The sequence below is a fragment of the Equus caballus genome, chromosome 6, assembly GCF_041296265.1.
Source record: "Equus caballus isolate H_3958 breed thoroughbred chromosome 6, TB-T2T, whole genome shotgun sequence".
In the NCBI taxonomy this organism is placed as follows: Eukaryota; Metazoa; Chordata; class Mammalia; order Perissodactyla; family Equidae; genus Equus; species Equus caballus.
In genome coordinates this window covers 48,125,981-48,247,876 of record NC_091689.1, presented here as the reverse complement: position 1 = coordinate 48,247,876, position 121,896 = coordinate 48,125,981, and the positions used below count along the sequence as shown (strand labels likewise).

Below are 121,896 nucleotides of genomic sequence, written 5' to 3'. Positions count from 1 at the left end.
CACTGGGCCGCCTGCAGCGGAGCGCGCAAACTTAACCACTCGGCCACGGGGCCAGCCCCCATTAAACATCTTCTATATATTTACGTAACAGTCTGTTTTATGCTGATTACAATTTAATTTCAATTGCAAATCAAAACTCTACCCTTTTATTCTCCCTTTTTATGTTTTTGATGTCACTGTTTACCTCTTTTTATATTATGTATCCATTAACAAATTATTGTAGCTATAGCTACTTTTAAAATACTTCTGTGTTTAACTTTTGTACTAGAATACACCATCATATTACAGTGTTAGAGTATCTGATTCTGACTGTATGCTTACCTTTATGAGTGTGTTTAATGTTTTCATGTTACTAATTAACATCCTTTCACTTCAGCTTAAAGAACTCCTTTCAGCATTTATTGTAAGGCAAGTCTGTTGTTGATGACTCCTTCAGCTTTTGTTTGTAAGGGAAAGTCTTTATCTTGCATTCATTTCTGAATAACAACTTTGGTGGGTAAAGTATTCTTGATGGGCTGTTTCTTTCTTTCAACAATTGGAATATATCATCCTGTTCTCTCCTGGCCTGCAAGGGCTCTGCTGGAAAATTTGCCTGTAGCCTTATGAGGGTCCTTTTGTATGAAAGAAATATTTTTTTCTCTTGCTACTTTTAAAATTCTCTGTTTCTCTTTGATTTTAGACAATTTTGCTATAATGTGTCTTGGAGAAGGCTGTTTTGGATTGAGATTTGGGGTGACCTCTTGCCTCAGTAACTTAGATATCTAAATCTCTCCCCAGGTTTGGGATATTTTTAGCCATTATTTCTTAAGATAGCTTTCTGTCCCTTTTTCCCTCTCTTCTCCTTGTGGGACTCTGATGATGTGTAGATTGCTTGTTTTAATAGTTCCCCATAAGTCCTGTAGGCTTTTTTTCTTTCCTTTTCATTCTTTTTTCTTTTTGCTTCTCTGATTGGATAATTTCAATTGATCTGTCTTCTAGAGCACTGATTCTTTCTTCTTCTTGGTTAAGTCTGATGTTGAAGCTCTCTATTGAATCCTTCAGTTCAGTCATTGTATTTTTAAGCTCCAAAATTTCTGTTTGGTTATTTTTATGTTATATCTCTGCTGAACTTCTCTTTTTCTTCTTGTATTGTTTTCCTGATATCATTAAATTATTTATCTGTGTTCTTTTATAGCTCTCTGAGCATCTTTAGAACAATTATTTTGAGTTCTTTGTTAGGTAATTCCTGGATCTCCATTTCTTTGGGCCCACATACTAGAAGTTTACTGTATTCTTTTACATGTTTCCCCGATTCTTTGTTACCCCTGTAGCCTAGCATAATTGTCTGAATATTTGAAGAAGCAGTCACCTCTTCTGGACTTATAGACTGACTTTAGTAAGGGAAGACTTTTACTTGTGGGTGGGGGCATGCTGGACTCCAGATCTAGTAGTGCAGGGTGCCAAATGCTGGGGTGTGTAGTTGCACCAGATCTGGGAGATCATGATGTATCTTTCACTTAGGTCATTGGGTCTACATCATTGACAACTGTGTGGTCCTTGGTGAGCACTGCAGGGGATCTGCAGAGGCTGTAAGGGCTTTTGGGCTCAGCGGGGCCTCCAAGTCCAGCAGCTAAGGACCAGAGTTAGCAGGCATTTGTGGTAGCTATAGCCAAGCTGGTGGTGTGCACACACTTGACTGTGGGGAACAGCTGCAGGTACCTGTGGAGTGGCTGAGGCCAGTTGGAGACATACATGTAGTGGTGGGGCCAGCGCAGGCAGCAATGGCCATAGCCAATATGGGCTCACTGGCAGGTATGGGAGCCCAGGCTGTCGGAGTGCTCTCCTCTTGTTGTGTAGTGTCCCCCTTCTGGTGTGGGCACTGGAGTGGAGGCTGGCGATGGGTGTGAGGCTGGCAACGTACAAATACGCAACTGAAGAGGCTAGCCTCAAGTGTACATATGGTATTTGGGGTCAGTGGCTTGGGTCTGTGCTGGCAGCTTGTATTTGCACAGCTACTCAGGTGGCTGGCATCAGCAAATGTGGATACCTGTGGGGTGAAAGCTGATGAAATCTCCAGGGGGTCTGCTGTGGCTGTTAGTTTCTGCGGTGGTGATATTTGCTGGGTTTGTCTGCAGAGTGGGTCACTGAACTGTGATCTCTCCTGCTGTGTGGCTGCTTTTGATAGCCCCTGCTTTTCTTCCTTACTCCTAGCTGTCTTTGTGTCTCAGTTTTGTCAGTCTGGGTGGGGTGAAACTGAAGTGGGACCTTCTTGAAGTGCCTCAAAAGGCTGGGGAAGCTGATTGCTCACCCCACTCTCTTTCCCAGTAAGAGGAACTCTTTCTAGCTGTGAAGTTCCTTCTTTGTCTGAGCAGTGTTGGCTTGGTGGGTGGATGATGGAGGTGGAATGAAGCTGTCTTCCTTTTCTTCTTGTGTGGTTACTCTCAGGTTTTTTTTTTTTTTTTTTTTTTGTCATTATGTTGCTAAAGTTTCTTAAGTGGAATCTAGAGTTCTCCTAAGAGCTGTTTTTGTTCATGGATAGCTGTCTAATTGCTTATCTTTTTGGGAGAACAGAGGCTGAGATCTCCTATATTGCCATTTTGCTGACAAAAAATAATTTATCCGATTCCTTTATATATGATGGGACAAGATATTCCAAATTCACCTTGTACTTTCCTACTGGTTTTTCTTTTTGAATGTAAAGCCCAGGGAGAAGTATTACTGATGGATGATCTTTTTCTAGTTTCCCTTTCACTTAATTTATAGTTTTGCAAGGATTCTGAATTAGGCAAGGGTCACAGTTCCAACTCCTTGCTTAGTGCTTGTTCAAGGCTTGTTTCATCCTCTTTGTGTGCATTTAATTCCAAACCTTTAGCCATCACTGAATCCTCCATTCAGATTAGATGACTCTCAGTTCATGATGGTTAACTCAGTTTACATTTTCATCTCTTGTCCCACGTTCATGTGTTCTGATTCTGTGAGGATCCAGTGGCAAACTAAGAGCATTTCTCAGGAATAGAATGGTTACTTTCTGAAAGTGCATGACCTGCTCTAAAATATCGTAGAGGCCTCTCTGGATCATCCTACTAGGGTTTACCTTACACTCCAACAGCATGGATTTGCCAAAGAGGGTTCAAACACCACTGGTTTATTAGGGCTAAGTGCAGACTATCTACTGTGCAGCCTACACTACCTGGACAGCCTTTACTTTGACTAATTAAATCCTGGAATGTTTTCAATTATCTAGGGACGAATGTATTTGAACACCCAAATGTGAAATACGTTGCCTTCAAGATCCAAAGAGGCTTATAAATCCTATCTTTTTAAATGATAACTTGTTATTTTGGAGGGGATATTTATTTTTTTTAATAAACACTTCTCTAAATGTGGTACAGAAGAGCTATCTCTTTCATTTGTGAAGAAACCCTCCACTCAGTGTATTCTGGAGGTCCTACTTTCATAAACATAATGTGTACGGAAACACTTCTCTAAATACAGAAGAGCACATCCATCAACACCCAGAAATAGCATTCTTCTTAAGGTATTCTGCAAGTACTACTTTCGTAAACGTCTTTAGTATATGTGCTTTCAAACAATCCTCCTGTATTACAGAGGTGCTATCACTTTCATTCTGGAGTGAATATGTAAATGCCCTAGATATCCTTCAGAGTCACCTGGAGGGCCTGTTTAAAGACAGATTCTGTGCCCCACCCCCAAAATTTCTGATTCAGTCTCTCTAGGGTGAGGCCCAAGAATTTGCATTTCTAACATCTTCCCAGGTGATGGTGGTCCTTCTGGTTTGTGGACCACACAAAGAACTATGGCTTAGATCACTCAGAAGTTCAGTGGCCTGAAGCTTACCAAGGCAGCTAAAAATCCAAAGAGGCTTATGAATCCTATCTTTTTAAATGATAACTTGTTATTTTGGAGGGGATATTTATTTATTTATTTTTTAAGAAACACTTCTCTAAATGCAGTACAGAAGTGCAAGTTACCAGATTGTGCTCTCCTCATAGTATCTGCGTGATATCACTATTGGAGTGAACCAGCATGATGTCCTGTGAAATGGTGAGATGTTTAAGTTCTCTGCAGTATAAATGGTAGGACAGAATGAAAGAGTTATGTAGATCTGAGGCAAGATGGTGAAAGTATACTATTGTTTCTGGTAGGAGAAAAAGCAAATTGATTCTGATTTTTCTTCCTTATTTACTAAGTGGAGGAAACGATATCCACTATATTAACAGTATATACTAAGGACCAAGGACTGCACTGATTTGCTCTAGACCTCACATCTGGAATAGCAGCTAAAATTAGAGTTAGCACCTGACTAAATTTTTGGTAATCCACTGCCATTGTCTATAACCCATATACATTGGCAAGATGGGCAAGTTAAAGCAAGAATATAATTGGAATCATCAACTCTTCATCTTTGAAATCTTTGCTAATAGTACTAATCTCTGTGATTTTCTTATGGATACTTTACTGTTTTGGGTTTACTATTTTGTTAGGAAGGGGGAGATTTAGGGGCTTCAATTTGGCCTTTTCACCATGATAGATCTAAAGGAGACAATGTGGAGATTCTGCCAGCTGCAGATTATCTATTCCACCTGTGCAGTAGGTGCTTGGGCAATAACCACAGGGTAGATTCAGCCTCTCATCTGCCTACTCCTTTTGTGGGCAAAGGAAACTCAACAGACTTTGATGTTTGGGATGTTTTGGGATATATGGGAGTCTTTCATATATCTCTTTATCAGTTCTTGAGATCACAAATTAATCACAGTCAAGCCTCTAGTTTTCACTTAAGAGACCTAGCAAAGGTTGAATTCAACTGAGTTTGTAGTTTTCTAACCTGTAGAATCAAACTTAGAGTTTGGTTTTTGGCTTCTTCAGCCTGCATCTGTAAGCAATAAAGGAATCTTTTAACATAGTCATAGAAACTCTGGTTTTCCAGTTTTACCTTAAGCCAAGAATTAAGGGCTTTGAGCTTGTTACTCTCTTTCTTTAGGTGGTCCAGTGCCATAAGAAGCAACTATTCTACTCTAGAGTCCTTACATTCTCTTTTCGCTTGCAGTCACTTGGTCTCCTAAAGTCTTGTCTACAAGGGGCACTTTTTTAAGGTGACAACATGTTTTAATTTTCATTTTAGTCTGTTCAGGCTGCTATTTAAAAAAATACCATAAGCTGGGTGGCTTATTACAACAAACGTTTATTTCTCACGGTTCTGGAGGCTGGGAAGTCTGAGATCACGGCACTGGCAGATTCTTTGTCTGGAGAGGGCCTGCTTGCTCATAGACAGCTGTCTTTTGTAATAGCCTCACAGGGTGGAAACAGTAAAGGAGTTTTCTCAGCCTTCTTTTATATGGGCACTAAGTCCATTCATGAGGGCTCTGACCTTATGACCTAATCATCTCTCAAAGGCCCTGCCTTCTAAAGCCATCACCTTGGAGGTTAGAATTTCAATATATGAATTTTGGGGGGACACAAACTTTCAGACCATAGCAATTTACTTGGTTATTTTGCCAGTGTATGACAAGGACTGCCAGGCCCATCCATTAACGCTAGTTGGGTTCACTCCTCTCTCATCTTCAACCAGATTAGATAATAAATCTCAAATTTCCTCGATTTCACCAAGAGCCTATTGCCTTCAAGTTTTTATGGTACCAATTTCTGAAAGCAAATGTCTGGATTTTCAGCTTCTGTAGTATGTGAAGAGCTCTGTTTCATAGAGTGGGAGTGTTCTCCAAACACGGGAAGAGTTAGATGCTGGACAGCCCAACTGAATGGTGATACTGACCACACTTGCCATACTGTGATATGTTTCTCTTAATATGCTATTGTATTTTATTTGGTATTATTTTATTAGGATTTTTAAAAAGCTATATTCTTATGTGGTATCTACCTAGAGTCATGATTTGTAGTTATCTAATTTGGTTATTGGAATTATCTTCAACTTAAAGAAGGACTTGAGAAAGTTTCAATCATTTTTGTGTTCTAAAGAGTTAATAAAAAAGAGAATTATCTGCTTTTTTGAGGGGTAATAGAATTTGCCCATGAAGTGGCATTTAAAAAGTTGTTCTTGGGAGGCGGGACCAAGATGGCAGAGTGAGTAGTCTTCTTTGTCTCTCCCCCTTCGAATCTACAACTAATTGGACATTCACCGGTTAACAAAGGATATCCAGATAGCATCTCAAGACGCCTGAGAGACCCGTGCTGCTATACATCGGAAGGCGGATGGACTTTCCCCTGGGAGGAGGTGGAGATAGGTGAAAGCTCTCTGACCCCCACCCCTGGACGGCCTAGTACCTGCAAGAGGCTCTCTTCCAGCAGACTCCCCAATAGCATCGCCACGCACCAAGGGCGGGAGTGTGCACTCACTGGCGGAGCGACGGTGGAAACAGGTGAGTATAGCCCTACCTAAACCCCCTGCGATTACACCTAAGCCCAGGGGGAAACTCCAGGGTCCCGCACCTGCCGGCAGGGAAAGCCTCTGCTCGCCATTAGCAGAGAGGCGCCGCCCAGCATTCAGAACACTGGGAAGCTCCCAAAGAGTGGATTCCCCAGCAGGGCACCAGCCTGCCAGCTGCTGCTGGGCCCACAGTCTCCGGCTGTGCATGGGACGGTGCAAGAGGTGTCCAGAGTTCCCGTGGGCATGCTTGGGGGCTGGGTGGAGCTCCAGCACCTGGCTGCGTGGCCCAGGGGGAAACTCCAGAGTCCTGCACCTGCCAGCAGGGAAGGCCTCTGCTCGCCATTAGCAGAGAGGCCCTGCCCAGAATTCAGAATGCCGGGAAGCTCCCAAAGAGCAGAATTCCCTGCAAGGCAGCAGCCTGCCAGCCGCTGCCGGGCCCACGGACTCTGGCCATGTCCTAGAAGGGGCAAGGGGCTCCCAGAGATTCCATGAGAGTGGTTTGGGGCTGGGTGGAGCTCCAGTGGAATGGCTACGTGGCCCAGGGGGGAACTCCAGGTTCCCACAGCAGCCTCAGCGAAAGCCTCTGCACAGCACTAGTGGAAAGGTCCCAACCAGTAATCACAAGGCTGGAAGGCCCTGGGGCAAAAGTAGCACAGCTAGGTGAGCTAACCACAGACTGCAGAAGATACCCATAGCTCTGCTGGGACCTATAGTGGACAAGTGTGATCTTGTGGGCTCTGACAGTGACAGAACTGTGATTATAGGTGATCCTGCTCCCGGCTGCTGGGAAAGCCCATGACACTGCTGCAGACCCCAAGGAGGGAGTGCATGTAGGTGGTCTGCAACAGTAGGCACCAGCAGCCTGAGGCCCCCTTGCGATTGCCCCCACAACTGATGAGGGACCCCACAGGACCACTGTGACTATGAGGAGGGGCCCAGGTCCAGTCAGTAACAGCTGACAGGGTTCCTGGTTGGTGTGGTCTAAACAGCTGCTCCCCCCCCACACCAGTTGCAACAAGTAGAAGCAGTGGCTAAACTCTATCTCTATGCGGAGGCACAAATCCATGCCATCAAGCAGTATGAAAAAACACATTAAATCTCCAGAACAGAAGGAAAATGATAAGTACCCAGAAAACAATTCCAAAGACAATGAAATCTATAACCTAAATCATGATGATTTCAAAACAGCCATTATTAAAAAACTCAATGAGTTAAAAGAGAATTCAGATATACAACTCAATGAGTTCAGGAGCTATGTCACAAAAGAGCTTGATACTATAAAGAAGAACCAATTAGAAATACTGGAGATGAAGAACACAATGGAGGATATTAGGAAAAATCTGGACTCTGACCAGTAGGGTTGATAATATGGAGGACAGAATTAGCAATTTGGAGGATAGGAATATAGAAACGCTGCAGACAGAGGAGGAGAGAGAACTAAGACTAAAAAGAAATGAAGAAACTCTCCGAGAATTATCTGACTCAATTAGGAGATGCAACATAAGGTGTATAGGTATACCAGAAGGAGAAGAGAAGGAGAAGGGGGCAGAAGGCCTGTTCAAAGAGATAATGGCTGAGAACTTTCCAAACTTGGGAAGAGAGCTGGAACTTCATGTGACAGAAGCCAATAGATGTCCAAACTTTATCAATGTAAGAAGACCAACCCCAAGGCATATAGTAGTGAAGCTAGCAAAAGTCAATGACAAAGAGAAAATACTAAGGGCAGCCAGGCAGAAGAAAATAACCTACAAAGGAAGCCCCATAAGGCTATCAGCAGATTTCTCAGGAGATAACTTACAGACTAGAAGAGATTGGAATGAAATATTCAAAACTCTGAAGGACAAAAACCTGCAGCCAAGAATACTCTACCCAGCAAAAATATCCTTCAAATACAATGGGGAAATAAAAACTTTCCCAGATAAGCAAAAGTTAAGGGAGTTCATTGCCACAAGACCTCATCTTCAAGAAATGCTCCGGAAGAACCTCATACCTGAAAAATCAAAAAAAGGAAAGGGGTTACAAAATCCAGAACAAAGGAGATAAGCAGAAGGACAATAACAGAAAGTAGCAGCTCTCCATCAGAACATGTTAGCAAAAGTTAAATAAAACATTAAAGATAAATGGAACAGAAACACCAAGAATAAATATAACCTAGTCATTTTAACCACAAACTCACAACACAAAAAGGAAGAGGAAAAAAAAAATCTGACAATAACAGCCTAGAAGGGGAACAGAAAAGAGATGGAATGTTTTAATTCAAGGAAATAAGAGGCTATCAGAAAAAGGACTATCTCATCTACGAGATGTGTTATACAAACCACCTGGTAACCACTAAACAAATAACAAGAATAAAGACACAAATTACAAATAAGAAGAAAGCCAATACAGACATTTACCTACTTGAATTAGGAATCCAAAAATCATGGGACGAGAAACAAAGGAAATGCAAAAGAACTGGAAAACAAGTGATAAAATGGCAGCAGTAGGCCCCCATGTTTCAATAATCACTCTAAATGTAAGTGGATTGAACTCTCCAATCAAAAGACACAGAGAGGCAGGATGGATCAAAGAACAAGATCCAACAATATGCTGCCTCCAGGAAGCACACCTCAGCCCCAAAGACAAACACAGACTCAGAGTGAAGGGATGGAAGACAATACTCCAAGCTAATAATGAACAAAAGAAAGCAGGTGTTGCCATACTTATATCAGACAAAGTAGACTTCAAAGCAAAAGAGATAAAGAAAGACAAAGAGGGGCAGTATATAATGATAAAAGGGACACTCCACCAAGATGACATAACACTTATAAATATATACGCACCCAGCACAGGAGCACCAAAATTTGTAAAGAAACTATTAACAAAACTAAAAGGAGACATCAACAACAATACAATAATAGTAGGGGACCTCAACACCCCATTAACACCAATGGATAGATCATCCAGACAGAAACTCAACAAGGAAATTATAGAATTAAATGAAAAATTAGACCAGATGGACTTAATAGAGATATATAGAACACTTCATCCAAAAACAGCAGGTTACACACTCTTCTCAAGCACGCATGGAACATTCTCAAGGATAAACCGTATCTTGGGAAACAAATCAAGCATCAATAAATTCAAGAGGGTTGAAATAATATCAATCATCTTTTCAGATCATAATGCTAGAAATCAACTACAAGAATAAAGCTGGGAAAGGGGCAAAAATGTGAAGACTAAACAACATGCTACTGAACAAACAATGGATTATTGAAGAAATTAAAGAAGAAATCAACTATTATCTGGAGACAAATGAAAATGAAAACACACCATACCAACTTATTTGGGACACAGCAAAGGCAGCCCTAAGAGGGAAATTCATTGCAATACAGGCTCACCTCAATAAGCAAGAAAAATCTTACATAAACAACCTCAAATGACACCTAACGGAATTAGAAAAAGAAGAACAAACAAAGCCCAAAGTCAGTAGAAGGAGGGAAATAATAAAAATTAGAGCAGAAATAAACAATATTGAAACAAAAAAGACAGTAAAAAGGATGAATGAAAGAAAGAGTTGGTTCTTCGAAAAAATGAACAAAATTGACATTTAGGCAGACTCACTAAGAAAAAAGAGAGAAGTCTCAAATAAATAAAATTAGAAATGAGAGAGGAGAAATCATAACAGATACTGAAGAAACACAAAGGACCATAAGAGAATACTATGAAAACCTATATGCCAACAAGTTGAACAACCTAGAAGAAATGGATAAATTCCTAGACTGATACAACCTCCCCAAACTGAATCAGGAAGAAATAGAGAATCTGAATAGACCAATCACAAGTAAAGAAATAGAAACAGTAATCAAAAACCTCCCCAAAAATAAGAGTCCAGAACCAGACGGCTTCTCTGGAGAATTCTACCAAACATTCAAAGAAGATTTAATACCTATCCTTCTCAAACTATTCCAGAAAATTGAGGAAGTTGGAGCACTCCCTAACACATTCTATGAAGCCAACATCACCCTGATCCCAAACCTGACAAGGACAACACAAAGAAGGAAAACTACAGGTCAATATCACTGATGAACATAGATGCAAAAATCCTCAACAAAATTTTGGCAAACTGAATACAGCAATACATCAAAAAGATTATACACCATGATCAAGTGGGATTTATACCAGGGACACAGGGATGGTTCAACATCCATAAGTCAATCAACGTGATTCACTACATTAACTAAATGAGAAGCAAAAACCACATGATCATCTCAATAGATGCAGAGAAAGCATTCAACAAGATCCAACATCCATTTATGATAAAAACCCTCAATAAAATAGGTATAGAAGGAAAGTACCTCAACATAATAAAGACCATATATGACAAACCCACAGCCAACATCATACTCAACGGACAAAAACTGAAACCCATCCCTCTCAGAACAGGAACAAGACAAGTGTGCCCACTTTCACTGCTCTTATTCAACATAGTACTGGAGGTTTTGGCCAGAGCAATTCAGCAGGAAAAAGAAATAAAAGGAATCCAAATAGTCAACGAAGAAGTAAAACTCTCGTTGTTTGCAGATGACATGATCTTATATATAGAAAACCCCGAAGAATCCATAGGAAAACTGTTAGAAACAATCAACAACTACAGCAAAGTTGCAGGGTATAAAATCAACATACATAAATCATTAGCATTTCTATATGCTAACAATGAACAAAGAGAAAAAGATCTCAAGAACTCAATCCCATTCACGATCGCAACAAAAAGAATAAAATACCTTGGGATAAATTTAACCAAGGAAGTGAAAGATCTATACAACGAAAACTACAAGACTTTCTGGAAAGAAACCGATGATGACATAAAGAGATGGAAGGACATTCCATTCACATGGATTGGAAAAATAAACATAGTTAAAATGTCCATACTGCCTAAAGCAATCTACAGATTCAATGCTGTCCCGATCAGAATACCAATGACATTCTTTACAGAAATTGAACAAAGAATCCTAAAATTCAGATTGGGCAACAAAAGACCCCAAATTGCTAAAGGAATCCTGAGAAAGAAGAACAAAGCTGGAGGCATCACAATCCCTGACTTCAAAGCATACTACAAAGCTACAGTAATCAAAACAGCATAGTACTGGTACAAAAACAGGTGCACAGATCAATGGAACAGAATTGAAAGCCCAGAAATAAAACCACACATCTATGGACAGCTAATCTTCGACAAAGGAGCTGAGGACCTACAATGGAGAAAAGAAAGTCTCTTCAACAAATGGTGCTGGGAAAACTGGAAAGCCACATGTAAAAGAATGAAAATTGACCATTTTTTCCCCATTCACCAAAATAAACTCAAAATGGATCAAAGACCTAAAGATTAGGACTGAAACAATAAGTCTTCTAGAAGAGAATATAGGCAGTACATTCTTTGACGTCAGTTTCAAAAGAATCTTTTTGGACACCGTAAACCCTCAGATGAGGGAAACAATAGAAAGAATAAACAAATGGGACTTCATCAGACTAAAGAGTTTCTTTTAGGCAAGGGAAAACAGGATTGAAACAAAAAAACAGCCCACTAATTGGGAAAAAGTATTTTCAAGTTATTTATCTGACAAAGGGTTAATCTCCATAATATATGAAGAACTCACACAGCTCAACAACAAAAAATCAAACAACCCAATCAAAAAATGGGCAGGGGCGTGAACAGACATTTCTCCAAAGAAGACATATGGATGGCCAATAGGCACATGAAAAGAGGCTTATCATCACTAATCATCAGGGAAATGCAAATCAAAACTACACTAAGATATCACCTTACACCCGTTAGATTGGCAAAAATATCCAAAACCAAGAGTGACAAATGTTGAAGAGGCTGTGGAGAAAAAGGAACCCTCATACACTGTTGGTGGGAATGCAAACTGGTACAGCCACTATGGAAAACAGTATGGAGATTTCTCAAAAAGTTAAAAATAGAAATATCTTATGACCCAGCCATCCCACTACTGGGTATCTATTCTAAGAACCTGAAATCAGCAATTCCAAAAGTCGCATGCACCCATATGTTCATCGCAGCATTATTCACAATAGCCAAGTCATGGACCCAACCTAAGTGCCCAGCAACTGATGATTGGATAAAGAAGATATGGTATATATGTATGCAATGGAATACTACTCAGCCATAAAAAAGGACAGAGTTGTCCCATTCACAACAACCTGGATAGACCTTGAGGGTATTATGTTGAGTGAAATAAGGCAGACAGAGAAAGACGAACTCTGTATGACTCCACTCATAGGTGGTAGTTAACATATAGACAAAGAGAACTGATCGGTGGTTAGCAGGGGAAAGGGGGGTTGGGGGGAGGGCACTAAGGGAGAAGTGGTGTACCTACAACATGACTAATAATAATGTACAACTGTAATTTCACAAGGTTGTTAACTGTCATAATCTTAATTAAAAATAAAGTTGTTCTTGGGGCCAGCCTGATGGCACAGCAGTTAAGTTCACACATTCTGCTTCAGCGGCCTGGGGTTCGCTGGTTCGGATCCCGGGTGTGGACATGGCACCACTTGGCAAGCCATGCTGTGGTAGGCGTCCCACATATAAAGTAGAGGAAGATGGGCACGGATGTGAGCTCAGGGCCAGTCTTCCTCAGCAAAAAGAGGAAGATTGGCAGTAGATGTTAGCTCAGGGTTAGTCTTCCTCAAAAAAATAAAAGTTGTTCTCAAAACCTTTGTCTTTAAATTTAGTGAGAAACAAGTATGTGATGGTTAGTTCAATCTACAAAACAGAAGTTACTGTCAAGTTAGCTGCCTTTTGCTAAGTGTATGCTTCACTGTTGATGGTTGAAGGTCAGCCTGGAATTATTCAGTAGGGGAAACTCTAAGGGGCTGATTTTGAGATAGCTTCTTCACAGAAGGAATGTCTTTCAACTATTGACAAGTTGCCACAACCTCTATTTAGTTGCATGGGATTTTTATAAAAGTAATATTTGGCAATAGGGGGACTGGAGACCCACATCTTTTTTCTGTTTCTCACCAGCCACGACATAAACTCCATCCTTTTTTTGATCAGGATCCTTAATATTTTTATAGGTTCCAAGGAATCACAAAATCTTTGTTTTGAAAAAGACTTAATGACAATTTTGCAGAAAACATCATTTTCTGTAACATCCTTGAGAGATAGTTATCCAATATCTGCTTGGGTAGCTCACTCCTCAAAAGTTAGCCTTTTTAGGGGCTGGCCCTGTGGCCGAGTGGTTAAGTTCGCGCACTCCGCAGCAGGCGGCCCAGTGTTTCGTTAGTTCGAATCGTGGGCACGGACATGGCACTGCTCATCAGACCACGCTGAGGCAGCGTCCCACATGCCACAACTGGAAGAACCCACAACGAAGAATACACAACTATGTACCGGGGGACTTTGGGGAGAAAAAGGAAAAAATAAAATCTTAAAAAAAAAAAAAAGTTAGCCTTTTGAAATACAGACAAATTTGGGTTTTGGAATTAGGCAGGCCTGGGTTAAAATTAAAAGTCTGTTTTTGTTGGATATGTGATCTTGGCCAATTAGCTAAATTCTCAGACTCTCAGTTTCTTTATTGGTCAAAAGAGGAATAGCAATCCATATTTTTCAGGATCATTTTGAATATTAAGTGAGATAATGAAAGCAGTATATTCATCACAGTGTGCAGGACATAGTGGGTTCAAATATGTTAATCATTATTGCAAGTCATTTCCCTGTTGATGACTCTAATAGCAAGCCTATTTGCTTTTTCCTTTTTTCTACTTCTTCTCCCCAAATCCCCCCAGTACATAGTTGTATATTTTTAGTTGTGGGTCTTTCTGGTTGCAGCATGTGGGATGCCACCTCAGCGTGGCCCAGCAAGCGGTGCCATATCCATGCCCAGGATTCAAACCTGCGAAACCCTGGGCCGCTGAAGCGGAGTGTGCGAACTTAACCACTTGGCCATGGGTCTGGCCCCAAGCCTATTTCTTTTAGTGGGAGGAAATCTAAATTGAGCCATTACAATACAGGAGAATTATTGATTCACAATACCAGGAAGGGCAAGGGTGAGGATGACCTTTAGAGTGACTGGTACTAAGAACTTTTTTGTAGCCTGATACCAGTCCATGGATGGCTGTTATATGGCTATCATATAAATTGTGTTTAGAAGCTCGAGGAGTCTTGATTATTATTCTTTGTTTGGGTTTGATGGAAGCATTGTAAACCAGCAATGGAAAAACATAGAACAGTTTTATTTCTCCAATAACTGGTACCAACTTATCCCTCTTTTTAGATCTAGGATCAGAAGCAGAAAAATATGGCAGTCCATGTTTTCTTAGTTCTTTTCAATAAACACTAGTCCTTTCCAATAAATGATTATCCAATCTAACAATTAAAATGTCATTCTGAGGGCCTATCAGTTGCTGGTCATATGTAGAACTGTTGATCCTGTGTCATTTGCTTGCCGTACTTGGTGGGTTTCTACATCTTAAGAGTGCTTGGTGTATGTACTGTGTGCTGTCTATGTGTGCTGTCCTTGCCCCTGCTCCAGGTTATGATGGCCTCTCAGACAGGACCTTCTAGTCTTCAATCAGTGATTGCATCTCACCCTTTTTTGGTATGTTTCTTTGTTCTTAACCGAGGTATCTCTCACAGCCTAGCCCACTGACAGCATCTCAGTGTCCTTAGTACTATGTATCAAGGAGTATTTTTAAGTCTCTTAGTTTGCTCTCCTGGAACAGGGGATGGTGTAGGTCTCAGGACCTATCACTATTGCCATCTCAGTACAGGACACTTCTGCAAGCATCAAGCTAGGAGAAATCCCAGTGAGAATGGGTACTTAACCTTGCATTCCAGATTTACTCAACCTCCTGAAAAAGATTATTACAGCAACTCTAATTTGTCCGCACTTTCTGGTAGTATTTGTCTTGTAACTTTATACTGATTCTTGACTTGACCATGTAAAATGCTTTGGCCGGTGAAAGACTACACAATGTGATGCAAGTAGAAATTTGAAACATGTGCACATTGGACTTGCCCTCTTGCTGCTTAGAACCTTGCTGGTTTAGCCTGCTGAGGAAGGAGAGACCACGTGGAGCAGACATAAGCTGTCCCAGTTTGGGCCATCTTAGCTAAATCCCTATCAATCTGGCATCTGACATATATGCATGAGCAGAGTGAGCTGAGACCTGACACCTGATTCAAACCAGAAGTATCCAGCTGAGCCCAGCCCAGTTTGCTGAACTCACAGGAATTTGAACTAAATAAATGGTGGCTGTGGTAAGTTACTAAGGCTTAAGATGGTTGATTATATAGCAAAAGATAGCTGATAATCTCATAAGTAATTCTGTTCTATATGTTGTAATAAACACAAGGAACTAAAAGGGATGTAGTAAAGGCAAAGTAAATAATATTTTAAAATAATTTTAAAGTTACTTATTAATGGAACAAAATGTCTGTCTAGTTGTAAATTTGGTTTCTTCCAATATTCGCTTTTAATAGCTGTCAGTTGTAAAACATACCTCACAATGTTAATATGGCCCAGAATGAGAAGTATACTATTCGCTGTGCTTAACAAGTTATGATTCTCATTTTTCAATTCTCTCCATGAATCTTTTTGTTGAAACTATCTAGTAAATACCTTATTTCATGATATTAATCCAGTTGTTCTTAAAAACTAATGAGAGGGTGTTACTCTCATTTTAAATTCATCAATAAATGAGTTCAAAAGCCACTGAAACCCCTCATTTTGAATATTTCAGAGAGGAGGGTGTATAAGCTACACCCATACATAATTTCTGGCAAAAGGAAAAAAATCACAACATGATGGAAATATTTCTTTTCCAAGCATCACTTTTCCAAATGCTCTTTCCATAACACAGGTTTCTTTTATAAAGTGGTTGTCTTCTCATTTATTCTGAGTCGCCTTCTCATTTATTATTAAAACATCTTTACCTTGAAAGCACAAGTTAATTATGTGTGTGTGTGTGTGTGTGTGTGCACTCATGTGCTTTAATATCTGCTAATTGACATACCACTGGAAGCTATTTCACAGCACTGAAAAAGTGAGCAAAAGTTAGAACACTTGTCCTTTTTTTTTGTTTTTCAAGCATAGTAACATTTAATAAGCTTCCAAATTCTTTTAAGTAATTTCCTAAGTGAACAAAATGGTCGCTTCCCATCTTGTTAAAAAATACAGATATTCTAACAAACAGCTTGTTTTTATGAAATTAAACACATTGAAGTATTATAATGATTTATCACACCAACTGCCTGGAGTTAGGCCAAATTTCACAGGTTAAAGGCATACTCCTCCACAAGACTGGCCTCATTTCAGATACCAGCCACAAACTTGGGGGTTTCTAGGGCTACCCACACTTCTGATCAACTGCCTACAAATTTCAGGGCTCCCATGACTCCTTCAGATTTGAGAAATCCTTAGAATAACTCACTGAACTCAGAAAAGTGCCAGCCATACTTACAGTTACAGTTTTATTATAGCAAAAGGATACAAACCAGAGCCAGCTAAAGGGAGAGATGCATAGGGCAAAGTCTGGGAGGATCCCAAATGTGGAGCTTTCATTTTCCTTATGGATGCATCACCTTCCTGACACATTAGTATATGACAATACGCAGAGTATCCCCAACCAGGGGAGCTCCCCTGACCTTTGGTGTCCAGAGTTTTTATTGGGGTTCATTACATAGGCGTGCTTGATTAAGTCATTTGCCACAAAGTTGAACTCAATCTCCAGCATCCCTCCATTGTCTGTGCTGATATCTCATGGCTCAAAGCCTCAACCCTCTAATCCCATGGTTGGTTTTTCTAGCTTGGCCAGTCCCCATCTTGAATCATCTTGATAGTATAAACTGTCCAGGGGCCCACTATGAGTGACTTTATTAGCATAAATTATCAGGGCTCACCATAAATAACAAAGACACTCCTACTACTCAGGAAGTTCCAAGGACTTAGAGGCTACCTCTCAGAACTGGGTTCAAAGGGCCAGCCAAATTCTTGATTATACAGATATTTAAACTACAATATGATGTAGCTTGCAGAGTGAATGAACAGTGGAGGTATGCCATCAACTTCTCAGAGTTGTGGAACCTCCGCTCTTTCCCCATGATGGATCCCATAACACGCATGACATGCAACCAACACTAAATCCATATGATATTAGTAAGGCTTATTTTCCTTAACATTTTGAATACATATAAATAGAAGTTCTAATATCTTCTTTCTGTGCCCCAGAGGATCCTCTTTTATACCTCCTGGGCTACTTGTGCCCCATTTTGGAGATAACTTCCCTAGAGATCCCTTGGCTAAATAATTTAAAGAGTGCTGTGGTCTGAATGTTTGTGTCTCCTCAAAATTTATATGTTGAAATCCTAACCCCTAATGTGATTGTATTTGGAGGTGGGACCTTTGGGAGGTGATTAAGTCATAAGGGTGGAACTCTCATGAATAGGATTAGTGTCCTTATAAAAGAGACCCCAGAGAACTCCTTTGCCCCTTCTGCCATGTGAGGACACAGTGAGAAGATGGCCATCTATCAACTAGGAGGGAGAGACTCACCAGACACTGAATCTGCTGGTAACTTGATCTTGGAATTCCCAGCCTCCAGAACTGTGGGCACTAAATTGTTATTTAAACTGTCCAATCTATGGTATTTTCCTGTTTTTGACATGTCTCCCTGTAGGTGGAGTATACTTCCCTGCCCCATTCACGGCAAGTCCAGGTGATTTCCATTGGCCAATGGAAAGAGAGTGGATATAACCACTCTTAATAGAAGATCTGAATGTTACTCGCTGTTTCAGGTTACAGGGAACTGCTCTACGATCCTAGGTTCCAGAATGAGACAATACTTAGAGATGAGCCAAGCAGAGTTACAGTCAACCTTACAGACCCTAAGCCCGCATGTAATGTGAGTGAGAAATAAATGTTTGTTGTTGTAAGCCACTCAGATTTTGGGATTGTTTATGATACAGTGAAATCCAGTTGTAATGCAGCTTACTCCAGGGAAAAAGAGATGCCTTGAAGAATATAGTTTGCTTTCTCCTTACAAGCTTAGATTGTTAAGACTGTGATGATCGCTGATTATTTTTGGGATGAGGGTGTGTACATGCACACTTGTCCACATGCAAGTGCTTGTTAGGTCCAGGGGTTATTTTGCTGGAAAATTGGTAAGAATTAGCTCTTCCTCTTCTCTTACTTTTTTTCATACACCTTTCCCTTTTCATACTAAACAATTCAGTCCTAAATAAAGCATTAGATGGGACAGAGCAAGGTAGGTGTCTTGTTATAGACAAGACATATATATATAGAATGGGGTGGGAGAGCAGCAGTGGTCTGGTGCAGGTTGTGAGGGCTCAGGCAGGGGGAGAAGAGTGGCTATGCAGGGACTTGGCTTGGCAGTGGTGTTAGGGCCCAAGAAGAGTGAGGAGAACATCCCTGCAGTGTCGAGAAAGTGCTGTGGCATGGGGAACTAGAGCCTGTGCAAGTTGAGGAAAGTATCCACACATGGCATTGGCCTGGTTTAGGGTATCAGAAGCAGCCTGGTGTGGGGTGCCAATGCCTGAGAGGTGAAGAAGACTTCTATGTGGTGGAGTGGTCAGGTGCAGGGAGCTCAAGCAGGGTAGGGAGAGCGTCCTTGCTGGGAGGTGGAAGACCTGTCATGGGGTGTCAGGGCCCAAGCAGGCTGAGGAAAGCATCCAGGCAGAGGGTAGACCTGGTGTGGGTTTCAGAGGCTGAGCAGGATAAGGAGGCTGTCCATGTGGTGGGGCACCCCAGTGTGGGGGCTTAAAGGCAAGGCCGGGTGAGGAGGGTTCTACGCATGAAGGTAAGGAGGATGTTAGAGCCTAAGTGGGGAAAGGATAGATTCCAAGAGGGGATTAGGGAGCCAGCATCAGGAATCAGACTCTAGGCAGAGTAAGGAGGGCTTTCCTGTGGAGGCTGGCCTAGCATAAGGGGTCACGTCTCAGCAAGGTGAGGAGGGTGTCCATGGGGATTGGCTGGCCCTGTTCAAGAAAACCAAAGCAGAATGAAGAGGGTGTCAACAAAAATGGGGGCCTGGATTTGGCCTACCTGGGGAGAGATAGGCATCTTGGGCAAGGAGTGTGAGCAAAAATAGAAGATTGATTAATTCCAAGGGATTGCTCAAATAAGTAAATAAGTTAAAGATAATGGAAGCAGGTTTCTTAGTGTCATGGGACGGAGTTGGAAATGTGGAAAAGGAGAAAACTAGAATGAACTCTTTGCTGTTGGACTGGAATTACAGGTATTAGTGTGAACTCATGGTTTTCAATATGTTTACATATAGAAATAAATATAGAGGTAAATGTGCGTGTGTGTGTGTGATGCAGAAGAAGGAGGAGTTAGGTAGGGGAGATTAAAAGAAGGAGGATCCTTTGGGGAGAGCTGAATCTATGGTGTGAGCTGAGCATGCCTGTGGAAGGATGAAGTATATAATTTTTGGAGTGTTTTCCTCTTGATCTTTGGAAAAAGTCATATTTAGCACTCAGTTTATCTCCTTCCAAATTGTAATTCCATTAAATTATTCTAACTTGTTAAAAATAGTCATATATACCTGTATAACTTTTTGTTGTGGTGTTGTGGGGCTTAAATGGCTAGAGAAGGGTGGAAAGAAAGGGTAGCCCACTCCTCTAACATTCAGTAGAGAGATCTGCTTTCAGGAGTTGCTGGAGGTGACTATAGCAAAATGAGTGGAGATTCACGATGGAGTTAGTTAAGAACAACAGGGAAAAGCAGAGAGCGCTGAGGAGCAGCTTCAGAAGGCATACGATGTAAACTTTGACTTTTCCGCTACATTGGTACACCGACTCTTGAAATTGGGGAGGCTGACATGTAAGTTTTCGTTGATGATCCTCTTAGAATGTGGTCCCCCAAAGTTGCCCAATCGGCCACAAATGATGAGGAGAATGCAGCATGAATGAGTATATTCCCAGGTTGGTTGGTCTATAAATAATTATATTTGCCCATAGATGCACACAAATTCTTGAATTTCATTCCTTTTTTTTTTTTTTTTTTTTGGTGAGAAAGATTGGCCTTGAGCTAACATCTATGGCCAATCTTCCTCTTTTTTTTTTTTTTTTATCTTCCCAAAGCCCCAGTACATAGTTGTATATTCTAGTTTTAGGTTACTCTAGTTCTTCTATGAGGGATGCAGCCACAGCATGGCTTGATGAGCAGTGGTAGGTCTGTGCCCAGGGTCCAAACCAGTGAACCCCAGGCTGCTGAAGTAGAGCATGCAAACTTAACCACTTGGCCACGGGGCTGGCCCCCTTGAATTTCATTCTGGCTAGTGAGTTCAGATATCACAGTTCTCAGGAAAGATTTCCCTAATTGCTTGGTTCCTCTTTTCCTTTCCTTCCTATTGCTTTCCTCTACGCTTTGAGTTCGTACTTTTATTACATTTGTTAGCATATGTTTAAATGTTGTGATTCTCACTGTGCTGGTCCTGGGGGTTGGGCCTGTCTGAGGTTTTTAGTTTTCATGAGATTCCTCTCAGGGTTGTTTGCCTATCTGGGACCTCTGTTCTCATCTAATTGTGCGATAGGAAGTATGTCAAGTTACCACCATATTTGGGTTTTATTTTAAGATGTTTTCAGGAAGAGGTGAAATGAACTTTTTGAAGAGAGCAGAAGATCTCAATATGTCTTCAGAGGTCACTTATGCTGAAGTGAGGTTCAAAAATGAATCCAAGTCCTCAGGCAGCCAATCAGAGCCTCCTGAAGGTAAGAAACGTTTTCTTGTGGTCAGAGTTAATGATGAGATGAAGGATGAGGAGACAATACTATAAACGAAGCATAGGGAATGTTAGTTGCTGGTTCTCTGGCTGGCCACAGTCAGAAAATGGGATTTACAGAAGATTGAGTTTCCTGAAAATAAGCTTTAAGGGATTGTACAGTTATACTATAACAAAACTGAAGTGTGAGAAATCCACTAAAGTCCCGAGCTAAGGAGAGTGCCAGTTATGGTGACAAACTGTCCCTCCTGTGCCTTCTGATGCTGACTGAGGTTGTGGTCAAGAGATTGGCTACAGGTCCTTTAAACCATCAGCCCAGATGCAGGGGCTAGTGATGAATTAGCGGACTTAAGAAGGGAAGAGTTTGGGTGGAAGTGATGTGGGTGTATCTGTTAGTCCTGGACTAACGTGGGACAAAAGATCTTTGCAGATGAAAGACTGGAAAGTCTTACCGAGAAACTCCTTTCCATTTCAAGGGAAATTGCTCTGCAGTCAGAAAATCCATTGCATACTGCATCTCTGAGATGGATTGAACGAAGTTGGGACTAGATAGAGGGTAATTTGATTAGCATGTATGATAGATATAGAGCAAAAGAGAGAGAGAGAAAGCACGTTGACTATAAGAAACTATGAGAGAGATAATGATTGTTCTTCTAAAACGCTTCTGGGGAGACGTGGAGAATGCTCAGGAAAACTGTTCTTTCCCCTTAAAAAACTTTATATAACTTCTTTATTATATATTGAAATGTTCATTACAGAAAAAATTAAAAACTAGAGGTACACACAAATTTAAATTATATGTGTTCTTACCATGTAGCGATAACTATAATTTACATTTTAGTGTATATGCTTCCAGATATAAATATACATAAATGTGTATATGTATTTTTCTAAATGTAAGATCATATTATATGTTATTGAGGGTTTTCTCCCACTTGTCAATTATTCACAACTTAAAGAAAATAATTCTTTTTTTTTAGTGAGGTGTAATTGACATAGAACGTTATATTAGTTTCAGGTGTACAATGTAAATGATTTGATTTTTGTATATATTGCAAAATGATCACCACAATGTCTGGTAAACATCTGTCACCAGACATACGTACACAAAATTTTTCTATTTTTCTACTTTTTTTTTTTTTTGAGGAAGATTGGCCCTGAACTAACATCTGTGCACATCTTCCTCTATTTTATATGTGGGACCCCTGCCACAGCATGGCTTGATAAGCGGTGCTAAGTCTGCGCTTGGGATCCGAACCAGTGAACCCTGGGCCATTGAAGTAGAGTGCACAATCTTAACCACGCTGCCACCAGGCTGGCCCCTACAAAGTTTTACTTTTGAAGAATTTTAAGATTTATTCTCTTAGCAACTTTCAAATAAAGTATGCAATGATATTTAATAGTTAATAATACTGTAAGTTGCTATAGTCACCATGCTACATTACATCACTGTGACTTAAACTTATTTCATAACTGGAAGTTTCAACCTTTTGATGTCCTTCACCCATTTTGCCCTCCCCCGCAACAAACCACCTCTGGCAACCTCAAATCTGCTCTCTTGTATCTATGAGTTCTGTTTTTAAAAGATGTTATTTAATTAATTTATTTATTTTATTGAGGTAACATTGGTGTATAACATTATATAAATTTTAGGTACACATCATTATATTTTGATTCCTGTGTAGACTACATTATGTTTACCACCCAGAGTCCTTTTGCCCTTCCTCCCATCTTCCCCTCCACTGACCACCAATCTAGTCCCTGTATCTATGTGTTTGTTTGCTATTGTTGGTTTTTTTTAATCTTCCACATGTAAGTGAAAACACATTATATATGGCTTTCTCTGTCTGACTTTTTCGCTTAGTGTAATACCCTCAAGATCCATCCGTGTTGTTGCAAATGGCAAGATTTCATCTTTTTTTATAGCTGAGTGGTATTCCATTGTTTTATCTTCTTTATCTATTCATCTTCTTTATCCATTCATCCATTGATGCGCACTTAGGTTGTTTCCAAGTCTTGGCTATTGTAAATAATGCTGCAATGAAGATAGGGTTGTAAATATCTTTTTGAATTAGTGTTTTTGTGTGTTTTTGGAAAAATACCCAGAAGTGGAATAGCTGGATCATGTGATAATTATATCCTTAGTTTTTGAAGACTCTTCATACTGTTTTCCATAGTGTCTGCACCAGTTTACATTCCCACCAGCAGTGCATAAGGGTTCCCTTTTCCCCACATTGTCGCCAACACTTGTTATTTCCTGTCTTTTTAGTAATAGCCATTCTGCTGGGTGTAAAGTTTTATGCAAGTTTGACTTGCATTTCCCTAATAATTAGTGATGGCGAATGTCTTTCCATGTGCCTATTGGATACTGTATTCTTCAGAAAAATGCCTTTTCAGATTCTTTGCCTATTTTTTAAGGGATTGTTTGTTTTTTTGTTGAGTCCTATGAGTTCTTCATATATTTTGGATATTAACCCCTTATCAAATGTATGATTTGCAAATATCTTCTCCCAATTGTTAGGTTATCTTTTCGTTTTGTTGATGGTTTCTTTTGCTGTGCAGAAGCTTTTCAGTTTGATGTAGTCCCATCTGTTTATTTTTCCTTTTGTTTCCCTTGCCTGGGGAGACATGATATTCAAGAAGATACTGCTAAGACCCATGTTGAAGAGCATATTGCCTGTGTTTTCTTCTGGGAGTTTTATGTCTTACATTCAAGTCTTTAATCCATTTTGAGTTAATTTTTGTGTGTAGTGTAAGATAATGGTCTACTTTCATTCTTTTGCATGTGGCTGTCCAGTTTTCCCAACACCATTTATTGAAGAAATGTTCCTTTTTTCACTGTATGTTCTTGGCTCCCTTGTCAAAAATTAGCTGTCCATAGATGTGTGGTTTTATTTCTGGGCTTTTGATTCTGTTCCATTGATCTGTGTGTCTGTTTTGGTGCCAGTACCATGCTGTTTGATTACTATAGCTTTGTAGTATATTTTGAAATCATGAAGTGTGATACCTCCAGTTTGGTCTTTTTTTCCTCAGGATTGCTTTGGCTATTTGGAATCTTTTGTTGTTGAATGTATATTTTAGGAATCCTTATTCTATTTCCATGAAAAATGTCCTTGGGACTTTGATAGGGATTGCAAGGAATCTATAGATGGCTTTAGGAAGTATGGACATTTTTACTACTAATTCTTCCAATCCATGAGCATGGAATATCTTTCCATTTTTTTTGTGTCATCTTTGATTTCTTTCACCAATGTTTTATAGTTTTCAGTGTACAGGTCTTTCACCTCTTTGATTAAATTTATTCCTAGGTGTTTTATTCTTTTTGTTGCAATTGTAAATGGAGCTGTATTCTTGGTTTCTCTTTCTGCTATTATGTTGTTAGTGTATAGAAATGCAACTAATTTTTGTATGTTGATTTGTACCCTGAAACTTTGCTGTATTCATTTATTATTTCTAATAGTTTTTTGGTGGATTCTTTAGGATTTTCTATATATAAAATCATGTCATCTGCAAATAGTGACAGTTTTACTTCTTCCTTTCCAATCCCTTTTGTTTCTTTTTCTTGACTGATTGCTCTGGCTAGGACTTCCAATACTATATTAAATGAATGGCAAAAGTGGGCATCTTTGTCTTGTTCCTTTCTTAGAGGGATAGCTTTCAGTTTTTCAACACTGAGTATGATTTTACCTGGGGGTTGTCTTATATGGCCTCTATTAGGTTGTGTTACTTTCCTTCTATACCTATTTTATTCAGACTTTTTATCATAAATGGATGCTATATCTTGTCGAATACTTTCTCTGCATCTATTGAGATGATCGTGTGATTTTCTTTTCATTTTGTTAATGTGGTGTATCACCTTGATTGATTTGCAGATGCTGAAACATCCTTGCTTCCCTGGTATAAACCCCACTTGATCATGGTATATGATCCTTGTATTTGATCTGTGTATTTGATTTGCTCATATTTTTGTTGAGAATTTTTGCATGAATGTTCCTCGGCAATATTGGCCTCTAATTTTTGTGTGTGTGTGTTGTCTGGTTTTGGTATCAGGGTAAGGTTGGCCCCATGGAGTGAGTTAGGAATTGTCCCCTGTTCTTCAATCTTTTGGAAGAGTTTGAGAAGGGGAGATATTAAATATTCTTTGCATGGCTGGTTGAATTCACTAGAGAAGCTGTCTGGCCCTGGACTTTTGTCTTTTGGGAGGTTTTTGATTACTGTTTTGATCTTCTTACTAGTGATTGGTCTATTCAGATTCTTTATTTCTTCTTGATTCAGTTTTGGGAGGTTGTATGATTCTAAGAATTTACCCATTTCTTCTAGATTATCCAATTTGTTGACACATAGTTTTTCATAGTATTCTCTTATAATCGTTTGTATTTCTGAGGTGTCCGTTGTAATTTCTCCTTTGTTTCTGGTTTTATTTATTTGAGTCTTCTCTCTTTTTCTTGGTGAGTCTAGCTAAGATTTGTCCATTTTGTTTCTCTCTTCAAAGAACCAGTTCTTAGTTTTATTGAACCTTTGTATTGTCTTTCTAGTCTCCACTTGATGTGTTTCCACTCTGATTTCTATTATATCCTCCCTTCTACTAATTTTGGGCTTCACTTGTTCTTCTTTTTTCTGGTGGCTTTATGTGGATTGTTAAATTGCTTATTTGAGATTTTTCTTTTTTCTTAAGGTAGGCCTGTATTGCTATAATATTCCCCTTTAGTACTGCTTTTGCTGTATCCCATAAGTTTTGGTATGTTGTGTTTTCATTTTCGTGTGTCTCCAGATATTTTTTGATTTCTCCATTGATCCAATAATTTAGTAGCATGTTATTTAGTCTCAATATATTTGTGACTTTTCCGGTTTTCTTCTTGTGGTTGATTTCTGGTTTCATACCATTGTGGTCAGAAAGATGCCTAATATGATTTCAGTCTTCTTAAATTTCTTGAGGCCTGCTTTGTTTCCCAACATATGGTTTATCTTTGAGAAGATTTCACATGCATTTGAGAAGAATGTGTGCTCTGTTGCTTTTGGATGGAATGTTCTATGTATATCTATTAAGTCCATCTGGTTTAATGTTTCATTTAAGGCCACTGTTTCCTTGTTGATTTTCTGTCTAGATGATCTATCCACTGACATAAGTGTGGTGGTAAAGTTCTCTACTATTATTGTGTTATTCTCAATTTCTCCCTTTTGGCCTGTTAATAGTTGACTTATATACTTTGGTGCTCCTCTATTAGGTGTGTATATATTAATAAGTGTTATGTCTTCTTGGTGGAATGTTCCTTTTATCATTATATAATATCTATCTTTTTCTCTTATTATCTTTTTTGGCTTGAAGTGTATTTTGCCTGATATAAGTAGAGCTACACCCACTTTCTTTTGGTTGCCATTTGCTTGGAGTATCATTTTCCATGCTTCACTCTGAACATATGTTGTCTCTGGAGCTGAGATGGGTCTCCTGGAGGCAGCATATTGTTGGGTCTTGTTTTTTAAACTGTTCAGCCACTCTGTCTTTTGATTGATGAATTCAATCCATTTACATTTTGAGTGATTATTGCTATATGAGGACTTAATAATGCCAGTTTATCTTTTGATTTCTTGTTGTTTTATATTTCCATTTTTTCTTTTTCCTTGTATTTCTGTCTGCCATTTCATTTGGTGGTTTTCTGGGGTGTTTTTCTCAGTTTCCTCTTTATTTATGATTTGTGACTCTGTTCTGATTTTTTGTTTTGTGGTTATCATGAGGTTTGTATAAAAGATCTCATAGATGGATGAGATAGTCCTTTTTCTGCTGATAGCATCTTATCTCCATTAGCCTATGCAGATTCCATCCTTTTCTCTTTCTCGTCTATGTTTTTGTTGTCACTAATCATCCTTTTTTTGTATTGCGAATTTGTTATTAAATTGAAATGGTTATAGTTATTATTGATACTTTCTTTCCCTTTAGCCTTTGTGTTATAGTTAAGTGTTTACTAACCTATTCTGATATAGACTTGCAATTTTCTGATTCTGTCTGTCTATTTATCACTGTGTTTAAAGCTTGGTAAACCTTTTTTTTATTGTTTCAGGTAGGAAGGCTCCTTTTGACATTGCTTGTAAGGCAGGTCTAGTGGCGATGAATTCCCTCAGCTTTTGTTTGTCAGGGAAAGCTTTTATTTATCCTCGTATCTGAAGGATAAATTTGTTGGATAGAGTATTCTTGGCTGATAGTTTTTCTTTCAATATTCTGAATATATCATTCTACTCTCTCCCAGCCTGTAGAGTTTCTGCTGAGAAATCCACTAATAGCCTGATGAGGGTTCCTTTGTAAGTTATTTTCTTGTCTCTAGCTGCCCGTCGTATTCTTTCTTTGTCACTGACTTTTGACAATTTTAATATAATATGCCTTGGAGAAGATTTTTTTGCATTGAGATAGTTAGGAGTTATATTGGCTTCATATACTTGTATATTCAGTTCCTTCTCCAGATTTGGGAAGTTCTCAGCTGTTATTTCTTTGAGTGAGCTCTCTGCTTCCTTCTCCATCTCTTCTACTTCTGGGATACCTATTATCTTTATGTTGCATTTTCTTTTTTTCTTTTAAAGATTTTATTTTTCCTTTTTCTCCCCAAAGCCCCCTGGTCCATAGTTGCATATTTTTTCTTTTGGTTGTGGGTCCTTCTAGTTGTGGCATGTGGGATGCCACTCAGTGTGGCTTGATGAATGGTGCCATGTCTGTGCCCAGGACCTGAACCAGCAAAACCCTGGGCTGCCAAAGCAGAGTGCTCGAACTTAACCACTAGGCCCCGGGGCTGGCCCCTATGTTGCTTTTTCTAATTGAGTTGGATATTTCTCATAGAATTTCTTTGTTTTTAAAAAATCTTAATTCTCTCTCCTCTTCCACCTGAATCATTTCTATATTTCTATCTTCAGGCTTACTAATTCTTTCTTCCATATGGTCTGCTGTACAGTCAATGATTTCTACTTTACTTTTTGTGTCATTAATTGTCTTCTTCATCTCAAGAATTTCTCTTTTTTTCCCCCGAGTTTCAGTTTCTTTGATGAACTCCTTTTCTTCATTAGTTTTATTCCTGAGCTCATTGAAATGTCTTTCTGAGTCTTCTTGTAACTTGTTGTTTCCTTGTGTCAGCTATTTTGAATTCTCTGTCAGTTAGATTGTAATCTTCTGTGATTTCAAATTTGGTTTCTGAAGAGTTGTTATTTTCTTTCTGTTCTGCTGTGTTACTGTAGTTCTTCATGGTACTTGATGAGTTGATCCTCTGCTGGTGTATTTGTGGTAGTAAACACCTTTTTTATTTGGGTAAGGCTTTGGTTACTTTGGTTCTGAGCTTCTTCTGATTGTATTTGAGAGCCTGCACTTTCCATCCTCCACTGCCTCTGCTAGAGGTGTCTTCAGTGCCTTCCATGTGCTGCTTGTGCCTCTGAGGTTGCTGGTGCCTTGCTGCAATCTCAGGTGTCACCACTGGGGTCACCAAGCTGTGAGCACTTTTGCTGCTTCTGGGATCACCTGGGTCTTGTGGTCCCCCACAGGCTTTCTGCAGGATCTCCTCAGGCTCAGGTGCTGTTACTCCGTTAACCACCTGTGCTGCTGCTCCCAGATTATCTGGGGTTGCTGGAAGCACCACTGCCAGGGGTGCTAAGTTCACAGGTGTTGCTGTTGCTGCCAGGGTTTGGGGTCTTATATGCAGCCCTTGCTGCTGGTAGAGCCAGTGATGGGGATGCTGCCACTAGGGTTGGGTCATGGGTTCTACTGTGATTCATGAAGCCTCAGATAGCAAGTGCCGTCTGTCACTGCTGGGGGAGAGACAGGGGCTAAGCCATGACTGTTGTTGCTGGTCCTGCAGTTTCTGGTGGTTGGCATGCACTGGTGTGCTTTGAAACCTTAGGTCAGGGCACTCTACCCCTGCTGGGGAAATATGTGTTTTAGATGTAATCCCCATGTTAGAGAGACCAGTGCCACTGCCAGGGGAGAGGGAAGTGATGGGTCACTAGCTCTGCTTTGTGTCTTGAGGCCTCAGGACATGTGCACCACCTGCCACCACTGTGGTGGGCAGGTGCTAAGCTGTGAGTGAGTGTCACTGCTGCTCATGCAGCCTCTGGTCACTAGCATGTGTTGGTGTATTTTGAAACCTCAGATCAGAGCACCCCACCACCACTGGAGAAATGCATGTTTTAGTTGCTATCCCCACTGCTGGAAAGACCAGAGCCACTTCTAGGGGAGAGGGAGGGAGGGGGCTGGGTCACTGGCTCCGTTCTGTGTTGTGAAGCCTCAGGATGACTGTGCCACCTGCCACCACTGGTAGGGGGTAGGGGCTAAGCCATGAGTGGTATGTCTGCCCCTGCAGTCTCTGGTTGCTGGCACACTCACCAGTGTGAAGATCCATGTTTTGAATCACTGCTGTGGGCAGGCGGACGGGGCTGCTCCAGTGGTTCCACTTGCCTCCTGGAGGTCCAGCCCACCACCTTTAGATACATAGATGCATGGATCTCTCAGGCATTCTGGTGTGCTGTGCAGGGAGTCCTCTTTTGGTCAGTGGATATCCTACTGGGTTTTAATTTAGAGAGGAGTGACAAAGGGAACAATTCACTCTGCCATGATACTGATGTCACCTCTATATTTTCCAGTCCTTCACTGAAGTTCTCACTGTGTTCATATATTCTCCCAAGATCAGTGAGCATTGCTGTGACTTTTAGTTTGTCTGGTAGATTGTTTATTTCTGTTTTGCTTAGTTCATTTTCTGAGGATTTGTCCTGTTCCCTTATTTGGAACATATTCCTTTCCTCTTCCTTTTGCCTACTTCTCTGCTTATTTCTATGTATTAGGTAAATCAGCTACATCTCCTAATCTTGGAAATGTGGCCTTATGTAAGAGATGCCTTATGGGGCCCAGAATGTTCTCCCCTCTCATCACCAATGCCAAATGCTCCAGGAATCCCCTATGTGAGTTGCATGTGCCCTTCTGCTGTGGCAGGATTGCTATTGCTGCAGGTGCATGGGTAGGCTAGGCTGGCCCCTGGGCCAGCTAGTTGTAAGACTAAGCCACATGTGGCTGCTACAGTCACTTTATTGGGTGGGGCAAGCCCCAGCATGGCTGACTGCAAGGCCTAATATCACACAACTACTGCTGTTTTGCTGTTAAGTGAGTCAGGCTCCAATATGTCTGGTTGCTAGGCTCAGGGGCTCACAGTTGCTGCAGGCCTCTGGTGAGGCTCCCTGCAGCATGCAGCTGTCATCAGCTCTCTTTTGGGCAGGGCTGGCTTCTGGCCAGATCTAGCTATGCTGTCGTGTGGTACACAGCTGCCTCAGGAGTGCAGACGGGTAGAGCCAGCCCCAGGCATGGCAGTGCACAATAATTTCAGGCTTTGGAAGGCAGGGCAGATCCCCTGTTTGGCTGTTTGTGATGGCCAGCAGCACAAGTCTGCTGTGGACCCACATGTCCCACCGATGTGGGCCCACAAGTTTGCTGTGGGGCCAGTCCCTGGAGTGGGATCCCTGCTGCCTGGCTATGCTCCATTACCTTGAGTGTTCTAGTGGTCAGGGAAGACCCTTGTGCTAACAGGCTAGAGGAAGGAATCCAATGTCACCTGCCAGGATCAGTGTCAACACAACTGAACTAGGCCACAATAATAGCTGCCACCAGTGTCTTGGTCCCTGGGGGGATGGGCCCAGCTGCCTCCTGGCTCTCTGGGATATACTCTGAGCTTGGTGAGTGAGTTTTGTCTTTTTGTTTGTTTGTTTGTTTTTACCAATAGACTATGCACTTTTCTATCTGGTGTTTTTGTGCTGGTTTCTAGGTTGGGTAAGTTTGTGTGTGGGCCCTTTAAGAGCAGGTTTTTCTTTCTCTGAAGTTCTGTAATTTTCCTGGGTATATTCCCTATTGGTTTTCAAAGCCAGCAAAACCAGGTATTATGAGATATTGTCTCTTTGTGCTGGATCTAAGGGCTGGGGTGCCTAATGTGGAGCTCAGATCCCCTACTCTTTCAGAAACTACTCCATACCTTTGACATCACTTCTGGCCGTGAAGTACTATGGCTAGGATGTGGTTTTTTCCCTCAGCAAGGCTGTATTTCTGCCTCGTCTATACCTGTCAGTGTTGTCCCTTTTGTGGAGGTTCTTTTTATCCATTTTCCAGATCTTTCTCAGAGGAAATTGTTTCACAGGTAGTTGTAGATTTGTTGAGTCCACGGGAGGAGATGAGCTCAGGATTCTTCTGTGCTGCCATCTTCCAAACTCTCCCTGTCGCCCTTTGGATTCCACATATAGGTGGGATCATACAGTATTTGTCTTTGTCTGACTTATTTCATTTAGCATAATCCCTTCAAGGTCCATCCATGTTGTCTCAAATGGCAAGATGGCATTCTTTTTTTGGCTGAATAATATTCTATTGTATATAAATACCACATTTTCTTTATGCATTCATCCTTTGATGGGTACTTGAGAAAGTAATTCTTAACCATGAAATAGCAATTAAAAGGATGTGACCTTATTTTAAGGATGTGATGAGGGATGATTCTAAAGATTTATCTGCTATGGTATTATTTAAAGTTTTTGAAGTTGGAAACAATCTGGAAGGTTATTTAAATACATAATGAAATACTATGCAACCACAATAGAGAATGTTAAAGAAGAAAATATAGTGGTATGAAAAATGTTCATCATATAGTGTATGAGAAAATAGGAGATCAGAAACTGGTATATACAGTATGTCAATCATGTGGGAAAATGTGCATGCATGTATATACACTTTAAAAATTACTGGAAGGATATATACCAAAATATTAACAACAGTTATCGTCAATGGTAGAAATTTGTGCTTTTATGTATTTTTCAAAGTTTCTACAACAAACATTATTATTTCTTTCCTATTTTCATGTTATTTCAAATATTGCATTGTTAGTAATAGTGTGTCATCCAAGGAAAGGAGATGAGGAAGAGAAAGAGAAAGAGGAGGTAAAGGTCAGAATTTATTACTGATGAAACTAATTTGATTTCTCCTTCAGCTCCTAAAGAGAACACCAGCTTTCGCAAATGTAACTCTGGTTTTCTCAAGCTACCTCTTGTCTTATTGCTGACATTTTTGCTGCTATTTGGAATTTCATTTTCTGTCGCTTTTACCAGTAAGTATCCAACTGAATCTATAAGGAATGTCTGCCTTATATGAACAGATGGCATACATTAGATACTGATACTTAACAGTGGGTTTATCCAGAAATTTGGAAAAGAAGTCTTCTCTGGGGGGAGACATAATTAGTGGGAATCCATTGGAAATTCTGTTTTATTTGAATTTAGTTACTCTTCTATAAAAATAATGGAATCCACTCTCTTTAGAGAAATTGAGGAATATATGTGTGTGCATGTGTTTGTGTTGTAGAGTGAAATCTATAGGGCACCATTTCTACACTAGACAGTTGTGCAAGTGAGAGAGAATCTATATTTCCTTACTAGTGTTTATAAGGCCATGCCTTTTTGAGTGCACAGACATGTATTTTGGGATGAGCAGGTAGACAAGAAGGAGATGGGAAGAAATATTCCAGGAAGAGTTTCCCTTTGAAATTTCACCTTAATTATTTCTATTGTGCCCAAGACTGTGTGGAATCTAAAAGCCCATTTGGCAAATATGTGGATTTCTGCATATCTTTGGCTTTAAGAATTTCTCAAATTTTTAAAAGGTATTAAAATGAATATATATTTGGGTAGATATTTTATTCTTCCATTTTGTCATTTAATAAGCAATAATGGCTGTCTACTATATGTCAGGCACTGTGCCAGACAGAGTCTAGACAGAGCCATAGCCCTTGGTCTCAAGAAGTTCAGGGAATGGTGGTAAGTGTTCAAATGAACCAATGGTTATAACATTTTATGGTAAGTGTTGTGTAGATAAGAAGCACAGGATGCTGAGATAGGCTTCCTGAAGGAGGTGACACTTACAGTTGTGTGTCCCAAGAATGACGTAGAGATGTGAGAAAGCATGGAAAAATTTGTGGAAACGTAAATATAAATAACTGGAACATATGGTGCTAAGTGAACTGTGAGAAATGAAGTTGTAGGTGGGAGACATAAGTAGGGCTCAGATTATGAAGAGTGTTTTGTAGCATTCTAAAGAGTATGGATTTTTTTTCCCTGAAGGCTGTTTTATTAGTATCTTCTGCTGCTTAATAAACCAATCTAAAACTTAGTGGATTAAAAGAACAACTATTTATTTAGCTCATAATTCTGTGGTTTGGCAATTTGGACTGAGCTCAACTGGGAGGTACCTTGCTCCTGGCTGAAATCATTCATGCATATGCAGTCAGGTTCCTGTCACTCAGTTTCTAAGGAAGAGGATGTCAGCTGGAATGACATGGGCAATTCGGTCATATTTCTTCCATAATTCATTAGGCTAGCCTGAGCTTATTCAGATGGAGACTTGTAGGCTTCCAAGAGTGACAGTGGAAATGAGCAAAGCCTCTTGAAGCCTTATCTTTGAACTAACTAGAGTTGCTTCTGCACATTCTATTGGCCAAAGGAAGTCTTAAAGCCAGCCCACATTCAAGTGGTGGAGAAATAGACCCCACTTATTTGTTGGAAAAGCTGAGAAGTCATATTGCAAAGGAATGTGGGCACATGGAGAGTTGAATATTGTGGCCACTTTTGCAATGTGTCGTAGTCATGGAGAGCCATGGAAGGATTTTAAGCAAGGAAGTGATATAATTAAATTTGACTAATAGAAATATGCTTTTGGCAGAGGTGTATAAAATGGATATTTGAGGACAAAATTGAAAGTAAAGAGAGTGGTTAGAAAGCCAATTCATTATCCAGTTGGGAAATAATGAGAACCTGATCTAAGGCTGTGGTAGTGAAGAAGGAGAAGAGGGGGTAGCTTTGAATGATAGTGAGGAGGTAGAATCAAGGAGGTAAAAAGGCTTGATGAACATTTAGATCTGAGGAATAAGGGATCAAGAGAAGTAAAGTGCAGCTCCAATATTCTGACTTGGTGAACTAAGAAATCATGAAGTTAATCAAAGAGGGAGATAATATAGGATGAATAACAGGTTTGTGATGAAAGATGGAGATTTAAGTTTTGGGCATACTGAGTTTTATATGACTCTGGAAACCTCAAATGGATGTATCTAATTGGAAACATATTTGTCTGGATCTCAGGAAAGAGGTCTGAGTTTTGGTAGTCATTTACATATGTGTAGCAGTTGAAACCATGGGGACACGTAATATCACTCAGGAGAGGATTTAGTACGAGGAAGAAGGATAAAGATGGAACTTTGGGGATTGTTACATTTTAAAAGAGATGGATAGAGAAAGAGGAGCTTTTCAAGGAGTATAAGAAGCAACAACAAGAAACATGGGGGCAAAACCAGGAAAGAGTAGTGTCCCAAGAGTTAAAAGGGAAGAGAATTAGGGTCAAGTATTACAGGAGGTCAAAGAGGAAGAAAACTAAGAAGTGGTCTAGGATATTACTGATGACCCACTGCAAGCGTGATTTTAGTGGAGTGGTGGAAACAGAAGCCAGTATGTGGTGGGTTAAGGAGCAAATGAGGTCAGGAGGAAAGAAAGAGAAGATTCACTTTCTAGAGGGAGAGTAGGTTAGTTTTAAGTTGTGAGAGACTGGAGCGTGTTGGTGTACTAAGGAATAAGAGTCAGTTGGGATGGATAAAGGAAAGAAAGTGAAGAAAATAATGTCCTGCCCTCCTGATCAATGTTGGATTTTCTTTTTTTTGTGTGTGTGTGAGGAAGATTGGCCCCGAACTAAGATCCATCGTGAACCTTCCTCTTTTTGCTGAGGAAGATTAGACCTGAGCTAATATCGGTGCCCATCTCCCTCTATTTTGTATATATATGAGATGCCGCCACAGCATGGCATGATGAACAGTGCATGAGTCCATGCCCAGGATCTGAACCTGCAAATCTCGGGCTGCTGAAGTGGAGCGTGTGAACATCCTCAGATAGAAATGTTTCACCATTTTCTCTCCATTTCCCCTCCTCCAAGGCTTAGCCTTTGCATGCATCATACATCTAGTATTGAAGGAAAATATAGGTAAGTCCCTTTAGACCCACTGTAGGGGAACTGTCCTGTCCTCTTTCAACTACTGATCTTCAGCTATTTCTGAAGAAATCTATGGTTTCAAAATCAGTAGGATTAGGGTTACATTAAATGTGGGGTGATGGGAAATTTTTTCCACAGTCTGGATCCTTCTACTCAAGTAATTGAACATTTGTAGACTTTGTTTGTGTAAAGAATGCAAGAGAGTAATAATAAAGAACAAAGTCAAAACACTACCAGTAAAATGAATGGTCTTATTCTCTTTTTCAGTTTATTATCACAAATATTCTCACTGTCTTAAAGAAGAAAAGACTATAAAGGAAATCAGGTACACAACACTGGAATGTGTGAAAGAAAACTTGAAGATGGAAGGTAAAAATTAATGTGCCTATAATTCAGTTGTTGACTATACTGTGTAAGGATTCCAAATCAATATTTCCAACAAGATTCACAGGGAGATCATACTAAGAAGTTGAGTCTCAGGATCATTTTAAGCTTTAGGTGTACAAATATATAGAACTTAAAACTCTTATATGCATATCTTTAATTTGTGCAAGGAGAGTCTTAATTGTGAAAAAGGTTATGTTGCTTTTGGATTTCTTCAGCCTTCACTTCTCTCTGAACTTTTGTGCACACTTGCTCTGTTTCTCACATATCAGTTAAAACACACTTTCTCAAGAGAGATCTAATTCATTTGTGCTTTGAGAAAACATGTGTTGTATGTGTGTAAAACGTTTACGGGAGGATGCATAAAATACTCTTACTGAGTTCTGCCTACGGAGACTAAGCTTGAAGACGTCGGAAGAGAGCGAAAGTTTTAGTTTTGTTTGATGAAGAAGATGATGATGATATGAAGATGATGATTTTAATATAGAGGTGAATTGTTTAAATTAAAAAATAGACTATTTTTAAAGAATAGTTTTATTTTTGCAGCAAAATCGAGCAGATAATAGAGTTTCCATGTCACTCCCCTCCCCGTACATACAATTTCCCCAATTATTAACATCTTACATTAGTATGGTACATTTCTTACAACTAATGAACCAATATTGATACACTATCATTAACTAGTTCACAGTTTATTCAGGTTTCCTTAGTTTTTACCTAGTGTTATTTTTGTGTTCTGGGATCCCATCCAGAATACTGCATTACATTTAGCTTTCATGTCTCTTTAGGCTCCTCTTGGCTGTGGTAGTTTCTCAGATGTTCCTTGTTTTTCAAGACTTTGACAGTTTTGAGGGCTATAGGACAGGCATATTGTAGGATGTCCCTCTGGTGGAATTTGTCTGATGTTTTTCTAATGATTAGACTGGGGTTACTGGCTTTTCAGAGGAAGATCATAGACATAAAGTAGCATTTTCATCACATCATATCAACATAATTTTTGACTGTTGATGTTGACTTCGATCACCTGGCTGAGGTAGTTTGTTAGGTTTCTCCACGGTAAAGTTATTCCTTTTTCCTCCTTTCCGTACTGTACCTTTAGAGGGAAGTTGCTTTGCACAGCCCACAATTAGGGCTTGGAGAATTAAGCTCCCTTTCCTGTAGGATAGAGTATTGTATTAGTCTTCTTGGGCTGCCATAACAAAATATCACAAACTGGGTGGCTTAAACAACAGACAATTATTTTCTCCCAGTTCTGGAGGCTGGCAGTTTAATATCAAGGTGCCGGCAGGGTTGGTTTCTATTGAGGCATCTCGGCTTCTCTCTCTGGCTTACAGATGGCCACCCTCTTGCTGTGTCCTCATATGGCCTTTCTTCTGTGCACACGCAGAGAGGTAGAAAGAGAGAGAGAGACGGAGCTGATGTCTCTTCTTATAAGGACACCAGTTCTATTGGATGACCGCCCCGTGCTTATGACCTCATTTAATCTTAATTACTTCCTAAAAGGCACTATCTACAAATACAGATACATTAGGGGTTAGGGCTTCAACATATCAATTTTGGGAGAACACATTTTAGTCCATAACATTCCACCCTCTGACCCCCCAAATTCATATTCTTCTTGCATGCAAAATACATTCACCCTGTCCCAATAGCCCCTAAATTTTTAACCCATTCCAATGTCCATTCCAATTGCAATTGGAATTCCAATTCTAATATCAAAGTCTCATCTGATTATCATCTAAATCAAGTATGGATGACACAAAGTATAATTCATCCTGAGGCAAAATTTCTTTCCATCTGTGAACCTATAAATCCAGACAAGTTATATGCTTCCAAAATTCAATGGTGGACACACATAGGATAGACATTTCCATTCCCAAAGGGAGAAATCAGAAAGAGGAAAGGGATGATATGTTCCAAACAAGTCCAAATCTAGCAAGGCAAATTTCATTAGACTTTAAGGTTTGAGAATAATCTTCTTTGGCTTGATGTTCTGCCCTCTGGGCCCGCTAGAGTGGCAGTGTCACCCCCATGGTTCTACATGGGAGCTCTGTCCCATGGCTCTGTGGGATAGCCTTGCCCCTGAGACACTGGGCAGCGGCCTCCTGGCCCACTGAAACCGAGAAGGTTGCCCCACACTCTGAAACCAAGGAGGAAACAGCCTTACCCCCTTCACCTGTGGTGAAAGTGGCAGCCCTGATGATCCTTGAATTGCCTTCAAGTCATTGTTCCCTTTTCATAAAAGATAATACATGTTTGAAGCCTATAGCTCTATTGCCCCATGCTGTAGAATAACAATACCATGCTGTAGAAAGTCCAATAACTTTCCTTCGTTCTGTCCCATTTTCTATCTCCTTTAGTCCCAGCTGACAGTATTTCTGCTGGTATGATCCTATTTCAATTCCTGGTTAAATCCATGGTAATCTCTTTATGGAGTGATTGTCCAGCCACATCCTTAGTGTTCTGTCCAGAATATATTTTCTCATTTTTTTACAATATGGCTAGGTTGAGAATTTTCCAGATCTCCAAGTTCTTGTTCTTTTTTGCTGAAAACTTCCTTCAATTTTATCTCTTTTCTCTTGCATTTTACTATAAGCAGGAAGGAGAAATCAGGCCACAACTTTAACACTTTTCTTAGAAATCTCCTCTGCTAAATATCCAAGGTTGTCACTTAAAGTTCTGCCTTCCATAAAACAAGAGGAAAACATAATTCAGCATTTTTTTGCCAGTTTATTACAAGAATTGCCTTTCCTCCAATTTCCAATAGCATGTTCCTCATTTCCACCTGAGACCTAAAGCATCTTTAACGTTCATATTTCCACCATCATTCTATTCATTACAATATATGTATTCTCTAAGATGATAGAACCTTTATCTACAGCTCTCTTTTCTTTCTGAGTTCTTACCAGAATCACATTTAAGATCCATATTTCTACCAACACACCTTTCCAGGCAATTTAGGCTTTTTCTAGCATGCACCTCAAAACTCTTCTAGCCTTCCCATCACCCATGTTCAAAAGCCGCTTTCACATTTCTAGGTATCTGTTACAGTAGCGCCCTACTTTGTACCAAAATCTGTGTTAGTCTGCTTGTGCTGCCATAATAAAATGTCACAGACTGGGTGGCATAAACAACAGAAATCTATTTTCTTACAGTTATGAAGGCTAGAAGTCCAACATACCGTAAGAGTTGGTTTCTAGTGAGGCCTCTCTTCCTGGCTTATAGACGGCTACCTTCTTACTGTGTCCTCACTTAGTTTCTTCTCTGTGTGCATGGGAGGAGAGAGAGAGATTTCTGGAATCCCTTCTTTTTCTTATAAGGAGAAATCCTATTGGATTAAGGCCCTACCCTTATGACCTCATTTAACCTTAATTACCTCCTTAAAGGCTCTACCTCCAAATATAGTCACATTGAGGGTATAGCTTCAATATATGAATTTTTGGAGAACACAATTCAGTTCATAACAAGTATCTATATAATTTATTTGGAATTCTTGTGCATGTGAGATTTGTCTCTTGTACCCTATTTATTGATTTATTCAATCATTTATTTATATTTGTATGTACTCATAGATATTTATTTTATATTTTGAGTTATAATCCAATACTGTATTTATTTTGTTGCTCAAGTTATTTTACCATTACCATTGGGAGCTCTTTCAGTTGGCTCTTGTGTCTTTGTGACATACCCTCATCAATGTGTTGTTTTGTCTTTGAGCACTTCCCTATTTTCGGGGAGTACAATATGCTCTGGGCTTGTATTGTATATTTCCTGTGCCAGTCTTAGAATCAGCTACTCCTCTGTGGAGCTCTGGCTCATGTTATTGAAGAATGGTATTAGGAACCAAGATCTGGACACTAGGTATGCTTATTACTACTGGGGTGTAATTTCTTTTAGGCCCTCTCAGCTGACAGAGCAAAGAAATATATGTGAGTACTAACCTGTGAATGTTCATATGTTAATAAATATTTCTACATGTAACCATCTGTAACTACAATAAGTAAAACATCAGTTTTTACTGATGTCTTCAAACTGTAATCCATTGGCACATCCATCATTCTAGCATACTTCTTTTGATATCATTAAATGACCACTCCAACAGAGAGAATCTGGTTCCCACAATCTGCTCAGTACATTTAGTTAATTATTCAATTCCAATGAACACATATAGCAATGTCAGAATTGTCAACTCCTACCACCATGGGCAACAACTTTATCAACTAGAATATAGTGCTTATGTGCAATTTCTTTTTAACTTTCTTTCTTTTGTAACCTCTTTTATAAGTTCTTTTATAACTTTTGTAATTTTATTTTGTACTCTTATTAGACTCCATTTCCAAAGTTACTTAGGTTATCACTTTACTCCCACCCTCTTCATTGTGGTTGCTGCCTACATTTGTAATACAGTTAGATTCTCTTGTCGCAGTCTTCATTCTTTCATGGGATACCCTGACCTCCTAAATGAATTTTTAACATTTGCATACAATAGATATGTAATATTCTATGGATTTTCTATGTTCTAGGGTGAATGTGTAATGTCATGTATCCATTGTTGCAGTATCATACAGAATAGTTTCACTGCCCTAAAAATCTCCTGTGCTCCAGTCTCCTCTCCAAACTCTTAGTAACCACTGAAATTTTTATTGTCCCTGTAGTTTTGCCTTTTCCAGAATATCTTATCATTGTAATCATACAGTCAGTAGCCTTTTTACATTGCCTTATTTTACTTAGCAATCTGCATTTAAAGTTTCTCCGTGTCTGTTCATGACTTGATAGCTCATTTAAAAGTCACTGAATACTATTTCCTTGTATGGATATACTGATGTTTGTTTGTCTGTCCATCTGTTGAAGGACAGCTTGATGGCTTCTAGTTTTTGAGGCTAATAAATAAAGCTACTATAAACATTTGCATACAGGGTCTAGTGGGGATGTGTTTTTAACTCAATTGGGTCAATACCTACAAGCATGATTATTAGATTATATGAGAAGACTATTTTTAGTTTTGTAAGAAACTACCAAATTGTTTTCCAAAGTGGCTGTATCATTTTGCATTCCCACTAGTAATGAATGAGAGTTCCTGTTGCTCAACATTAGCACTTCCTATTGTTAATTTTTTTATCCATTCTAATAAACGTGTAGAAGTATCTCATTGTTGTTTTAATTTGTAGTTCATAAATTGCAATGACATATGATGCTGAGCATCTTTCCATATGCTTGTTTACCATCTGCACATCTTCTTTGGTGTGCTGTCTATTCCCATCTTATGGCCATTTTTAATTGGTTTGTTTCTTTTCTTATTGTTGAGTTTTGAGTGTTCTCTGTATATTTTAGATACAAGTACTTTATCAGATATGTGTTTTGCAAATATTTTCTCCCAGTCTGTGGCTTGTCTTTTCATTCTCTTAATAATATCTTTCATATAGTAGAATTTTCTTTTTGAGGAGACTTTGAATTTATTCAACTTCAAGTTGGATCAGTATGTAACAATTGCAGGAGCTTAAATTTGAGATCAAGATACTAATTTCCAAAGAGACAATACAGATAGAGGTACCGGCACACATTTATAGAGTATGTTTGATTAGGTTTTTTTCCAGAGAGATATACAGATAAATATCAGATGACTCTGTATAAAGAGTATGAGTTACTTTGACGAATGAAACATCTCTATCTCAATGACTCAGATTGGCTACTAAATAAAATGGTGCATGTATCTGTGTATCAATTTCAGTCTCAGTGTTTTGTTTTGTTTTTTCACTTAAAAGTACTGGAAAATATATTTGATCAAATTCAGTTGCGTGATTTTCTTTCCTGTTTGAGGTCTGCATCACTTGCTTGTATAACATTCAAATGGGTGTACTGTTTGTTGAAATTTTCACTCCACTGAATATTTGAGTTCACATGGTCATAACATCCTAGTAACCTGATCCTTGTTTTACAGTTGGCCATGCCATTCTGAGCTGATGAAGGTAAATTTTAAAACAATAGATAAATAAGAAGCAATTACCCTTGGGTGATATAAGTACTGCTTTCAGTTACTTTAAAGTAAGCTTTTTAAAGCTGACAATAAGAACTCATTGTCTGATAAACACTACTGGAAAAATAAGAGCTCTCATTTTGAATTCTTATAAATTTATGAGGTTATATTAATGGAAGGCTCTAGTCATATGAAGCCTGCTGTAATGGAGTTGAGTCATCCTGGGGGTAACTGTATAATGATAACTCAAAGGAAATGAAATGCAGTTCTCAAATTGCTTATTTTGCAGTAAGACAACATAAAATGCAACAGTAACTTTGATAAATGTATCTTATAAATTCTGATCCTGAATTTCACAGTTAGTTGGTCTGTACAAATACAATATATTAAAGTAGGTATGTAATGTATTTGCTTTCATGAAAATAGAACAACTTTTATGTCATCACTCAGTTTATGTGATTTGCATCAAGAACTGTATTCACTTTTGTGTTTACTAATCCATTGCACCAAATTCCCCAAAACTCATGATGATGATGATGTGATATGTGCCATATGCAGAGAAAGATGACCAAATAAGCAACCTATTAAGAATGTTGGTTATCATCTTCTTCTTTTAAGGCTGAATAGTATATACCACATTTTCTTTATCCATTCACCTGTTGATGGACATTTCCAAAATAGTCAAATTCATAAAATCAAAGACTGGAATGGTGGTTACCAGGGACTGGCAGGAGGGGGAAATTAAGAGTTATTAATCAACAGGCATAAAGTTTCAGTTAAGTAAGATGGGTAAGCTCTAGAGATTTGCTGTACAGCATTTTAGCTATAGTCAACAATAATGTAACATACACTTAAAATTTGTTAAGGGGATAAATCTCATGTTAACTGTCCTTGCCACAATAAAATCAATAAATTAATAGGGATAAATCTCATGTCAACTGTTCTTGCCACAATAAAATCAATAAATTAATACACCAAGAATGTTGCTTACCAGTTGTACTTCCCTAGAGACAAGAATTATGACTGCAGATTCATCTGACAGCTATCAGGTTTTCCCAAAGAGTCTCCTTGGAAACTATAGTCCAATAATTTAGGTGGGAAAATATATATAGTTTGTTTGAAAAATAATATAACCTTTTATCACTGGGATATCCAGTGTGCCTTAGCATGTTAACAATTTTGTAAAGTTCTACATTTATCCTTTCATTTATTCATTCTGTACATATTTACAGATGCTGATGATGAGCCGGCAATGGGACATTGAACAAAACAGAAAGGTTCTTTCCCTTACAGAACTTTTCTTAAAGAGGGGGAAGAAAGTAAATATATTTTATGTGGTAATAAGTGCTGTGTTAAAAGTTAACTATTAAAAGGGGACAGCAAATGCTTGGTTATGCTATTCAATATAGAACGATTAGGGATGATTCTAAGAAAAGGAGACACTGAGCAGAGATCTGAAGGAAGTGAAGAAGCAAGTCATGAATATCTTAGGAAATGAACCTCTCAAGCAAGGGAAGGAGATAGTGTAAAGGTCTTCTTGACAGAAACATTCTTAGAATGCGTATGAAACAGGTTGGCCAGTCAGCCAGGAACAGTGTGAATAAGAGGGGGTGAAGTCAGAAAGTTAGCAGAGATCACATGTGCTGTGGTAGACTTTGGCTTACATTGAGTGCATTTGAACGTGTGAGTGGCATAATTTCATTTTCATTTTTGAAGGACCATTCTTACTGATGAATGAAGAATAGATTTTAGCAGAGAAAAGGTAGAAACTTGGAGACAAATAAGAAATCTATTGCAATAATATAGTGAGAAATAATGATGGCTAGAAACTGGACAATGGTGGATGATATGGTGGGATTCTGTATATAATTTGTAGGTATAGCCAATAAGAAAGTTGTTGGTAGATTGGATATGAAGTGTGCAAGAAAGATCCCTTGGCCTGAGAAACTGGAAAAATGTATTGCCAATTGTGAAGAAAAGGAAGACAAAGGAAAGGGCATAAGTTTTTTAATTTGTGAGACATCAAATGTTCTCTTTGGAAAATATAAAATCAGAGCTGCTTACTACGTTTAAGGGGGAATGTTAGGAAGTTGTTGGGCATAAGAATCTGTAGATTAGAGTATGCAAAGCTAAAGACTAGATTAGATCACTTGAAGAGTGACAGTGAAAGTAGACAGTGAAAAGTCCACTATTTGAGTTCATGGAGATAAGGAGCAACTTATAAAGAATATTAAGGGGTAAGAGCCACACAAATAGAACTTGAAGTAAAAGAGAATGACATACTGAAGGCCAAGGGAAGAAAATGTCTCAAGAAGAATTGAGTCATCTGCGTCAATTTATCTCAATAACGAGCTCAAGTTGCATGTGGAAGAGAATTGAAAAAAGGATTTGGCAATTAGGACATCTTCAGTGACTTTGGGTAGAGCCATTTTGGTGGAGTTAAGGGTTTGAAAGCCTGACTAGAGAGGGCTTAATAGATGGTGGAAAGAAAATAACCGAAGAGGGTGAGAAAACTACTTTCAGTTAGAGCAAAGAGACGAAGATTGCTGATAACAGACTGTGGGCTTCTGAGGGCAGGGTGGGATGTTGGTTTAGAAATGAGCAGATTTAAAGTACTTGAATTGCCAAGTTTACACACTAAGTGGATTTTCTTATATGACGGCCTGTACTGTTACAGCATTCTGGTCTTATTACCTGGATTCTACCTCCATATATCACACATACAGTACAAATGTTTAACTGGTAAGGTTGTATGAGAATTGCACTAATTACTAACTTGTTTTAGAATAGCACTTTTTGGTAATTATTTTTATCTCAACTGACTAGTAACTCAGAAAAAAATCAGTTATTTATTTATGTAGTTATTTTTTATTGCGTTATATTTGTCATACAACATTGTGTAAGTTCAAGGTGCACAACGTATTGATTTTATACATTTACATTGCAATATGGTTGTCATAGTAGCATTCGCTAATACCTCTATTGTATCACATAATTATCATTTCTTCTAGTGTCGGAAACACTTCAAATCTGGTCTCTTTGCAGTTTACTGTTTACAGTGCAGTTTTGTTGTCTGTAATCACTGTACTGTGTATTAGATCTCCAGGACTTATTTATTTACTAATTGCACCTATGTCCCCTTAAACATCTCTCTCATTGCCACACCCCCTGGCCCCTGGTAACCACCATTTTACCCTCTGCTTTTATGATTTCATTTTTTTAAGATTCTACAAGTAAGAGATATATCATACAGTATTTGTCTTTCTCTATCTGACTTATCTCACTTAGCATAATGTCCTCAAGGTCCATGAATGTCATTTCAAATGGTGGAATTTCCTTTTGTTCTCATGACTGAATAATATTCCATTGCAGAAATATACCACATCTTCTTTATCTGTTTATCCATTAATGGATACTTAGGTTGTTTCCTTATCTTGGATATTGTGAATAATACTGCGGTGAACAAGGGAGTGCAGATATCTTTTCAATATGCTGTTTTCATTTCCTTCAGATATACCCTGAAGTGGGATTGCTGGATTGTATGGTAGTTCTATTTTTAATTTTTTGAGGAACTTCTGCACTGTTCTTCTAGGGGCTGAACCTGTTTACAATCCCACCAACAATGCACAAGGGTTCCCTTTCTTCGTATACTCGCCAACATTTGTTATCTCTTGTCTTCTTAATGATCGCTCTTCTTAAAAGTGTGAGGTGATATCTCACAGTGGTTTTGATTTGCAATTCCTTGATGATTAGTAACGTTGACCACATTTTCATGTACTTGTTGGCCATGCGGACATTTTCTTTGGAAAAAAGTCTATTTGGTTCCTCTGCCCATTTTAAGATCAGATTTTTTGTTTGCTATTGAGTTATATGAGTTCTTTATAAATTTTAGATATTAACCCCTTATCTGATACATGGTTTGCAAAAATTGTCTCCCAATCTGTAGGTTACTTTTTCATTTTGTTGATTGTTTCTTTTGCTGTGCAGAAGCTTTTAAGTTTGATGTGGCCCACTTGTTGATTTTTTTCTTTTGTTGTTTGTGTTTTGGTGTCATATCCAAAAAAATCATTGCCAAGAACAATGTCGAGGAGCTTCTTCCCTGTGTTTTGTTCTAGGAATTTTATGGTCTTATGTTTAAGTCTTTGATCCGTTTCTAGTTAATTTTTGTGAGTGCTATAAGATAGTGGTCCAATTTCATTTTTCTCCATGTGGTTATCCAGTTTCCCCAACATTATTTGTTGAAGAGACTATTTTTTCCTCAGTGGATGTTTCCAGCTCCCTTATCAAATTTTAGTTGATTGTAGTTTCTCTATTCTGTTCCATTAGTCTATGTGTGTATTTTTATGGTAGTATCACACTTTTTAATAACTATAACTTTGTAGTATAGTTTTAAATCAGGAAGTGTCATGCCTCCAGTTTTGTTCTTTCTCATGATTGCTTTGGCTATTCAGGATCTTCTGTGGTTCCACATAAATTTTAGGATTTTTTTCAATTTCTGTGAAAAATGCTATTGGAATTTGATAGTGATTGCATTGAATCTATAGATGGTTTTTGGTAGCATGGACTTTTTAACAATATTAACTCTTCCAATCCATGAACATTGATGTCATGCCATGTGTTTGTGTCTTTTTCTATTTCTGTTATCAAAGTATTGTAGTTTTCTTTGAATAGATCTTTCACTTCCTTGGTTAAATTTGTTCCTAGGTATTTTATTGTTTTTGATGCTATTGTGAATGGGATAGTATTCTTTATTTCTTTTTCAGGTGTTTCTTTGTTGGTGTATAGAAAAGCAACTGATTTCTGTGTATTGATTTTATATCCTGCAACTTGACTGAATTCATTGATTAGATCCAACAGTTTTTAAGTTGAATCTTAGGGATTTTCAATATATGAGATCGTATCATTTGCTATAGCAATAATTTTACTTCTTCCTTTCCAATTTAGATGACTTTTATTTCTTTATCTTACTGATCGCTCTGGCTAGGACTTCCAGTACTGTGTTGAATAAGAGTGGTGAGAGTGGGCACCCTTGTCTTGTTTCTGATCTTTGAGGAAAAGATTTCAATTTTTTTCATTGCTTATAATGTTAGCTGTGGGTTTGTTGTATATGGTCTTTGTTATGTTGAGGTATGTTCCTTCTATAATCAATCTTTTGAGGGTTTTTATCGTGAAAGGATGTTGTATTTTGTAAAATGCTCTTTCTGCATGTATTGGAATGATCATAAGATTTTTATCCTTCATTTTGTTAATGTGGTGTGTCACATTTATTGATTTGCATATGTTGAACCATCCTTGCATCTCAGGGATAAATACACCTTGATAATGATGTATGAATATTTAATGAGCTATTTAATTCCGTTTGCTAATATTTTGTTGAGAATTTTTACATCTATATTCTTCAGGTATATTGGGCTGTTTTTTTCTTTTCTTGTAACACCATTTTCTGTCTTTAGTATCAAGGTAATGCTGGCCTTGTAAAATGAGTTTGGGAAGGAATAGTGTTAATTCTTTTTTAAATATTTGGTAGAATTCTCCAGTGAAACCATCTGCTACTGGGCTTTTCTGTGTTGGAAGGTTTTTGATTACTGATTCAATCTTCTTACTGGTTATTTTTATGTTCAGGTTTTCTATTTACTCATGATTCAGTCTTGGTAGGTTGTATGTTTCTAGGAATTTATCTATTTCTACTAGGTTGAATTCTACTAGGCTTGATTCTTCTTAATCCATCTAGCTTTGTGTCAGTGTCTATATATTTGATAAAGCAGATACCTCTTCTAGTCTTTATAGACTGTTTTTGTCAGGGAAATACTTTCTATTGCTGCTTCCTGGATCTTGGGGCTGCTTCTGGTATTGTAGTCAAGCAGGATGATCTGGATCACATGGGTACTGCTGGGTCTGCAGCTAAGTCCCTGGTTGGCATGCTTGTTCCTGGAAGCAAATTCGGGCATAGTTCCTGCTGGATCTCCAAGTGGATAGGACTGCCTCAGGATCACAATTCCATGGGTCTGGATCCAGGTCAAGGGGCTGCTTATGGGTCTGCATTTGTGTGTGCATACAGCGAGCCTGTGGTGTGGAGGGGTGTGATTCCTACTGGGCTTTTGGGTGGGCTCCCACTGTGTCCATGAGCAGTTCCCTGAGTGGGCAAGACTGCCTCTGGGACTGTGGTAGAGCAGGGCAGGAGCCAGGACATAGGTTTGTTTCATTGTCCACAGTCAGGTACATTGTTGTTGGGCCTACTACCAGGGGCATGGATGAGTATAGCTCCTGCTGAGACCCTGGGGAGGCAGGACTGCCTCTTGGACCGCTGTAGAGTGGCTCTGGAGATGGGTTACAGGGCTGCTCCTGGATCAGCAGCCAGGTCCATGGTCAGCAGGCTTGTTATTAGGGGGTACAGTAGGGCATGGCATCTCCCAGGTCCCTTGGAGGATGAATGGTGGCAGGACCACAGACAAATGAGACTGGAGCCAACTCCACAGAGTTACAGGGCTGCTTCTGGGTCTGCAGCCCAGACCATGATTGGCATGTCTGCCACTAAGGTACAGCCCCACTCTCAAAGCAGGCCTCCTTGGTCTTGAGCTCCACTGGCAGTTAACAACCTCCTATCTAGATCCCAAGACACCCACAAAGGTGTTTTTGTCCATGGATGACTGCCAAATTGTTGTTTCTGTGAGGAAGGAGAGGGCTGGGACTTCCTATTCTGCTGTCTACTGATGTTACCTGCATGTTGCCTTTTTTAGCCACACCTACTTCCCTCTTGACCCTTCCAGAATGGCTGTATTGTTTTTCAGTAATGTTTGGGTGATTCGTTTGCTCTACATCCTTACCAGTATTTGCTGTTGTTATTATTTTTTATTTTAGCCATCTAATAGATGTGTAGTGATATCTCACTGTGGTTTTAATTTGCTTGTCCCTAATTGCTAATGGTGCTGAACTTCTTTGCGAATTCCAGTGGAGGCGAGTGTGGGCACCAGCTTTCAGAGATAGGTAAATTAAAAGCCAGACCCTCAAGCAGCAGCTAGAAAAATCAGAGTGCTGGATGTGTAGTCCAACTCCTTCCAGGGTAAAGCTGGAATCTTGGTTATTTTCACTGGAGCAAGCCAGGAGGAGGAGCCATGGGAAATGTCCAATGGCCCATTCAAGCTTCCAGGGGACTAGAAATTGCCTGCCCTTTCAGCTCTCAAGTGTAGGATAGTTAAAAGCCAGCCACTAGGGCTAGCAGCTGGAAAAGTCAGGAAATTAGATGTGTAATCGCATCCCTACCAGGGAGAAACTGGGAGCTGGGCTTTATTGCCTTGCTTGTTCTGTGCCGAGCCAGGGGAAAGAAGAGAAGGAAGGGTCTACTATTCCTATTTTTCTGAGTTTTTATCATGAATGGGTGTTGAATTTTGTTAATTTTTTTTGCATTAATTACTATGGTCATGTGAATTTTCTTCTTTAGTTTGTTCATTTTGTTAATTACATTGATTGATTTTTGAATATGGAAACAGGCTTGCTTCCCTGGAATAAATACCACTTGGTCATGGTATATAATTCTTTGTATATATTACTGAATTGTATTTGCTAATTGTAAGGTTTGTTTTGTTTTGCTGAGGAAGATTAGCCCTGAGCTAACATCTGTTGCCAAACTTCCTCCTTTTATTTTTGCTTGAGGAAGATTAGTGCTGACCTAAAATCTGTGCCAATCTTCCTCTACTTTATATGTGGGTCACTGCCACACTGTGGCTGACCAGTGGCATAGGTCCACACCTGGGATCCAAACCTGTGAATCCCGGGCTGCTGAATCAGAATGCACCAAACTTAATGACCATGCCAGGGGGCTAGCCCCAAGGATTTTTAAATCTATTTTAATTAGGCCTATTGGTCTGTTTTTTCCTCTTTTTTTGATACTTTTTCCCCCCAGTTTTGATCTCAGGTAATACTAGCTTCATAAAATGAATTGAAAAGTGTTTCTCTTCTATTTTCTAAAAGAGATTGTGCAAAATTGGTGTTACTTCAAATAATCTCTTGGTAGAATGCCCTGAGCTTGGAGATTCCTTTTTTTTTTGGAGTTTTAAAATTATAAATTGTGTTCCTTAATAGTTATAGGGATATTCAAATTGTGTATTTCATATCGGGTGAACTGTGATACTTTGTGTCTTTTTGAGGACGTAGTTCATTTTGTCTAAGTTGTCAAATTTGTGTGTACAGCTGTTTTTAGTATTCCTGATTATCCTTTTGACATCTGTAGGGTCTGTAGTGATGCTCTCTAATTCCTCACACTAGTAATTTGTGTCATCTTTTTGTTTTTTTGTCAGTTTTATGAGAGATTTGTCAATTTTATTGATCTTTTCAAAGAACCAGTTCTTTGTTTCATTGATTTACTCTATTGTTTTTCTGTTTTCAAGTTCTTGATTTCTGCACTTATATTTATCTCTTTCTTTCTGCTTGCTTTAGGTTTATTTTGTTCTTATTTTTCTAGGTTCTTAAAGTGGGAGATGACATTATTGACTTGGGACTTTCTCCTTTTTTCTAATGTATGCATTTAGTGCTATAAATTGCTGTGTTAACATTGCATTGACTGTGTCCTACAAATTTTCATATGCTGTATTTTCATTTTCTTTCAGTTCATTGTATTTTTAAATTTCTCTTGAGACTTCTTTGATCGGTGGATTATTTAGAAGTGTGTAGCTTAATTTCCATGTTTTAGGAGATTTTTCTCTTTCTTTCTTTTACTGATTTTTAGTTTGATTCAATTGCGGTCAGAGAACACTCTTTGTATGATTTAAATTGTTTTAAATTTGTTGGAGTTTGCTTTATGGCCCAGGATATGATCTATCTTGGTATGTGTGCCATGGACACTTGAAAAGAATGGGTATTCTGTTGTTGTTGGAAGGAGTGTTCTATAAATGTGGATTAGATATTGTTGTATGATGATGTTGTTGAGTTTTTCTATGTTGTTGCTAATTTTCTAATTGTTCCATCATCTGTTAGAGAGGGGTGTTGATGACTCCATCTGTAATTGTGGATTTGTCTATTTCTCCTTCCAGTTATATCAATTTTTGCTTCACATATTTTGCAAATTTGAGATTTGTGTATACTCATTTAGGATTACAGATCTTCCTTAACTTATAATGGGGTTATGTTCCAATAAACCTATTGTTAAGTTGAAATTATCATAAGTCAAAAATGCATTTAATACATCTAACCTACCAAACACATAGCTTAGCCTAGCCTACCTTAAATATGTTCAGAACACTTACATTAGCCTACAGTTGGGCAAAAATTATCTAACACAAAGACTATTTTATAATAAAGTGTTGGCTATCTCATGTGATTTATTGACTACTGTACTGAAAGTGAGAAACAGAATGGTTGTATGGGTACAAAATGGTCATAAGTTTGTTGGGTGTTTACCCTCATGATCACGCGGCTGAGTGGGAGCTGCAGCTAGCTGCCACTGCCCAGCATCAGAACAGAGTATTGTATCACATGTCACCAGCTGGGGAAAAGACCAAAATTCAAAATTTGAAGCATAATTCCTACCAAATGCATATCATTTTCACACCATCATAAAGTTGAAAAATTATACATCAAACCATAGTGAATTGGGGTACATCTGTACTATGTGAGGCTCTATTTACTTATAAATTTTTATTATTTCAAAGGACTTTATTTTTCAGAGAAGTTTTAGGTGCACAGCAAAATTAAGCAGCAGTTAGAGAGATTCCCATATAATGCCTGCCCCTACACATGCATAGCCTCTCCCATTATCAACATCCCCATCAGAGTGGTACATTTGTTAAAAACCCAATTAACCTATATTGACACATCATTATCACCCAAAGTCCATAGTTTACATTAGGGCTCACTCTTGGTATTATACGTTATATGGGTTTGGACAATTGTGTAATGACATGTGTCCACCATTATAGCATCGTATAGAGGAGTTTTGCTGCCCTAAAAATGCTCTGTGCTTCACTGAGTCATTCCTTCCTCCCCACTAAGCTCTGGAAACCACTGATCTTTTTATTGTCTCTATAGTTTTGCCTTTTCCAGAACGTCGTTTAGTTGGAATCATACTGTATGTAGGCTTTTCAATTTGGCTTCTTTCATTCAGCAATATAGATTTAAGTTTCCTCCATGCCTTTTGGTGGCTTGATAGCTCATTTCTTCTTAGTGCTGAATAATATTCCATTGTCTGTATATACCACACTTTATCTGTTCACGTACTGAAGGACATCTTGGCTGCTTCCAAGTTTTGACAATTATGAATAAAGCTGCTGTAAACATCCCTGTTCAGGTTTTTGTGTGGACATAAGTTTTCAACTCCTTTGGGTAAATACCCAGAAGTGTAAATATTGGGTTATATGGTAAAAGTATTTTAGTCTTGTAAGAAACCGCCAAACTGTCTTCCAAAGTGCCTTACTATTTTGCATTCCCACCAGCAATGAGTGAGAGTTCTCATTGCTCCACATCCTCACCAGCATTTGGTGTCAGTGTTCCAGACTTTTGTTCATTCTAATAGGCATGCAGCGGTATTTCATTGTTGTTTTAATTTACATTTCCCTGATGACATGAGATGTGGAGCATATTCATATGCTTGTTTGCTATCTGTATGTCTTCTTTGGTGAAGTATCTGTTAAGATCTTTGGCTCACTTTTAATCAGGTTGTTGGTTTTCTTATTGTTGTTTTAAGAATATTTTGTATGTTTTGAATAACAGTCCTTGTGCAGATGTGTCTTTTGCAAATATTTTTTTCTAGCCTGTGGCTTGTCATTTCATTGTCTTGACAGTGTCTCTCACAAAGCAAAACTTTTTAATTTTAATGAAGTCCATATTATCAGTTCTTCCTTTCATAGATTATGCCTTTGGTGTTATATCTATAAAGCCATTACCAAACCCAAGGTCAACTAGATTTTCTGCTGTGTCATCTTCTAGGGGTTTTATAGTTTTGCATTTTAAATTTAGGTCCATGATCCACTTTGAGTTAGTTTTTTTGAAGGGTGTATGATTTGTGTCTAGATTCTTTTTTTTTTTTTTTTTGTAAGTGTATGTCCAGTTGTTCCAGCACTGTTTGTTGAAAGACTGTTTTCTATTATATTGTCTTTGTACCTTTATCAAAGGTCAGTTGGCCATATTTATGTCATTCTATCTCTGGGATCTCTATTTTATTCCTTTGATCTATTTTTCTGTTCTTTTGTCAATACCATACTCTCTTGATTATTGTAGATTTATAGTAAGTCTTAAAGTTGAGTAGTCTCAGCCCTCCCACTTTGTTCTCCTTCAATATTGTTTTGGCTATTCTGGATATTTTGCTCCACTGTATAAACTTTAGACTCAGTTTGCAGATATTCACAAAGTAAGTTTCTGGTATTTAAAACACTGGTTTCTGTGTCTTCTCAGTTCTGCTGTTGAGCCCATCCACTAAACTTTTTATTTTGGTTTTTATGTATTTCAATTATAAAATTCCATTTGGTTCATTTTTTTTTTGAGGAATATTATCCTTGAGCTAACATCTGTGCCCATCTTCCTCTGTTTTATATGTGGGACACCTGTCACAGCATGGCTTGATAAGCAATGTGTAGATCCACACCCAGGATCCAAAGTGGTGAACCCCAGGCTGCTGAAGCAGAGCTCATGAATTTAACCGCTACACCACAGGGCTGGCCCCCATTTGGGTCTTTATTGTATCTTATTTTGTTTGCTAAGAATTTCTGTTTCCTTGTTGAGGCTTTCTATTTTTTTGTTTGGTTCAAACACGTTTGTACTTTCTTGTTGAAGCATCTTTGTTATGGTTTTGAAAAAATCTTTGTCAGATAATTCTAATATTTCTTTTATATTAGTGTTGGCATGTATTTATTGTTTTTTAATTAATTATGAGAACTTTTTCTTGGTATGATGAGTGATTTTCTGTTGAAAGCTGAATATTTTCATATTTTATTGTAAGATCTGGATCTTATATAAACCTTCTGTTTTTGTTGGCTTTTCCTAACACCATTCTGGCAAGAAAAAGGGGGCTCTGCCTTGTTACTGCCTGATATAGGTAGACTTTACCTCCTTGACAGCTGGTGGACAGGGGCTCCTTGTCACCTCTGGGCGAAGATGGAAGTTCTGGTTTCCATGTGATCTCCCTTGGACTTAATTTTAATAATACACACACTTTAAAAATTACTTTTCTTATATTGTACCTATAGGGCCTTCTTTCAAGACGGAGCAAGTCTGGAGCTGCTGCCCAAAGAGCTGGATTTCATTTAGATCCCACTGCTACTTTGTTTCTGCTAACAACAGAAACTGGAGTGAGAGTGAGAAGCGCTGCTCAGAAATGAATGCGCACCTGCTGGTGATCACCACCAAGGAAGAGGAGGTACTTTCGAATCGATAATGGAGTCGGGAGTCCTGTCTGGGTTTCGTACACCTCTCTTGTCTCAGGAGGAAGTTTTCATGGTTTTAGGGTATTGGTGCTGTTGCAGAAGGCTTTCAATAAAATAGAGAGGAAAGGCTACCTAAGTCTATACCTTCCACAGCTTCTTCCTGCTTCCATAAAAATAACCTCCCGCCAAATAATTGGGGCATTTAAAATATATTACATGAGGTTTGAGTGGAAGGGTGAAAATATTTCCATCTGAAATATCAGTTTACTATTTTTCAAATTGTTATAAATTATTTTAAAATGTGAATGTGTTATAAATTATTAAGTATTTACAAGAGAAGGGGTATTACATCAAATAGGGACATAAAGTTCAATCATGAAGAGTCACAATCAACAACCAGAAATACAGTTAAAGAATCTCCAAAGTTATGAAAGGAAAATGATTTAATCTGCAAAAATTTTCTTATGTGTAACTTTGAAGAATGCCATCTCTTAGTGAAGATAAGAGAGGAAGTGAGTCTGAGATGACAATTCATTATGAATATGGAGAGAAATGACTCCCATATGTATTGATCTTGCTATATTCTGAATGTCTGTATCCCCTCCAAATTCATATGTTGAAATCCTAACCCCCAAAGGTGATAGTATTAGGAAGTAGGGCCTTTGGGAAGTGCTTAGGTCATGAGGGGGGAACCCTCATGAATGGGATTAGTGTTCTTATAAAAGAGACCCCATACAGCTACCTTGCGCCTTCTACCATGTGAGGACACAGGGAGAATGCACTATCTGTGAACCAAGAGGAGAACCTTCACCCGAACATGCTAGTACCCTGATCTGGGATTTACATCCTCAAGAACTGGGAGAAATAGATTTCTGTTGTTTATAAGCTACCAAGTCTGTGGCATTTTGTTATAGCAAACTAACAGACTAAGACAAACATCATGCTCACAGGTGATGTCTTTTATCCTGTGCTGCTCAGCCAGAGAAGACCTAGGTTCCTGGGCATGGCTCCCATGTAGCTCTTCTTCGATCCTCTCCTTTTCTTCTCCCTAAGAACATGAAGAACTCAATTCTACCTGAATACTCTAAAGGCTATAACTCTTTTCTTTTCTTCCCACAGGATTTTATCACCCAGAAACTACCTGTGAAAAATGTTTATTATATAGGGCTGTCAGACCCAAAGGGGAAAAGACAATGGCAATGGGTTGATCAGGCACCATACAACAAGAGTATAACGTGAGTATAGAGTTAGATAAAGGAAACCTCAGTCCTGGCTCATGCTGGGATTTTAGGGTGCTCCAACTAGGAGCTATTGAAATAAAATAGCTCACTCTTCTTTTAACTCTTGGGTACTAGGTTAAATAATTGCACTTATTATCTCGTTTAATCATCACAAGAACTCTGAGGCACATAGTATTATTTTTTCTACTGTAGAGATGAAACTCAATTTAGAGTTTGATAACTCAGCGAAGTTTATCCAGTGGCAACAATGGTCCTCAGATGCAGGTCTATTTGACACCAAAGTCTGTGCTATTAACCACTGCCTTTCTATCTCTAAATATAAGGAAAATTCATGTGAGTTAAGATGATAACCAGTTATTAAGATTAATATCTCATAAAGCAAATAAGCTAAATTCTGATACTTATATCATCATATTTATGTAGGTCTTTAAAAACTTTTAAGTACATTAGTACATGTTAGTACATTACCATCTTTGATCCTTATATCAACTGTGTGAAATATATGGGGATATTACTCCTGTCTCTGTTTTTTAGTTATGAAAAGTGAGAATTAGGGAAATTAAATTACTTTCCCAAGATAACAATGATAGTAGCAGATTCAGAGATTTTAACTAGTTCTTCAGACTCCAAAAGCAGTGCATAAAAAAAGAAACAAAATTCATTCGTACTTGAGACCAGGATGAAATCTTTACATCATTTTAAGGGAGCATATGGACTGACAGTGTTCTGGAAACAGGACATAAATATGCACAAATAGAAGAGAGCCTCTGGGATCTGCTGGGAAAATGTTTAATGCAATAAAATGTCACAATACTGTGTGACATAAGCACAATTTTCAAGGGAGATGGCAGAGATACAGATGGAGGAAAAACTTCAGGAAAAGTGGAGAAAGAATGATTTGGGCATACCTGACTTTGACTTCCATACAGTTCAACCCCAGCCCCCTCCCTTGCTGTCTCTAACCCTTTTCAAAGCACTGTTTTGACAAACATCCTCATCATTTCTCCCTTTCAGATTCTGGCACCCAGGTGAACCCAGTAATCCTAGTGAGCGTTGTGTTATCCTAAATTATGCATCAAAACAATGGGGCTGGAACGATGTCTATTGTCATGGAGCTCAGACTTCAGTTTGCAAGATGACGAAGATCTACATATGAAAGGAACATTCTTCATGAGCAAGTGGTTCTGTTGGTGTCCACTATTATAGAGATAGCTAATTTGTTCTTTTTATTCATGTGTGAGTCTTGTAAAAGAGATCTCCTTTTCAATTTTTCAGTAGCCTGTCATCTATTCTACTTATAGAATCAGTGCACAGATTCAATCATTTAATCTTTCATGAAATGAACATACATTGAACATTTTCCATGTGTAGAGACTATACTGGAAAGCCCCGTTGCAGACAAATGAAGGGAGTGTGAGCCTCCTTTCCTAATTTTGTCTGATTGCTAAAGGCTTAGATACTGATATAATTATATGATGTGATTCCTCCATCTGTCTGAATTTTTCTCTTTATGGGTTAGTCAAAAGCAAAATAATCCCAACCGTTACTTTACATTTCTCTCAGACAGATTAATTACCTTTAACTGAAAGCATATAATGTAGCAGTTGGAATATAATACACATCCATGGAAGACAAGTTCTAGCTTTGGCCCAGTGGATTCTTTGGGCTTCTCAGCATTCTCTGTTCAGTCTTGGCCTGTCGTTTAACATCAGGGTAGGCAAAGGGAAATCAGAAATTGAGCATTAGAGATTTAGAATTAGAGAATTAGAATTAGAAATTATTTCTAGTCAGTTGACATAGCTTTATGTTCATCAGGTATTCTGGTAATTTTTCCTTTGCTTCATTCAGTTTATAGTTTCTATGTGTGGGTTGCCACTCAAATGGCCCTTGATTTATTTGCATTTCCATTTTTACTAAAGTTCTTACAGATCATTTTCTTTCTACTACAATATAAAATATGCCATATTTACAATAAAGTCTGTAATTCATTGCCTTAGTGTGATAATTATAATTGATTATGATAAAGCTGATTCTCACCATGGCTATCTATTGAGACCTGGGATTGGGCCCTGATTATCTTGATGTAACTGAGTAATTGCATTTTTCACTTGTTTCCTGACTATATCTAAAGCCGAATTATTTTTATACAGATCTGATCTTATCTACATGTAGATATTTATCAGTTTACTTCCCAGAGAACAACTTACGTAATAAATCTGGGAGAATTCTGGGGGAACTTTATTTAGAATGAACTTTTCCCACTATTATTTCAACAATATGGGGATGGAATGAAGGAAGGGCAGAAAAAGCCACTTCACTACATGCCTTTGATTTTCAGAATAGACGGTGTGCTTGAACTGCAGCGAAATGGAGAATGGTGATATTAGTCAGTACTGGAACTTTTCTCTTCCCTTACATTTTATGAATATGATTCGGAACTTATTTTCTTTAAGTTTCCCCAGAGCACCATTAAATCAAGATTGTGTGAAACAGATTTTATGTATTTTTTGTTTAAAGAGTAAAATAAAATGACGAAGTATCCAACTAACTCCAATTTATAAAAAGAATTGTGAAAAATAATAAAATTGTTTCAAGTCATTAAGTTTTGAGGTGGCTTATTATTCAGCAATGTATAACTGGAACACTTTTGAATTACATTACAGTTTTGAACCAAGATTCTACAAAATAATGAAAGATGCTCAATCACATTGCTGTCTCTAAAAAGATTAGTAATAATTTTAAAATGAGAGTATGTTAATTTTACCATCAGTGAGTAAAATGCAGAATTAAAGTGTTCATTTTTTATATCATTTAATTCCTATTCTTATATAGTGGGTATATTATATTACATCATAGGTATGTGGTTTTTAAATAAATAAGTGTTCAAAATTAAGTATGTGTATACTAAATTTTTTTCCTACTATTAAGGATATGTAATCAAAAATTGTTTTGAGATCACTATTCTAGAAGATGGGTCTTAAAATGCTTGGTGAAAGTTTAGGTAAATGTTCTATTTAAGTTAAAAGAAAAAGACAGGCTACATACAGAAATATTTGAAGAAAGTATGTTTGTGTGTTGGTTTATTTGGCAGATATAGTTAAGTCTACAAATGAAATATGTCAGAATTTTAGCGTCTATATTCATCTTTATAGTTACTATTGAAAACAAATAAACATGTAAACAAGTAAATCTACCAATGCTTCAAGCTCTTTTGGTCCACCTCCCACTTAGTAAATGGAAGAGAAGGCAGGAACTCTGTGGGATGTCCGGTACTGGGGAAAGTACTTCTGCCCGTGGGAATTAAATTTTTTTATTTTTTAAATTTTTTCCTTCTTCTCCCCAGAGGCCCCCCAGTACATAATTGTATATTTTAGTTGTGGGCCCTTCTGGTTGTGGCATGTGGGATGCTACCTCAGCATGGCTGGATGAACAGTACTAGGTCTGCACTCGGGATTCGAACCTGCAAAACCCTGGGCCACCGAGGCAGAGCACACGAACTTAACCACTTGGGCATGGGGCCAGCCCCTGCCCTCTGGAATTAAAATGATCAACCTGGATGATTTCTCTGAAGGCGAGAATCTCCTGACAGCTGACAACTCTTCAGGGTCTGTTTATGTTAATTTTGCTTAGATGATCTTAATACTGAAATATGGATTAATAGTTCTGTCTTTGCCAATATGGAAATCATCAATGGTGCACACTTTGTCAAAGATGAATTCGATGACTCAAGGATAGGAAAAATAATGTGACAATTCACCTGTATTAAGCCAAATGTTCAGTATAAACATTTGATTAAATTAATCATATTCTGTTCACAGAATGAAATGTTCTGTAGCAGTTAAAATTGTTGCAAATGGGATTTTACAATAAAGAACCAGTATTGAGGACTGTGGCGCATGTTGTTGGTCTATTCATCCCTTCTTCCTTACAAACGAAACTTCAGTCTTGTTTAGAGAGTCACTTTCCTTCGTGCAGCCAAGGTGCCTTGGGATGCTGACCTCACATTCAGCCCTGTGGGTTGGTACTGAATAATCCAAGGCAATCAAAACAATCACCCTGCAGGTTTGCTTAGCAGTAGGCACAAACTGCAAGTCATGAATTGCCCCTCCTCGTTTTCAGAGGAATCAAGGAGCTAATCTTCCTCTCTCAAGGAATATGAACAGAGAAATGTATAGTCCTGCTTGCTACTGATAGTCATTCTGTGACGATGAGGGGAGCTAGCCTTCAGATGACAGGAACTGTGTGGATAGCAGAGTAGAGCAATGGAAATACCCTCTTTTCTTAAGTCTATGGTTGAACCACTGAGTCAACTATTCCTGAAGCACATTCTACTCCCAGTTTCTAATAATAACAGCTAAAAATTTCCTGATTAAGTCCAATTAAATTTTGACTGATATTAGAAAGCATATTATTTGTAGTGAACAAACTTTATTGAAGTTTAATTTATGTACAGTTCTAAACTAACATGTTCAGCTAACATATTCAGAGTAGAGTTGAGGGATTTTGACAAATGTATGCAAATCTGTAACCACCATGCTGATGGGGCTTCAGGCAGGCTGCCCCAAAATATGTTGGCATATTGATTATTTTGAATTAAAGCTATGTAGGAAACAGCCAATGCAAAAGGTCACTCTGACCCTTTTTTGTCCTCCCGAAAGCAGGAAATAAATCTCCCCTGTAAAAGGTATCCTCCCTGTACCAGGAGCAAGAGCCACATCGTTATCACCAGAGATGGGGAATGTGGGACTGAGAAGGCTGTATAAGCAAATCTTATTACTTCTTTCCTAATTTACTCCTCTAAGCCCAAACTTCTCTCTCTTGTCAACTCTTCACAAATTTATTGTTTCTAAAAGATACAGAGGCTGCCTGCTTTGGTCACTTCTTTGGGCTTCATATTCTTATGGAGCCCTCGTATGTATGAAATTCAATTTGAGTTTTTCCTGTTAATTGGTCTCATGTCAATTTAATTCTTAGACCAGCCAAATGAACCTAGAAGGGTAGAGGAAAACTTTTTCCTCCTCAACAGTGCCAATCAACATAACAAACATTGTCATCATTGTAGAACATTGCCTTGTGCCCCCGCCTTAGGAAAGCAGTGATCTGATTTCTATCAACATTTGTTTTTCCAGCTCTAAGATTTCATATGAAAGGAATAATAAAGTATGCTTTTTTCCCTACCTTCCTTTGCTCAATATGTTTGTGACATTCATCCAAGTTTTTTTTTACTTTTTCTGCCATACATTAAATTTTATTGTTGAATTGTATTCCATTTACAAATATATCTTAACTTGTTAACCCATTCTCTTTTTGGTTTGAATCTTTGAGGTCTTTCTAGGTTTTAGCTATTATGCATAAAGCTGCTATAAACCTTCTTTTATATGTCTTTTTGAGGCCATGTGTTTTTATTTCTCTTGGACGTAGATCTAGGAATGAAATGTATCTACCATTACAGTGTCATAAAGAATAGTTTCACTGCCCTAAAAGTCCCTAGTGTTTCACCTATTCATTCCTTTCCTTCTCCCCCATTACCCCTGGCAACCACTGATCTTTTTTCATTTTCTATAGTTTTACCTTTTCCAAATGGTCACATAGTTGGAATAATGTAGTAAGTAGCCTTTTCAGATCGGCTTATTTCACTTAGCAATATGCATTTAAGGTTCCTCCATGTCTTTTTGCAGCTTGATAGCTCATTTCATTTTATTGCTGAAAATTTCCGTTGTATGGATGTACCACAGTTCATTTATTCACCTGTTGAAGAACATCTGGATTGTTTCCAACTTTTGACAATTATGAATAAAGCTGCTATAAACATTCAAGTGCAGGTTTTTGTATGGCTGTGTTTTCTGCTCATTTGGGTAAACACCTAGGAGCACGATTGCTGAACTGTATGGTAAGACTGTGCTCAGCTTTGTAAAAAACTGCCAAGCTATTTTTCATAGTGGTTATATTATGCTGCATTCTCACCAACAATGAATGAGTCTTCCCATTGCTCCATATCCTCATCAGCTTTTGATATTGTCAGTGTTTGGATTTAGCCATTCTAATAAATCTGCAATGTGGTATCTTGTTTTAATTTGCAATTCCCTAATGACAAATGATATTGAATATCTTTTCATAAGCTTACTTACCATCTATATATCTTCTTTGGTGAGGTGTCTCTTCGGATCTTTTGCTCGTGTTTTAATTGAGTTGTTTGTTTTCTTATTGTGAATTTTAACAGTTCTCTGTAAATTTTGAATACAAGTTCTTTATCAGATGTGTCTTTTGCAAATATTTTCTCCCAGTCTTTAGCTTATTTTTTCATTCTTTTTTTGTTTAAAAGATTTTATTTTTCCTTTTTCTCCCCAAAGCCCCCTGGTACATAATTGTATATTTTTAGTTGTGGGTCCTTCTGGTTGTGGCATGTGGGGCACCACCTCAGCATGGCTAGATGAGTGGTGCCAGGTCTGCACCCAGGATCTGAACCAGCGAAAACCTGGGCTGCCAAAGCAGAGCGTGCAAACTTAACCACTCGGCCACAGGGCCAGCCTCTGTTTTTTCATTCTTTAACAATGCCTTTCACAGAGCAGAAGATTTTAATTTTAATCAATTCCATCTTATCAATTTGTTTTTCATGGATTATACTTGCAGTGTTGTATCTAAAAACTCATTATCAAACTCAAGGCCATCTAGATTTTCTCCCGTGTTATATTCCAGAAGTTTTACAGTTTTGTGTTTTAGTTTTAGGTCTATATTCCATTTTGAGTTAATTTTTCTGAAAGTGTATGATCTATGTCTAGATTCATTTTTTTGCATGTGAATGTCCAATTGTTCCAGCACCATCAGTTGAAAGGACTAGACTTTCTCCATTGGATTGCCTTTACTCCTGTGTCAAAGATCAGTTGACTATATTTCTGTGTGTCTATTTCTGGGATCTATGTTCTGTCCTTGACTTATTTGTCTTTTCTTTCACCAATACCACACTGCCTTGATTAATGTAACTTTATAGTAAGACTTAAAATTAAGTAGTGTCAGTCCCCCAACTTTGTACTTCTTCAATATTATGTTATCTTTTCTAGATCTTTTGCCTTTCCATGTAGGCTTTTTAATCAATGTATTATACCCACAAAGCAGCTTGCTGGGGTTTTGATACGGATTGTGTTGAATCTATGGCTCAAGTCAGGAGGAACTGACATCTTAATAATATTGAGTTTTCCTAACCATGAACATGGACTATCTCTCCATTTATTTAGATCTTTGCTTCATTTCATCAGAGTTTTGCAGTTTCCCTCAAATAGATCTTAACATACTTTGTAACATTTATACCTAGATATTTGTTTTTTTGGTGCTGATGTAAATGGTGTTGTGTTTTAAGTTTCAAATTCCAATTGTTCATTGCTGAAATATAGGAAAGCAACTGACTTTTGTATATTAATGTTATATTCTTCCACATTGCTATAAGGATTTATTAGTTCGAGGAGTTTCTTTTATAAGTTCTTTGAGTTTTTCTACATAGTCATTCATGTCATCTATGAACAAAAACAGTTTTACTTCTTCATTCTTAATTTGTATAGATTTTATTTCCTTTTTTGCCTTTTTGCATCAGCTAGGACTTCCAGTAAGATATTGAATAGGAGTGATAAGAGAGGAAATCCTTGCCTTGTTCCCAATCTTAGGGGAAAGCATCCAACTTCTCACCATTAATTATGATGTTAACTGTTGGTTTTGTAAATGTTCTTTAAGTTGAGAATGTTCCTCTGTGTTCCCACTTTGTTGACAGTTTTTATCATGAATGTTTGTTGTATTTTTTCAAATGCTTTTTCTGTATCTGTTGATGTGATCATATCATTTTTTTCCATTAGCCTGTTGATGCGATGGAGTACATTAATCAATTTTTGAATGTTGGCCTTGCATACATGAATAAATTCCACTTGGCTGTGGTGTATGGAATCTTTTTATACATTGTTGAGTTCAATTTGCTGATGTTTTGTTGATTTTCACATCAACATTCATGAGAGATATTGGTCTGTCATTTTCCTTTTGTGTAATGTCTTTGTCTGGTTTGGGTAATAGGGTAATGCTTGCCTCATAGAATGAGTTAGGAAGTGTTCCTTCTGCTTCTGTTTTCTGGAAGACATTGTAGAGAATTTGTTTCATTTCCTCCTTAAATGATTGGGAGAATTCACCAGTGAAACTATTTGGGCTTGATGCTTTCTGTTTTGGAAGGGTGTTAATTTTTGACTCAATTTCTTTAACAGTTATAAACCTATTCAGATGATCTATTTCTCCTTGTGTGAGTTTTGGTAGATTGTGTCTTTTAAGGAATTGGTTCATTTTATATAAGTAATCAAATTTGTGGGCATAGAGTTGTTCATAATATTACTTTACTATCTTTTTTATCTATGATGTCATTAGTGATAACTCCTTTTATAACTTCTTTTTCACTTCTGATATTAGTGATTTCTGTCTCTTCTTTTTCTTGGTTAGTCTGGCTAAGTGGTTATCAATTTTATTGATATTTTCAAACAATGAACTTTTGTTTTCATTGACTTCTTCTATTTTCTGTTTTCAATTTTCATTGAATCTTTTCTAATTTCTATTATTTTCTTCTGCTTACATTGGATTTAATTTGCTGTTGTTTTGTAGTTTTAAGGTTGAAGCTTAGATGACTGATTTTAGGTCTTTCTTCTTTTCTAATATATTCAATGTTACAAATTTTCTTTAAGCACTTCTTTTGCTGCATCCCATAAATTTTGATAAGTTGTATTTTCATTTGGTTAAAATTAAAAAAAATTTTAGGAGGAATTCCTTTTTTACCCATGTGTTATTTAAAGTGTGTTGTTTAATATCCAAGTATTTTGGGATTTTCCATCTATCTTTAATTTATTGATTTTTAGTTTAATACCACTATGGGCAGACATTGTGTGATTTTATTCCTTTAAACTTGTTTAGGTGTTCTTTATGGCCCAGAATGTGGCCTATTTTGTTGAATGTCTCATGTGAGTTTGAGAAGAATGTGTATTTCATTGTTTTTGGATGAAGTATTATATAAATGCCAATTTAGATCTGGTTGATTGACGGTGCTGTTCAGTTGAATTATATCCTTAATTATCTCAACCTGATGGATCTGTCAATACTAAGAGAGGAGTGTTGCTGTGTCCAACTATAATAATGAATTTGCCTATTTCTCCTAGCAGTTATATCAGGTTTTACTTTTGTATTTTGTATTATCATATTTATATGTTTTGATGCTCTGTTGTTAGGTGCATACATTTTTAGGATTGTTATGGCTTCTTGGAGAGTTGATCTCTTTATCATTACATAATAGTAGACTTTTCAGATTGGTTTCTTTCATTTTATAATATGCATTTAAGGTTCCTCCATGTCTTTTCATGGCTTGATAGCTCATTTCTTTGCAGTGCTAAATAATAGTCCATTGTCTGTATGTACCACAGTTTGTTTATACATTTACCTACTGAAGGACATCTTGGTTGCTTCAAAATTTTGGCAATTATGAATAAAGCTGCCATAAAACATCCCTGTGCAGGTTTTTGTGTGGACATAAATTTTCAACTCCTTCTGGTAAATACCCATGAGTGGGATTGTTGAATCATGTGATATGAATCTTTAATTTCATAAGAAACTGCCATAGTGCTTTACCATTTTACATTCCTACCAACAATGTATGAGAATTTCTGTGGTTCTACATCCTCACCAGCATTTGGTGTTGTCAGTGTTCTGAACTTTGGATATCCTAATAGGTGTGTAGTGGTATCTCATTCTTGTTTTAATTTGTATTTTTAAATGGAGTCCCATAAGTTCCAGAGGCTTATTTCACTCTTTTTTATTATTTTTTCTTTTTGCTCTGCTGACTAGAAAAGTTCTTACTCTTACTTTAAAAAGATGTTTTTACTATTAAATACTAAGCCATAGTATATTGTGGAATAGGTAATATGCAGGAGATTAGGGAATAAATGGAGACCAAAACTGAATGACTTCTCTGGAAGAGATCTGGAAATATATGGAAAGAATCCCAAAGCCAAAGGAAATAGCTGAATTAAAGTATATAAACAGCATATAATGTACACAAATAGAGTATTAATATATACAAAGAGACCTATAGGTCAGAAAAGTAAGCTGATGTAGCAACTGGCTAATCTGGAGAACTGACCTCTGTGATTTATTTGACTATCTCCTTTCTCTCTCTAGAGGATACAAAGATAATATTATGATAAGTCAATAGCTCAAGCAACCTCCTCCAAAACTGCTTGGGATCCTTATTATGGATTTATTATTTTATATTATTCCTCTATTCTTTTCCTTAGCATAGTAATACAACTTTTATTGTTCTTTCAGTGATTATCCTAGACACTAAAAATACATCCTTGATGTATCAAATTTAACTTTGGTGATTTTACTTTCCCAGAGTCATGCAAAGATACTAAAACATTTTGTCCCATTTACTTCTATTTTGACTATTTTTTGCTATTCTCGTTATGTTTTAAAATGATACATTTAAAACTCCTATCTTATTTTATTATTTGATACACAGTATTTTCATGTGAATTTTGCAACATATTTGCCTTTTCCATTGCTTTTCATTTTTTCCTGAAGCTCTGGTCTTTTACATGGGTTAATTTTTCTTGTGTTTGCAGATACCTTTCATGTTTCCTTTGGTGCAGGCCTCCTGATGATGATTTTTCTCAGTTTTATTTATCTCAAAATGTTTTCATTTCCTTTTATATTGAATGATATTTTCAGTGGGTATGGAATTCTAGTTTGGTAATTATTTTTCCCATACCAGTTTGAAGATATTCTTCAATTTCATTGTGTCTTCCATTGTTTAATAGTCAAATGTTGGACTTGTTGCTCCTGTGAAAATAACAGTATTTTAAAGTCTGTCCATTTTAGATTGTTCTCTTTGTCTTTCATTTTAAGCATTTTACTCTCATGTGCCTAAGGGTGTGTGTGTGTTTGTTTATGTTTTTCCTGCTTGAAGTTCATAGGACTTTTTGATTCTAGGTCTTTCATCACTTTTTGAAAATTCAGAGTTAATATCCTTTAAAACATTTCTTCTACCATATTCTTTATGTATTTTTTCATGGATTTGAATTATATGTGTATTTCACTTTGTCATGTCTCTTACTCTTCTAATTTTAAATTGTTACTTCTTTGGGTTTCATTTAGATGTTTTTTTTTTCCTATCTTCCAACTCAGTAATTTTTTTTCTATCTGTATCTAATTTGAGCTGTTTTTGAGTATAAAAACTTTACAACAATAAAATAACCAATTATTAGAATTTTATAATTTTTCTATTATATGGAAAAGGAATCAAGCATTTTCATGCAGCTTCAAGGTATTCTTGGGCCTAATATACAATTTCTTTTTAAAACATGCATTATTGCATAATAACAACACTTAAATAGGTAAACTTTATATTTTTCTTATCTACTTTTAAATGCATTTCAGTTAAAAAGTATGAATTTGTATATAGCCTATAACTGTTTGGGAAATGTTGGTTTATAGGATAATTATGCATTTTTGGATTATTTAAAATTAAAATACAATGAAATTAGAAGCCCAATATAATGATCAAAATGTACTCTTCTCTAGTTTCTTTTAAAATTGTAAAGCTTTAAATCTGGAATAAAATAGGTGATAAGAAATTGACTTTTAATAAGCATGTACAGCATATTGTTTTTTTTAAATCGAGGCTATGATAGTTTACAACATTGTGAAATTTCAGTTGTAAATTCTTATTAGTCAGTCATCTTATAGGTGAGCCCCTTCACCCTTTGTGCCCATCCCCCACTCCCCAGTCCCCCTTCCCCCTGTTAACCACTAGATAGTTCTCTTTGTCCATGTGTCTGTCTATTTTCCACATATGAGTGGAATCATTTAGTGTTTGTTTTTCTCAATCTGGCTTATTTTGCTTGACATAATACCCTCAAGGTCCATCTATGTTGTTGTGAACGGGACGATTTTGTAATTTTTTTATGGCTGAGTAGTATTCCATTGTATATATATATACCATATCTTCTTTATCCAGTGATCACTTCATGGGCACTTAGGTTGCTTCTATGTATTAGCTATTGTGAATAATGCTGCAATGAACATAGGGGTGTATAAGTCTCTTTGAATTGCTGATTTCAAGTTCTTTGAATATCTACCCAGTAGTGGGATGGCTGGGTCATATGGTAGTTCTATTTTTAGTTTTTTGAGAAATCTCCATACTGTTTTCCATAGTGGCTGCACCAGTTTGCATTTCCACTAGCAGTGTGTGAGGGTTCATTTTTCTCTACAACCTCTCCAACATTTGTTATTTTTTGTCTTGGTTATTATAGCCATTCTAATGGATGTAAGGTGATATCTTAGTGTAGTTTTGATTTGCATTTCCCTGATAATCAGTGGTGTTGAGCATCTTTTCATGTGCCTGTTGGCCATCTGTATATCTTCTTTGGAGAAATGTCCGTTCATATCCTCTGCCCATTTTTTGATCAGGTTGTTTGATTTCTTTTTTGTTGAGTTGTATGAGATCTTTATATATTATGGAGATTAACCCTTTGTTGGATATATGATTTGCAAATATTTTCTCCCAGTTGGTGGGTTGCCTTTTCATTTAAGTCCTAGTTTCCCTTGCCTTGTAGAAGCTCTATAGTCTGATGAAGTCCCACTTGTTTATTCTTTCTTTTGTTTCTCTTACCTGAGAAGACATGGTGTCCGAAAAGATCCTTTTAAGAACTATGTCCAAGAGTGTATTGCCTATATTTTCTTCTAGAAGTTTTATAGTTTCAGGTCTCACCTTCAAGTCTTTGATCCATTTTGAGTTTATTTTTGTGAATGGCATAAGAGAATGGTCTACTTTCATTCTTTTACATGTGGCTTTCCAGTTTTCCCAACACCATTTGTTGAAGAGAATTTCCTTTCTCTATTGTTCTCAGCTCCTTTGTTGAAGATTAGCTGTCCATAGATGTGTGGTTTTATTTCTGGGCTTTCAGTTCTGTTCCATTGAGCTGTTTGCCTGTTTTTGTACCAATACCATGCTGTTTTGATCACTATCGCCTTGTAGTATATTTTGAAGTCAGGGATTGTGATGCCTCCAGCTTTGTTCCTTTTTCTCAGGATTGCTTCAGTGATTCTGGGTCTTTTGTTGCCCCATGTGAATTTTAGGATTCTTTGTTCTATTTCTGTGAAGAATGTCATTGGGATTCTGATTGGGATTGCACTGAATCTGTAGATTCCTTTAGGTAGTGTGGACATTTTAACTATGTTTATTCTTCCAATCCATGTGCATGGAATGTCTTTCCATTTCTTTAGGTCATCATCAATTTCTTTCAGGAAAGTCTTGTAGTTGTCATTGTATAGGTCCTTCACTTCCTTGGTTAAATTTATTCCTAGAAATTTTATTCTTTTTGTTGTGATTGTGAATATGATTGTGTTCTTGAGATCTCTTTCTGTTAGTTTGTTATTAAAGTATAGAAATGCAACTGATTTGTGTAAGTCGATTTTGTACCCTGCAACTTTGCTGTAATTGTTGATTATTTCTAGTAGCTTTCTGATGGGTTTTTTAGGGTTTTCTATATGTAAAATCATGTTGTCTGCAAACAGTGAGAGTTTCACTTCTTCATTGCCTATTTGGATACCTTTTATTTCCTTTTCTTGCCTAATTGCTCTGGCCAAAACCTCCAGTACTATGTTGAATAAGAGTGGTGAGAGTGGGCACACTTGTCTTGTTCCTGTTCTCAGAGGGATGGCTTTCAGTGTTTCCCCATCGAATATGATGTTGGCTGTGCGTTTGTCATATATGGCCTTTATTATGTTGAGGTACTTTCCTTCTATACCCATTTTATTGAGCATTTTTTATCGTAAATGGATGTTGGATCTTGTCAAATGCTTTCTCTGCATCTATTGAGATGATCATGTGGTTTTTGTTCCTCATTTTGTTAATGTGGTGTATCACATTGATTGACTGTGGATGTTGAACCATCCTGCAGATGTGTCCCTATTATAAATCCACTTGATCATGGTGTATGATCTTTTTAATGTATTGCTGTATTCTGTTTGCCAATATTTTGTTGAGGATTTTTGCATCTATGTTCATCAGTGATATTGGCCTGTAGTTTTCCTTGTGTAGAACTTGTCTGACTTTGGTATCAGGGTGATGTTGGCCTCGTAGAATGTGTTAGGAAGTGTTCCATCTTCCTCAATTTTCTGGAATAGTTTGAGAAGTATAAGTATTAAGTTTTCTGTGAATGTTTGGCAGAATTCTCCAGAGAATCAGTCTGGTCCTGGACTTTTATTTTGGGGGATGTTTTTGATTACTTCTTCAATCTCTTTGTTTGTGATTGGTCTATTCAGATTCTCTATTTTTTCTTGATTCAGTTTTGGGAGGTTGTGAGAGACTAAGAATTTATCCATTTCTTCTAGGTTGTCCAATTTGTTGGCATATAGTTTTTCATAATATTCTCTTATAATCTTTTATATTTCTGTGGTATCTGTTATAATTTATTCTTTTTAATTTCTAATTTTATTCATTTGAGTCTCCTCTCTTTTTTTCTTAGGGGGTCTGGCTAAATGTTTGTCAATTTTGTTTATTTTCTTGAAGAATCAGCTCCTTGTTTCATCGATCATTTTTACTTTTTTTTGTTTCAATTTCATTTATTTCTGCTCTAATTTTTATTATTTCCCTCCTTCGACTGACTTTGGGCTTTGTTTGTTCTTCTTTTTCTAATTCCGTTAGGTGTAGTTTGAGATTGCTTATTTGAGATTTTTCTTGTTTGTTGAGGTGAGCCTGTATTGCAATGAATTTCCCTCTTAGGACCACTTTTGCTGCATCCCAAATGAGTCGGTATGATGTGTCTTCATTTTCATTTGTCTCCAGATAATATTTGACTTCTCCTTTAATTTCTTCAATAATCCCTTTTTGATTCAGTAGCATGTTGTTTAATCTCCACATCTTTGCCCCTTTCCCAGCTTTTTTCTTGTAATTGATTTCTAGTTTCATAGTGTTATGGTAGGAAATGATTCTTTATATTATTTCAATCCCTTTAAATTTATTGAGACTTTCTTTGTTTCCCAACATATGGTCTATGCTTGAGAATGTTCCATGCACACTTGAGAAGAATGTGTAACCTTCTGTTTTTGAACGGAGTGTTCTATATGTGTCTATTAAGTCCATCTGGTCTAGTTTTTCAATTAAGTCTACAGTTTCCTTGTTGACTGTCCGTATGGATGGTTTATGCATTGGTGTAAGTGCAGTGTTCAGGTCCCCCTGCTATTATTGTATTGTTCTTGATATCTCCTTTTAGTTTTGTCAATAGTTGCTTTATGTACTTTGGTGCTCCTGTGTTGGGTGCATATATATTTATAAGTGTTATGTCTTCTTGGTGGTGTGTCCCTTTTATCATTATAAAATGATATGTCCCTCTTTGTCTCTTTACCTGTTTTGTCTTGAAGTCTACTTTGTCTGATATAAGTATGACGACACTTGCTTTCTTTTGATCACTATTAGCTTGGAGTATCGTTTTGTATCCCTTCTCTCTGAGTCTGTGTTTGTCTTTGGGGCCGAGATGTGTTTCCTGTAGGCAGCATATTGTTGGGTCTTGTTTTTAAATCCATCCTGCTAGTCTGTGTCTTTTGATTGGAGAATTCAATCCATTTACATTTTGAGTGATTGTTGATATGTGGGGGCCCAATGCTGCCATTTTATCGCTAGTTTTCTGGTTCTCTTGCATTTCCTTTGTTTCTCATCCCATGTATTTTGGACTACCAATTCAGTTAGGTAGTTTTCTATGCTGGTTTTCTTAGTTTTCTCCATATTTATAATTTGTGTCTCTTTTCTAATTATGTGTTTAGTGATTACCATGTGGGTTGTATAGAAAATCTCATAGATGAGATAGTCCATTTTCTGGTAGCCTCTTATTTCCTTAGACTAAGCTCATTCTATCCCTTTCCAAGTTGTTATTGTCACATCTTATTTCTTATTGTGTTTTGAGTTTCTGGTTAAAATGACAAGATTATATTTATTTTTGGTGTTTTTCTTCCTTTTATCTTTAATGTTATAATTAAGCATTTGCTAATTTGTTCTGATGGAGAGCTGCAGTTTTCTGATTTTGTCTATCCACTTATCTCCACGCTCAGGGTTTTGTGAGCTCTTTCCCTTTTTTTTTTTCCAGGTATGAGGGCATCCATGAGGATTTCTTGTATGGGGGTCTTGTGGTGATGAACTCCCTTGACTTTTGTTTATCTGGGAAAGTTGTTATTTCTCCATCATATTTGAAGGATATTTTCACTGGATAGAGTATTCTTGGCTGAAAGTTTTTGTCTTTCAAAATTCTGAATATATCATTCCACTCTCTCTTAGCCTGTAAGTTTTCTGCTGAGAAATATGTTGACAGCCTGATAGGGGTTCCTTTGTAGGTTATTTTCTTTTGCCTTGCTGCCCTTAACATTTTTAATTTGTCATTGACTTTTGCCACCTTTACTACTATATGCTTTAGAGTTGGTCTTTTTACATTGCTAAAGTTTGATGATCTATTGGCTTCTGTCACATGGATTTCTAGCTCCCTCCCTAGGTTTGGGAAGTTCTTAGCTATTATTTCTTGAACAAGCTTTCTGCTCCATTCGCCTTCTCTTCTCTCTCTGGGATACCTATAATCCTCATGTTGCATTTCTTAATTGCATCAGATATTTCTCAGAGTTTCTTCATTTCTTTTTATTCTTAGTTCTTTCTCATCCTCGAGGTTAAGCATTTCTATATTCCTATCCTCCAGACTGCTAGTTCTGTCCTCCATATTCAGCCCTACTGTTCAGGGAATCTAGATTTTTCTTAATCTCATCCACTGTGTTTTTCATCTCCAACATTTCTGATTGGTTCTTCTTTATAGTTTCAAGTTCTTTTGTGATGTAGCTCCTGAACTTGTTGAATTGTCTTTCTGTATTCTCTTTTAACTCATTGAGTTTTTAAATAATATCTATTTTGAATTCTTTGTCATTTATAGATTTCTGTGTCTTCAGGATTGTTTTCTGGGGACTTGTAATTTTCCTTCTATTCTGGAGATTTAATATATTTTTTCATATTGCTCGATGGTGTGTATTTGTGCCTCCACATAGAGATAGAATTTGGTTACTGCTTCCATTTGTTGCCACTAGGGGGAGGAGGCAGGAGCTGTGTAATCTATGCCCACCAGGATCCCTGTCAGCTGTTCCTGACTGAACCTGGGCCACTCCTTTGGATTGCACTGGTCCTGTGAGATCTCCCATCAACTGTGGGAACAATCTCATGGGGGCTTCAGGTTGCTGCTGCCTGCTCCCACACACTCGCCTAGACATGCTCCCTACTTATGGTCTACAGTGGTGTTATGGGCTTTCAAGGCAGCTGGGAGCTTGTTAACTCAGATTCACAGCTCCACTGCCATCTGGTCCTGGATGGCACCAGCTGTTGTGCTTGTTGGTTGGGACCTCCCCACTGAGTCTGAGCCTGTGCCACTCCCTGGGACTGTGGTGGGATTGTGGACTCTCCCACTGGTTGAGAGAGTGATCACACAGGGGCTCAGGGTTCCTCTCTCCTGCTTCCACAGTCCTCCCAGTCTCACTGCCCCTTTGGGGCTGCTGTGCTCCTGTGGACATTTGCAGCAACTGGGGGCACTTTTGCCTAGGCTGCAGATATGCTGCCATCTGTTCCTAGGTCACACCAGCCTTTGAGATTGGTGGGTGGGGCCTCCCCACTGGGATGGAGCCCATCTCTCCCTGGGGTCATGGTGGGACTGTGGACTTTCCCACTGGACCTAGGAGTGATCATGCTAGGGCTCAGGGTTGTCCTTGCCTGCAGTCCCACTGGATCTCACTAGCCCCTTTGGGACCACAGTAGAGCTATAGGTGTTTAAGGCAGCTGGTGGTTTACTCACCCAGCTGTGCCACGTCTGCTCCTATGTCACACTAGCCTTTGTGCTGGGTGGGCAGGGCCTCCCTACCAAGTCTGAGCCCAAGTCACTCCCTGGGGCTGCAGTGGGACTGTGGATTTTCCCATTGATCCAAAGAGCAATCACGGGGGGCTCACATTGGCAGTCACCTGTTTCTGCAGTTACACTGAGGCGCTTGCCCACCCTCAGGCCCATGGCAGTGCTATGAGCATTTCAGCCTGGAGAGAGTTGCTCACGGGTACTGGGCTGTCTGGGTGCCAGAGAGTTCTCACTATCTCCTCCTCCTCCCTGGGGTTAGTCCATCCACCTTCTGATGTATAGCAGCATGGGTCTCTCAGGCATCCTGAGGTGCTGTGTGAGTATCCTCTGTTGATCATTGAATGTCCATTCAGTTGTAGTTCAAAGGGGAAGAGACAAAGAAAACTGGTCACTCCACCATTTTTCTGATGTCACTCTCTGTACAGCATATTCTTATAAAACCATTATGGAATTTCAAATATATATTTGAAGTTAAAACAATTATTTTTTAAAAATACTTTTCATAACATAATGAGCAGCAAAATTGACTATTAGGAAGGCAAATCTTGTTTTACTCTCCTCAAGTTTTTCAGAATAGGCTTTCAAAGCTTCAGAATTTTGTAAAATATTTTGAATAGTTCAGTCTTTCTGAAAATTCCAGTACTTTCAAAGTACTAGAATTGACAATCTTTAAAATGTCAATTTTATTTTATAAAGTATCAGCTTTTCATTGTAGACTAATAGCAAACATTTTGTAAAGAAATGTAAGAAGGTTAAGATATATTTTATTTGCACTTGAAGAGTTAGTTTCAAAGAAAAGGGCAGCACTGACTGGAGTAAGGAAGTATTTGAGTGTATTTCCTGAAAGGAGTTAAAATGTACACACACACACACACTTCAAAAACAAAATTTCAACAGTGAAGCTATTGACTTTTTGCAGCAATACTTGCTTCAGTTTGAGTGAGGGTCATTCTGCTTGAAAATATAATAATTTTAAAATCTTGCCTACCTTTAGTGATCAGAAACGTTTAATGATGCTAACCTCCAGCAGAAATTCTAGTTTGTTCCTCAGGGGTGAGTGAATTCATGGATCACTGGGTCAGGGAATGGTGAGTAAAATGTACGTCCCTAGCTAAAGAGTTTCATAAGTAGTGCCTGGAAATGTAGCAGTTTGTATGGGAGAAAATTTCTCAGTTATTTTCTCCCCCTTTAAGTGGGAGAGGATGGCTAGCGTGGGCTGGAGTTGGATAATTTTCTTCTCTCATGGAAGGCTAGAGCTGGGTGTCATTGGGGATTTCTTTTCTCCCATGTGGAAGGTTAGAATTGAAAAGAGCTCAGTATTTCGCTTTCCCCAGGTCAGTCTGATAATACTCCAGAAGGTTAGGCTTTGCTTAACTAGCTTCTTCTGTGGGCAGGCTTATTTAGAATAATAGAGTGCTTTGGCCTCTTTCAAACTGATTCCTTTTCCCCTCACTTTGTTGGAAGCACAAGGAGATTTTTCTCTGATATTTACTGTGAAAACATGGTCAAACTCCTGGAGATAAATTTTCCAAAAGTGTATGGAGGGTACCCCCATGACTGTGTCCCCCTGGAGTTTTTAACTCTCTGAGTTGTCCCCACTGAGGCTCCAGCAATTCATAAATTGCAGTTCAGGTTTTCCTATCCTGGCACTGTTTCCTGCTGCAGCTTCTGCTCATGAGTGCTCTGTGAAGCCGACTCCCTGTGTTGGCCTGTATGTCTCTCCAATCTTGGCGGCAGGGGTTTGCTCTGTGGCCTCACCTCTCTCATGGATCCTAGAAGATTTGTTGAGTTTTCAGTCTCTTCAGCTTTTTGCTTGTAGTTGGGACAGAGTGGCAACTTCCAAGCTTCTTACATGTAGAATTGGAAACTGGAAGTCTTGCTAATGTGTTTTTAAACCCACTTATTGAGTACTTAATTTCAGTTACTGTATTCTTCAATCCTAAAATTTCATTTTGATTCCTTTCTTGTTTCTAATTTTCTGTAGAAATTCTCAATGTTTTCTTTTATCTCTTAGCATATTAAGCATTTTACTTTAAAATCTTAATCTGAAAACTCTGTTATCTTGAACATCATTAGTCTGCTTCTATAATCTATTGTTTCTTTCGATTTTCACTCGTTTTTTTTCTCTTCATGTGTAATTACTTGATTCAGTATGATATATTGTGTATGAAACACTGTACAAATAATTTGATGACTTTTTATTTCTTTTCAGAGAGGAATTACTTTTGCTTCTTGTAGGAAGCTATGGCACTAGTAATCTTCAATCACCTACATTCATTTTCAGAGATTTAGATGATTTAAGGATGAGCTAGGGGCCGGCCCCATGGCCGAGAGGTTAAGTTCATGTGCTCCACTTTGGCAGCCCAGGGTTTTGCTGGTTTGGATCCTGGGTGTGGATATGGCAGTGCTTGTCAGGCCACATTGAGGTGGCATCACACATGCCACAACTAGAAGGACCCACAACTAAAAAAAAATATACAACTATGTACTAGGGGGATTTGGCAAGAAAAAGCAAAAAAAAAAAAAAAGAAAAAAAGAAAAGGATGAGCTGCTAGATACGGGATTGTCAGTCTAGTTCTGGCTTGTCCCTACTTCTAGGATGTAAGGATCCACTTCATCTTTATTTAAACCAAATAATAGCAATATATCATTGACATGTATTTTTGATCAAAATAATTATTTAATTTTGTTTTGTAAATAATATATAGTACTAATTTATTTTTTGTTTAAAAAATATCTTAATTTTTGCATAAAAATTAGAAAGACACTTTTTTGTAAAAATAGGTTGTACTTATGTTAAGAAACTAATTTTCAATAAAAATATTATATATACTTTTTGTTATTGTATTTATGAAAAAAGTTCTGTTAAAGGACCTTAAGCTTTCATCAAAATTTAGAAAGAGTCAGTGGCTCAGAAGAGTTTACTCATCATTTATCTGGATTGATTTCAACTTCCCAACACCTCCACTTCACTACTGCAACCCTCTGTTAAGGGCTAACAAAAAACAAAATAATTTAGGGTTACACAAATAAACTGTTCCACTACTAGTAATGGTGAACTATTTTGTTGTAGACCAAAACTTGTACCAAGAAAAACTGGGAAGACAAAGTTGGTTTCAAAACACTGGGGAGCTATCATGGCACTGAGGACTGAGGCACATGGGGTAGCAACATAAGCTGTAGGATCCGTGAACAATGATCAGCCATTCTTCCCTCTCTCAATTTCTTGGAATTAGGTAATCCTCAAATTCTTGATATAATCCCAGAGAGAGACAAGAATCCCAAGAATGACTTATAGGGAATTTCTTATCAGCCAGTGGCAACAGAAAGCAACAATAATAATCTGATAAATCAAAAATAATCTGATGCTATACGTCTTGTACATCTGGGTTTATAGACCGAGGATATCTTGTACACAATTGTGTGGATCAAATATCTGAGTCTAAATATCTCCTAAAGACAGTGCTTGACACCTACTGTTGACTTAGTTGTCTTTATCTAAACAAGGGAATCAAATTGGGTCTACTTCAATTATGGATACTCATTTTCAAAACAGCAACCCAATGCTGCTTTCTTGGAAAGAGATTTGGTCCAAATTGCTGATTCACCTCTCCTTTAAAAGCCAAATAATAGCAATAGATCATAAAGAGGTATCTTTGATCAAAAGATTTCAATCAGAAACAGAACAATATCCACTTTGACTCTAACTGTATGTGATTTTATTTTTAATCCATGCTAATTATTATCTCCTCCATTGATAGTTTTACTCCTTGGTCAGACTCAAACATCTTACTTTTGTCTGCACATCTGACCTGAGCCTACTCACAGTTCTGCTTTTGCTCTGATTTGCCATTCTCTCTTTAGATTTTTGTTTCATATAATATTTTATTTTAGTGTCTCTCTCCTTTTCGCCTTTGCTCCTAGCATCTCAGTACTTTTTATTCAAAGGGATGCCACTGTAATCTAGAAATGCATTTGGGACAAAGAAATGGAAAGTAGCAAAGAGAATGAAACACAGGGTTGCCAATGGTCAAGATCAGAAAGTGACTAAGAGAGCATATATTGGAGATGAGCAAGGAAGTAAAGAGGTCTTTAAATTGCTTTTCCTCTATGTAGCTGAGGAGAATGTTTTCTTTTCCTGGATCATCAGCTGACTCAGTCCTTAGGTTTGTGTTTCTTCATGTCTAGGAGAACTGGGAACAGACGGTGATGTTTTATAACCACTTCTCCTTCTCCCCTTATTACATCTCCTGGGGAAAATTTTCTGCATTTTAAATTCTGTTCTCAACGTCTATTTCATTATTAATTATAACTATCCTATCACTTTAAAAAAGCCTGTTGAGTTCAGTATTTATATTCATAGTAGATTTTTTTTTTTTATTCAAGACTGCTCACTTGAGAATATGGAGATGTTTGTGATGTTAATAGAGAGAAAGGTCTACATTCTAGAGATGGTTGGCAAGGAAGGATTCCCCAAGCTCTTGAATAATGATAAAGAATTCACAAATCCTGCCTCAGATGTTATAGAACTTCAAGCTCTCCCTTACCTAATCAGGGGGATTAAAAAATATTGCTAACCTCTACCCAATATTGGTCTTGATGCAATAAGAATGTTCAATCACTTTTGCAGATAAATTCCAGAATCTTCCGTTTTGCAGTTACATTTCTGAACAATATCCATGAGTCTGTATGTAATTTACTACATCAACTTCTTATCTAAGCCATATGTATTCAATCAGACTTTTGCTCACTCCCTAGGATATGGTTCAACACATAGATGGAGGCTTATATAAAACCCAATGTAAAGGTGGTTAGGTAGCACTTAATTTAATTAAGGTCTACAAATAAATTTCTTTAAGGGCATATAAAATATTCTATTTTGCATGCTCGAATGAATAGAAATCAGAGAGAGAAAATTCACCTCAAGAACTAGAACAATGATCTGAATATTCTTGTCAAAGTTCTCATGAACAGTTTTGGGAATGTTTTTCAGTTTCCTCTTTTATTTTTCATGCTATTTTTAAATCCGGGAAACTTTAGTCCAAACCACAAGTTCTGCCTTGAGATACACTTTATGTTGGAAGTCTCTTGGCCCCATCAGAATGTTCAGCCATTTGTCTCTGATCTCTGGCCTCTTTGAAAGAAGCCAGATCTCTGGGTAACATCTTCAAGGGAGAGAACAAGAGGCTCCTGGACCTTCTGAACATAGGGGCCCACATAATGGTGCAAGAAGGGCAATCTCAGGGTAGAGGTGAGTATTCCTTTGCTCAGTTGTCAGTATACACTTCTACCTATCTCTATCATCTGAGATGATGGGACATTTGCAGAGAAGAGGCAGACAACGGATAGATTGAAGGAATAGAGATTAGACCTCAATAGTAGGGTCATGGGAAATTGAAGGAAGGAATAATTCCTTAGACCCAGAATCACTTGAAAGAATAAGAAACCAAATATTAATACAGTGGTATGAGAGGTGGGAGACAAAAGTGACATTCTGAGAAAGACAGGGAATCAATGGATGAATGTAGTATGTAAGAAGAAGGAATAAGGAAATAGAAATTACAGTTGGCTGAGAGTGAATTTTTCCCAGATTGTTTTGGACTTCAGAGCTACTACCTGGTCATTTATTCTGGGGGAATTTCTAAGCTCTCTTCTTGTTTTGGGTTTTTAATCACTGTGAGATTCTTTGTCTGGTTTCTTCAATGCTCTAAGCTTCTTAGGAACTCTGGCTTCCTTTCCCCCTAGTAACTGCATTTGTCTCGCTGATCTTACAGAGAAAGCAGTATGGTGGTTCCAAGTGAGGCTCTGGTCTGTTGCTCTGATTTCCATAGCACTCATTGCCGCTTGTTTCATTTTGAGCTGTGTGGGTAAGTTCTTCACTGAGGTTCCACTTCTCTTGATCCCTTTCACTTTCATGTTGTATAAAGATTCCCTAATGTATGTTCTCCTTTACACCGTTAATATGTTAGCTCTTACTTGGAATGCCATGCTTTCTGGATTTCTTCTGCTCCTCCTCCATTTTCTCCTCTTCCCCAATCTTTCGATAACTGACTCTGCATCCAGATTTATTTCACCTGGTTTTATTAGTATTTTCCCAGTCATGACCTTACATATGAATGTGTGTTAGTTGTAGACATTCTTTAAAACACCATCTTCCACTACTGGGTTCACTAATGATCACATGTTCTCTAGTCACAAAAGCCCTCTATGGAAAGTGCAATTATAATCGTTTTTATAGTCATAATACTTTAAATTAAGATCTTTGATTTTCATGTGGGAGTCTCTCCCAATATGAGAGGAAAAAGTATTCAAATGAAATATTTGAGATGTAAGAGAATAAAATATTTCTTCCCTGTTCTGTTTGTCATTAAATCAATATTTCAAGCTTACTTTGTGAGAATTCTCAAAGAACTTTTTGCTTTCTAATCTGCAATTTGGTTCTGTATTCACTGGTAAGGTGATTAAAAATAGTTATCAAACAGTCAGGGAGGGAGTAAAAGTGACTTTCTATTCAAATAGGCCATGTTTTAATTCCTTCTGAGATATAAATAAATCTCATTGTCTTTATTAAAACGCAAATAACTATCACCAAAGTTAGATCTGCTCTACATTTCATAGGCAACTGCCAGGGAGAAAAAGATTTAAGAATAGTTATTTCATTAATCAAGGGGAAGCAGATATTCAGGACCCCAAGATAGGCTAAGAGAAAGGTAGAAAGGTTTGCCAGTATTGAGCTTCAGCAATAAAAGGACAAGAAAGAAATGAGTGAAGAATGAAGTCAGACCTGAGATAGAGCAGGTTGTGGTCAAAGTTCACCCTTGAACGTAAAAGTTAGTGTTCATTTGAGACACTGAAATGTCTCTAAATGTTTAAAGGCTTCTCTTGGTTGTTATTTACCCTGTATGTTTATCTGTAGCTACCAGTAGTCAGAAATTTTAGAAAATATCAAAATAACTTGCAAGCTTGCTTCAGAATTATTAAAATTAAGAAGAAGCAGCCAGCCAGTGAATCAACAAATATTTATTGATTATTTTGTGACACTCGCTATTTGAGGTATTTGTGATTAATTGATGTAGAAAACAGAAAGGGTCTCTGTCCTAGAATTATACAGCTTAAAATTCAATGGGGAAAGAGCTAAACATAAATTTGCAGGCATGTAAACAAACAAGATAAATGAATATAAGCAAGCAGTCATTTAGCATGGTCATTATTTGGCTTGCATAGAGAGAAGAGAGTGGTGGTGGTTGGAGTTAAGCCATCTTAGCCCAGATTTATAAAGCATATGGCTCTATAGTAAAAGAATGGATGATACTAACCCTTCTTCTTCCTTCACAGTGACTTATTTTAAATGTGACAGAACTGGCAAAAAGCTGTCTGAACTACAAACACATTATTCAAGTCTAACCTGTTTCAGTGAAGGGACAAGGGTGTCAGGTAAGGTGTTTCAGTGTTTAATCTGACTTTGTCTTTTCTCAGCAAGAGGTCAGAGTTAGCTCAAGATCAGTTTCTTCTTTCTTTTTTTTTTTTTTTCAGTACAGTCTCTGCCTAGATATCTTTGGAATATCATTAAACTTAAATGTTCATATCATGCTCTAGATTTGCCCTCAAAACAATCCTCCTCCAGACTTGATCTCAATAAATCCTACCAACATACACCATGTAGTGTGCTCAACCCATCCCTAGAAATTATAATCCTCTATTCACCCTTATCAAACGGATAAATTTCCCTTTTTGGTATCTAAGATTCCCAGTTAATAATGCCCAACTCCATTCCAAGTATCAGCTTTATTACTGGTCAGTTTGGATCTTGGACCATGGCTCAGGATGTGATTGCTCCCACTCTAAAATGTTGACCTAGTAACTGTATGTGGAGAGTTGGAAGAGTTGAATTTAGAATCATGGTCTGACTCATACTATGTCTAGTGAAAAAACTCAAAGAAAGGCAAAGTGCATGTTTGCAGTGGTCTTTATGGCCTTACTCCTTTCAAGAAAAGAAACCCAAATAAATGCCACATGCTAGCTATTTCAAGAACTAAATAATTCATTCTTCTGCTCTTGTGGAAAACACATGAAAAATAAAGAGAGGACAGACTTTTCTTTGTATTTCCATGAGATGTTTGAATTTTCCCTTTTTTGGTATTTGGCAAGAACATGGTCCATGAAGGTGGTGAAAAATGATTTTCTCTGCCCTCTCTGACCTATGATTTTCTTGACACATTGGGGTTCTTTGGTCAAACAATTGTGGAGGAGGCACTTCTGAGGAGGAAAACGTAATTCTATCAGGACTGTCTTCTTCCCATCTTTTTTTTTTTTTAAAGTAATTTTATTGGGGTTATAATGATTTATAACAGTGTATAATTTCAAGTATACATTATTGTTTATCAATTCCTGAATACACTTCATTATGCTCACCCTCAGTAGTCTAATTTTTATCCATCACCATATACAAGTGCCCCTTTGTCTCTTTCGCCCACCCCCCAACCCCCTTCCCCTCTGGTAACCACTAATCTGTTCTCTTTATCCATATATTTGTTATCTTTCACATATGAGTGAAATCATGTAGTATTTGTCTTTCTCTGTCTGGCTTATTTCGCTTAACATCATACCCTCAATGTCCATCCATGTTGTTGCAAATGGGACAATTTTGTCTTTTTTATGGCTGAGTAGTATTTCGTTGTATGTGTGTATATATATATACACACACATATATATATATACACCACATCTTCTTTATCCATTCTTCTGTAGAAGGGCACTTGGGTTGCTTTCACATCTTTGCTATTGTGAATAATGCTGCAATGAACATAGGGGTGCATAAATCTCTTTGGATCATTGATTTCAAGTTCTTTGGATAAATGCCCAGTAGTGGGATAGCTGGATTGTATGGTATTTCTATTTTTAATTTTTTGAGAAATCTCCATACGGTTTTCCATAGTGGCTGCACCAGTTTGCTTTCCCACCAGCAGTGTATGAGTCTTCCATTTTCTCCACATCTTCTCCAACATTTGTTGTTTTTTTGTCTTGGTAATTACAGCCATTCTGACCAGTGTGAGGTGGTATCTCATTGTAGTTTTGATTTGCATTTCCCTAATAATTAGTGATGCTGAGCATCGTTTCATATGTCTGTTGGCCATCTGTACATCTCCTTGGAAAAATGTCTGTTCATGTCCTCTGCCCATTTTTTGATCGGGTTGTTATTTTGTTGTTGTTGAGTTATATGAGTTCTTTACATATTTTGGAGATCAACGTCTTGTCTGAAAAATGACTTGCAAATATTTTCTCCTAGTTGATGAGTTGTCTTTCCATTTTGTTCATGGTTTGCTTTGCTTTGCAGAAGCTTTTTAGTCTAATGTAGTTCCATCAACAACTACAACAAAGTTTCAGGGTACACAATCAATTTAAAAAAATCAGTTGCATTCCTATACACTAACAATGAACTAGCAGAAAGAGAAATCAAGAATACAATCCCAATTACAATTGCAACAAAAAGAATAAAATACCTAGGAAGAAACTTAACCAAAGAGGTGAAAGACCTGTACACTGAAAACTGTAAGACATTATTGAAAGAAATTGAAGAAGACATAAAGAAATGCAAAGATATTTCATGTTCATGGGTCGGAAGAATAAGCATAGTTACAATGTCCATACTACCCAAAGCAATCTACAGATTCAATGCAATCCCAATCAGAATCCCAATGGTGTTCTTCATGGAAATAGAATAAAGAATCCAAAAATTTATATGGAACAACAGAAGACCCCAAAGAGCCAAAGTAATCCTGAGAAAAAAGAACAAAGGTGGAGGCATCACAATCCCTGACTTCAAAATATGCTAGAAAGCTATAGTAATCCAAACAGCATGGTACTGGCTCAAAAACAGACACACAGATCAATGGATCAGAATTGAAAGGCCAGAAATAAAACCACACATCTATGGACAGTTAATCTTTGACAAAGGAGTCAAGAACATACAATGGAGAAAGGAAAGTCTCTTCAATAAATGGTGTTGGGAAAACTGGACAGCCACATGCAAAAGGATGAAAGTAGACCATTATCCTGCACCATATGCAAAAATTAACTCAAAATGGATTAAGGATTTGAATGTAAGACCTGAAACCATAGAACTCCTAGAAAAAAACATAGGCAGTACACTCTTTGACACTGGTCTTAGCAGCATCTTTTTGAATATGATGTCTACTCAGGCAAGGGAAACAAAAGAAAATGTTCTTCCCATATTTTGAAGGCACTTCCACAACAACTGGAGTTTTAAAGAATACCTTCCTGGAAGCAGCAATGGACACTTTAGCCTTTGCCTTCAGAATGCTCTGAAATGAATGTGACAGAAATAGATATTAATTAAATTAACTCCACATCTGTCTAGCAAAAGAGACTGCAAATTTACTCCCTAAATATATCCAACCTAAAACTATGGTCAACCAGGCTGTTCAGTACAACCAATCCAAATTACAGATAAGTTTATATGATAAAATTATTTTATATAACGCCATGTCAGCAAATAAAAGTACCAAAATTTTAACAATAGTCTTTTGAATTATTATTACATTGAAAAGAAAAAATAAAAGTTCAAACACAAAATTTCCATTTTGATTAAAGTTAAAAAATAATTGAAATCCACATTGTAAATTCTCCAATTTGTTTCCCACTCAGTCCCAGTCAGAGTCGAGACGTTCAGATGTATGGGTAAAGTCAGTTTCTTCAATATGCCCATGCTCCGTCCAGACTTGTGATCTTCAAACTGTTTTGCTTGCAAACTCCCCCAAACAGATTTTCAAAATTGTTGTACCCTCTTATACAATTAATTTGACATAAAAATTTCTTCTCATTTTATAGAAGCAAAGGCTTTAATTTCTGGAACATTGTAAATATTAACATTTAAAAAACAAAACTGTTACAACTGTTTTTAAAATATATCTATTAATGCCTAAATACCATTACACCTATCATCTATTTTTTTAAAAAAGAGAATAACGTATTATTTAACAGTCAGATGTTTTACATCATTCTTTTTCCTCCTTGGACTAATACATCACGTTCCCCCATCTACCGAAAAATGTAAATAAGTCTGTCTAATGGTTTTATGTCCTGTGGAACATTAGGCTTTAAGTGTTATAAAATTTCTTCTAGATTGACATCTTACAATTATTGTCAGGATATAATATTCAAAACATCACAAATTTATTACAAATTTTGATAACTTATTACTAATAAAGTAAAACTGTATTGGAAGCCCATCTCTTAATGTGATGAATGAGACGTTAGAAAAATGCAATCAGATGTACCCATTATTGAGTAATATTATTGCTAGAATGAGATAGAATTCAATATCAATTCTATTCCTATTTTTCCATTTAGTGACAGAATCTAATAAATCTTATCTAAATAAGTAGATAGGAATAGAAAGAGCTTTGTTAGAATATCACCCAATTTTTTGAAATTTTTCAGCTATTTGCTGAAAATCAACAGTGTTCTATTATCAAAAATTATTTGTAATGGTCTGTTAACTGAGAATTTGATTAGATTATTCTTCAATGTTGTTGAAAGTAAAGAATAATAAATGGAATAACTTGTGAAAGATATGTTATTTCTCAGTCCATAGTCATTTGCATTCTCAATTTTGGGAAAGTACATCAAAAAAGGCTTTTAGAAGTAATCAAATGACTTTATACTTGTCTTTTTATACTTACAAAGCACCTTGATCAGCCCACTATTCTCAGAACAATTGGGAGGATAAAATATTGTTAATTTCATTATATATTTTTGAAAAATACTTCCGTTCATTGCAGCTTTCAATATTTTTGTCAACTTTAGAGCTGAAGATTTAGCATATTCAATGTATGAAAAAAGTTTGCATATATAACTTAATTGGCAAAGCCAATTCCCACCATTAAAACAGTCAGCCAAATTAGGCTTTTTAAATGAAAATAATACACTAATACATGCTTTGAGGAGTATTATAAAAATCAATCTTTAATAATGCACAGAATGCAAAACTAAGATAGATTTCTAAAAGTGGCCAATATTAAAATGATATAGCTATGGTATATTTTATTCATTTTGTAATATTATAAAAGGAAGAATAGGTTTTAGGTTGTTTCTTGTCATTTAATGTGTAATGATGTAACAATATAAAAAAATGAATAAATGGCTGGTCTGCTGGCGTAGCGGTTAAGTTTGCACTCTCTGCTTCAGCTACCTGGGGTTCACTTGTTTGGATCCTGGGTGTGGACGTACACACCTCTTATCAAGCCATGCTGTGGCAGGCGTCCCACATATAAAGTAGAGGAAAATGAGCATGGGTGTTAGCTCAGAGCAAATCTCCCTCAGCAAAAAGAGGAGGATTGGCGGTGGATGTTAGCTCATCTTCCTCAAAAAAAAAAAAAAAACCAAACAAAAAAAAGAATAAAATAGAGCTACATGTAACAACATGAGTGAATCTTAGCGACGTGGAATGAAAACTTAAGCCCAAGAAGACCACATATATTTTAATGCCTTTTAAAAAATTCAAAACCCAGTAAGTCTAAACAACTTATTGAGTATACATATATATATTAAAATTATATATATATGTAATCAAATATTTCAGTGGATTTAAATACGGTTACTAGAGATGTTTTTAATCTTAGGAGAGTGGCAAACTGGTGCTTCTAAGGGGAAAGGAGAGAGAACTGATATTTGTTTAAACTCCTACGTAACTGATACTGAGTAAAAATTAGTAATAGGTAATATGCATGAGCAATTATTCCACCTTCTGGACCTTTTAAAGTGCTTCACACATATTACGTGATTTACTCCCTTTGAGGTTGGCACTGTTATTATTTCTATATTAAAGACGAAATAACTGAGGCTCAAGAAGGTTATGTAATTTGTCCAAAGGCATGCATAATAAATGGTGGAGCCAGAATTCTAATGAAGCACAATTCTCATGACTACGCTGTGAATAATTATCAATTCCATTTTAAAAACCTGAGGCCCTGTGGTTCACCCAAGATTATTAAGCACAACTGGTGTTCCAGATACACCTGTGTTAGTCATTTGCAACTCTCTTTGAACTTGGTGCTTCTAATGTACAAGAGATACAAAGAACAGACAACAGACAAACATTGATAACCATTTTTTTGCCAAAAAATCCAGAGCAATTCTTCAGGTAAACCTTAGTAAATATTGAGGATTCAATGTTAAGAATGTTGATTTAAAAGCAATTCTATGGCCCAACATTATATTATTCAGGGAATAGTAAATATATGAATTAAGAAGCCTATCTCTAGAAACAACCACAGATCCTTGGAATTTTATGTGTATATAACATCCTTCTTTGCTCCTATTTATCTCATCTTGCACTTTTCTCTTTCATGCAACCTAGAAAAAGTCTGGGGATGCTGTCCAAGTACTTGGAAGCCATTTGGTTCCAGCTGCTATTTCGTTTCCACTGAACAAAATTTTTGGACCAAGAGTGAGCAGAACTGTGTGGGGATGGGGGCTCATTTGGTGGTGATCAACACAGAAGCAGAGCAGGTACTTCTGTTTTACTTTTCATTAAAATATTTTTAATTGTGGAAAAAGTAACACAAAATTTATTATCTTAACTGTTTTTAAGTGTACTGTTCAGTAGTGTTAACTATATTCACACTGTTGCAAAAAGATCTCTACGAAGTTTTCATCTTGCAAAACTGAAACTCTATATCCATTGAACAACAACTACCCATTTCTCCCTCCCCCCAGCTCCTGGCAACCAACCTTCTAATTTCTGTTTCTTGAGTTTGACTATTTTAGATACCTTGTGTAAGGAATTATACAGTATTGTCTTCTTGTGACTGCCTGATTTCACTTAGTATAGTGTCCTCAAAGTTTATCCATGTTGTAGCATGTGACAGGGTTTTCTCCCTTTTTGAGGCAGAATAATATTCCGTTATATATACTTATACCACATAATGTTTATCCATTCATACATTGATGGACATTTGGGATGCTCTCACCTCTTGGCTATCGTGAATAATGCTGCAATGAACATAAGTGTGCAAATATCTCTTTGAGGTCCTGCTTTCCATTATTTTGGATATATACTTGGAAGTGGGATTGCTGGATCATATAGTAATTCTAATTTTAAGTTTTTGAGGAACAACCACCTGTTTTACATAGTGGCTGCACTATTTTACACTCCCACAAAGAGTTCTCAAGGGTTCCAATTTCTCCACATCCTTGACAACACTTGTCTTCTTTTTCTTTAGTTTGATATTGGCCATCCTAATGGGTGTGAGGTGATGTTTCACCATGGTTTTGATTTGCATTTCTCAAGTGATTAACAATATTAAGCATATTTTCATATAGTTGTTGATCATTTGTATACCTTTTTTAAAGAAGTGTCTATTTAAGTCTTTTGCCCATTTTTTTATTATTATATTTTTATTGAGGTATAATTGACATATAACATTATATTAGTTTCAGGTGTACAACATAATGATTAAATATTTATATATATTGTGAAATGATCACCACAGTAAGTCTAGTTAACATTTGTCACTGTACGTTGTTACAAAATATTAAAATCCTTCACCGATTTTTAAAAATTGGGATGTTTGTTTTTTTGTTATTGAGTTGTAGGAATTTTTATATATTATAGATATTAACCCTTTATCAGATATACGATTTGCAAATACTTTCTCCTATTCCATGGGTTGCCTTTTTACTCTTGATTATTTCCTTTGATGCACAGAGTTTTTAAGTTTGATATAGTTACATTAGTCTCTTTTTTTCTCTGTTCCCTGTGCTTTTGGTATGATATGCAAGAAATTATTGCCAAATCCAATGTCATAAAGCTTTTCCCTTACGTTTTCTTCTAGGATTTTTATAACTTTAGGTCTTACATTTAGGTCTTCTATTTTGAATTAATTTTTGTATATGGTGTAAGGTAATGGTCTATCTTCATTCTTCTGCATGTGGATATCCAGTTTTTCCAACACCATTTGTGGAAGAGCTTATCCTTACCCTGTTGTGTAGTTTTGGAACCTTGTTGAAGATCATTTGGCCATATATGCAAAGGTTCATTTCTGGACTCTGTTCTGTTCCATTGGGGTATATGTCTGTTGTTATGCCAGTATCATACTGCTTTGAGAGCTATAGCTTTGTAATGGGTTTTAAAATCACAAAGTGTGAGGCTTCCAAATTTGTTCTTTTTTTTTTCAAGATTATTTTGGCTATTATGTGTCCCTTGAATTTCTATATGAATTTTAGGGTTTTTTTTTCTATTTCAATGGGAAAAAACCCCCCCAAAAACCCCACCATTAGAGTTTTGATAGGAATGGCACTGAGTAGACTGCTTCGGGTAGTAAGGACATTTTAACAATGAATGACCCCATGAATGACCATGGATATCTTCACATTTATTTGTGTTTTCTTTGATTTCTTTCAAAAATGTTTTGTAGTTTTCAGATTACAAGTTTCTTGCTTCCTTGGTTAAGTTTATTCCTAAGTATTTTATTTTTTCAACGCTATTGTAAATGGGATTGCTTTCTTAATTCTTTTTTAGATTGTTTATTACTAGCGTATAGAAATGCAACTGATTTTTGTATATTGATTTTGTATCCTAAACCTTACTGAATTTTTGTTAGTTCTAACAGTTTTTCCAGCTTTAAAGAGATACAGTTGACATAAAATATTATATAAGTTTAAGGTGTACTATGTGATGATTTGATACATATATATGTTGCAAAATCATGACCACAAAATGTCAGTTAACACATCCATCAACTTACAAAATTACCATTTTCTTGGTGGTGAGAACATTTAAGTTCTACTTTCTTATCAACTTTGATGTAGACAATACTGTATTGTTAACTATATTCACTGTGCTGTCTGTACATTAGATCCCCAGAGCTTACTCATCTTATAACTGGAAGTTAGTACCCTTTGACTAACATCTCCTCATTTCCCCTACGCCCTCATCACCTGGACCACCATTATCGTCTCTGGTTGTATGAGTTTGGCTTTTTTAGATCCCATGTGTAAGTCAGACCATACAGTATTTGTTTTTCTCTCTCTGACTTGTTTCACTTAGCATAATGTCGTCTAGGTTCATCCATGTTGTCACATATGGCAGCATTTCTTTCAGTTTTATGGCTGAATAATGTTACATTGTATATATATACACCACATTTTCTTTATCCATTCATCCATCTATGGACATTGGGTTGTTTCCATATCTTAGCTATTGTAAATAATACTCCAATAAACATGGAGTTGCAGATCTACCTTCAGTATAGTGATTTAATTTCCTTCTAATATATACCCAGAAGTGAGATTGCTGGGTCATATGCCAGTACGATTTTAAATTTTCTGAGTAACCTCCATAGTGTTTTTCATAGTTGCTGTACCAATTTACATTCCCATCAACAGTGCACACAGGGACTCTTTCTCCACATTCTCAACTGCATTTATTATCTCTTTTCTTTTGCTATTAGTCATCCGAAAGGTGTGAGGAGATATCTCATTGTGGTTTTGATTTACATTTCCTTTAAGATTAGTAATGTTGAGCACCTATTGACTATTTGTATGCAATCTTTGGAAAAATGTCTATTTGTGTCCTTTGCTTATTTATTAATTGGATTTTTAAACTTTATTTCCTTATGTTGAGTTTGTAATTTCTTTATATATTTTGGATATTAGCCCCTTAACTGGTAGCTGGTTTGCAAATATTTTCTTCCATTCTGTAGGTTTCCTTTTCATTTTGTGATTGTTTCTTTTGCTGTGCAGAGTTTTTTAGAAGCCTGGAACCCTGTGTTTCAGTACATAGAAGTTTTGTCTGTAAAATAATGAGAATGTTATAATTACAATAGCAAATTTCAATGTTGGATACATCACAAATATTGCCTGCAACTACTTTTTAATCAAAATAACAACAGATCAAAAAGGTACATATTTGGCCTGTGTGCCAAGGTGGCTCAGATGCAGGTTGTCTCTGCTGAAGAGGGAAAATGGTGCTTGATGGAGCACAGCAAGTGGAGCTGAAAGAGGGGAAGGCAGGCAGTAGATTCTGCCAATATTATCTTTCGAAGATTGAAGATCTCCAGCTGATTGTAAATGGTATAATTATAAGAAACTGGAGAATTCACAAATATGTGCAAATTAAACAACATGCTGCTGAACAACCCATGGGTCAATGAAAAAAATCAAAAGAGAAACAAAAAAATATCTTGAGACAAATGAAAATGAAAATACAACAAACCAAAACTTATGGGATGTAGCGAAAGCAGTCACAAGTGATAAATTCAAGTTACAAGTTCATAGTGATAAATGCCTACCTCAAGAAACAAGGAAAATCTCAAATAAACAACCTAACTTTACATTTCAAGGAACTATAAAAAGAAGAACAAATAAAGCCCCAAGTTAGTAGAAGGAAATAACAAAGATCAGAACAGAAATAAATGAAATAGAGACTAAAAGACAAAAGAAAAGATCAATGAAACCAAGGGCTGGTTTTTTTTAAAAGATAAACAAAATTGACAAATCTTTAGCTACACTCACCAAGAAAAAAAAGTGGACTGAAATAAATAAAATCAGAAATGAAAGAAGAGACATTACAACTGATACCACAGAAATACACAGGATCATAAAAGACTACTACAAACAATAATACACCAACAAATTGGACAACCTAGAATAAATGAATAAATTCCTAGAAACACACAACCCCAGGACTGACTCATAAAGGAATAGAAAATCTGAACAGACCAATCACTGGTAAGATGACTTAATCAGTAGTCAAAAACCTCCCAACAAACAAAAGTCCAGGACCAGATGGCTTCACTGGTGAATTCTACCAAATATTCAGGGAAGAATTAGTACCAATCCTTCTCAAACTCTTCCAAAAAATAGAAGAGGAGGAAACACGTCCAAACTCATTTTATGAGTTCAGCATTACCCTGATATGAAAACCAGACAAGAACACCAGAGGAAAAGAATATTACAGGCCAATATCCCTGATAAACATAGATGCAAAAATTCTGAATAAAATATTAGCAAACTGAATTAAACAATACATTAAAGGGCTCATACACTATGATCAAGTGAGATTTATTCCAGAGACGCAAGGATAGTTCAACATCCACAAATCAATGTGACACATCACATTACCAAAAGGAAGAGTAAAAATCATAGGACCAATTCAATAGATGCAGAAAAAGCGTTTGAAAAATTTCAACATCAATTTATGATAAAAACTCTCAACAAAGTGGGTATAGAGGGAAGGTACCCCAACATAATAAAGGCAATATATGACAAGCCCACAGCTAGCATCATATTCAATGGTGAAAAGATGAAAGCTTTTCCTAGAGGATCAGGAACGATACAAGGATGCCCACTCTACCACTTTTATTCAACATAGTATTAGAAATCCTAGCCAGAGGAATTAGGAAAGAAATAGAAATAGAAGGAATCCGAATCATAAAGAAAGAAGTAATACTGTCACTATTTGCAGATGACACGATATTATATATAGAAAACCCCATATCTCCACCAAAAAACTGTTAGAACTAATAAACGGCTTCAGTAAAGTTGCAGAATACAAAATCAAAATACAGAAATCTGAGGAATTTCTACACACTAATAATCAACTATCAGAGAAATTAAGAAAACAACCGCATTTACATCAAAAAGAATAAAACACGTCAAGATATATTTAACCAAGGAGGTTAAAGACCTGTACACTGAAAACTATGAGACATTGATGAAAGAAATTGAAAAGGACACACATAAATGGAAAGACATTCTGTGCTCATGGATTAGAAGGTTAATATTGTTAAAATGTTCATATTACCCAAAACAATCTACAGAGTCAATATAATTTCTATCAAAATTCCAATGACATTATTCACATAAATAGAACAAACAATCCTAAAATTTGTATGGAACCACAAAAGACCCCAAATAGCAAAAGCAATCTTGAGAAAGAACAAAACTAGAGGGATCATGCTCCCTAATTTCAAAATATATTACAAAGCTGTAGTAATCAAAACAGTATATTATTGTCATAAAAACAGACACAGATGGATGGAACAGAATAGAGAGCACAGAAATAAACTCAGAAATATATGGTCAATTAATTTATGACAAAGAAGACAAGAATATACAATGGGGAAAAGACAGTCTCTTCAGTAAATAGTGTCGGAAAAACTGGAAAGCCACATGCAACAATATGAAACCAGACCACTATCTTTCACCAGGCACAAAAGTTAACTCAAAATGGATTAAAGAAAAAAATTGTCCCACTGCAGAAGATATGTTTTCTCTTCCATACAGTGCTAGAGACAACATAAACTTTCTCCATTTTTGTTTTTATTTTATTTTTTCTCTCTCTATAGTGTTTTCTTTTTTTATACTCTGTGTAGGCAATGTCAAAAAAACTGGATTAAAGACTTTAATGTAAGACCTGAAACTGTAAAACTCCTAGAAGAAAACATAGGTGGTAAGCTCCTTGACATTGGTCTTGGTGATGATTTTTTGGATTTGACACCAAAAGCAAAGGCAACAAAAGCAAAAATCAATAAGTGGGACTACACCAAACTAAAAACTTCTTCACAGCAAAGAAAACCATCAACAAAATAAAAAGGCAACCTATTAAATGGGAGAAAGCATTTGCAAATCATATATCTGATAAGGGCTTAACATTGAAAACATACAAAGAACTTACACAACTCAATAGCAAAAATACCCCCAAAAACCAAAACCAAGCAGAAACCAAGCAGTCCAAGTAAAAAATGGGCATAGGATCTGAATCATTCCAAAGAATACGTACAGCTGGACAATAAGTACATGAAAAGATGTTGAATATCAACAGTCATCAGGGAAATGCAAATCAAAACCACAATGAGGTATCACTTCACACCTGTTGGAATGGCTATTATCAAAAAGACAACAAATACAAGTGTTGATAAGGATGTGGAAAGAAGAGAACCCTTGTGCACTGTTGGTGGGAATGTAAACTGGCACAGCCACTATGGAAGACAGTATGGAGGTTCCTCAAAAAACTAAAAATAGAACTACTGTGTGATCCAGCAATCCCACTTCTAGTGTTTTTAGCTTTTTCTGGCATTTATCCAAAAAAACGCAAAACACTAACGCAAAAAGATATATGCACCACCATGTTCATTGCAGCATTATTTATGGGAGCCAAAAATATGGAAACAGCCTAGGTGTCAACTGACAGATGAATGAATAAAGAAAATGTAGCATATATATACAATGGTATATTATTCAGCCATAAAAAAGGAGAAAATCTTGCCAATTGTGACAACATGGAGGAAACTTGAGAGCATTATGCTAAGTGAAATAAATCAGAAAGAGAAAGACAAATATCATATAATCTCATTTATGTGTGGAATCAAAAAATATCCCCAAAACTCCAAGCTCATAGAAAGAATAGAATTAGCAGAGTATAGAGGGTGGGTGAAATGGTGAAAGGAGTCAAAATGTACAAACTTCTAGTTATAAAATAAATAAATCATGGTGATGTAATGTACTGCATTGTGACTATGGTTAATAATTCTGTATTGCATATTTGAAAGTTGCTAAGAGAATAGATCTTAAAAGTTCTCATCACAAGAAAAAAAATTCTGTAATTATGTATGGTGACGGATGTCAACTAGAGTAATTGTAGTGACCATTTCACAATATATACAAATAGAGAATCATTGTGTTGTACACTTGAAACTAATATAATGCTGTATGTCAATTATACCTCAAGAAAAATGTATCTATTCTTGTTCACTAAAATTAGGCAATTTGGGAATATGAGGCATTCTTCCTTTCTCTCTCTCCTTTTTAAAATCCTCAATATCAAGCTACAGATACACTTAAGCTGCAATGGTAATACCAAAAAGTGAAATGGGTGTTTGCTTTTTAAAATCATTGAAATATATAAAATGCCTTGGCAGATAACAATACTACTCCATGACTAGCAGAGTACTTTTAACAACAGGAATTAATGTCGGGGAAACTTCCTTATGTTTTATAAAACAGCCTTGGCTTAAGAGCAGCCTCTCTTCCACAGACTATTTGCTTTATGTCAGAGAATCTCAGGACAATACACAGGAAATTTTTCTTAAGCCTGCAGGTTCAATTCAAAATCAATTAAAAAATAATTTCACTTACCTCAAAGAAATTACCTACGGGAAAACAATCTAGATAGATCAAAAAGGTAATATAGAGGCCCAAATGGGAAAACAAAAGTAATAATTTTTTAAGAAATGAATCACTACAGTTAACATCTAGTAAGCACTCCTTTATGTTTAACTTTTACAAGTAATTTACTACTTCTTAGAGAAGTACTACTTAGGAGAGTAGAGAAACAAATTTGAATTTTGATAAGCCAAGTGCAATTTCACTGAAAAACAATCAGAAATAAGATGGAACACATCTAAACTTACAAAATTAAAAAATGATGGAAGCTCAAAGAGTGACATACGTTTTACGTGTAAGGAATTCTTTCTCTTGGTAAAGAAAAGAATAAATTCTATTTGAGATGTGAATTCATCATCATCTTGTGATGACGTTGGTGTTTTTGGCCTGTTCTCTTATCCAATGAGCCATCATGTGATTGTTCATCACACCTTACATTTCTTTTCTCTTTAGAGCTATAAAGAGCTTTTATTCTGTTCAGTCTAGAAATTTCAATTTATGACACCCTCTTTTTCTTCATGCAGAATTTCATCATCCAGCAGCTGAATGAATCTCTTTCTTATTTTCTGGGACTCTCAGATCCACAAGGCAATGGCAATTGGCAATGGATTGATAAGACACCTTACAAGGAAAATGTCAGGTGAGCGCAGACTCAGATTAATGAAACACAGGGCCTTGTTTAAATAAAAAACTTAGGGAAATTTGTTAGCAGTGACTATTAATGATAACACTAATAGTCATGATGATAACAGATCCTAATAATTATTAAGCTCTTATTAAGTGAATGCATTATCTCACTTAAACTTCTTGAAAACTTCTTTTTCAGAACTCATTTTACTGATGAAAAAATTGAATAATTTGTTCAAGGTCAATAAACTAGTATGATGAGAAACTGAGTCTTAATTCCATGTCTATCTAATTCCAAAGACGGTACTCTTGACCATTATATTTCACTGCCTCTAAAACACATGTAGACACTTCAGTTGAATTTTTATCCAATTAATAAAATTTGAAATATTTAAGTGAGAACTATGTTCAGTTCTAGTAGGATAATTATATAACAATACTGTTTATTTATGGCTTAAACAAACTCAGAATTTAATTACACGTTATCTTATTTGATTCTCACACAATCTTGTGAGCTATTTGGGGACCTTATTATGATTTCTACTTTTATAGATAAAGAATCTAATACCTGGGAGATTATATTTCTTCTTTAAGGGTAAAATGAGTCAGTAGCAAAACCAGTCTCTTAATTCCAAAAATAATGTCCTACTCCCACGACCCCCACCCCCTACCATAGATTGTATTCCTTGAAGGCATGATAACTTCTTATGTCCAGACTCAAGCACCTGACACTCATTTAAGGTAGCTCCATGACAATAGAGAAACTTTGGAAGTTGATAAGAGTATACAAATGAAGGACTGTTTATTAGATGCCACTAACAAAGGAACAGTTTAATAACCTGGGTTAGGGTAAGGGTTCTATATAGAGGAGGAAATAAAGATCAGAGTCTAGGGGAAAGGTCCAAGATTGCTCTGTTTCATAAAAATTTTGCCTGGAGAATGTTAGAGGAGCAACTGTGAATGTGTGGGTCCTCACTTGAGGTTTTCAAGGAAGGCAGTATGAGAAGAGGAGAGCAATCATTGGGATCGTCTTTCATCCTGAACCCCATTCTGTTCAACCCCAACCCTACATGTTTTCTAATCAACCACTATGCATTTATTACAGAAGTGTTTTTACCCTGTGTTTCTCTTTAGATTATGGCATCAGAATGAGCCCAATTTTTCTGCAGAGGAATGTGCTTCAATAGTTTTCTGGAATCAGAGAGGATGGGGCTGGAATGATGTTTTCTGTGATTCTAGTAGGCATTCAATATGTGAGATGAAGAAGATCTACCTATGAGTGAGACTCTATTCATCGATGACTTTAAAGTTGAGACCTACCATAAAATGACAATTTCCTCTTATAATTTATGTATAATCCTTATCATAGAAGTTCATGGAAATATTTGGATGCCTTTCTCCCTTCATCTCTCTTCTAGCTTCCTCTTTTCCACAGATAGTTCCATCTTTTCCAATGACAGAATGAGCTCTTCCTTCCTTTGTTTTTTTCTTTAATTTGTTATTCATTCTTTTCTTTCCTTTCTTCATACTTCTTTTCACAAACATGTCTTTTGCCAGATATTGCACTATTTTGTCTATTAGAAGATTCATAAGGAGGTAACTTTGGAAAATTATGACCCTCCTTCCTCAAAATGCCATTGACAAATCCTTTTGATCAAGATGGTGACTGGGACTGCAATCATCTGAAGGCCTGGCAAGAGCTGAAGGATCAACATTCTAGATGTCTCACTCACATGGCTGGCAACATGTTAGTGGCTATTGGTTGGAGGCCTCAATTCCTCACCACAGGGAACTCTCCATAGGGTTACTTGAATCTCCTCACAATGTGGTGGCTGGCTTCCACCAGAGTGACTAATCTAAGAGAGCAAGTAAGGCATCAATGTCTATTATGATCTAGTCTCAGAAGTCAAACCCCATAACTTCTGGTGCATTCCACTGGTCACATAGACCAAACATGATATAATAAAGAAGGGGACTACCCAAAGGCATGAATAGCAGAAGGTGAGAATCATTGAGGGCCATCTTGAAGGCGGGCTACCATAGCAAGATTTTTTTTAAAAAAGATACAAACTATGTATACTGAGAAGGAAAATAATTAAAAGTTGTTTTATACTAAAATTATGTCCATAAAAATACTATAAAGAAAATTAGAAAAAAATGAACTGGGAGAAGATATTTCAAAGACTATGACTAACACAGTATTAATACCAAGAACATATAAGCAACTGTCACAAATCAATTAGAGAGACAAAAAATGGGCAAAATATTTGAAGAGTATTTCATAGAAGAGGTAATACATAATCCAATAAACATATTTTTAGAGAGATGCTCAACTTCACTCATAATTTAAGAACTGCAAGTCAAGAACACCATAATTACTATTCTGTACTCATTCTTTTGTTTTTTTGTGAGGAAGACCGGCCCTGAGCTAATACCTGTTGCCAATCTTCCTCTTTTTGATTGAGGAAGATTGTCGCTGAGCTAACATCTGTTCCAATCTTCCTCTATTTTATGTGGGATGCTGCCACAGCATGGCTTGATGAGCAGTGCTAGGTCTGCACCTGGGATCCAAACCTGCGAAACCTGGGCTGCAGAAGTGGAGCGTGCAAACTTAACCACTACATCACTGGGCCAGCCCTATTTCATGCCCATTTTAATGGCAAAAATTAGGAAACAGATAATACCAAGAGTTGGGGGAGATGCAGATAAATGAGATCTCTTATACATTGCTGATTTGAGTTTATATTGGTACAACCACATTGGAAAGTACATAAATCTACATTTTTCCTATATAAACATCATCCAGCAAATGCCGTATTAAGAGAGATCTAAGGTCTATGAAATGTGGGTATTAAACTGAAGAGTTGTTCTGTAGGGATAACTTTAAGCTGGGAGAACTTCTGCATAGTATGCTTATATTTTTTGGCACATATATGTATGGTAAAAGTGAAAACAAATCAAGGATTTGCTAAACACAAAGCCCAACACAATGTTTACATTTGGATGATAGGCAGGGGATGGGACTGGGAGGAGCACACAGGCATGTGATAGATGAAGTTCTAGTTTTTGTATAGGGCAGTGGTGTTTGTATAATAAACATCAAACACAACAAAATAAAGCAAGAATGTCAAGAATAGTGTATTATGAATCTCAAATTATGATTCAAATGTGTTTGTGCACCCAAAGTCCATATATGGAAGATAATTAATTGGAGACTGGATTAATGAGAATTGGGGGTTCTTGACAAGCACTTTTGGGTCCAATATCATACCGCAGTAGTAGTGATTTCAGGATCCAGAAGCAGTTGCCTCCATGCCACAATTCTCTCTCTACCCGCAAGAGGCTGGGACACTGGCATACTCAGTCTAGCCACAACAATTGCATCTGGAAATCCACAGTTTATGACCTTGGCTATCTGCAGAAACACAAGCAGGAAACTAGCTCCTGCTTCATTTTTACTTCCAAGTCTCACACTATTGAATTCAATTGGTGTTTACAAATTTCATCAGGAAAATAGTTGGAAAGGAGTTTGGAAAATGTACTTCACAACTTTCCATCCTCTGAAGCACTGGTAGGCACAACGAAGGAGAGGAGATAGATGTTGAGTGCTGATTGACTAAATCTGGCACAACTGTGACATGGCATTCTTGAAATACATGGTAAGATTTGATCCAAGCATCTCCATCCACAAGTGAGATGACCCACAGTTTTCTTTTTGGTCCTCTTCTAGTTTGGAATCAGTTTGTGTTAACTTTGTAGAATGAGTCAGAACGCTTTTCTTCTTTTTCTATTTTCTGAACAGTTTGGTTAAATTTACCGGTAGTGTAGTATCTTAATCTGCCTTATCTGCTATAACAAAAAATGACAGGAATTTATTTCTCACAGTTCTGGAGGCTGGGAAGTCCAAATCAAGGCATCAGTGTAATGACATTTTGGTCAGGGCCCTCTTCCTAGTTCATAGGTGGCACCTTTTTGATGTGTCCTCACGTGGTAGAAGGGGAGTCCAGGGGTCTCCCTGCGGTTTCTTTTATAAGGCTCTAATCCCATTCATGAGAGCACTACCCTTGTGACCCAAGCACCTCCCGAGGCTCTGCCTCCTAAGACCATCATCTTTGGCCATTAGGATTTCAACATATGAATTTTGGGGGGACATAAACATTTAGACCATAGCATGTAGGTACATGTCTCTTAGAAATTTGGTTAAATTTACTTGTAAATTTCTCTAGACTTTTTGTCTGTTTAAGACTATTTCTTCAACCACATACTCCTTTTTGGGAGGGATGATTTGATTTCCCTTTTTTATGATTTTTGAGGCTTAGGGTTTCTAAATCTTCTTAGTCAATTTCACTAATTTTTATTTTCTAGAAAACCTTCTATTTCATATTAATTTTTAACTTGTTGGTTTGATTAACTTGCTAGGGCAGCCCACACAAGTCAGGAAAACAGTTTACTTACTAGATTACTGGTTTATTACAAAGGGTATTAAAGGATACAGATGAAGAGATACATAGGATGAGGTTCAGAAGGGTCCTGAGCACAGGAGCGTCTGTCCACAGGATGTTTGATGCATCACCCCTGTGGCACATTGTTCACCAACCGGAGAACTCTCTGAACCCCATCCTTTTGGGTTTCTTTGGAAGTTTCATTATATAGGCATGATTGATTAAATCATTGGCCATTGGTGATTAATTCAACCTCAAGCTCCTCTCTGCTCCTTGGAGGTTGGGGGTGGGGCTGAAAGTTCCAACCCTCTAATCACATGGCTGGTCCCAGCCACCATCCTTAGGTTATCTAAGGGCTTTCCAAAAATAATCTCATTAACATAAGCTCAGGTGTGGTGAAAGGAGTTTGTTATGAATAACAAAAGACACCCATTTTGCTTTTATTGATCTGAAGCTATTTCAGGAACCAAGGACAAAAACTAAATATTATAACAAAAGATTGCTATTGTTCTAATCACTTAGGAAATTACAAGGGTTTTGGGAGCTGTGAGTCAGAAACGAAGAACAAAGGCCAAATAAATACCTTATTACATATTTCTTATTATAAATCACTATATCACAATCCACAACAGATTTCTGCACTATACAGCAAACAATAAAACAAATTACCTAATTATTTAATATAGTCATGCACCACACAATGCTGTTTTGGTCAATGACAAACCACCTATACCACAGTGGTCCCATAGCTTGGTACCATATAACCTAAATGTGTGGTAGGCTATACCATCAAGGTTTGTGTAAGTACACTCTATTGAAACTTATGGCCAGATAGCCATTAATGATTATTCTTAAAAGTTATGTAGATAAGCAATATATTATCAGACTCTCACTAGGTTCATTATAGATGACATCTCTGATGCTTGGGTCAGCATGGTAAGTTGTTTTTCAGGAACTGACAGTCGACGCTTTGTCCAGTTCAGGCTGATTTAAAACACTGACTCATCAACTGAGCCTGCACAAATGTCCAATAGGTGACCTCTGACACCGGGGACGGAAAACTCTACTCTCAGATAATGCTAATGCCACCATCTTGTGAACATGCATTCTATGAAAAAGCCATGAAGCTAAACTATGCTTGCAGAACATCAATTACCTCACTTTTCCTTACCTGCAATCATTTATCCCAACACTTCAGACCACTTGGCCCCTTTATCTCATAAATATCCCTAATCCTCATTTTCAGGGAGACAGATTTGAGACTTGTTCTCTCATCTTCTTACTTGGATGCCTTGTGAATAAACCCTTTCTCTGCCTCAAAACTTGTCGTCTCAGTGATTGGCATACTGTACAGCAGGCAAAATGGCCTGGTTTGGTAACACTGTGGTGTTTGTGCAATGACAAAATCGCCTAATGATGCATTTATCAGATTGTATCCCTATTGTTAAGCGTTAAGTTATGCATGACTGTACATATTAAACTTATTAGTGGGTACATTTGTATGAAAATGTTGCACAATAAAAATTATGTTATCCTTCTTCATTGCAATGAACATAATGTACTGTAAGAAGAAACAAACCATCAAAATTAAGCCTGGATTGATTGGACTCGAGGTGTCTGGCAGAAGAAATCAAGAGTCTATAAAGGTCTAAGCATTTGGGGAAAGGATTGGGAAGTTAGTATGATGCATTTCACCTGGACTTATGAGCAACTTGGATAGTTTTTGTTATGACACATTTGCAGATCTAGCAAGTTGTTTTCTTAAATAGAAATTTTGGATAAGAATTTTATAGGATGTTTTGGTAAATATTTGTATATGGAAACTTCATATAGGAAGAAACGTCTGTATATGAAGCCATGTATTAGGTACATACAAGGTTAGAGCTATTATTTGTACTTGGTAAATTAAATTTTTTATCATTTTGGCATCGCTTTCTTTAACTTTATTAGTACCTTTGGCTTTAGTTTTTCTCCTGATATTAAAATGGATAAACCAACTTCCTTAAGGTTAGTGTTATAAGGTATTTTTTTCCTGTCCTTTATTTTTGACTTTCTTGATCCTTATGTTTTAGATGTGCTTCCTGTAAGCAGCATATAGTTAAATTTTTTAAAAGTTCAATCTGATAACCCATTTTTTTGGTGGCAAATTTAATGCATTTACATTTATGGCAATTTCTCATATGTATGGTTTTAAATCCATCGTCTTACTATGTGGTTTCCATTTTCCCCAACATGTACTATGTTCCTTTCCCCTGCCCCCCCACTTCCTTGTCTTCTTTGAGATTGATTATTATTAATTATTATTTTTCCTCTTTGTTATTTTGGGAGTCATATACGTTTTCACCATTCTTTTAGTGGTTGCTCTAAAATTTGCAACGTGCAGCAATGACCTATCAAATCTTATGTTAACTGATGCTTTTGCTGTCCTCCTGGAGAATGTAAGAAGCTTAGAACATTTTAACTCCATTGCCACTCTTCTCTGCTTATAAGCTGTTGTTGTCATGTATTTCAATTCTATATATTCTTTACATACCTTACAAATTTTATTTTACTTGTTTTATACAGTTAATGTCCACATAGATTTATCTACATAGTTACCATTTTTTATTTCTCTTCACTCATTCCTATACCTCAAGCCTCATACTTGGAATTATTTTCCTTCTCTTTGAATAACAGTCTTTATATTTTTATTTATATCAGGCTTCTGATGTCATTATTTCCTTTGATTTTTAATTTTTTTATTGAGTTCATGATAGTTTACATCAATGTGAGATTTCAGTTGTACATTATTTCTTGACAGTCACCACATAAGTGCTCCCCTTCACCCCCAGTGCCCCCCAACCCCCCTTCCCCTGGTAACCACTGAACTGTTTTCTTTGTCCATATGCTTGTTTATATTCTACATATGAGTGAAATCATCTGGTGTTTGTCTTTCTCAGACTGGCTTATTTAGCTTAGCATAATTCCCTCTAGGTCCTTCCATGTTATTGCAAATGGCATGAATTTGCCTTTTTTCTGGCTGAGTAGTATTCCATTGTATACATATATATATATATATATACACCACATCTTCTTTATCCAATCATCAGTTGATGGGCACCTGGGTTGCTTCCATGTCTTGACTATTGTGAATAGTGCTGCAATGAACATCGGGATACATATGTTACTTTGGATTGTTGATTTCAAATTGTTTAGGTAGACACCCAGTAGTGGGATAACTGGGTCATATGGTAGTTGTATTTTTAGTTTTTTGAGGAATCTCCATACTGTTTTCCATGGTGGCTGCACCAGTTTGCATTCCCACCAGCAGTGTATGAGGGTTCCTTTTTCTCCGCAACCTCTCCAACATTTGTTATTTTTAGTCTTAGTGATTACACCCATTTTAACAGGCGTAAGGTGGTATCTTAGTGTAGTTTTGATTTGCATTTCCCTGATGATTAGTGACGTTGAACATCTTTTCATGTGTTTATTGGCCATCTGTATATGTTCTTTGGAAAAATGTCTGTTCATCTCCTCTGCTCACTTTTTGATTGAGTTGTTTGCGTTTTTATTGTTCATTTGTGTGAGTTCCTTACATATTATGGAGATTAACCCCTTGTCAGATATACAGTTTGCAAATATTTTCTCCCAATTGCTGGGTTGTCTCTTTGTTTGGATCCTAGTTTCTTTAGTGTTGCAGAAGCTCTTTAGTCGGATGAATTCCCATTGCTTTATTTTTTCTTTTGTTTCCCTTGTCTGAGAGGACATGGTATTTGAAAAGATCCTTTTTAGTTCGATGTCTAAGAGTGTACTGCCAATATTATCTTCCAGGAGTTTTATAGTTTCAGGACATATCTTCAAGTCTTTGATCCATTTTGAATTTATTTTTGTGTATGGCATGAGATAGTGGTCTATCTTCATTCTTTTGCATGTGGCAGTCCAGTTTCCCCAACATCATTTATTGAAGAGACTATCTTTTCTTTATTGTTCTTGGCACCTTTGTCGAAGATTAGCTGTCCATAGATGTGTGGTTTTATTTCTGGGCTTTCAGTTCTGTTCCATCGATCTGTGTGCCTGTTTTTGTACCAGTAGCATGCTGTTTTGGTCACTATGGCTTTGTAGCACATTTTGAAGTCAGGGATTGTGATACCTTCAGCTTTGTTCTTTTTTCTCATGATTGCCTTAGCAATTCGGGGTCTTTGATTGCCCCATATGAATTTTAGTATTCTTTGCTCTATTTCCATGAAGAATGTTATTGGGATTCTGATAGGGATTGCTTTGAATCTGTAGATTGCTTTGGGTATTATGGACATTTTAACTGTTTATTCTTCCAATCCACGAGCAAGGAATCTCTTTCCATCTCTTTAAGTCATTATCAATTTCTCTCGGTAATGTCTTATAGTTTTCTTTGTATAAGTCCTTCACCTCCTTGGTTAAATTTATTCCTAGGTACTTAATTTTTTAGTTGCAATTGCAAATGGAATTATATTTTTGAGTTCTCTTTCTGTAAGTTCGTTGTTGAAGTGTAGAAAAGCAACTGATTTTTGTAAGTTGACTCTGTACCCTGCAACTTTACTGTAGTTGTTAATTATTTCGATTAGTCTTCCAATGGATTTTTTGGGGTTTTCTATATATAAGATCATGTAGTCTTCAAACAGCGAGAGTTTCACTTCTTTGCTCCCTATTTGGATTCCTTTTATTCCTTTCTCTTGCCTAATTGCTCTGGCCAAAACCTCCAGTAGTATGTTGAATAAGAGTAGTGATAGTGGGCATCCTTGTCTCGTTCTTGTTCTCAGGGGGACGGCGCTCAGTTTTTTGATGGCATTTTTAATGTTGCCTGAAAATGTTTTTATTTCACCATTACTCTTGAAGATAATGTTTGCTGGGTATAGAATTCTGTGTTGGTAGTGATTTTCATTCAGCTGAATGAAATGATCATTTGACATCTCCTGGTTTTTATGATTGTGCTTAAGAATGAGCAATTCATCTAAGTTTTGCTCCTTTGAAGGTAATTTGACTTTTGTATGGACATTTTTTAAGACATTCTCTTTGTCCCTTTTTGTCTGCAGCTTCATCATGACGTCTAGGTAGAGATTTCCTCTCCTCCTTCCTCCTCTCTCTCCTTCCCTCCCTCCCTCCATACTTCTTTTTCTTCCTTCCTTCTTTCTTTTATTTTCCTCTTCTTAACTTCGTCCCACTCCCCTTCCTCCTCCATTTTATTCTTCTTATTCTACTTTGAATTTTTTGGGCCTCTTGACTGTGTGGATTGATGTCTATCTTTAGTTTTAGAAAATCTTCAGCCATTATTTCTCCAATTCTTCTTTTCTGGCATTTTATTTTAATGTATACTAAGACTTTCTATATCTTCTATATCTCTTGCTCCTTCTGTATTTTCCTTCAATTCTTTTCCAGGCTTTATTCTTTTTTTTTATTTTGAGGAAGATTAGCCCTGAGCTAACATCTGCTGCCTGTCCTCCTCTTTTTGCTGGAGAAGACTGGCCCTGAGCTAACATCTGTGTCCTTCTTCCTCTACTTTTTATGTGGGATGCCTGCCACAGCATGGCTTGACAAGCAGTGCATAAGTCTGCACCCGGGATCTGAACCAGCGAACCCTGGGCCGCCGAAGTGGAACATGCGAACTTAACCTCTGCACCACTGGGCTGGCCCCAGCTTTATTCTTGATAAATTTTCTCTGACATACCTTCAAGTTCTCTAATTTGTTCTTGTATTGTGTCTATTCTCTTGTTAATACCTGCATTGAACTCTCAGTTTCTGTTATTATGTTTTCTACTTTAGGATTTCTATTTGGTTATTTTTTTACATGTTCTATGTTACCTTTTATAATTTTCATATTCCTTCTGAAATTTTCAAGTTTGGCTTTTATCTTACTGAACATGGGTGTCTTATACTATGGGATGAATGATTCTGATATATGAAGTTTCTGTGAGTTTTTTTTCTGTAATTTTTTCATTCACGTTTAAAGTATGTCTCATTATGCATGTTTATGTGCCAGACATTTTACTTGAGATACTACTGAGGTCTAGGCTTGTCCTTAGCTTAAGACATGTGTAAAAAAAGTTGACAGCTGGGCGATAGATACAGTACCTAGATACAGTATCTAGATACTGATTTTTGTCCTCCCAATTGTGAAAAACTGTCCCATGTACCACCCAGAATCTCAGTTGCTACTCTGAGATAGGCAAATGCTCCCAGGAAAAAAAGTGGTCCACAAAATGTCTGGATTCAGTCTCTGTACTTCTAGCCAATCTGATCTTGGCCAAGTAATTTTACACTTGGCCAAATAAAACACATTATATGGATAACACTTCAATGTTTAATTTATTTTTAATTTTTCTTATTTTAGTTGTGGTAAAATATACATAACCTGAAGTTTATCATCATAACCACCTTAAGTGTACAACTAAGGACAGTTAAGTACATTTACATTGTTTCCAACCAATCTCCAGAACTCTTTTTATGTTGCAAAACTGAAACTGTATCCATTAAACAGCTCCTCATTTCTCCCTCCTCTCAATCCCTGACAACCACTGTTTTATATTCTGTCTGTATAAATGAACTTAACCACTCTAGGTACCACATGTAAATGGAATCACACAGTATTTGTCTTTTTGTGTCTGGCTTATTTCTCTTAGCATAATGTCTTCAAGGTTCACCCCTGTCATAGCATGTATCAGAATTTTCTTCCTTTTTTAAGGCTGAATAATATTCCATTGTAGGTATATACCACATCTTGTTTTTCCATTCATTCGCTAATGGGTTCTTCCACACTTTAGCTATTGTGAATAATGCTGCTATGAACATGAGTGTACAAATCTCTCTTAGAGACAGTGCTTGCAATTCTTTTAGGTATACAGTAGTACTCCTTTATCTATAGTTTTGCTTTCTGTGGTTTCAGGTACCTGTGATCCACCACAATGTGAAAATATTAAGTGGAAAATTCTAGAAATAAACAATTCATAAGTTTTAAATTGCATGCCATTCTGAGTAACGAAATCTTGCTCCATCTCACTCTGCCCCACCTGGGACACTATGTCACAGTGCCCATGTTACTCACCTCACGTCATCTCTTCATGTGGGTATTGTAATATTTCACATCATTGCAAGAAGAAGGGTGATTCAGTGCCATAAGATATTTTGAGAAAGAGAAAAACTGCATTCACTTAACTTTTATCACAGTCTATTGTTATAATTGTTCTATGTTATTGTTAGTCTTTTTTTGATCTCTTACTGTGCCTAATTTATAAATTAAACTTTATCATAGGTATGTATATATGGGAAAAAACAGTATATATGGGATTTGGTACTATCTGTGGTTTCAGACATCCACTAGGGGTCTTAGAACATATCCCCCGTGAATAAGGGGAGACTACTGTATACCCAAAAGTGGAATTGCTAGATCATATGGTAATTCTAGTTTTAACTTTTTGAGGAAGCACCATACCGTTTTCCATAGTGGCTGCACTATTTTACAATTCTACCAACAGTACTCAAATTTTCCAATTTACGCATATCCTTGGCAACATTTGTTATTTTCTGGTTTTTTGATGCTAGCCATCATAGTGGTTGTGAGATGGTATCATACTGTGGTTTTTACTTGTGTTTTCCTAATGATTAGTGATGTTGAGCATTTTAGCCATTGTTGCTTTTAAGACATTAAAAAATATATCTCATTTAACTTTTTATAGTTGTCTTCCTCAAAAACCTTGGTCCAATTTACCAAGTCTGCAATGATTGGATATGGAAGTGCAGACATCTGATGTTTCACTGGGATAAGAAGATATTCTATACTTCCTGTTGTGTGCTGCATAATGGTCCCCCAAAGGTGTCCATGTCCTAATCCTGGGAACCTGTAAATATGTTACCTTATATGGCAAACAGAATTTTGTATATATTAATAAATTAAGGATTTTGAGAAAAGAGATTATCCTAGATTATCTGGGTGGGCCCAATGTAATCACAAGGGTCCTTATAAAAGGAAAGTAGAAGAATCAGAGTCAGGGAAGGAGACATGATGACAAAAGCAGAATTCAGAGTTAGATTTAAGACGCTGCTGGCTTTGAAGATGGAGGAAGGGACCATGAGCCAAGGAATGAAGGTGGCTCCTAGCAGGTGGGAAAGACAAGGAAACGGATTCACCTCCAGAGGCCCAGAGGGAACGCAACCTGCCAACTTATTCTAAACTTCTAACCTTCAAAATTATAAGATAATAAATTTGTATTGTTTTAAGCCACTAAGTTTGCGATAATTTGTTACAACAGCATTAGGGAACTAATATACTTTCTTTGAAGTTTGGCTTGAGTATTGTCAGGGGCTTACTAAGCAAATAGGAGAGCTAAATTGCCAGATGTTGGAATAGCTGATGAAAACAACAAGCCAAATTAAAGAACAGTGAAGTCGTTAATCACTTACTATGATAGTATAAATAAGAGGCTAAAACAGAGTGTGTGCCTAATCTCCCCTGTTCCATTTTCCCCACGTAACACACACTGTTGAGTGTCAGAGGGATTAGCACAGATGTGAGGGTCATCGCACTGTTGAGAGAACCTGGGGAAAAAATCTCTTGTAATTTTATGGACCTTGGGGCCAGGAGGGAGAAGGGCTAGCAGTGGAAAAATACCGGAGACTAAATCAAAGTGGGGAAAAGTACCTTCAAGGTACTCTCCTCCTCCCCAGTAAAGAGGCCTTGGAAGAGGTGCTTGAAGAAGACTGTGGCCAAAGGGTCCTGGTAAAGAGTCTAGATATGAAGGTATTTGGGCCAGGAATGCAAATAAGCATAAGAGCAGGGCCTGTCAGAGGGACGTGAGTCCTTGACTGCAACTTCCTTTAGAGAATGCAATGCATTGGATGTGCACCAAATCTGGTGTGGCAAGGGCAGCTTTCTGTCATGAGACTTGCCAGGTAATGCCTTTGTAATTGCCTGTGGTCGGGCCTGAAAAATCACACACAGATTTTTTTTGGCTAGGAATCAGACTTCTCAAGTTATGGCAGCTATCTTGAGTTATCTTGAGCTGTTAATTATGGACAATACAAGTATTACTGATTGAGAAGACGCTTACAGTGGGAGAAAAGGGAAAAAGACTTGAACAGAGATCAAAATATACATTCTTATTTGTGGAATTTTTGCTTCCTTTTATTCAAACAGCAAGTTGATTTTGTAATTCATTGCAATAAGGGAAGTGTCAGAACTGAAGAAGTAGTAGCTACCAGACTTCCTGGCATTTGTTTTCCAAATCATAAACTTTAAGAAAATTATAGGTATTTTGGAGAAGGTAAAAATTGAAAGAGGAGTTCTGAGAAGAAGCAGATTGTGTTAAAAAAAAAAAGACTTATGTGTATAAACCATGTAACAAAAGCAGTTGAAAGTCACTGGGTCTGAGGAAGTCATGTGGACGGGAATGACTCTCAGTGATAAACAGAGTGGACATATGAACAAAAGGCACACACCTGGCTCTCCTCGGATTTTGGCACTGAATGTCTTGACACTGACCCTTTAGAGGACACTTGATATGTCTTCTGTGAGAGAGAAGAATCTCAACATAACTAAGATCCCATTTCTTCCAGTCCAATGGGATGTGGATAAACAGTAAAAATAAATTGATTTAAAAAGGAGATTAGAGATTCAATATTTATTGCACACCTGAGTGTTTGAACAGAAATTCATACTTTATGTAAATTTTTTAATGTCTAATTTATGATTCTAGAAGATTTTCTAGGTGCAGTTCCAGATTCCAACTAGCAACTTGTTATTGTCAATTCAAACTCTTGAACAAGGAAATCTAATCTTCCATCTAATTAGCAGACACACATCTTTATTGAAAAATCCAGTCGTCTTCCTGGAAAGGAAACTCTGGATAATTCAATTTGTGATTCATGGATTATGCTTTAAGAACAGCAGAAGTATGCACCAGGAAGGAACTCACCTTTTTAAAAAAAGTCAAGTAACAAGGAACACTATTCACTATCTGAACAACGTATGCTTTCTTCTTTCCACACCCACCAGTCTATTTCAGATTTTTTTCTATCATCTTTTGTTTTTGTACTTGTATCTGGTCGAGTCAAAGGATCTTCTGCTGTCTTCATTTGGGATCTGGGGCCACGTCCAGTTCCACTCTAGCTTTATGTTAATTTAGCACCCTTCCTGTGTTTTTATGTTGTTGAAATTTATTTGAATTTATTTTCACTTTGGCATCCCTCTTGTTTTTAGTTTTTCCCCTCTGCTGGGTACCAGAGGGTAGATCAAGAGCATGATGAATAGGCGAGCAAGTGGCAAAACGGGGCTGTGAGTTGGTTCTTTACTTACATGACTTGGAGAGGCATCTTTGCTCTTTTGCCTGGAACTTTAATTATTTTCAAACCTTTGGTTTGTAGAGTTCTCTGTTACCAAGGGGAACAGAAAACTGATGGTGATGTTACAAGACCTGCTATCCCTTTTCCCTGAATAAACTGGTGATCTCATTGAACCCTGAAGGGATTTGTACAATTTCTAGCTCATTCCTGAGTTTTCATTTTATCGGTAACTATTCCAGCATTTGAAAAGCTCCATCAAGAAAACAAAAATATCATATTCTTGAAGTTTTTCTATATTTAACCATTTCCCTGAGAATGTGCTGCAATTAGTGCTTTGGGATAAGAGAAAGGGTTCATGTGTCAGAGAGTCTCACCAAGCTATTGATGTTGAAGACAGGGAAACTGCTTCTGACATCCCAAAACTTCAGTGTCACAATAGTTTTGGTAATTTTGTTGTTATTTAGCCACAGAAATCATGAAATATTTTTCCAACATGTGATTCACCTTGGCCATGACTCATGAAGACTAGTGAGTTAACAACTTTCTCAGGTTCTTGAAACTTCAAAAACTCTATTTTTGCAAGCCTATCCCACATTAAAATATTCATGGATTCCATTGCTATTTTGTATTTCCTTCCTTAAACTCTAAATCATACCTGCAAAATTGGGATGTTGCTCATCTTTCTAAGTCGAGACAGCTTATGTTTCTTCCTAAGGCATTATTTGAAAATGTCAATGAAAATTTACCATGAAAAAAGTATATAGGAACAGCAATAAATGTGAAAGCTTGTTCTTATTTTGAGGGCTTATAAACTGATTACCTTTATGTCATGCACATGCTTATCTTTTGTGAGATCTAACATAGTAACGAAATAGAGAAACTTCATGTGAAACACCAAGCAAATGATTTTAACATATTTGGAAGTCTTTAACATTCTTTTGTTTTTGAATGTACTTATGCTTGCATTTTTTCAATATAAAGAAAAAGCTTTTTAAATCTTTGGGAACTTTAGCCTTTAACAATACTACTTCTTTCGAGGTGAATTTTACGTTAGAACTTTCCTAGACTTTCAGAGTCGGATGCATAAAATCTAACCTCTCTGGATAATACAGGTTTTCCTGGATAAAAACTTCAGGGAAACAGACATTAGAGGTTCATGCTATGCCTCACTATGGGGGTGCACACATGATATTTCTAGAAGAACAACCTCAAAGTGGAAGTGAGAACTTATTTCTTTTTCATTTCCAAATAGTAGAGTAGAAGTAAGACCAAGAATGAAAACTAGGAGTTGGTGTTGATTCCAAGTGATGGTTTATAAAGTAAGCAAACAAAGTGAAAGAATTGTGAAGTTAGATGGTTTTTTGTACTAACGTAGAGATTATAACATAATAATAGGTTAGGAAAAGGTGAAATTAGAAAAATAACTCAGAATTATGGGCAATTGAGAGGATAAGAAAAACATATAGCATGGTTCAAGATGGCAATGTGGGAGGATCCTGAACTCAATTCTTCCCACAGACACACCAAATTTACAGCTACGTATAGAACAATTCCCACTGAAAGAAACCCCAAAACTAGCTGAGCAACTCCTACACATCATATAAATGAGAAAAAACCCACGTCAGTATGAGTAGGAGAGGCTGAAGCATAATCTTGCCATAAACCCCACCCTGCCATGGCAACCCACAATCGGGAGGGAATTTCCAACTCAGCTTCTCCCTGAGGAGTGAAGGGCTGGAACCCTACCTCTGGAACCCCAACTTTTAAGACCCAAATCTGAGAGTCAGCCCCAAAACATCCAGTTTTGAAAGTCATGTAAGAAAAATTTAAAATACTAAGGTATATGAGGAAGCTATTCTAGTTTAAACCTGCTTTGACCTGAATTTAATTTTAACCAGAGCAGCCTGACAAACATACATTGTACATCTGCTTTAACTCACTACGCTAAAGTAAGGAATGTGTTCTTCAAATATAGGGATGAACGCCTCCCTCCTTGTGACACCAAAACCAGTACTCCTTAGAAAGATGTTTCCCTTCCCCCGACTCCAGGATCATGTTGACCCACTGTTTATGTGCCAATCTGTAACAAAATATCTCCTTGAAATTTTGAAAGAATGTTCCCCTGTCATACTTGATGTATGTCTCTTTGTTCTGAGATGGTGTATAAGAAAACCACCCCTTCTCTGAAGCACTTTCTTCCTTTGTGAAGGCTGCTCTTCTGGGCTATAGTCCTCAGCTTGGCTTGAATACAACTCTCTACTATATAATGATTATTGATTATTTGCATCAACGAAAGCCAGTGGGGCTTGAGTCCATGAGGCCAATAAGGCTATAGAGAACTGAAAAACAGTTCTTAAGGGGCTAGTGCAAACTCACCATGGCTTACACCCATAGTGTAAGGGCATAGTGTAGAGGCAGCAGACTAAAAAGCACCCAGTCTTTGTGTGAAAGAGACCTATTTGTTTATCTTAAAAGCTTTGGCCTTAGGGGCAAGCAGACATCGCATACAGAGGCTGACTGAAATACTCTCCAAAGACTGCAGAGGCCAGTAGGCACTATCCTCACGTTCTCCCTCTGTGTCGCTCCAGGTCACGGTTATCTCCTGGAAAGAAACTACTGCATATGTTTGGGGCCCCCATTTTTGCAACTGCCACCCAGAGGGCACACTTTGATCACCTGACTCTGGTGAGCAGTGGGGCTTACATTTATAGGTCCAACAGGACTGTACTAAGTGGAGAGAGTTTTTTAAAGTTGAGGTAACTGGTTTATAACATATAGATTTCAAGCGTACATCATTATAACTCGACTTCTGTATACACTACATTGTGTTCACTATCAAAAATCTAGTTTCCATCTGTCAACATGAAAATGACCCTCTTTACCTTTTCACTCTCCTCCCAGCCCCTTTCCCCTCTGGTAACCACCAGTCTGTTCTCTTTATTTATATGTTTGTTTATTTTTTTCAATCTTCTGCATATGAGTGAAATCATATGGTATCTGTCTTTCTCTGTCTGACATCTCACTTAGCTCAATACCCTCAAGGTCTATCCATGTTGTCACAAATGGCAAGATTTCACCTTTTTTATGGCTGAATAGTATTCCATTGCATATATATACACTGCTTAGGTTGTTTCCATGTCTTAGCTATTGCAAATAATGCTGCAATAAACATGGGAGTGCAGATATCTTTTTGGATTAGTGTTTTTATATTCTTTGGATAAATACCAGAAGTGGCATAATTGGATTATATGGTAGGTCTATTCTTGATTTTTTGAGGATTCTCCATACTGTTTTCCATGGTGTCTGCACCAATTTACATACCCACCAGCAGTGTATGAGGGTTCGCTTTTCTCCATATCCTATCCAACACCTGTTATTTCTTGTCTTTTTAATAATAGCCATTCTGACGTGTGTGAAGTGATACCTCTTTGTAGTTTTGACTTGCGTCTCCCTAATAATCGGTTATGTTGAGCAGCTTTTCATGTGCCTGTTGGCCATCTGTATATCTTCTTTGGAAAAATGTCTGTTTAAATCTTCTGCCCACTTTTTAATCAGGTGGTTTGTTTTTTTGTTATTGAGTTGTGTGAATTCTTTATATATTTTGGATACTAACCCCTGTATGATTTGCAAATATTTTCCACCAACTGAGAGGTTGTCTTTCATTTTCTTGATGGTTTCCTTTGCTGTGCAGAAGCTTTTTAGTTTGATGTAGTCCCGTTTGGCGATTTTTGCTTTTTGTTTCCCTTGCCTGAGGAGACATATTCAAAAAGATACTGCTAAGACCAGTGTCAAAGAGCATGCTGCCTGTTTTCTTCTAGGAGTTTTATGGTTTTAGGTCTTACATTCAAATCTTTGTTCCCTTTTGAGTTAATTTTTGTGTATCGTGTAAGATAAAGCTCTACTTTCACTCTTTTGCATGTGGCTGTCCAGTTTTCCCAACACCGTTTGTTGAAGAGACTTTCCTTTCTCCATTGCATGATCTTGGCTCCTTTGTTGCAAATTAGCTGTTCATAAATATGTGGGTTTATTTCTGGGCTCTCAATTCTGTCCCATTAATCTGTGTGTCTGTCTTTGTGCTAGTACCATGCTGTTTTGGTTACTATAGCTTTGTAGTATACTTTGAAATCAGGAAGTGTGAAACCTCCAGTGTTGTTCTTTTTTCTCAGAATTGCTTTGGCTATTTGGGATCTTTTGCTGTTCCGTATAAATTTTAGGATTCTTGGTTCTATTTTTTTGTGAAAAATATCATTGGGATTTTGATAGAGATTGCATTGAATCTGTAGATTGCTTTAGGTAATATGGACATTTAACTATGTCTATTCTTCCAATTCATGAGCATGGAATATCTTTCCATTTCTTTGTGTCATCTTCAATTTCTTTCATGATTGTCTTGTAGTTTATAGTGTACAGGTCTTTCACTTCCTTGTTTAAGTTTATTCTTAGGTATTTTATTCTTTTTGTCATGATCGTAAATGGGATTGTTTTCTTGATTTCTCTTTTTGCTAGTCTGTTGTTAGTGTACAAAAATACAACTAATTTTTTTGTATATTGATTTTGTACCTTGCAATTTTACTTTATTTGTGTATTAGTTCTAATAGTTTTTTTTTTGTGGATTCTTTAGGGTTTTCTATATACAAAATCATGTCATTTGCAAATAGTTACAGGTTTACTTCTTCCTTTCCTATTTGGATGCTTTTTATTTTTTTTTCTTGCCTAATTGCTCTTGCTAGTACTCCAATAGTATGTCAAAAAGAGGGGAGGGAGTGAGTATCCTTGTTTTGTTCTTGTTCTTAGAGGGAGAGCTTTCAGTTTTCCACCATTTAGCATGATGTTGGCTGTGGGTTTGTCATATATGGCCTTTATTTTGTTGAAATACTTTCTTTCTATACCCATTTTATTGAGAGTTTTTATTATAAATGGATGTTGAATTTTGTCAAATGCTTTCTTTGCATCTATTGAGATGATCATGTGATTTTTATTCTTCATATTGTTAAAATAGTATATCACATTGATTGATTTGTGAATGTAGAACCATCCTTGCATCCCTAGAATAAATCTCACTTGATTGTGGTGTATGATCATTTTAATATATTGTTGTTTTAAGTTTGCTAATATTTTGCTAAGGATTTTTGCATCTATGTTCATCAGCATTATTAGCCTGTAATTTTCCTCTTTTGTGCTTATCTGTTTTGGTATCAGGGTAATGTTGGCTTCTTAAAATGAGTTAGGAAGCATCATTTCCTCTTTAATTTTTTGGAAGAGTTTTAGACGGATAGGTATTAAATCTTCTTTGAATGTTTGATAGAATTCACCAGAGAAGCTTCTGGTTCTGGCCTTTTTTGGGTGGGGGGGGGGGAAGTTTTCACTTTCTGCTTTAGTCTCCTTACTGGTGACAAGTCTATTCAGATTCTCTATTTCTTCTTGATTCAGTTTTAGAAGGTTGCATGATTCTAAGAAATTATCCATTTCTTCTAGTTATCCATTTGTTGACATATAGCTTCCCATAGTGGTCTCATAATCCTTTGTATTTCTGTGGTATTCATTGTTATTTCTCCTGTTTTATTTCTGATTTTATTTGTTTGAGACTTTTCTCTTTGTCTTGGTGAGTCTAGCTAAAAGTTTGTCAATTTTGTTTATCTTTTCAAAGAACCAATTCTTATTTTATTGATCTTTTCTATTGTCTTTTTAGTCTCTATTTCATCTATTTCCACTCTAATTTCTTACTATTGTCTTCCTTCTTCACACTTTAGGCTTCATTTTTTTCTTTTTCTAGTTCTTTTAGCTGTAGTGTTGGTTTTTTAATTTCAAATTTTTCTTGTTTCTTGAGGTAGGCCTGTATTGCTATAAACTTCCCTCTTAGTACTACTTTTGCTGAATCCCTTAGATTTTGGTGTGTCATATTTTCTTTTTCATTTATCTCCAGGTGTTTTTTGATTTCTCTTTTGATTTCTTCATTGACCCAATAGTTGTTCAGTAGTGTGCTGTTTAGTCTCCACATATTTGTCAGTTTTCTAGCTTTCTTCTTGTAGTTGATTTCTAGTTTCATACAATTTTGGTTAAAAAAGACGCTTGATATGATTTTAGTCTTCTTAAATTTACTGAGACTTGTTTTGGTTCCCAACATACAGTCTGTCCATGAGAAAGCTTCACGTGCACTTGAAAAGAATGTGATCTGTTGTTTTCGGATGGAATGGTCTATATATATCTATTAAGCCTATCTGGTCTAGTGTTTCATTTAAGGCCACTATTTCCTTGTTGGCTTTCTGTCTGAATGACCTATTCATTGAGGTAGGTGGGGTATTAAAATCTTCTACTATTATTGTATTGCTGCCGGTTTCTCCATTTAGGTCTGTTAATTGCTTTATATAATTTGGTGCCCTTTGTTAGGCACATATATACTAATAAATATTATGTCTTCTTGATGGATTGTCCCTTTTCTCATTATATAATGTCCGGCTTTGTCTCTTGTTATCTTTTTTGGCTTGAAGTATATTTTGTCTGATATAAGTATGGCTACATCTGTTTTCTTTTGGTTGCCATTTGCTTGGAGTATTGTGTTTCATCACTTCACTTTGAGCCTATGTTTATCTTTAGAGCTGAGATGTGTTTCCTAGGGGCAGCATATTATTGGGTCTTGTTTTTAATCCATCCAGCCATTCTGTGTTTTTTGGTTGGTGAATTCAATCCATTTACATTTAGGGTAATTGTTGGTATATGATGACTTAATACTACCATTTTGTCTTTTGCTTTTTGGTTGTTCTATATTTCCATTGTTCCTTTTCCCCTGTGTTCCTTCCTGTCATTTCAGTTTGGTGGTTTTCTGTGGTTTTTGTCAGTTCCTTCTTTTTTATGTTTCATGTCTCTGCTCTGAATTTTTGTTTTGTGGTCAACACAAGGTTTGTAGAAAAAGGTCTCATAGAAGGGCTGGCCTGGTGGCATAGTGGTTAAGTTCACATGCTATGCTTTGGTGGCCAGGGTTCACCAGCTCATATCCTGGGTGTGGACCTAGCACTGCTTATCAAGCCATGCTGTGGCAGGCATTCCACACATAAAGTAGAGGAAGATAGGCATGGATGTTAGCTCAGGGCCAATCTTCCTCAGCAAAAAGAGGATTGGCAGCAGATGTTAGCTCAGAACTAATTTTCCTCAAAAAAGTCTTATAGATAAGCTAGTTCTTTTTTGCTGAAGACATTTTGTCTTCATTTGCCAAAACAGGTTTCATCCTTTTCTTCTTGCCCTTTTATGCTTTTGATGTCAAAATCATTCCTTTTTATATTGTGAGTTCATTATCAAATTGAAGTGGTCATAGTTATTTTTAATGCTTCCTTTTTCTTTAACTTTTATGTTATAATTGTGTTTACCAATCTATTCTGATATAGAGCTGCAATTTTCTGATTCTGTCTATTTATTACCTTGCTTAAAGTTATGTGTACCTTTTGGCCTTTTCCATTTCAGGTAGGAGAACTCCTTGCAACATTTCTTGTAAGGCAGATCTAATGGTAATGAACTCCCTCGGTTTTTTGTTTGTCTGGGAAAGTCTTTATTTTTCTTTCTTATCTGAAGCTTAACTTTTTTGGGTAGTGTATTTTTGGCTGATAGCTTTTATCTCCCAATAATTTGAATGTATCTTTCTACTCTCTCCTGGCCTGTAGAGTTTTTGCTGAGAAATCTGCTAATAGCTAATGATAGTCCTTGTATGTTATTGTTTTTCCTCCCCTGACTGTCTTTAATATCTTTTCTTTGTCGTTGACTTTTGACAGTTTTATTATCACATGTCTTGGAGAAGGTCTTTTTTCATTGAGATAATTGAGTGTTCTATTAGCTTCATGGATTTGTATATCCACTTCTTTCCCCAGGTTTTGGAAGTTCTCAGCTATTATTTCTTTAAATAAGCTGTCTGCTCCTTTTTTTCTCTCTTCTCCTCTGGGCTACTTATTGGTGTATGTTGCCCTTTCTGATGGAGTCAGATATTCTTGTAGAGTTTCTACATTAAAAAAAAAAATCTTGGTTCTCTTTTCTCTTCAACTTGCATCATTCCTAGGTTTCCATCTTTGGGCTCACTAATTCCCTCTCCCATATGGTCTACTCTATTTTCAATGCTTCTTTAAGCATACTGTATATAATTTATTGAGTTCTTCAGCTCCAGAATTTTTGTGTTATTCTTTTTTTAGTGTTTTAATCTCTTTGGTAAAGTATTTCTTCTGTTCATTAATTTTATTCCTGAGCTCATTGAACTGCCTTTCTGAGTATTTTTGCAACTTTTTGAGTTTCTTACTGATAGCTATTTTGAATTCGTTATCAGTTAGATCACAATCTTCCATGACTTTATGTTTGGTTTCTGAAGATATTTTTGTGTGTGTGTGATGCCATGTTACCTTGGCTTTTTGTGGTGCTTGATGAGTTATTCCTCTGCCTGTGCACTTGTTGTAGTGAACACTTTTTTTTTCTTTTCTTTTCTTTTTTTTGTGAGGAAGATTGGCCCTGAGCTAACGTCTGTGCCAATCTTCCTCTATTTTGTATGTGGGATGCTGCAATAGCATGGCTTGATGGGCAGTATGTGGGTCTGTGCCTGGGATCCAAACCCATGAACCCCAGGCCACTGAAGCAGAGTATATGAACTTAACCACTATGCAACTAGGCACCCCCAACACTTTTTTTTATTTAGGTATAACTTTGCTTGCTTTGATTCCAGCCATTCAACCAGTTGACGATTAGAGGACTTTCTTGTTTTTCAGTAGGTGGTGCTTTAGCACCAATTTTGTTTTCTCTTACCTGGTTACTGGCTTCACCACTGGGGTCACAAGGATGAGGGGCACCTCTGCCATGTCTGGGATCACCTGGGAAGCATTGCTGCCATGGGGGAGGGGGAGAGCAGGGATGGAGCTGGGTTCTCGGGGCACTTACTCTCCTGTTGCATGATTCTTTGTGGCTGCAGGCATTGCTGCAATTGGGAGGCTTGAGCCATGTGCATGCCTCTTCTGCTTCTACTGAGCTGGGGTGGGGAGAATGTAAGGCTCCACCTCTGGTGTTGATTTATTCCCTGTGGCCATGGGCACTGCTGTAGCTGGGAGGCCAGAGTCATGTGTATGTCTCTGCTGCTGCTAATGGGTTCTCTGGGGCTGAGGGCAGCTGGCTTAGCTGCCACAGCAGGGGGACCAGGATTGTGGGCACTGCCTCTGCTGTTCCCCTAGTTTTCCTCCTCTACATGCTCCAATCCACTCACCTGCATATGTACCAAAGTGAGGATCTCTCTGGCACCCTGGTGTGTTGGGCAATCTAGACTTTCCTGAGTTATGAATGTTTTACTTATTGTAGATTGAAGGGGTGAGACAAGGGAGCATCTCACCATAATGATGATGATCAACGAGGGAATTTTTAACTGGCTACCTCCTAGGGCGCAGCACAGAGGCAGCAGATTGAAATGCCCAGTTTTTTGGAGAAAGATGCCTATTAGTTTATCTTAATAGCTGCAGCCTGAGGCAGGCTTCTAATTAAACACACATCAAAGGGCTGATTGTAATCCAGAGACCTCATAGGGCAGGCGCTATCTTCATGCTCTACCTCTGTCTCACTCCAGGTCACTGGTATCTCCTCAAAGGAACTTGTGCATACAGCTTCTGGAAAGATTTTTGTGGCTGCTGCCCAGGGTACTTCCCTTGACCATCTGGCTCATAAATTCATGTGATTTTTTTGTTCAATCTGTTAATGTGGTTTATTGCATTTTTTAATTTGCTTATGTTGAACTATCCTTGCACCCCAGTGCAATGCCACTTGATCATAATGTATGATACTTTTAATGTGCTTTTGAATTTGCTTTGCTAGTATTTTGTTGAGAATTTTTGCATCTTACACTTATCAGGGATATTGGTCTATAATTTTCTTTTTTGTAGTCCTCTCGTTTGACTTTGATATCAGGGTAATGCTGGTCTCATAAAATGAGTTTTGAAATGTTTCTTCCTCTTCAAATTTTTTGGAAGAGTTTGAGAAGGATTGGTATTAATTCTTTCTAAATGTGCAGTAGAATTTACCTGTGAAGCCATTTGGTCACGGGCTTTTATTTGTTGGGAGAGTTTTGATTACTGATTCAATCTCCTTGCTTATTATGGATCTGTTCATATCTTTCTATTACTTCATGATAGTCTTGGTAAGTTGTGTGTTTTAGGAATGCATCCATTTATTCTAAGGTATCTGATTTTTGGAGTATAATTTTTCTGAGTAGTCTCTTATGATTCTCTGTATATATCTCCAACTTTGTTTACAATTTTATTAAATTTAGTCATCTCTCTTTTTTTCTTGTTAAATCTGGCTAAAGGTCAATTTGGTTTATCTTTTCAAAAAACCAACTCAGTTTCATTGATGTTTTCTTTCGTCTCTCTAGTCTCCATTTTATTTAATTCTGCCTAGTCTTTTTTATTTCCTTCCTTCTGCTAATTTTGGGCTTAGTCTGTTCTTATTTTTCTAGTTCCTTAGGTATATGGTTAGGTTGTTTATATGAGATCTTTCTTTTTGTCGTAATGTAAGCATTTATTGTTAACTTCTCTCTTAGAACCAATTTTGCTGCATCCCATAAGTTTGTGTATGTTGTTTTAATTTTTTTGTCTCAAGATATTTTTTTTATTTCTCTTTAACTTTCTTCTTTGACCCATTGGTTGTTCAGTAGTGTTTTGTTTAGTTTCCATATACTTATAAATTTTCTTGCTTTTCTCTTGTTATTGATTTCTGGTTTATATCATTAGGTTGTAAAAGATAGTTTATGTAATTTTAATCTTTTAAAATTTGTTTAGACTTCTTTTGTAGCCTAACATCATGGAGAATGTTCCGTATGTGTTTGAGAAGAATGTGTATTCTGCTACTGTTGGATGGAGTGTTCTGCTTATGTCTTTAGGTCCATTTCATAAAGTGTAGTTCAAGTCCATTATTTCCTTATTGAGTTTTTTTTCTGGATGATCTACCCATTTTTGAAAGTAGGACATTGAAATTACTACAATTACTGTATTGCACTCTATTTTTGCCTTCAGATCTGTTAAAACTTGTAATAGGTACAGGTGCTCCAATGCCAGATGCATGTTTATCCACAACTGGTACATCCTCTTGATGAATTGACCCCTATGTCATTTACAATGACTTTCTTTGTCTCTTGTTACAGTTTTTGACTTAAAGTCTATTTTGTCTGATGTTATGTATAGCTACCCCTGCTCTCTTTTGGTTCCTCTTTTTATGGAGTATCTTTTTTCATTTCACTTTCAGCCTATAAGTATCCCTAAATCTTGAATCTTTTGTAGGCAACATATAGTTTGTCTTGTTATTTAAAATCCATCCAGCCACTTTATGTCTTTGAATTGGAGAATTCAAACCATTTACATTTAGAGTTATTTATAGGTAATGACTTACTATCACCATTTTGTTAATTGCTCACTGATTGCTTTGTAGCTCCTTTGTTTTTTTCTTCCTCTCTTAATGTCTTGTTTGTGAGTTGATGATGTTTTGTAGTGGTAAGCTTTGAGTCTTTTTTTTATCATTTGTGTATTTATTGTAGGTTTTTGCTTTGTGATTACTACATAGCTTTCACAATACATCTTTTACATTTGACAATCTGTTTTAGCTGATGACAATTTAACTTCAATTGCATAAAGAAGTTCTACACATTTTCTTGCCCCCCAACAACTTATGTTGTTGATGTCCCAATTTACAGCTTTTTATATTATGTATTCATTAAGAAAATCTTGTGACAATAGTTATTTCTAAAACTCTATCTTTTAACCTATGTGCTAGAGTTCAAAGTGGTTTGTACACTACCATTGCAGTATTAGAGTATTTCGAATTTGACTATATATTTACCTTTACCAGTGAATTTTATACTTTCATATGTTTTCACGTTACTAATTAGCTTCCTTTCATTTCAGCTGACAGAACTTCCTTTAATATTTCTTGTAAGGCAGGTCTAGCGGTGATAAATTCCTTCAGCTTTTGATTAGGAAAGTCTTTATCTCTTCTTTATCTGAAAAACAACTTGGCTGCCAGTCTTTTGCTTTGAGTAGTGTGAATATATCATCTTGTTCTCTCCTGGCCTCCAAAGTTTCTGCTAAGAAATTTGCTGATAGCCTTATCAGGATTTCCTAGTATGTGAAGAAACTTTTTCTCTTGCTGCTTTCAAAATTCTCTCTTTGTCTTTGATTTTTGAGATTTTGATTATAACGTGTCTTGGTGAAGATCTCTTTGGACTGAATATGTTTGGGGAGTTTTCTCTCAGGTTTTGGAACTTTTCAGTCATTATTTCTTTAAATATGATTTCTATTCCTTTCTCCTTCTCTTTTTC

General features: G+C 37.0%; 2 protein-coding genes across 4 annotated transcripts; both read left to right on the top strand.

Moving 5' to 3' along the window:
- The first annotated feature begins 2,425 nt into the window (after nt 1-2,425).
- On the top strand, nt 2,426-58,991 carry LOC100060672 (C-type lectin domain family 4 member A). Of its 2 annotated transcripts, none has more exons than XM_023644029.2 (7): nt 2,426-6,374; nt 20,981-21,116; nt 32,113-32,229; nt 35,418-35,519; nt 53,682-53,851; nt 54,978-55,093; nt 56,114-58,991. In XM_023644029.2, the coding sequence occupies exons 2-7, from the start codon at nt 20,981-20,983 to the stop codon at nt 56,253-56,255; spliced, it is 783 nt and encodes a 260-aa protein (XP_023499797.2). In that variant the 5' UTR covers nt 2,426-6,374; the 3' UTR covers nt 56,256-58,991. The 2 variants fall into 2 exon arrangements, with proteins under 2 accessions (XP_023499797.2, XP_070127068.1); XM_070270967.1 differs by lacking the exon at nt 2,426-6,374 and adding an exon at nt 18,016-18,286.
- A 19,087-nt stretch (nt 58,992-78,078) lies between these two features.
- Nucleotides 78,079-97,985, top strand: CLEC6A (C-type lectin domain containing 6A). Of its 2 annotated transcripts, XM_014740532.3 has the most exons (6): nt 78,079-78,289; nt 78,813-78,905; nt 80,374-80,472; nt 86,417-86,568; nt 94,749-94,864; nt 95,986-97,985. In XM_014740532.3, the coding sequence occupies exons 1-6, from the start codon at nt 78,259-78,261 to the stop codon at nt 96,128-96,130; spliced, it is 636 nt and encodes a 211-aa protein (XP_014596018.1). In that variant the 5' UTR covers nt 78,079-78,258; the 3' UTR covers nt 96,131-97,985. The 2 variants fall into 2 exon arrangements, with proteins under 2 accessions (XP_014596018.1, XP_023498856.1); XM_023643088.2 differs by lacking the exon at nt 78,813-78,905 and having other exon boundaries at nt 78,125-78,289.
- Nucleotides 97,986-121,896: the final 23,911 nt, after the last annotated feature.

Bases quoted from the DNA above. Each gene is read 5' to 3' on its own strand.
- CLEC6A (XM_014740532.3), top strand. From the start codon at position 78,259: ATGGTGCAAGAAGGGCAATCTCAGGGTAGAG. The intron at 78,906-80,373 runs GTAAGTTCTTCA...CTTCCTTCACAG, and splicing joins TTTCATTTTGAGCTGTGTGG to TGACTTATTTTAAATGTGAC. The intron at 94,865-95,985 runs GTGAGCGCAGAC...GTTTCTCTTTAG, and splicing joins CCTTACAAGGAAAATGTCAG to ATTATGGCATCAGAATGAGC.
- LOC100060672 (XM_070270967.1), top strand. From the start codon at position 18,161: ATGTTACTCGCTGTTTCAGGTTACAGGGAACTGCTCTACGATCCTAGG. The intron at 21,117-32,112 runs GTAAGAAACGTT...TTTCTCCTTCAG, and splicing joins CCAATCAGAGCCTCCTGAAG to CTCCTAAAGAGAACACCAGC. The intron at 53,852-54,977 runs GTACTTTCGAAT...TTCTTCCCACAG, and splicing joins TCACCACCAAGGAAGAGGAG to GATTTTATCACCCAGAAACT.